At 40.9% G+C, this 144179-nt stretch overlaps 1 long non-coding RNA gene across 1 annotated transcript; it reads left to right on the forward strand.

Annotated features, from left to right (window-relative positions):
• Window positions 1-30125: 30125 nt before the first annotated feature.
• Window positions 30126-87646, forward strand: LOC138853567 (uncharacterized). The gene is made up of 3 exons (XR_011392738.1): window positions 30126-30196; window positions 58793-58858; window positions 86398-87646. It is a non-coding gene; the product is annotated as an uncharacterized lncRNA (long non-coding RNA).
• Window positions 87647-144179: the final 56533 nt, after the last annotated feature.

The following is a 144179-nucleotide window of genomic DNA, read 5'->3' on the forward strand; positions in this document are numbered from 1 at the left end:
GCCAAGATTGTAATCTACTCCCTCTTTGAAAGCATACAGCTTAGCCAATTTATCAGTTCTATCATGCATCTGAAGACCAATGTGAGATGGAATCCACAGCATGTGCACTCTGACTCCACTGTCCACAATCCTACCATACCTGTGTCTGGCTTCTGACACAAGCATGCCACAATTTATGCTTAATGAGTTGAGAGCATTTATGGATGACAGAGAATCAGTTACAATTAAACTGTCAATCTTTGATACATAGATGCATTTCAGTGCAAGGAGTATGGCAAACAGTTCTGTCTGAAGGGTAGAGGCCCAATTATTGATGCGTGCTCCAATTTCTTTAAGAGAGCCATCACTCTGTACGACAACAGCAGCACTACCAGCTGCACCAGTGGATTGGTGAACAGAACCATCAACGTAAATAATTTGCGAGAGTGTGTGCTGTGTGACTAAGTTATCAATACAGCTTAAGGCCTCATGTTTGGCTTCAAGGCGAAGTTTTGGTTGTGATTTAAGAAGTAGTTTGGGGGGAAATGGAGGAATGGTAGTTTGGAATGGGGTAATATTCCATGGAGCGGAGAAGTGCCGCTGTTGCCTTACTTGACATAGATCATGTATCTGATTCATGCGGAGGTCGGTTCCAGTCTTTTCGATCCATCTGGAGGAGTGTTCACCAGTGCTGAGGAAAGTTTGGAGGGCTTCTGTGCAGGGGTTTGAATGAGCTTGCCTGAGCATATTAACCCCAATTAGGATATTTCTTTCAGTAACACGATCTCTGATGCTTGGAATATCAAGTTCTTTTTGCATATTTAAAATTTTGGCAGTACGAGGGCATCCTAGGATGATCCTCATTGCTTCGTTCTGCAGTTTTTCCAGCCCTCCAAGCTTCCAGTCAGACACAAGAGCAAGTAGTGGCGCAGCATAATCAACCAATGATCTAATATAAGCAAGATACATCATTTTCACAATTTTAACATTAGCACCATACCTGGGGTGAAGCCCTGCCACAACTCTAAGTGCTCTTAGTCGTTCTTTGTATTGGCGACAAAGTCTTGTTACAACAGGTCCAAGTAGTGGAACCTCAAAGCCTAGATACCTGTATCTGCTTACATATTCTAGAAGAGACCCATCATGCAATTGGATCTGACGAACTGTGCCTCTCTGTCGAGGAGGACGCCTATTGAGTATCTTTGTTTTATCAGTAGAGATTATCAACCCCAGGTCCTGACACGAGGCTAGTACATGATTAAGAATGTTTTGGGTGTTGGAGAATCCGGTGGTGTGAATCATTATATCATCAGCAAAACTAATCACATAATTATGGGGCTGACTAGGCATAGCATTAAGTAATGCATTAATTAGAATATTGAACAGTGTGGGACTGAGCACACCTCCCTGTGGGGTTCCTAATTCAAAGTCTTTAGTTACACTTCTATGTCCCTGGAACAACACAGACGATTTTCTGTTGGACAGGTAGTCTTTAATCCAGCGGAGAAGCCATCCTCCAACATCCATTCTGGCAAGTTCACTAATTATTACATGTCGGTTGGCTACATCGAAAGCGGATTTAAGGTCAAGGAAGGTAGTGTAGGAACTGTCAGTGTGCAGGGTGAGAAAGGTGGCTATGCAATGATGCACGCTCCTTCCATGCATGAAACCATGTAACCGGGGAGACAAAAATTGTTTGATTCTGTACATGAGACGATTAAGAATCATTCTCTCAAATGTTTTACACAAGCAGCTAGTAAGAGATATTGGGCGAAATGCATTTTGTTGATTGGGCTTAGGAATTGGAATGATGAGGCTGTTGGTCCAAGATTGAGGGAGCTCCCCAGTTACATAGCTCATGTTATATAATTCAAGTAATGGATTACCTGGTACTCGACACAGCAATCTGAGTATGTTGTAAGTAATACCATCCTCACCAGGCGACGTGGAGTTGCCCTTAGTTAGCGCTGCATCAAGTTCATAATTAGTGAAAGGAATGTTGCAATCATCTGCCTTACTGAGCATAAAGCAAACAAGTCTCTCCCTTGCATCATATTTATCATTTAATTTTGCCTGTGTGGTACTGGGAAGATTGTCATAGCTAGATGTAGCAGCCCAAGCACTGACTAACTCATTCGCCCTATGCAAGGGATGAGGGTGCGCGATCTGCCCAGTTCGTTTACCCTTAATTCTATTTATGTCCCTCCATGCCCGGCTAAGTGGGGTGTGAGCATTAAGACAGTTGACAAATTTTTCCCAGTCGGTTTGCCGCAGCTCTGTCATACGCTCTCTGGCAGCAGCAAGGGCAGTTTGGAAGAGCCTCAGCATTCCAGGGGTACGATGTTTTCTATAGGCTAGGCCTAGTCTGCGAGCAGTACGTTTCAGTGTACGAAGTTTAGAATCATTGTAATAAGTATGGTTTTTGAAGGAGGTATGATTATTACGGAAGTTTGTTGGGTTTAGAGTACCAAGAGGTTGCAGTGGCGGCTCTAAGTAGTTCTGAATACTGCTCACAAGATCATTGTTAAAGGTCTCTACAGAGGAACACTCATAGGAATTATACCAGTCAGTCACATGTGCAACAAAGTCATCATGCTGATCTGTGGGAACATTAAAACGTTTCCGTTTGAATATCCCACCAGGAAGGATAGTATTACCAATATCTAGAGAGGTTAGCCTAGGGAAATGATCAGACGCTATATCTGTTACAATGGAAGACTCACAACTGGCAGAAGTAATGTTGAAGCCCAGGCACAGATCAAGGACGCCTCCATAGATATGTGTGGGTTCAAGGTCACCTACAATTTGGACATTATCGTGACTGTTTAAGAGTGACAACAGTTGATTGCCATTACGATTACCAAACTGTGAGTTTCCAATGCTTTTGTGTCTCGCATTGTAATCGCCAATAATAAGAGTAGGCTCAGAATGAGCACAAGTTGGGAGCTCCAAGTAATTAAATTTATCAGCAGGAGCATACAAGTTAAATATGTTGAGAGCAGAGTTCCCTATATAAATCCTAACACCGTGATATTGTAGCCCCTCTGTTTTCTTGTGTGCAAGAAGTTGATGGGGAAGTGATTTTTTAATATATAGAACACAAGAGTTAGTAGATTTGAGGTTATATGCAACAAATGATGGTAATTTAGGGGGTTGGGATTTTTCAGGGACTCTGCACTCTTGTAGACACACAACATCAATGGGTTCGGTGGTTACTTTATGATGAAGTTCAGGAAGCCTTTTTCTAAGTGATGCAATATTCCAGCTTAATATAGAAAGTTTATACGAGTTTTGATCCATTATAGTAGTCCTGGGATCATCTTGAGTTTCTCAGCATAATGAAAAAATTGTTCATATAAATAGCAGACCTTATCAATGTCAACAGTGCTACCCTTGTCATAACCCAGGGTAGGGAAAGTCACCCTGCATAACCCAGGGTAGGGAGAGTCACCCTGCATAACCCAGGGTAGGGAGAGTCACCCTGCATAACCCAGGGTAGGGAGAGTCACCCTGCATAACCCAGGGTAGGGAGAGTCACCCTGCATAACCCATGGTAGGGAGAGTCACCCTGCCTAACCCAGGGTAGGGAGAGTCACCCTGCATAACCCAGGGTAGGGAGAGTCATCCTACATAACCCAGGGTAGGGAGAGTCACCCTGCATAACCCAGGGTAGGGAGAGTCACCCTGCATAACCCAGGGTAGGGAGAGTCACCCTGCATAACGCAGGGTAGGGAGAGTCACCCTGCATAACCCAGGGTAGGGAGAGTCACCCTGCATAACCCAGGGTAGGGAGAGTCACCCTGCATAACCCAGGGTAGGGAGAGTCACCCTGCATAACCCAGGGTAGGGAGAGTCACCCTGCATAACCCAGGGTAGGGAGAGTTAGCCACCCTGCATAACCCAGGGTAGAGAGAGTCACCCTGCATAACCCAGGGCAGGGAGAGTTAGTCACCCTGCATAACCCAGGGCAAAGAGAGTTACTCACCCTGCATAACCCACGGTAGGGAGTGTTAGCCACCCAGGATAACCCAGGGTAGGGAGTGTTACCTTTGTAACTTGCCATGATTGTGACCAGATCTACCTGGAGTTCATTACTCTTTGTAACTAGTTCAACTATCATAACTTTGGGGTCCAGTCCTTGGACCCATTATGTTCCTTTGTAATCTTTTGACTACCGCCCACAGGATGGGTATGTGGTGCATAATAAAGATATTAAACTAACTAACCCAGAATAACCCAGGGTAGGGAGTCTTAGCCAACCAGGATAACCCAGGGTAGGGAGTGTTAGCCACCCAGGATAACCCAGGGTAGGACGTGTTAGCCACCCAGAATAGCCCAGGGTTACCTAGAGTTTACCTGGAGAGAGTTCCGGTGCCCAACGTCCCCGCGGCCCAGTCTGTGACCAGGCCTCATGGTGGATCAGGGCTTGATCAACCAGGCTTGGAGGCAGTTGAACAGTCTTGGGCCCCTGATACTTACTGTGCTGTCTCTTAACGTGCTAGTGACACCCCTGCTTGGCATTAGGGGGATGTTACATCGTCTGCCGAGTCTTTTGCTTTCGTAGGGAGTGATTTTCGTGTGCAAGTTTGGTACTAATCCCATGCCAAAGCCAGTCATAGCATGAACCAATTCAAGAAGAGAGCAGAAAGGTGTCTGATGAATGTAGCTACAGAAAGGGAGGGTGTGGAAATTTATTCGGTCCTAAAGTTCCACAGGACAGATACATCGTGAGAAGATCCCAATGTATCATGGATGGAACGGCTGGGTTGGGTGGCCCTTACACCCGCCCAAAACACATACACACACCCAGATTGGCGAAGGTGGTTGGAAGGTACATTTAACTGATAGATTTACCCTTCGAGGAAGAGGTAGGTAGTTTATACTGTTAGTGAACTAATATTAGGACTATTGAGGCAGCTGTAGATAATAATAATGTAGACCTAAGACCTTAATGTAGGTAGTAATAGGCCGATAATGTAAGCATATACTAGGTTATATTAGCCAGGGAGAACTGGCGGCCCAAGTCTGAATTCTGGGGCACGGGATTTTGAGACCAAAGTGCCTCCTTCTAAGACCAGACACCATCGGATCAACAAGTGCCGTGACCAGCAGGCGGCGCATCCCACGTGTCTTCACATACTAGACCTGGGAAAATCTGGTAGAGGCACCTCGACAAACCGTAGATGACCTCCTCCGCAGGCCCATACAGTAAGACGAGACCTCCCTTTCTCTCTCAGTATTCTGGATAATTTCTGGGGGAAATTGCGAGTGAGTTGAGCTGTGGGTCTTTGTGCAGACGGGTGGCCCACGACCAGTACGTACCAGCATCACTCCTTCAGGCTTAGTGGCTAGAGTCACTTTCTGCATAGTTATACTAGGGGATACACACCCCCTTGGAAACAGGAATTTCTGAGGTGCAGGCAGGTCACTGATACCGACTGAATATTGCAGGAATTAAGGCTCCCGGTTGCACATGGTTCTGAGGGAAGTCCAGAGGGGCTAAAGCTTAGGGAGGCTGAAGAACGGGATACATTCTCCAACACCAAGTAAGTTAGTCCTTTATACGTGCATGCAGACAAGATTTCTTGCAACATCTGTCATTTATGGAAATCTGTCCTATAAGCCACTGTCCTATAAGCGGTAGGGTAGGGTAGGGTAACAGTGCCGCGTGCCTCGTTGTGCTCCGGGTTTTCTCGTGTTTTCACGGTCGCTCTTACGTGCTAGAACTTTAATTTGTGCCATCAATCCTATACGATACATCCCTCTAGCGCCTGGAACCAATCTTGGGCGGAAAACATTATATACTGAGTCAAAAAAGGAGAATTAGTGGGCACTACCTAGCAGAGTTTACTGCCAGAGGGGAATCATAGGCCTGTGCTCCGTGTGCAAAATAATAATAATAGAACTTTTGTAGGTAGTAGGTTGGTAGACAGCAACCACCCAGGGAAGTACTACCGTCCTGCCAGATGACTGTGAAACAAAAACCTGTAACTGTTTTGCATGATGGTAGGATTGCTGTTTTCTTTTTCTGTCTCATAAACACGCTAAGATAACAGGGATATCTTGCTACTCCTACTTACACTTTGGTCACACTTCACAGACACGCACATGCATATATATATATACATACATCTAGGTTTTTCTCTTTTTTCTAAATAGCTCTTGTTCTTTTTTATTTCTTCTATTGTCCATGGGGAAGTGGAAAAGAATCTTTCCTCCGTAAGCCATGCGTGTCGTATGAGGCGACTAAAATGCCGGGAGCAATGGGCTAGTAACCCCTTCTCCTGTATACAATTACTAAAAAAGAGAAGAAGAAAAACTTTATAAAACTGGGTTGCTTAAATGTGCGTGGATGTAGTGCGGATGACAAGAAACAGATGATTGCTGATGTTATGAATGAAAAGAAGTTGGATGTCCTGGCCCTAAGCGAAACAAAGCTGAAGGGGGTAGGAGAGTTTCAGTGGGGGGAAATAAATGGGATTAAATCTGGAGTATCTGAGAGAGTTAGAGCAAAGGAAGGGGTAGCAGTAATGTTAAATGATCAGTTATGGAAGGAGAAAAGAGAATATGAATGTGTAAATTCAAGAATTATGTGGATTAAAGTAAAGGTTGGATGCGAGAAGTGGGTCATAATAAGCGTGTATGCACCTGGAGAAGAGAGGAATGCAGAGGAGAGAGAGAGATTTTGGGAGATGTTAAGTGAATGTATAGGAGCCTTTGAACCAAGTGAGAGAGTAATTGTGGTAGGGGACTTGAATGCTAAAGTAGGAGAAACTTTTAGAGAGGGTGTGGTAGGTAAGTTTGGGGTGCCAGGTGTAAATGATAATGGGAGCCCTTTGATTGAACTTTGTATAGAAAGGGGTTTAGTTATAGGTAATACATATTTTAAGAAAAAGAGGATAAATAAGTATACACGATATGATGTAGGGCGAAATGACAGTAGTTTGTTGGATTATGTATTGGTAGATAAAAGACTGTTGAGTAGACTTCAGGATGTACATGTTTATAGAGGGGCCACAGATATATCAGATCACTTTCTAGTTGTAGCTATACTGAGAGTAAAAGGTAGATGGGATACAAGGAGAATAGAAGCATCAGGGAAGAGAGAGGTGAAGGTTTATAAACTAAAAGAGGAGGCAGTTAGGGTAAGATATAAACAGCTATTGGAGGATAGATGGGCTAATGAGAGCATAGGCAATGGGGTCGAAGAGGTATGGGGTAGGTTTAAAAATGTAGTGTTAGAGTGTTCAGCAGAAGTTTGTGGTTACAGGAAAGTGGGTGCAGGAGGGAAGAGGAGCGATTGGTGGAATGATGATGTAAAGAGAGTAGTAAGGGAGAAAAAGTTAGCATATGAGAAGTTTTTACAAAGTAGAAGTGATGCAAGGAGGGAAGAGTATATGGAGAAAAAGAGAGAAGTTAAGAGAGTGGTGAAGCAATGTAAAAAGAGAGCAAATGAGAGAGTGGGTGAGATGTTATCAACAAATTTTGTTGAAAATAAGAAAAAGTTTTGGAGTGAGATTAACAAGTTAAGAAAGCCTAGAGAACAAATGGATTTGTCAGTTAAAAATAGGAGAGGAGAGTTATTAAATGGAGAGTTAGAGGTATTGGGAAGATGGAAGGAATATTTTGAGGAATTGTTAAATGTTGATGAAGATAGGGAAGCTGTGATTTCGTGTATAGGGCAAGGAGGAATAACATCTTGTAGGAGTGAGGAAGAGCCAGTTGTGAGTGTGGGGGAAGTTCGTGAGGCAGTAGGTAAAATGAAAGGGGGTAAGGCAGCCGGGATTGATGGGATAAAGATAGAAATGTTAAAAGCAGGTGGGGATATAGTTTTGGAGTGGTTGGTGCAATTATTTAATAAATGTATGGAAGAGGGTAAGGTACCTAGGGATTGGCAGAGAGCATGCATAGTTCCTTTGTATAAAGGCAAAGGGGATAAAAGAGAGTGCAAAAATTATAGGGGGATAAGTCTGTTGAGTGTACCTGGTAAAGTGTATGGTAGAGTTATAATTGAAAGAATTAAGAGTAAGACGGAGAATAGGATAGCAGATGAACAAGGAGGCTTTAGGAAAGGTAGGGGGTGTGTGGACCAGGTGTTTACAGTGAAACATATAAGTGAACAGTATTTAGATAAGGCTAAAGAGGTCTTTGTGGCATTTATGGATTTGGAAAAGGCGTATGACAGGGTGGATAGGGGGGCAATGTGGCAGATGTTGCAAGTGTATGGTGTAGGAGGTAGGTTACTGAAAGCAGTGAAGAGTTTTTACGAGGATAGTGAGGCTCAAGTTAGAGTACGTAGGAAAGAGGGAAATTTTTTCCCAGTAAAAGTAGGCCTTAGACAAGGATGTGTGATGTCACCGTGGTTGTTTAATATATTTATAGATGGGGTTGTAAGAGAAGTAAATGCGAGGGTTTTGGCAAGAGGCGTGGAGTTAAAAGATAAAGAATCACACACAAAGTGGGAGTTGTCACAGCTGCTCTTTGCTGATGACACTGTGCTCTTGGGAGATTCTGAAGAGAAGTTGCAGAGATTGGTGGATGAATTTGGTAGGGTGTGCAAAAGAAGAAAATTAAAGGTGAATACAGGAAAGAGTAAGGTTATGAGGATAACAAAAAGATTAGGTGATGAAAGATTGAATATCAGATTGGAGGGAGAGAGTATGGAGGAGGTGAACGTATTCAGATATTTGGGAGTGGACGTGTCGGCGGATGGGTCTATGAAAGATGAGGTGAATCATAGAATTGATGAGGGAAAAAGAGTGAGTGGTGCACTTAGGAGTCTGTGGAAACAAAGAACTTTGTCCTTGGAGGCAAAGAGGGGAATGTATGAGAGTATAGTTTTACCAACGCTCTTATATGGGTGTGAAGCGTGGGTGATGAATGTTGCAGCGAGGAGAAGGCTGGAGGCAGTGGAGATGTCATGTCTGAGGGCAATGTGTGGTGTGAATATAATGCAGAGAATTCGTAGTTTGGAAGTTAGGAGGAGGTGCGGGATTACCAAAACTGTTGTCCAGAGGGCTGAGGAAGGGTTGTTGAGGTGGTTCGGACATGTAGAGAGAATGGAGCGAAACAGAATGACTTCAAGAGTGTATCAGTCTGTAGTGGAAGGAAGGCGGGGTAGGGGTCGGCCTAGGAAGGGTTGGAGGGAGGGGGTAAAGGAGGTTTTGTGTGCGAGGGGCTTGGACTTCCAGCAGGCATGCGTGAGCGTGTTTGATAGGAGTGAATGGAGACAAATGGTTTTTAATACTTGACGTGCTGTTGGAGTGTGAGCAAAGTAACATTTATGAAGGGATTCAGGGAAACCGGCAGGCCGGACTTGAGTCCTGGAGATGGGAAGTACAGTGCCTGCACTCTGAAGGAGGGGTGTTAATGTTGCAGTTTAAAAACTGTAGTGTAAAGCACCCTTCTGGCAAGACAGTGATGGAGTGAATGATGGTGAAAGTTTTTCTTTTTCGGGCCACCCTGCCTTGGTGGGAATCGGCCGGTGTGATAATAAAAATAAAATAGAACTTTTCTTTGTCAGAGGAAAGAAAGTCTCCCTGATAACATTGTGTATACATAGTGTATAGTGTATACTACAGTGGCTCCCTAGTATATAGATGATAAAGGCTAAAGTGTCATTTGAAAACAGGTGAATCTGTAAATGAAGTGATAAGCCTATAGAGGCAGGTGCCAGAAGTCGCCAGAAACTTACCACAGTGGTCAGCTGTTTTAATAATCTTCCTGGCCTGCTAGTGTACTTGCATATAATCTAGTGATACCAGTGAATAGCAGAATACAGTGTTGTAGTAGCAACTAACCAGTATTATAATGGTACTTAGTGGAGTGGAGTGACTTTCATTAGTTTCTTTTTTCCTGAAATACCAGACGTATACTGTGAATTTCATATAACCTGTAGTTACCAGCGGTCGCAATATACACAACGAGAAGCAATTATTACTACAAAAAAAGCGTTCTTCCTCCAAAATTTCCACCAGTCAACTATAGTGATAATATAGCATTTATTGTGGTGGAGACGGAAAAAAAAACTAGAAAAGCTAGATACAGCGATTGATGAACACGGGTTGAGGCTCGACCGTTCGTCACTGTAGGAGCTGCCAGAAATCACCGGCTCTTCAACACGCAAGTTATACTTTTGAATCAATCAAATCACATATTACTCGGGTAGATAATTTCAAGTAGATCCTTCATATGTTAGCCCAAATCACCGACTAGTATGTTTTAAATAAGTGACCCACTGATCAAATCAGATCGACTGGCCCGAACCCTCGACTGGTCCGAACCATTGATGGTCCGAACCCTTGACTGGTTTCAAACGGATTCGTTGGACAATAAAGCAGACTGTAAACGGATGGGGTTGTAGGCGCCCTTATCAAACACAAACAAATATAAACCAGGAACGTACATGGTAAGCTGTCCAATTAGTTAGAAATAGAAATACAAATAGCTAGAGCTTCATTTAAGGAGGTTATTAATAGAGTATTCAAGAGGTTGCTAGTAGAATTACAGTAAATCAACCACTCAAATCATTATGAAGCTCTGTATAGTCTGCAGTCAAACAAACGGGCTTCCACATGGATAAATTGTCATTTTTGTGGAAATTGGTGTCACGCCCCTTGTGCAGATATCCAAGAATTAGCTACAAGCAGTATTAAAACGGAAGTGTTTTTGGTTATGCCCAAATGAGGAAAATCTGTGGACTAAAATCACAAGGGTATTAAAAGAGGATAACATCAAAGCTGCTTTCATAGACAACCTGGAAGCTTTCTACAACAGATGGGAACATAAAAAGTCTGGGCTGAATGGTACTGCCCTTGATACTGGCCATGTAGCCAGAAACTGTAAGACTGGAGGTGATGTCCTGGTAGTCAGTAAATGTGGGGCTGACAGTGCTGTCCTGGGAGACAGTAATGGTGAAGCTGGAGGTGCTGTCCTGGGAGACAGTAATGGTGAAGCTGGAGGTGAAGTCCTGGGAGACAGTAATGGTGACCAGGAGTTTACCTGGAGAGAGTTTCGGGGGTCAACGCCCCCGCGGCCCGGTCTGTGACCAGGCCTCCTGGTGGATCAGCGCCTGATCAACCAGGCTGTTGCTGCTGGCTGCACGCAAACCAACGTACGAGCCACAGCCCGGCTGATCAGGAACTGACTTTAGGTGCTTGTCCAGTGCCAGCTTGAAGACTGCCAGGGGTCTGTTGGTAATCCCCCTTATGTGTGCTGGGAGGCAGTTGAACAGTCTCGGGCCCCTGACACTTATTGTATGGTCTCTTAACGTGCTAGTGACACCCCTGCTTTTCATTGGGGGGATGGTGCATCGTCTGCCAAGTCTTTTGCTTTCGTAGTGAGTGATTTTCGTGTGCAAGTTCGGTACTAGTCCCTCTAGGATTTTCCAGGTGTATATAATCATGTATCTCTCCCTCCTGCATTCCAGGGAATACAGGTTTAGAAACCTCAAGCGCTCCCAGTAATTGAGGTGTTTTATCTCCGTTATGCGCGCCGTGAAAGTTCTCTGTACATTTTCTAGGTCGGCAATTTCACCTGCCTTGAAAGGTGCTGTTAGAGTGCAGCAATATTCCAGCCTAGATAGAACAAGTGACCTGAAGAGTGTCATCATGGGCTTGGCCTCCCTAGTTTTGAAGGTTCTCATTATCCATCCTGTCATTTTTCTAGCAGATGCGATTGATACAATGTTATGGTCCTTGAAGGTGAGATCCTCCGACATAATCACTCCCAGGTCTTTGACGTTGGTGTTTCGCTCTATTTCAGGGCCAGAATTTGTTTTGTACTCTGATGAAGATTTAATTTCCTCATGTTTACCATATCTGAGTAATTGAAATTTCTCATCGTTGAACTTCATATTGTTTTCTGCAGCCCACTGAAAGATTTGGTTGATGTCCGCCTGGAGCCTTGCAGTGTCTGCAATGGAAGACACTGTCATGCAGATTCGGGTGTCATCTGCAAAGGAAGACACGGTGCTGTGGCTGACATCCTTGTCTATGGTTAGGTAAGACACATATGCAACAGTTAGGTATCTTTATTTCGAAACGTTTCGCCTACACAGTAGGCTTCTTCAGTCGAGTACAGAAAAGTTGATAGAAGCAGAAGATACTTGAAGACGATGTAATCAGTCCATCACCCTTAAAGTTTTGAGGTGGTCAGTCCCTCAGTCTGGAGAAGAGCATTGTTCCGTTGTCTGAAACAATATGAAGTTGAAGTGACAGGATGGAGCCTTTATATAGTGTCAGGAGGTGAGACGTAGGTTGCTTTGGGAGGGCAGGTCCCTCTCAAACCCAGCCGTTCTCACTAGTAGAGGTCGAAGTTGATGGTCTGTACCAAGATACCCTTGTGTTGCAGTGTCTGACAGAATGAACATTAAAATGGTATAAAATACCGACAGATTGTTAGGTAAGACACATATGCAACAGTTAGGTATCTTTATTTCGAAACGTTTCGCCTACACAGTAGGCTTCTTCAGTCGAGTACAGAAAAGTTGATAGAAGCAGAAGATACTTGAAGACGATGTAATCAGTCCATCACCCTTAAAGTTTTGAGGTGGTCAGTCCCTCAGTCTGGAGAAGAGCATTGTTCCGTTGTCTGAAACAATATGAAGTTGAAGTGACAGGATGGAGCCTTTATATAGTGCCAGGAGGTGAGACGTAGGTTGCTTTGGGAGGGCAGGTCCCTCTCAAACCCAGCCGTTCTCACTAGTAGAGGTCGAGGTTGATGGTCTGTACCAAGATACCCTTGTGTTGCAGTGTCAGACACTGCAGTGTCAGACTTGAGTAGCTCACTCATTTCCTTGCTGTCATCTGTGTAGGACCCATCTTGTTTAAGTAGGAGCCCAATACTGGGCGTTGTTCTCGATTTTGATTTGGCATAGGAGAAGAAATACTTTGGGTTTCTTTCGATTTCATTTATAGCTTTTAGTTCTTCCCGCGATTCCTGACTCCTAAAGGATTCTTTTAGCTTAAGTTCGATGCTTGCTATTTCTCTGACCAGTGTCTCCCTGCGCATTTCAGATATATTGACCTCTTTTAGCCGCTCTGTTATTCTTTTCCGTCGCCTGTAAAGGGAGCGCCTGTCTCTTTCTATTTTACATCTACTCCTCCTTTTTCTTAGAGGAATAAGCCTTGTGCATACATCGAGTGCCACCGAGTTAATCTGTTCTAGGCATAAGTTTGGGTCTGTGTTGCTTAGTATATCTTCCCAGCTTATATCGGTTAGGACTTGGTTTACTTGGTCCCACTTTATGTTTTTGTTATTGAAGTTGAATTTGGTGAATGTTCCCTCGTGACTAGTCTCACTTTGTCGGTCTGGGGCTCCTCGCATACATGTCTGAACCTCAATTATGTTGTGATCTGAGTATATTGTTTTTGATATGGTGACATTTCTTATCAGATCATCATTCTTAGTGAATATGAGGTCTAGTGTATTCTCCAGTCTAGTAGGCTCTATTATTTGCTGGTTTAAATTGAATTTTGTGCAGAGATTTAAAAGCTCGTGTGAGTGTGAGTTTTCATCAGAGCTGCCTCCTGGTGTTATTACTGCAACAATATTATTTGCTATATTCCTCCATTTTAGGTGCCTTAAGTTGAAATCCCCCAGGAAGCTAGAGATGCTGTCCTGGGAGACAGTAATGGTGAAGCTGGAGGTGCTGTCCTGGGAGACAGTAATGGTGAAGCTGGAGGTGCTGTCCTGGGAGACAGTAATGGTGAAGCTGGAGGTGTTGTCGTGGGAGACAGTAATGGTGAAGCTGGAGGTGCTGTCCTGGGAGACAGTAATGGTGAAGCTGGAGGTGCTTTCCTGGGAGACAGTAATGGTGAAGCTGGAGATTTTGTCCAGGTAGTCGGGAATTACACGCAGGAAGGAATACATATGAATGACCTCATAGGGGACAGGAACCATAGTAGGGAAACAAGTGTAGTCAAAGATAAGATAAAACCAATATTGCAAACTAGAAATACCGCAGGAAATAGCAAACAAGAGGACTCCACTAGCTATAGTGAGGATATATTACCAAAAACAACTGGTGGGAGCTCAATTGTTGGTGCTAGGGAGGATAGGAATAAGACAGGGAAACATGCACCAACAGGGAATACAGTCACAGAAACCCAAGGCAAACGGAAACCAAGCCTGTGCACATGCTATGCACTTGGTATCTGCAGACATGGGAAATCTGGAAAAACAGACGGGACGTGCAACTATGACCACCCTAGAAAATGCCATGCCCATATGACAACAGGAAAATGCAAACTCCCTTCCTGTAAGCTTTTTCACCCTGAAATGTGTACCTCTTCAGTACAGGAAAGACTGTGCTATAACTTAAATTGCCAGGCATACCATCTAAAGGGGACAAAAAGATACAAAACATCCAGGCCATGGGAAAACCTGGGTAGCCACAGCCACTCAAGAGGGAGAGGTTTTTTTTAGTGCCAGGAAGGAAAAAAAACTGGCAGGAAATGGCAGAAATCGTACACCAAATCCAGTCATTCCTGGAGTGGAACCACAGTCGAAGGCCTCCACTCCAAACCAACAGATACAGATACTAATGCCGGAAAAAAAATCCCCCCCCAGTACCAACAATACCACCAGTCCGATGACATTCTTCTTTGCAAATATACAGGGTCTAAAGCCAGCAACAAACAACAAAATACCTTTCATCCGTGGACCGCTTGCAGAGGCAAAGGCAATGTTCGCGGCTTTCACTGAGACCCACATAAAGGATCATTTGGACAACGAAATATGGATCCCAGGTTACAACGTATACAGATGTGACAGAGTGAACAGGCAAAAGGGGGGGGGGGTTGGCCTGTACATTGCAGAGCCACTTGTTTGCACAGAACTGCTAAATGCCTCAAATGATGTAGTGGAAGTTTTAGCAGTAAAGGTCGAGAACCAAAACCTAGTCATTGTGGTAGTCTACAAGCCTCCGGATGCAACATTCCAGCAATTCCAGGAACAGCTGTTAAAAATTGACCACTGTCTGGAAAATCTTCCAGCTCCTGCACCAGACATCTTGCTCCTGGGGGATTTCAACTTAAGGCACCTAAAGTGGAGGAATATAGCAAATAATATTGTTGCAGTAATAACACCAGGAGGCAGCTCTGATGAAAACTCACACTCACACGAGCTTTTAAATCTCTGCACAAAATTCAATTTAAACCAGCAAATAATAGAGCCTACTAGACTGGAGAATACACTAGACCTCATCTTCACTAACAATGATGATCTGATAAGAAATGTCACCATATCAAAAACAATATACTCAGATCACAACATAATTGAGGTTCAGACATGTATGCGTGGAGTCCCAGACCGACATAATGAGACTAGTCACGAGGGAGCATTCACCAAATTCAACTTCAATAACAGAAACATAAAGTGGGACCAAGTAAACCAAGTCCTAACCGATATAAGCTGGGAAGATATACTAAGCAACACAGATCCCAACTTATGCCTAAAACAGATTAACTCGGTGGCACTCGATGTATGCACAAGGCTTATTCCTCTAAGAAAAAGGAGGAGTAGATGTAAAATAGAGAGACAGGCGCTCCCTTTACAGGCGACGGAAAAGAATAACAGCGGCTAAAAGAAGTCAATATATCTGAAATGCGTAGGGAGACACTGGTCAGAGAAATAGCAAGCATCGAACTTAAGCTAAAAGAATCCTTTAGGAGTCAGGAATCGCGGGAAGAACTAAAAGCCATAAATGAAATCGAAAGAAACCCAAAGTATTTCTTCTCCTATGCCAAATCAAAATCGAGAACAACGTCCAGTTTTGGGCCCCTACTTAAACAAGATGGGTCCTACACAGATGACAGCAAGGAAATGAGTGAGCTACTCAAGTCCCAATATGACTCAGTTTTAAGCAAGCCGCTAACCAGACTGAGAGTCGAAGATCAAAATGAATTTTTTATGAGAGAGCCACAAAATTTGATTAACACAAGCCTATCCGATGTTATCCTGACGCCAAATGACTTGGAACAGGCGATAAATGACATGCCCATGCACTCTGCCCCAGGGCCAGACTCATGGAACTCTGTGTTCATCAAGAACTGCAAGAAGCCCCTATCACGAGCACTAATGATGCTTTACACAGCATTGGAAAATAAGGAATATCCACTAGGAATTTTTATTGACCTAAGGAAAGCTTTTGACACAGTAGACCACGACATCCTACTCCACAAACTTGATCACTACGGTATAAGAGGCCATGTGCTTGCTTATTTCAAATCTTACATTACTAATAGGTATCAGTACGTCACCATTAAAGACACAGCATCAGCAACACGGCCACTTGATACTGGAGTTCCGCAGGGAAGTGTCCTTGGTCCCCTGCTCTTCCTCATATACATCAATGACCTTCCAAACGTATCCCAACACCTGAAACCCATTCTCTTTGCTGATGACACGACTTATGTCATCTCTCACCCTAATCTTGCCACCCTAAACACCATTATGAACGAGGAGCTGATTAAAATATCGACTTGGATGACAGCCAATAAACTTATGCTTAACACTGACAAAACTTACTATATTATGTTTGGTAGCAGAGCAGGAGATGCACAAATTAACATTAAGATTGACAACACTCTAATTACCAGAAATAATGGGGGAAAATTCCTAGGCTTATACCTTGACAACAACCTGAATTTCAGCACCCATATCCAGCATATAGCCAAAAAAGTATCCAAAACGGTTGGGATCCTCTCCAAGATACGATACTACGTGCCGCAAAATGCCCTTATCACAATATACCACTCACTTATTTATCCATACCTCACCTATGCTATTTGTGCTTGGGGATCAACTGCAGCAACACACCTAAAGCCAATAATAACCCAACAAAAAGCTGCAGTAAGAATAATCACTAAATCCCATCCCTGGCAACACCCCCCCCCCCACTCTTCATAGATCTAAACTTACTCCCAGTTCAGTACATCCACACTTACTACTGTGCAATCTATATCTACAGGGCCTTAAACTCTAATATCAACCTTGACCTAAAACGCTTTCTTGATAGTTGTGACAGAACCCACAGGCATAACACCAGACACAAACATCTCTACGACATTCCCCGTGTCCGACTAAACCTTTACAAAAATTCAGTGTATGTCAAAGGCCCTAAAATCTGGAATACCCTACCTGAGAACTCTAGAACTGCAGACACATTCATCACCTTCAAAACTACCATTAGAAAACATCTTATCTCCCTGATACACCCCGTCAACTAACTACACGAATACCACCTGGTGGTTCACACTTACACTCACTCACTCATTTGACCATAAACAGAAATATTAATCTCAGTCTTAAAATAATGAATCCTGTGATACTCCAATACTGAAACTATGTACTGTGCCAAAACAAAAGCATTCATATTGCTAAACTCACAAACTAGTATTTAGTCACTTAGCCATAATACCAACTTACCTCATAATTTGTAATATTTTACAATTAAGAATAAAACTAAGTATGCCCGAAATGCCTAGCCATGCTAAGCGTTCTAGTGGTACACTCTGTAATCACAATTTTACTACATGTAAACCAAACAATAACCAAATTTCTGTAAACTCAGCATTGTAATCCTTATAGAGAATTGTTGTGATAGAAACACAGGCCTTATCTCTAGGCTTTATTGAACATAGAATCTTCATAGTACTTCTGCAACAACAAAATATAATGACTAGTACATCTAATAACGGCTTCTACAGGGATGGTGATGTCTTGCATATGTCAAGAGAAAAGTTATAACTACAGGCCACATATTTAAACTCACCATGTAATCTGCATCACTGATAAATGGATATAGTAGGAGAGAATCACACACCATGTGTTGGGGCCCATGACACACACCAAACTGTTGTTGTTGTTAAGGGCCACGAGAGGTGGTGCAGTATTATCCTGCTGCTGCTCCCCACAGGACCAGTATCACTACAATCTCCCCCTTCTAAAATATCAGAGACAGTAATCTCCCAAACTGTTAGGTGGGCGACGTACATGTCCCGACCTTCGTAGCCCTTGAGCCTCTTCACCAGGTTCGATATTTTCCAGCGGGGTTTGATTAACTGCTGGAGCAGAATACTCTATTTCCATAGGGGTAGTCTCAAGGGGCTTTCCAGGAGAAAACGAAGCATCTTTCACATCTATTGGTGTATCTTGAGATTCCACACTAATTGGGATTTCAACTGGGGCTAAATGTCTTGTAGATACTGTAGTCTCTTCACCATTTTGGTAGCGAATGTGGGCGTAATGTGGATTAGCTTGCAGGAGCTCTACCTCTTCCACTAAAGGATCCGTCTTGTTCATCCTACGGTGACTCTTCAGGAGAACGGGTCCAGGATGACATAACCAAGTGGGCACGGAGGCTCCCGTAGAGGAACGACGTGAATAGTTGAGGAGTCTTTCATGAGGGGTTGCATTAGTAGCTGTGCACAGCAGTGATCTAATAGAGTGAAGAGCATCAGGTAGGACAGTTTGCCAGTGTTGAATAGGTAGATTGCGCGACTTCAATGTCATTGTAACTGCCTTCCATATAGTACCATTGAACCGCTCCACTTGACCATTGCCTTGAGGGTTGTAGCTTGTTGTTCTGCTGCAGGCAATACCTTTGCTAGCCAAAAACTCCTGAAGTTCGTTACTCATGAACGAGGATCCCCTGTCTGAATGGATATAAGCTGGCATACCAAAAATAGAGAACAACTGTAAAGACAACTAATAACAGTTGAAGCAGCCATATTTGCACAGGGGAATACAAAGGGAAACCTTGAATATTCATCTACTATGTTAAGGAAATACCTATTCTGATTTGTGCTTGGTAGAGGTCCTTTGAAATCTATATTCAATCTTTCGAAAGGCTGGGTGGATTTTATGAGATGAGTCTTCTCTGGCTGATGAAAGTTTGGCTTGCACTCTGCACATACTCTGCATGCTCTGATCACTTGTCGCACATCTTCCACTGAGTAGGGCATGTTCTTTGATTTGACAAAATGGTACAGGCGTGTAACTCCTGGGTGACACAAAGCCTTGTGGAGAGCTGAGAGTGATTGCAAATCATGACATGCTGCTCCACAGTGGGACCTAGAGAATGCATCAGGTGAGATGTTCTCTTGACCCGGTCGGTACAGAATATCAAAGTCATAACACGATAGTTCCATCCTCCAGCGTAATATCTTGTCATTCTTTATCCTACTTTTGTGCTTCTTGTCGAACATATACATCACGGACCGTTGGTCAGTCCTTATGGTGAAATGTCTACCAGTTAAATAATGCCTCCAGTGGCGAACTGCTTCTATGATGGCCTGGGCTTCCTTTTCTACAGCAGCATAACATTTCTCTGATCCTTGAAAAGTTCTCGAAAAGAAGGCTACTGGTCGTCCTGCCTGAGATAAGACTGCAGCAATGGCAATGTCAGATGCATCCGTTTCCACTTCGAATGGTAGGGACTCATCAATGGCTTGAACTACTGAGTTTTCAATGTCCTGTTTGAGAGTATGGAAAGCGGCTTCTGCTTCCTTTGTCACAGGAAATGTGGTAGCACTCAATGGGCGGACTTTACTTGAATAGTTGTAGATCCATTGTGAGTAATAAGCAAAGAGACCAAGAGTTCTTCGGAGTGACTTTTTGTCTTGAGGCATTGGAAGTTCCCGTAGAGGTCGTAGTCGTTCAGGGTCTGGGAATATTGAACCTCCTTCCACTACATAACCAAGGATGCTAAGCCTTTTAGTTGAAAAAGTGCACTTTTCCTCATTGTAACTGATATTTTTCTTCTTGGCGGCTTCCAAAAACTTATCAAGGTTTGCATCATGTTCCTCCTGGGTCTTGCCACAAATGGTAACATTATCTAAATACGCGTAAGTTCCCATGAGTTGCTCTTCCTGAATGAGTGAATCCATAATTCGTTGGAAGCAGGCTACCCCATTGGTGACTCCAAAAGGGACTCTGGTAAACTGATACAGGCCATCACTAGCCTGAAACGCTGTGTATGGTTTATCTTCATTCCTTATAGGGACTTGATGATAGGCACTCTGTAGATCAATTGTGCTAAACAGATAGTACTGAGCAATTTTGTTCACTGTATCGTCAATTCGAGGTAGAGGGTACCCATCAAGAAGTGTAAATTTGTTGATTGTCTCAGAGTAATCGATAGCCAGTCTCCGTTTCCTATAACCATCTTTAACAACAACAACCTGTGCACGCCAAGGGGAATCACTCGGTTCTATAATACCCTCCTTCAGCAGCCTCTGAGTTTCTTTCTCAATGAACATCCGATCCTCATAAGAATAGCGGCGTGACTTAGCTGATATAGGATGGCAATCCGCGGTAAGATTTGCAAACAGCTTTGGTGGGTCTACCCTTAAAGTGCTAAGTCCACAGACAACAAGAGGAGGCAGTTCACCTCCATATGTTAAGGTGACACTACCATGCAGCTTCTGAAAGTCCTGACCAAGGATAACATCAGAGCACAGTTGTGGCAGAATAGCTAAATGTACATCTTGATAATCCTTTCCATTAACTCTGAGATTTACCTTACAAAACCCTAAGGTCTGAATAGAGAGAGATGTTGATGCCATGGAAACGGTACCTGATGAGTGATGTAGAGTCAAGGAGAGCCGTTTAACTAAGTCAAGGTTGATGAAACTCTCTGAGCTGCCACTATCAATAAGACCATCTACTTCTGTTCCTTTGATGAATACTTTCACAACTGCCTTTGACAGTGAATTTGGAGTAGCCGCAGAAGTCACTGTTGCTAGAGTCGCATGATCACTGGAATGTGTGGAGGCACTAGCTCTTGTTGATGCCTTAGCACGACATACTTTAGCAAAGTGACCTTTCTTGTGGCATTTATGGCACATTGCTTCACGAGCAGGACACTTTGGACGTGGATGTCTTGAAAAACCACAAAAGAAACACACCGTACCTGCTGCTGCTGTCACTGAGGCAGGTTCCACAGTAACTTCATTGCAAGAGTCTTGGTCAGGAATTGCAGCACTTACCACTCGAGAAGGCTGAGTGGTACTGTATACTTCAGAATTCTTCTGGGCTGAATCTAGAGCTCTTGCCTGGTCAAAGGCAGCGGCTAAGTCGAGAGTTTTATTCTCCAATAAACGCTGCCTTATTATTGGTGATTGCAGGCCACTGATAAAAGCATCCCTGATGGACTTTTCACAATACTGAGCAGCTGTCACTGCTTGGAAGTGACAGTCCTTACCTAAAATTTTCAGTGCTTGAAAGTATTCCTCTAAGGATTCATCAATCTGCTGGCGGCGAGTTTACCTGGAGTTTACCTGGAGAGAGTTTCGGGGGTCAACGCCCCCGCGGCCCGGTCTGTGACCAGGCCTCCTGGTGGATCAGCGCCTGATCAACCAGGCTGTTGCTGCTGGCTGCACGCAAACCAACGTACGAGCCACAGCCCGGCTGATCAGGAACTGACTTTAGGTGCTTGTCCAGTGCCAGCTTGAAGACTGCCAGGGGTCTGTTGGTAATCCCCCTTATGTGTGCTGGGAGGCAGTTGAACAGTCTCGGGCCCCTGACACTTATTGTATGGTCTCTTAACGTGCTAGTGACACCCCTGCTTTTCATTGGGGGGATGGTGCATCGTCTGCCAAGTCTTTTGCTTTCGTAGTGAGTGATTTTCGTGTGCAAGTTCGGTACTAGTCCCTCTAGGATTTTCCAGGTGTATATAATCATGTATCTCTCCCTCCTGCGTTCCAGGGAATACAGGTTTAGAAACCTCAAGCGCTCCCAGTAATTGAGGTGTTTTATCTCCGTTATGCGCGCCGTGAAAGTTCTCTGTACATTTTCTAGGTCGGCAATTTCACCTGCCTTGAAAGGTGCTGTTAGAGTGCAGCAATATTCCAGTTGCAAGGCGATAGCGTGCAAAGATTTCATTTGTAGGTTTAATATACTGAGACTTGAGGGTTTTGATAGCATCTTCGTAGGTATTACACTCAGAAATAGCTTCGTATATCTTAGGTGACACAAAATTGATGAGCAGACTTAGTTTATCTAGATCTTCTTTAGGAAGGGCTCCCAAGAAGTTTTCGTAAGTCTTAAACCAGTGCTTCCATTCCAGAGCAGCCGTTGATAAGCTGGGGTCACAGTCTAGCCTCTCAGGTTTCAGTAAACGCTCCATGTTGTGATGTAGTCTAGCGCAGGATCACCACCAGGTAGCCCAGGATTCTATGTTCAATAAATTGTTGTGATAGAAACACAGGCCTTATCTCTAGGCTTTATTGAACATAGAATCTTCATAGTACTTCTGCAACAACAAAATATAATGACTAGTACATCTAATAACGGCTTCTACAGGGATGGTGATGTCTTGCATATGTCAAGAGAAAAGTTATAACTACAGGCCACATATTTAAACTCACCATGTAATCTGCATCACTGATAAATGGATATAGTAGGAGAGAATCACACACCATGTGTTGGGGCCCATGACACACACCAAACTGTTGTTCTTGTTAAGGGCCACGAGAGGTGGTGCAGTATTATCCTGCTGCTGCTCCCCACAGGACCAGTATCACTACAAGAATAAACTTTGAATTGAATTGAATTGAATTGAATGGAGAGGGAGCATGGACACGGGGGTCGTCCCACAGTTACTAAAAACAATAGACGTAGCCCCACTCCACAAAGGGGGCAGTAAAGCAACAGCAAAGAACTACAGACCAATAGCACTACCATCCAATATCATAAAAATCTTTGAAAGGGTCCTAAGAAGCAAGATCACCACCCATCTAGAAACCCATCAGTTACACAACCCAGGGCAACATGGGTTTAGAACAGGTCGCTCCTGTCTGTCTCAACTATTGGATCACTACGACAAGGTCCTAAATGCATTAGAAGACAAAAAGAATGCAGATGTAATATATACAGACTTTGCAAAAGCCTTCGACAAGTGTGACCATGGCGTAATAGCGCACAAAATGCGTGCTAAAGGAATAACAGGAAAAGTCGGTCGATGGATCTATAATTTCCTAACTAACAGAACACAGAAAGTAGTCGTCAACAGAGTAACGTCCGAGGCAGCTACGGTGAAAAGCTCTGTTCCACAAGGCACAGTACTCGCTCCCATCTCGTTCCTCATCCTCATATCCGACATAGACAAGGATGTCAGCCACAGCACCGTGTCTTCCTTTGCAGATGACACCCGAATCTGCATGACAGTGTCTTCCATTGCAGACACTGCAAGGCTCCAGGCGGACATCAACCAAATCTTTCAGTGGGCTGCAGAAAACAATATGAAGTTCAACGATGAGAAATTTCAATTACTCAGATATGGTAAACATGAGGAAATTAAATCTTCATCAGAGTACAAAACAAATTCTGGCCACAAAATAGAGCGAAACACCAACGTCAAAGACCTGGGAGTGATCATGTCGGAGGATCTCACCTTCAAGGACCATAACATTTTATCAATCGCATCTGCTAGAAAAATGACAGGATGAATAATGAGAACCTTTAAGACTAGGGAGGCCAAGCCCATGATGACACTCTTCAGGTCACTTGTTCTGTCTAGGCTGGAATATTGCTGCACACTAACAGTACCTTTCAAGGCAGGTGAAATTGCCGACCTAGAAAATGTATAGAGAACTTTCACGGCACGCATAACGGAGATAAAACACCTCAATTACTGGGAGCGCTTGAGGTTCCTAAACCTGTATTCCCTGGAACGCAGGAGGGAGAGATACATGATTATATACACCTGGAAAATCCTAGAGGGACTAGTACCGAACTTGCACACGAAAATCACTCACTACGAAAGCAAAAGACTTGGCAGACGATGCACCATCCCCCCAATGAAAAGCAGGGGTGTCACTAGCACGTTAAGAGACCATACAATAAGTATCAGGGGCCCGAGACTGTTCAACTGCCTCCCAGCACACATAAACCTGGAAACCTGGAAACCTGGAGAGAGTTCCGGGGGTCAACGCCCCCGCGGCCCGGTCTGAGACCAGGCCTCCTGGTGGATCAGAGCCTGATCAACCAGGCTGTTGCTGCTGGCTGCACGCAAACCAACATACGAGCCACAGCCCGGCTGATCCGGAACTGACTTTAGGTGCTTGTCCAGTGCCAGCTTGAAGACTGCCAGGGGTCTGTTGGTAATCCCCCTTATGTGTGCTGGGAGGCAGTTGAACAGTCTCGGGCCCCTGACACTTATTGTATGGTCTCTTAACGTGCTAGTGACACCCCTGCTTTTCATTGGGGGGATGGTGCATCGTCTGCCAAGTCTTTTGCTTTCGTAGTGGGTGATTTTCATGTGCAAGTTCGGTACTAGTCCCTCTAGGATTTTCCAGGTGTATATAATCATGTATCTCTCCCTCCTGCGTTCCAGGGAATACAGGTTTAGGAACCTCAAGCGCTCCCAATAATTGAGGTGTTTTATCTCCGTTATGCGCGCCGTGAAAGTTCTCTGTACATTTTCTAGGTCGGCAATTTCACCTGCCTTGAAAGGTGCTGTTAGTGTGCAGCAATATTCCAGCCTAGATAGAACAAGTGACCTGAAGAGTGTCATCATGGGCTTGGCCTCCCTAGTTTTGAAGGTTCTCATTATCCATCCTGTCATTTTTCTAGCAGATGCTATTGATACAATGTTATGGTCCTTGAAGGTGAGATCCTCCGACATGATCACTCCCAGGTCTTTGACGTTGGTGTTTCGCTCTATTTTGTGGCCAGAATTTGTTTTGTACTCTGATGAAGATTTAATTTCCTCATGTTTACCATATCTGAGTAATTGAAATTTCTCATCGTTGAACTTCATATTGTTTTCTGCAGCCCACTGAAAGATTTGGTTGATGTCTGCCTGGAGCTTTGCAGTGTCTGCAATGGAAGACACTGTCATGCAGATTCGGGTGTCATCTGCAAAGGAAGACACGGTGCTGTGGCTGACATCCTTGTCTATGTCGGATATAAGGATGAGGAACAAGATGGGAGCGAGTACTGTGCCTTGTGGAACAGAGCTTTTCACCGTAGCTGCCTCGGACTTTACTCTGTTGACGACTACTCTCTGTGTTCTGTTAGTGAGGAAATTATAGATCCATCGACCGACTTTTCCTGTTATTCCTTTAGCACGCATTTTGTGCGCTATTACGCCATGGTCACACTTGTCGAAGGCTTTTGCAAAGTCTGTATATATTACATCTGCATTCTTTTTTCTTCTAGTGCATTTAGGACCTTGTCGTAGTGGTCCAATAGTTGAGACAGACAGGAGCGACCTGTTCTAAACCCATGTTGCCCTGGGTTGTGTAACTGATGGGTTTCTAGATGCGTGGTGATCTTGCTTCTTAGGACCCTTTCAAAGATTTTTATGATATGGGATGTTAGTGCTATTGGTCTGTAGTTCTTTGCTGTTGCTTTACTGCCCCCTTTGTGGAGTGGGGCTATGTCTGTTGTTTTTAGTAACTGTGGGACGACCCCCGTGTCCATGCTCCCTCTCCATAGGATGGAAAAGGCTCGTGATAGGGGCTTCTTGCAGTTCTTGATGAACACAGAGTTCCATGAGTCTGGCCCTGGGGCAGAGTGCATGGGCATGTCATTTATCGCCTGTTCGAAGTCATTTGGCGTCAGGATAACATCGGATAGGCTTGTGTTAATCAAATTTTGTGGCTCTCTCATAAAAAATTAATTTTGATCTTCGACTCTCAGTCTGGTTAGCGGCTTGCTAAAAACTGAGTCATATTGGGACTTGAGTAGCTCACTCATTTCCTTGTTGTCATCTGTGTAGGACCCATCTTGTTTAAGTAGGGGCCCAATACTGGACGTTGTTCTCGATTTTGATTTGGCATAGGAGAAGAAATACTTTGGGTTTCTTTCGATTTCATTTATGGCTTTTAGTTCTTCCCGCGATTCCTGACTCCTAAAGGATTCTTTTAGCTTAAGTTCGATGCTTGCTATTTCTCTGACCAGTGTCTCCCTACGCATTTCAGATATATTGACCTCTTTTAGCCGCTCTGTTATTCTTTTCCGTCGCCTGTAAAGGGAGCGCCTGTCTCTTTCTGTTTTACATCTACTCCTCCTTTTTCTTAGAGGAATAAGCCTTGTGCATACATCGAGTGCTACCGAGTTAATCTGTTCTAGGCATAAGTTGGGGTCTGTGTTGCTTAGTATATCTTCCCAGCTTATATCGGTTAGGACTTGGTTTACTTGGTCCCACTTTATGTTTTTGTTATTGAAGTTGAATTTGGTGAATGCTCCCTCGTGACTAATCTCATTATGTCGGTCTGGGGCTCCGCGCATACATGACTGAACCTCAATTATGTTGTGATCTGAGTATATTGTTTTTGATATGGTGATATTTCTTATCAGATCATCATTGTTAGTGAAGATGAGGTCTAGTGTATTCTCCAGTCTAGTAGGCTCTATTATTTGCTGGTTTAAATTGAATTTTGTGCAGAGATTTAAAAGCTCGCGTGAGTGTGAGTTTTCATCAGAGCTGCCTCCTGGTGTTATTACTGCAACAATATTATTTGCTATATTCCTCCATTTTAGGTGCCTTAAGTTGAAATCCCCCAGGAGCAAGATGTTGGGTGCAGGAGCTGGAAGGTTTTCCAGACAGTGGTCAATTTTTAACAGCTGTTCCTGGAATTGCTGGGATGTTGCATCTGGAGGCTTGTAGACTATCACAATGACTAGGTTTTGGTTCTCGACCTTTACTGCTAAAACTTCCACTACATCATTTGAGGCATTTAGCAGTTCTGTGCAAACAAGTGACTCTGCAATGTACAGGCCAACCCCCCCCCTTTTGCCTGTTCACTCTGTCACATCTGTATAGGTTGTAACCTGGGATCCATATTTCGTTGTCCAAGTGATCCTTTATGTGGGTCTCAGTGAAAGCCGCGAACATTGCCTTTGCCTCTGCAAGCAGTCCACGGATGAAAGGTATTTTGTTGTTTGTTGCTGGCTTTAGACCCTGTATATTTGCAAAGAAGAATGTTATCGGACTGGTGGTATTGTTGGTACTGGGGGGGAATTTTTTTTCCGGCATTAGTATCTGTATCTGTTGGTTTGGAGTGGAGGCCATCGACTGTGGTTCCACTCCAGGAATGACTGGATTTGGTGTACGATTTCTGCCATTTCCTGCCAGTTTTTTTCCTTCCTGGCACTAAAAAACCTCTCCCTCTTGAGTGGCTGTGGCTACCCAGGTTTTCCCATGGCCTGGATGTTTTGTATCTTTTTGTCCCCTTTAGATGGTATGCCTGGCAATTTAAGTTATAGCACAGTCTTTCCTGTACTGAAGAGGTACACAGTTCAGGGTGAAAAAGCTTACAGGAAGGGAGTTTGCATTTTCCTGTTGTCATATGGGCATGGCATTTCCTAGGGTGGTCATAGTTGCACGTCCCATCTGTTTTTCCAGATTTCCCATGCCAGCAGATACCGAGTGCATAGTATGAGCACAGTCTTGGTTTCCGTTTGCCTTGGGTTTCTGTGACTGTATTCCCTGTTGGTGCATGTTTCCCTGTCTTACTTCTATCCTCCCTAGCACCAACAATGGAGCTCCAACCATTTGTTTTTGGTAATATATCCTCACTATTGCTAGTGGAGTCCTCTTGTTTGCTATTTCCTGCGGTATTTCTAGTTTGCAATATTGGTTTTATCTTATCTTTGACTACACTTGTTTCCCTACTATGGCTCCTGTCCCCTATGAGGTCATTCATATGTATTCCTTCCTGCGTATAATTCCCGACTACCTGGACAAAATCTCCAGCTTCACCATTACTGTCTCCCAGGACAGCATCTCCAGCTTCCCCATTACTGTCTCCCAGGACAGCATCTCCAGCTTCACCATTACTGTCTCCCAGGACAGCACCTCCAGCTTCACCATTACTGTCTCCCAGGACAGCACCTCCAGCTTCCCCATTACTGTCTCCCAGGACAGCACTATCAGCCCCCCATTTACTGACTACCAGGACATCATCTCCAGCCTTACAGTTTCTGACTACATGGCCAGTATCAAGGGCATAAGGGGGATTACCAACAGACCCCTGGCAGTCTTCAAGCTGGCACTGGACAAACACCTAAAGTCAGTTCCTGATCAGCCGGGCTGTGGCTCATACGTTGGTTTGCGTGCAGCCAGCAGCAACAGCCTGGTTGATCAGGCTCTGATCCCTAGTAGGCCTGGTCACAGACCGGGCAGCGGGGGCGTTGACCCTCGGAACTCTCTCCAGGTAAACTCTAAACTCCAGAGAGTAGTCGTCAACAGAGTAAAGTCCGAGGCAGCTACGGTGAAAAGCTCTGTTCCACAAGGCACAGTACTCGCTCCCATCTTGTTCCTCATCCTCATATCCGACATAGACAAGGATGTCAGCCACAGCACCGTGTCTTCCTTTGCAGATGACACCCGAATCTGCATGACAGTGTCTTCCATTGCAGACACTGCAAGGCTCCTGGCGGACATCAACCGAATCTTTCAGTGGGCTGCAGAAAACAACATGAAGTTCAACGATGAGAAATTTCAATTACTCAGATATGGTAAACACGAAAAAATTAAATCTTCATCAGAGTACAAAACAAATTCTGGACACAAAATAGAGTGAAACACCAACGTCAAAGACCTGGGAGTGATCATGTCGGAGGATCTAACCTTCAAGGACGATAACATTGTATCAATCGCATCTGCTAGAAAAATGACAGGATGGATAATGAGAACCTTCAAAACTAGGGAGGCCAAGCCCATGATGACACTCTTCAGGTCACTTGTTCTATCTAGGCTGGAATATTGCTGCACACTAACAGCACCTTTCAAGGCAGGTGAAATTGCCGACCTAGAAAATGTACAGAGAACTTTCACGGCGCGCATAACGGAGATAAAACACCTCAATTACTGGGCGCGCTTGAGGTTCCTAAAACTGTATTCCCTGGAACGCAGGAGGGAGAGATACATGGTTATATACACCTGGAAAATCCTAGAGGGACTAGTACCGAACTTGCACACGAAAATCACTCACTACGAAAGCAAAAGACTTGGCAGACGATGCACCATCCTCCCAATGAAAATCAGGGGTGTCACTAGCACGTTAAGAGACCATACAATAAGTGTCAGGGGCCCGAGACTGTTCAACTGCCTCCCAGCACACATAAGGGTGGCCTGGTGGCTAAAGCTCCCCCTTCACACACGGAGGGCCCGGGTTCGATTCCCGGCGGGTGGAAACATTTCGACACGTTTCCTTACACCTGTTGTCCTGTTCACCTAGCAGCAAATAGGTACCTGGGTGTTAGTCGACTGGTGTGGGTCGCATCCTGGGGGACAAGATTAAGGACCCCATTGGAAATAAGTTAGACAGTCCTCGATGACGCACTGACTTTCTTGGGTTATCCTGGGTGGCTAACCCTCCGGGGTTAAAAATCCGAACGAAATCTTATCTTATCTTATCTTAAGGGGGATTACCAACAGACCCCTGGCAGTCTTCAAGCTGGCACTGGACAAGCACCTAAAGTTAGTTCCTGATCAGCCGGGCTGTGGCTCGTACGTTGGTTTGCGTGCAGCCAGCAGCAACACCCTGGTTGATCAGGCTCTGATCCACTAGGAGGCCTGGTCACAGACCGGGCCGCGGGGGCGTTGACCCCGGAACTCTCTCTAGGTAAACTCCAGGTAAACATGTACTTGTATACCTTGTACAAGTACTTGTATACCTTGTACATGTACGTGTATACCTTGTACATGTACTTGTATACTTTGTACATGTACTTGTATACCTTGTACATGTACTTGTATACCTTGTACATGTACTTGTATACCTTGTACATGTACTGGTATACCTTGTACATGTACTTGTATACCTTGTACATGTACTTGTATACCTTGTACATGTACTTGTATACCTTGTACATGTACTTGTATACCTTGTACATGTACTTGTATACCTTGTACATGTACTTGTATACCTTGTACATGTACTTGTATACCTTGTACATGTACTTGTATACCTTGTACATGTACTTGTATACCTTGTACATGTACTTGTAGTAAATAAAAATAATAATATCATACCAAGGCATGATAGTGGCTTTGGACTACAAGTCATAGTAAACCCTCAGTGTAAACTACCTATGTCAAATATACTGTCTAAAATATATCAACCACATTGTAAACTTACAAGTAAATAAAGGAATCATGAATGTAAGTGTACCGTGAAGAAGTCCGGCTTGATGCGGCTCATGGTCTCACTGGCCTTTATAACCCACAACAAAGAGAAGAACAAAGTTACTGGTGAGAGTAAGTTAACAAACCTGGATTATTTAAGATATAACTAACAACGTAGTGTTAGCTAACATGAAGTTAGGAGGAGGATAAATCTTAAGCTTATGTTGACATATCTCAAGCTTATGTTGACATATCTCAAGCTTATGTTGACATATCTCAAGCTTATATTGACATATCTCAAGCTTATATTGACATATCTCAAGCTTATGTTGACATATCTCAAGCTTATGTTGACATATCTCAAGCTTATATTGACTTATCTTAAGCTTATATTGACATATCTCAAGCTTATGTTAAGTAAGTAAATGTTGACATATCTCAAGCTTATGTTGACATATCTCAAGCTTATGTTGACATATCTCAAGCTTATGTTGACATATCTCAAGCTTATGTTGACATATCTCAAGCTTATGTTGACATCTTAAGCTTATGTTGACATATCTCAAGCTTATATTGACATATCTCAAGCTTATGTTGACATATCTCAAGCTTATGTTGACATATCTCAAGCTTATATTGACATATCTCAAGCTTATGTTGACATATCTCAAGCTTATGTTGACATATCTTAAGCTTATGTTGACATATCTCAAGCTTATGTTGACATATCTCAAGCTTATATTGACATATCTCAAGCTTATGTTGACATATCTCAAGCTTATATTGACATATCTTAAGCTTATATTGACATACCTCAAGCTTATGTTAAGTAAGTAAGTAAATGTTGACATATCTCAAGCTTATGTTGACATATCTCCAGCTTATGTTGACATATCTCAAGCTTATATTGACATATCTCAAGCTTATGTTGACATATCTCAAGCTTATATTGACATATCTCAAGCTTATGTTGACATATCTCAAGCTTATATTGACATATCTCAAGCTTACGTTGACATATCTCAAGCTTATGTTGTTCTGGGAGACAGAAATGGTGAAGCTGGAGATGCTGTCCAGGTAGTCGGGAATTATACGCAGGAAGGAATACATATAAATGACCACATAGAGGACAGGAGCCATAGTAGGGAAACAAGTGTAGTCAAAGATAAGATAAAACCAATATTGCAAACTAGAAATGCCGCAGGAAATAGCAAACAAGAGGACTCCAATAGCAATAGTGAGGATAAATTACCAAAAACAACTGGTGGGAGCTCCATTGTTGGTGCTAGGGAGGATAGAAGTAAGACAGGGAAACATGCACCAACAGGGAATACAGTCACAGAAACCCAAGGCAAACGGAAACCAAGCCTGTGCACATACTATGCACTTGGTATCTGCTGGCATGGGAAATCTGGAAAAACAGATGGGACGTGCAACTATGACCACCCTAGAATATGCCATGCCCATATGACAACAGGAAAATGCAAACTCCCTTCCTGTAAGCTTTTTCACCCTGAAATGTGTACCTCTTCAGTACAGGAAAGACTGTGCTATAACTTAAATTGCCAGGCATACCATCTAAAGGGGACAAAAAGATACAAAACATCCAGGCCATGGGAAAACCTGGGTAGCCACAGCCACTCAAGAGGGAGAGGTTTTTTAGTGCCAGGAAGGAAAAAAAACTGGCAGGAAATGGCAGAAATCGTACACCAAATCCAGTCATTCCTGGAGTGGAACCACAGTCGATGGCCTCCACTCCAAACCAACAGATACAGATACTAATGCCAGAAAAAAAATCCCCCCCCAGTACCAACAATACCACCAGTCCGATAACATTCTTCTTTGCAAATATACAGGGTCTAAAGCCAGCAACAAACAACAAAATACCTTTCATCCGTGGACTGCTTGCAGAGGCAAAGGCAATGTTCGCGGCTTTCACTGAGACCCACATAAAGGATCACTTGGACAACGAAATATGGATCCCAGGTTACAACCTATACAGATGTGACAGAGTGAACAGGCAAAAGGGGGGGGTTGGCCTGTACATTGCAGAGTCACTTGTTTGCACAGAACTGCTTAATGCCTCAAATGATGTACTGGAAGTTTTAGCAGTAAAGGTCGAGAACCAAAACCTAGTCATTGTGGTAGTCTACAAACCTCCGGATGCAACATCCCAGCAATTCCAGGAACAGCTGTTAAAAATTGACCACTGTCTGGAAAATCTTCCAGCTCCTGCACCCAACATCTTGCTCCTGGGGGACTTCAACTTAAGGCACCTAAAATGGAGGAATATAGCAAATAATATTGTTGCAGTAATAACACCAGGATGCAGCTCTGATGAAAACTCACACTCACACGAGCTTTTAAATCTCTGCACAAAATTCAATTTAAACCAGCAAATAATAGAGCCTACTAGACTGGAGAATACACTAGACCTCATCTTCACTAACAATGATGATCTGATAAGAAATGTCACCATATCAAAAACAATATACTCAGATCACAACATAATTGAGGTTCAGACATGTATGCGTGGAGCCCCAGGCCGACAAAATGAGACTAGTCACGAGGGAGCATTCACCAAATTCAACTTCAATAACAAAAACATAAAGTGGGACCAAGTAAACCAAGTCCTAACCGATATAAGCTGGGAAGATATACTAAGCAACACAGACCCAAACTTATGCCTAGAACAGATTAACTCGGTGGCACTCGATGTATGCACAAGGCTTATTCCTCTAAGAAAAAGGAGGAGTAGATGTAAAATAGAAAGAGACAGGCGCTCCCTTTACAGGCGACGGAAAAGAATAACAGAGCGGCTAAAAGAGGTCAATATATCTGAAATGCGCAGGGAGACACTGGTCAGAGAAATAGCAAGCATCGAACTTAAGCTAAAAGAATCCTTTAGGAGTCAGGAATCGCGGGAAGAACTAAAAGCCATAAATGAAATCGAAAGAAACCCAAAGTATTTCTTCTCCTATGCCAAATCAAAATCGAGAACAACGTCCAGTATTGGGCCCCTACTTAAACAAGATGGGTCCTACACAGATGACAGCAAGGAAATGAGTGAGCTACTCAAGTCCCAATATGACTCAGTTTTTAGCAAGCCGTTAACCAGACTGAGAGTCGAAGATCAAAATGAATTTTTTATGAGAGAGCCACAAAATTTGATTAACACAAGCCTATCCGATGTTATCCTGACGCCAAATGACTTCGAACAGGCGATAAATGACATGCCCATGCACTCTGCCCCAGGGCCAGACTCATGGAACTCTGTGTTCATCAAGAACTGCAAGAAGCCCCTATCACGAGCCTTTTCCATCCTATGGAGAGGGAGCATGGACACGGGGGTCGTCCCTCAGTTACTAAAAACAACAGACATAGCCCCACTCCACAAAGGGGGCAGTAAAGCAACAGCAAAGAACTACAGACCAATAACACTACCATCCCATATCATAAAAATCTTTGAAAGGGTCCTAAGAAGCAAGATCACCACCCATCTAGAAACCCATCAGTTACACAACCCAGGGCAACATGGGTTTAGAACAGGTCGCTCCTGTCTGTCTCAACTACTGGATCACTACGACAAGGTCCTAAATGCACTAGAAGACAAAAAGAATGCAGATGTAATATATACAGACTTTGCAAAAGCCTTCGACAAGTGTGACCATGGCATAATAGCGCACAAAATGCGCGCTAAAGGAATATCAGGAAAAGTCGGTCGATGGATCTTTAATTTCCTCACTAACAGAACACAGAGAGTAGTCGTCAACAGAGTAAAGTCCGAGGCAGCTACGGTGAAAAGCTCTGTTCCACAAGGCACAGTACTAGCTCCCATCTTGTTCCTCATCCTCATATCCGACATAGACAAGGATGTCAGCCACAGCACCGTGTCTTCCTTTGCAGATGACACCCGAATCTGCATGACAGTGTCTTCCATTGCAGACACTGCAAGGCTCCAGGCGGACATCAACCAAATCTTTCAGTGGGCTGCAGAAAACAATATGATGTTCAACGATGAGAAATTTCAATTACTCAGATATGGTAAACATGAGGAAATTAAATCTTCATCAGAGTACAAAACAAATTCTGGCCACAAAATAGAGCGAAACACCAACGTCAAAGACCTGGGAGTGATTATGTCGGAGGATCTCACCTTCAAGGACCATAACATTGTATCAATCGCATCTGCTAGAAAAATGACAGGATGGATAATGAGAACCTTCAAAACTAGGGAGGCCAAGCCCATGATGACACTCTTCAGGTCACTTGTTCTATCTAGGCTGGAATATTGCTGCACTCTAACAGCACCTTTCAAGGCAGGTGAAATTGCCGACCTAGAAAATGTACAGAGAACTTTCACGGCGCGCATAACGGAGATAAAACACCTCAATTACTGGGAGCGCTTGAGGTTTCTAAACCTGTATTCCCTGGAACGCAGGAGGGAGAGATACATGATTATATACACCTGGAAAATCCTAGAGGGACTAGTACCGAGCTTGCACACGAAAATCACTCACTACGAAAGCAAAAGACTTGGCAGACGATGCACCATCCCCCCAATGAAAAGCAGGGGTGTCACTAGCATGTTAAGAGACCATACAATAAGTGTCAGGGGCCCGAGACTGTTCAACTGCCTTCCAGCACACATAAGGGGGATTACCAACAGACCCCTGGCAGTCTTCGAGCTGGCACTGGACAAGCACCTAAAGTCAGTTCCTGATCAGCCGGGCTGTGGCTCGTACGTTGGTTTGCGTGCAGCCAGCAGCAACAGCCTGGTTGATCACACGCTGATCCACCAGGAGGCCTGGTCACAGACCGGGCCGCGGGGGCGTTGACCCCCGAAACTCTCTCCAGGTAAACTCCAGGTAAACATATCTCAAGCTTATGTTGACATATCTCAAGCTTATGTTGACATATCTCAAGCTTATATTGACATATCTCAAGCTTTTGTTGACATATCTCAAGCTTATATTGACATATCTTAAGCTTATATTGACATATCTCAAGCTTATGTTAGGTAAGTAAGTAAATGTTGACATATCTCAAGCTTATGTTGACATATCTCAAGCTTATACTGACATATCTCAAGCTTATGTTGACATATCTCAAGCTTATATTGACATATCTCAAGCTTATGTTGACATGTCTCAAGCTTATGTTGACATATCTCAAGCTTATATTGACATATCTCAAGCTTATATTGACATATCTCAAGCTTATGTTGACATATCTCAAGCTTATGTTGACATCTCAAGCTTATGTTAACATATCTCAAGCTTATATTGACATATCTCAAGCTTATGTTGACATATCTCAAACTTATATTGACATATCTCAAGCTTATGTTGACATATCTCAAGCTTACATTGACATATCTCAAGCTTATATTGACATATCTCAAGCTTATATTGACATATCTTAAGCTTATGTTGGCATATCTTAAGCTTATATTGACATATCTCAAGCTTATATTGACATATCTCAAGCTTATATTGACATATCTCAAGCTTATATTGACATATCTCAAGCTTATGTTGACATATCTCAAGCTTATATTGACATATCTCAAGCTTATATTGACATATCTCAAGCTTATATTGACATATCTCAAGCTTATGTTGACATATCTCAAGCTTATGTTGACATATCTCAAGCTTATATTGACATATCTCAAGCTTATATTGACATATCTCAAGCTTATGTTGACATATCTCAAGCTTATGTTGACATCTCAAGCTTATGTTAACATATCTCAAGCTTATGTTGACATATCTCAAGCTTATGTTGACATATCTCAAGCTTATATTGACATATCTCAAGCTTATATTGACATATCTCAAGCTTATATTGACATATCTCAAGCTTATGTTGACATATCTCAAGCTTATATTGACATATCTCAAGCTTATATTGACATATCTCAAGCTTATATTGACATATCTCAAGCTTATATTGACATATCTCAAGCTTATGTTGACATATCTCAAGCTTACATTGACATATCTCAAGCTTGTATTGACATATCTCAAGCTTATATTGACATATCTCAAGCTTATGTTGACATATCTTAAGCTTATATTGACATATCTCAAGCTTATTTTGACATATCTCAAGCTTATATTGACATATCTCAAGCTTATATTGACATATCTCAAGCTTATGTTGACATATCTCAAGCTTATATTGACATATCTCAAGCTTATATTGACATATCTCAAGCTTATATTGACATATCTCAAGCTTATATTGACATATCTCAAGCTTATGTTGACATATCTCAAGCTTACATTGACATATCTCAAGCTTATATTGACATATCTCAAGCTTATATTGACATATCTCAAGCTTATGTTGACATATCTTAAGCTTATGTTGACATATCTCAAGCTTATATTGACATATCTCAAGCTTATATTGACATATCTCAAGCTTATATTGACATATCTCAAGCTTATGTTGACATATCTCAAGCTTATATTGACATATCTCAAGCTTATGTTGACATATCTCAAGCTTATGTTGACATATCTCAAGCTTATATTATCATGTGGGAGTTCAATACGTGGATTAGGTAAAGAAATCCTCACGTACGCTGGTAGTACGTATAATTACAGACAAGGTGGGTTGCGCCCTTACAGCCGTACCTATCTCACTGCTCTCTCTCGTACAACTGCCTGACTGCCCGCCCACAGTACCCATATGTGAGAGGGTCTTTGAATACTGCCAGGTCAGCGCATGAGTTCAGACAGTGACTCAGGCAGAGACGGTTGGTCGTGAGTCAACTGGCACAGTGGTTACTGGTAACTGGTTACTACTACTGAGAGCTCGGCGACGCTAACGTATGTCGTCCCGACATACAACTAATACAAACTAGAGATGGCAGGTATACGGCTTGGGCTGATTCTATACAATGTCAAAGTACACAACAATTAAACATTATAACACACATAAGTAGAACATTGGAATGGAAGCTTACGTAACTGAAACTGTAATGCAATACAAGGTATAATATAGCACAACTTAAAACTCAACAAATGAACATCGAACTCAACGTTGAGATTACAAGTGGTAAAAAAAAAAATTTTGATCGATCGATCTGTATTCATGTGATCTACGGATTCTGAGGGAAGAATATATACAAAGAAAGAGTGTTTAACAGAAAGGCAGATTCGGTGCACTCAAATCTAGACTGTTAACTCTCAGAATGCGGAGAGAACATGAACACAAAAAAAAATTCTTGAATACTGATAAGTTGATACTGTAATTATTCATCTATACAGGTTATTTACATTTAACCCCAACTCTGCTAGGGTGAGATTGACATATGCAGAATGGGTGTCATCTCTGGGAGGATCAAACTCTGTAGCATTGGCTAACTCATGCTGTATTTGAGGCAAATCTGAATTGGAAGTTACAAATGATACTTGAGGATTTCTCAATACCTGTCGTGTACGTAGGGAATAACGACATTCAGGTTGATCGTCTGACTGAGTATCAGAGGAAGAGAGTACAGGATCAGGAGGATTGTTAGAGTCTGTCACATTAGTCTGGGTTGGAACATCATTATCATCACATACTAACTTCATATGATCCAAATGCGATTCTTTATACTGACCAGTACTAATCTCTCTAACCTTATACTTATTACCAGTGATATGTTCAACTACTCGATAAGGACCAATAAACTTTTGATCAAGCTTTGGCATTGCAGACGTTTTGTTAAAGTTAATCATCATAACTCTCGAACCTACTTTGATTTTGGATGGCTTTGATCGAGTGTTTGCGACTCTTGTAAATTCTGCTGTTGATTTATGAAGTGTTTCACGGATTCTTCTAAAAACACTTTGAGCTAAGCTGGTACGAGTTGCTATGAAATCATCAGGGTTGTAATGTGGTTTCGGATTAGAATATAACAACTCATAAGGCAAACGTTTATCTACACCATACAATGCATAATGTGGAGTGTCACCTATAGAAACATTGTAAGCAGAATTTATAGCACACTGCACATCAGGTATAACTTCATCCCAAGTTTCACTGTTGGGATTGATAGTGGCTCTCAAGACATCAAGTACTTTCTTATTGGTTCGTTCCGCTAACCCATTGCTGGCAGGATGATGAGGAACAATGGTGGATTTAGAGATCTTGTACAAGGTGCACAAATTTTCAAGAATTTCATTACAGAATTCACCTCCATTATCTGTTACTAGTGACTTAGGGGTGGTATGCCTGCAGATAATGCGTTCTTTAAACGCTTTAGCTACTGTCTCGGCAGTCTTATCTGCAATAGGAACTAACTCACAATATCTGGTGAAATGGTCTACCATAACACACAGATGTTTGTTACCTTGGAGGGAACATTAGAAATTAGTTAACAAATCTAGCGCAACTCTTTCCCACGGTTCGCTAGTAGTTGGATATACTTGGATTGGATTAGGACCATTAGCATTACCTTTATGTTGCATGCAGACACTACATTTCTTAACATACTCAGAAATATCAATTGCCATACGAGGCCAAAAGTATTTCAATCTGGCTTGTTTTACTGAACGATCCATACCAGGGTGTGCAACACCTGGTACATCGTGAACTAGCTGTAAGGCTACATTCACTAGTGACTGTGGAATTACTAACTGGTATACTCTTCTGCTAGGAGTACCCAACTCGGCTGTTCGATACAGTAATTCTTGGTTCATGACAAAGTCACTGATGGGTGCTGGTGGCTTCACAGTCAGAATAAGATCTTCCTGGAGCAGGAATCGAATCACACCAGACCACATGGGATCTGTTCGTTGAGCATTCTTTACATCTTCAGCACTAAATGGAGGGTCTGCAGTTACTATACTAACATGTCGCGATAAGGCATCTGCGACTACATTTGACTTGCCAGGTAAATGCTCAAAGGTGGGATTGAACTCTTGGATAGTCAAGGTCCATCTAGCTAACCTTCCAGTAGGTTGTTTGTTCTGGAATAAGGGTATCAGTGGAGCATGGTCTGTCAAGACATGAACAGAGTACTGATAAATAATGTCGCGGAAGTGCTTTAAAGACCATACTATTGCTAAAGCTTCTTGCTCCGTTACTGTATAATTATGTTCAGCCTTCGTAAGGACTCGGCTAGCAAATGCAACTGCGTTGTACTTGCCATCGGTCTTCTGAGCTAGTACGGCACCTATGCCAATTGAACTAGCATCAGTTGTCAGATAGAAGGGCTTAGAAAAATCTGGAAATTTCAAAATTGGAGCAGATGTTAGCTTTTCTTTTAGAGTTTGGAATGCTCTTTCTTGACGGAATGTCCAAACAAAAGGAGCATCTTTCTTAAGCAACTCAGTTAGAGGAGCAGCTATGGAAGAAAAATTGGCAATGAAAGATCTATAAAAACCTGCTAAGCCCACAAAGGATCTTACGGCATCAGCAGTTTTGGGAGTTGGAAAATTTAGTACTGCAGTTACTTTACTTTGGTCAGTCGTAACCCCTCTAGGAGTGACTACGTGACCAAGAAACTTAATTTCTGATCTGAAAAACTGACATTTAGACAGTTTGATCTTTAAATTGGCTTCTTCAAGCTTACCAAGTACTACATCAAGTCTTTTCAAGTGTGTATCCACGTCTTTAGACATGACGATTACGTCATCTAAGTACACCATAAGTGCATTACCTATGAGACCTCTAAAGATATTAGTCATGAGCCTTGAGAACGTGATAGGGGAAGATCGTAATCCAAACGCCATACGGAGGAAGTGATAATGACCTGTAGGAGTGGAGAATGCAGTTAGCTCTTGGCTGTCCTCGTGAAGAGGGACTTGCCAAAACCCTTGTAACAAATCTAGGGTTGAAAAGACTTTGTTATCTCCGATATTACGTAAAAGATCACCCAGTACAGGGAGTGGAAAGCGATCTGGAATGGTTTTCGCGTTTAACTTCCTAAAGTCAATCACTGGGCGCCAAGTACCATCCTTCTTAGGTACTAGTATCAAGGGTGCATTCCAAGGGGAATTGCTAGGTGCAATAACTCCATCATCAAGCATTTGATTGATCAATTCTTCTGCGACAGCAACTTGTGAATGAGGCATTCTGTACGCAGGTATGTAGATAGGTCTAGTACCAGGTTCAAGTGGAATACGATGGGACAATAAGTTTGTTATACCCATCTTCTCACCTGGTAAAGCAATGGCTTTACGACGTTTGTTCAACAGAGTCAACAAACGCTTGACTTCATCTGGGAAGTCAGTGGGAGCTAAGTCTTTCTCCTCAACTGGTGGAACAAATTGATCCAGTGAAGTGGATGAGGTCTCCCCGGTAGAAATAGCACCGACCCACTGGTCAGGTGACAACTCATCCTCTACCTGAACAGGGTAAGGATAGTGAACAAGGTCAACAAGATTGGTATTTGCTCTGAGGCGAACACTGTGACCAGAAGTGTTGGCCAGGAAGAAATGGATCTTACTATCTCTTACAACATGTAAGGATGGTTCAACAAATAGACCTTTTACTTTGCAAGAATCACTGTCAACTAGGACGTTATCACCATCTGGAACACTAGGAACAACTACAGACACTCTAGTGAGAGCACTAGCCGCAACAGAGACGTCTTTCTGCAGACGACATGTGACATCAACAAGAGATGGCATTACTAGTTGCAAGTAATTGTTTTTCGACAAGGCGTCCCCTGTGGAGAAACTACTACTCGAACTAGCAGGCATTGCAGGGATAGGTTGTGCACTCAAGGCAATCTGAGTGTCCTCGGACACTTGAGGCATCCGACTATCCTGCAAGTCTGACGGTATAGGTGGAACACTGATGGGAGTGACAGAATTACCAGTGCCTGACCGCTTGGGTACGCTACTGGAGAATGCATTAGCTTGTAAGGACTTAATCCGTACATCATACTCTGCAGCAGTATAACAGATTTCTGATCCAAGCTGGTAACCCCAGAATGGAACGATCAAGTCGTCAGTTTGGGCATGCCATCGATAAGGGTCGAGCACAATGCGTAAGTCTCGCATGGAAGCAAATCCCAGTAGAAGGTCACCAGGGAGAGTAATCTGGTCGACAACAAGGAAGGAAGCAGTGAAGTCTCTACCTTGGATAGAAAAGGTTAGGGAAGTCCGACCTCGGACACGCAGGTGAGAAGCAGCTACTCCACTAAGGGAGGACACATGAGTCGGTTCCACGAGAAGGACACGTCGTAACTGCTTATCCTTAAACAAACTAGACCTAATAATATTGACTTGCGCACCAGAGTCCATGAACAAATGAACGGGCGCATTATAAACAGATGCTTGCACTATAGGGCCTATGGTTGCATTGGAAGTTATGTGCAAACAAAAAGGTGGATTGTCATCAGAAAAGACTTGTTCTACTTCATCCCCAAAATCATCTATGTCAGAGACATGTGACAGTGACTCAGGCAGAGACGGTTGGTCGTGAGTCAACTGGCACAGTGGTTACTGGTAACTGGTTACTACTACTGAGAAAATTGACATATCTCAAGCTTATATTGACATATCTCAAGCTTATATTGACATATCTCAAGCTTATGTTGACATATCTCAAGCTTATGTTGACATTTCTCAAGCTTATATTGACATATCTCAAGCTTATGTTGACATATCTTAAGCTTATGTTGACATATCTCAAACTTATGTTGACATATCTCAAGCTTATATTGACATATCTCAAGCTTATATTGACATATCTCAAGCTTATGTTGACATATCTCAAGCTTATATTGACATATCTCAAGCTAATATTGACATATCTCAAGCTTACATTGACATATCTCAAGCTTATGTTGACATATCTCAAGCTTATATTGACATATCTCAAGCTTATTTTGACATATCTCAAGCTTATGTTGACATATCTCAAGCTTATGTTGTCATATCTCAAGCTTATATTGACATATCTTAAGCTTATGTTGACATATCTCAAGGTTATGTTGACATATCTCAAGCTTATATTGACATATCTTAAGCTTACGTTAACATATATCAAGCTTATGTTGACATATCTCAAGCTTATATTGACATATCTCAAGCTTATGTTGACATATCTCAAGCTTATATTGACATATCTCAAGCTTATATTGACATATCTCATGCTTATGTTGACATATCTCAAGCTTACATTGACATATCTTAAGCTTACATTGACATATCTTAAGCTTATTTTACCATATCTGAAGCTTATATTACCATTTATGAAGCTTATTTTACCATATCCGAGAAGGGTAAATAATTTTAATGTTCAATGTAATGGGGAGACCATCACTTTGGTTTCATCAGTAAAATATTTGGGAATCCCCTTTGACCCATGCATGTCAGGAGAATTGATAGGGAACAGTGTAGTAAAGAAAGCGAATGCCAAACTGAAGTTCCTGTATAGACAAGCACAGTGTCTACCTACTGAGGCTCGCAGGACCCTATGTCTAGCCCTTATACAATGCCATATGGATTACGCTTGCTCTTCTTGGTACTCTGCCTTGACAAAAAAACTGAAAGATACACTGCAAATCACCCAGAACAAAATCGTAAGATTCATCCTGGGGCTGGGACCAAGAGAACATGTAGGCCAGGATGAATTACAGCAGTTGGATATGCTGAATGTTGAAGACAGAGTAAAACAACTGAAGCTAAATCATGTTTATAAAATTGCTCACAAACAATCTCCAGAATATCTTGCTGTCAATTTTGTCAAGGTTGGGAACCAAAGCAATCATAGTACTAGGGGGAGAGAGCACAACTTTGTAGTACCCACAGTCAGTGGCCAGGCTTCAAACATCTTTTATTGTACAGCAATAAAGGAATGGAACAGACTACCCGCACATGTCAAAGCCAGTCATAGCGTGAACCAGTTCAAGAAGAGTGCCAAAAGGTGTCTGATGAATGTAGCTACAGAAAGGGAGGGGAATGATTTTCTATTTTTTAGCTAACATACGTGTAAATTTTACCTTATACCTTGTAATGACCCTCGTATTGTAGATAGTCTTAATGACCTTGGTGTAGCAGATAGTCTTTTTAGTATGATAATAAGATGTTGTCTTCATTGTAGAATAATAAGAAAATATTATAACCTTTATACTATAATAATAAGGTAAAAGGACCCCAATGGAAATAAGTCACTCTGTCTGACTTTTTTGGGTTATCCCAGGTTCTCTACACATATGCTGCTATGTATGATAATTCTATGTAACTGTATTTGTGTATACCTGAATAAACTTACTTACTTACTTACTTACTTACATATCTGAAAACAAACCATGCCACGGGTGGGGTTTGAACCCGCGGTCATAGAGTCTCAAAACTCCAGCCCGTCGCGTTAGCCACTAGACCAGCTAGCCACAATAAGATTCGTCCAACTAGGTATATTTCTACACCATAGGAAGGTTAGCATAGGCCCCACTATGACCACAAATGCTAGCTGGTCCAGTGGCAAACACGACGGTCTGGAGTTTTATGAGTCTCTGACTGCGGGTTCAAATCCCACCCATGGTATGGTTTGTTTGCAATCATGTCATTACGATTTCGTGAACCATATCTGAAGCCTATACAGTGGACCCCCGGTTCGTGATATTAATCCATTCCTGAGAGCTCATCGTAAACCAAAATTATCGGAAAGCAAAACAATTTTCCCCATAAGAAATAATGGAAATCAAATTAATCCGTGCAAGACACCCAAAAGTATGAAAAAAAAACTTTTACCATATGAAATATTAAGTTTAATGCAATAGAATAATTACAATAACAACAATAAAAATAGAATAATAACAATAGAATAATTGACACTTACCTTTATTGAAGATCTGGTGATGATTGATGGCATGGGAGGAGGAGAGAGTGTTGATGGTCTTAGTGTTTAGAAGGGGAATCCCCTTCCATTAGGACTTGAGGTAGCAAGTCCTTTTCTGGGGTTACTTCCCTTCTTCTTTTAATGCCACTAGGACCAGCTTGAGAGTCACTGGACTTCTGTCGCACAACATATCTGTCCATAGAGCTCTGTACCTCCCGTTCCTTTACGATTTGTCTAAAATGGGCCACAACATTGTCAGTGTAATAGTCACCAGCAAGGCTTGCAATAGCTGTGTTAGGGTGATTTTCATCCATAAAGGTTTGCACTTCAACCCACTGTGCACACATTTCCTTAATTTTTGAAGTAGGCACAATGGAGTCCACAACTGGCATAGGCTTCTCAGGGTTAGCCCCAAACCCTTCAAAATCTTTCTTAATTTCCATACTAATTCTCACCCTTTTTACCACAGGGTTGGCACTAGAAGCTTTCTTGGGGCCCATGGTGACTTATTTTGCAGAAACAAGCACCAAAAACAGTGATAATATGGATAATATGGAATGTACCGAATGTATCTTTAGATGCACGCACATTGGCTGGCTTGTAAACACTGGCACACACGAGGCAGTTCAGGCCACACGTGGATACGTCTCGTATGAATTGTATCGCATACTGGGTTTTGTAACGGGAACCGAGGCAAATTTTTTGCGATATAATGCATCGGATACCGGATTTATCAGATACCAATAGCATCGCGAACCGGGGGTCCACTGTATTAGCATATCTGAAGCTTATATTAGTATATCTTAAGCTTATATTAATACAATGGACCCTTGACCAACAATGGCATCATATAATGTTAAATTCGACTTGCGATACATTTTAACGCTAACATTTTGCCTTGGCTAACGCTAAAAAAACTCTACTAACGATATTCGTTCTCGGGTACTGATTAATATCGTTAGTCGAGGGTCCACTGTATATCTTAAGCTTATATTAGTACAGTGGACCCTCACCTAACGAACGCATTGCATAACGTTAAATCCGCCTAGCGATACATTTTAATGCAAAAATTTTGCCTTGGCTAGCATTAAAAAACTCGCTCGACGCGATTCGTTCGAGACGCGTCCACGTGCGGCCTGAGCCCGCCTCACTTGTTCCGTGGGTGCCAGTGTTGACAAGCCAGCCACCGCGGTTGATTCCAAGCATACAATCGGAACATTTCATATTATCACAGCCTTTTCAGTGATTGCACTTGCAAAATAAGTCAGCATGGGCCCCAAGAAAGCTTCTAGTGCCAACCCTACAGGAAAAAGGGTGAGAATTACTATGGATATGAAGAAAGAGATCATTGCTAAGTATGAAAGTGGAGTGCATGTCTCCGAGCTGGCCAGGTTGTACACAAAACCCCAATCAACCATCGCTACTATTGTGGCCAAGAAAACGGCAATCTAGGAAGCTGTTCTTGCCTAAGGTGCAACTTTGTTTTCGAAACAGAGATCGCAAGTGATAGAAGATGTTGAAGGTTTGTTATTGGTGTGGATAAACGAAAAACAGATAGCAGAAGATAGCATCTCTCAAGTGATCATATGTGAAGAGGCTAGGAAGTTGCATGAGGATTTAACCCTTTGACTGTTTCAGGCCCCTCTCTGAAACTGTCATTCTATGTCGCTCAATTTTTGAAAAAAAAAAAAATTATTTTTTCTTATGAAATGATAGAGAATCTTTTCCCGATGGTAATGACACCAAAAGTTCGAAATTTGGTCGAAAACTCGTGGAATTATGCTCCCGCGAAGTTAGCGGTCTCGGCGACATATGCGTATCGGCGATTTCGCCGACTTTGAGCCCAATTTTCAGCCAATTCCATTGTTCCAGTTGACCAAACTCATAGCTATTTCTTTAGAACTCCATTTTATCTATCAGCTGAGTACAAGAAACCTCCCATTTACTAATTTGGACTACCCAATATGGTGATCAGAAATTGGCAATTTGGCCAATTTCACGCAAAATAAAAAAGATGCCAATTTCAAAATAGGGTCCAGAATAAACAAGGTAGACATTCGTGGCACTAAAATAACATATGCTCTGTTCATTAGTCACATCTCTAGCCCCCTCTTATATTATTATTGCTTTCTATTTTGATTTTTTATTCATACAAAAAAATACAAAATTTACTGTTATACAGACGACTGCATTATTGTAAAAATGGTATAAATAATATCAGTGCACTAGTGAAAGAATATTAGACTCCCCAGTTGACGTGTATTGGACGTGTGGTGTGATTTATTTACTCTTGAACATTGGTAAAAATCGAACATTTCCGCTACTTTGAGCTCAGTTTCAACGTCGTTTTCATCGTAAAAGTAATGAAAATCATCTCCATTTCTGTAACATGTTTTCCATTTTATCACCTAAGACCATGAAAACGCGAATACAAAGATAAATACTATACGAAAATACACCTCAAAGTCGGCGTTTTATTCCAAAAAAACGATCAGAGTTTTTTTTTTCTCATTACGCAATGTGTGCTGCAGGATTTTTTTTATGTGGTGCACACTGACCACACAGACCCATTCTCTCACATGTGGGCCTACCAGCTTTCTCCCACTTGATTTGAAGCCGCTAGAATTATTGAGTATATATACGTCAGAAACATTGGCTCGTAAGACGTATTTATACGTCGAAAACAGTCAAAGGGTTAATTAGAAAAATGCCTGCAACTAGTGGTGATGTGAGTGAATTTAAGGCCAGCAAAGGTTGGTTTGAGAGATTTAAGAATTGTAGTGGCATACATAGTGTGATAAGGCATGGTGAGGCTGCCAGTTCGGACCACAAAGCAGCTGAAAAATATGTGCAGGAATTCAAGGAGTACATAGACAGTGAAGGACTGAAACCTGAACAAGTGTTTAATGTGATGAAACAGGCCTGTTTTGAAAGAAATTGCCAAGCAGGACCTACATTATTCAGGAGGAAGAGGCACTCCCAGGACATAAGCCTATGAAAGACAGGCTTACTCTGTTGATGATTGCCAATGCTAGTGGTAATTGCAAAGTGAAGCCTTTATTGGTGTATCACTCTGAAACTCCAGAGTGTTCAGGAAAAACAATGTTGTCAAGGCTAATTTGTGTGTGCTGTGGAGGGCAAACAGTAAGGCATGGGTCACTAGGGACTTTTTCTATGACTGGTTACACCAAGCATTTGCCCCCACTGTGAAAAATTACCTCCTGGAAAATAAATTGAACCTTAAGTGCCTCCTGGTATTAGACAATGCTCCTGGTCATCCTTCAGACATGGCAGAGCGACTTTCTGCAGAAATGAGCTTCATTAAGGTCAAGTTTTTGCCTCCTAATACCACTCCTCTCCTGCAGCCCATGGACCAGCAGGTCATTTCCAACTTCAAGAAACTGTACACAAAAGCTATGTTTGAAAGGTGCTTTGTAGTGACCTCAGAAACTCAACTGACTCTAAGAGAGTTTTGGAGAGATCACTTTAGCATCCTCAATTGTGTAAATATTATAGGTAAGGCTTGGGAGGAAGTGACTAAGAGGATCTTGATCTCTGCTTGGAAGAAACTGTGGCCAGAATGTGTAGACAAAAGGGATTTTGAAGGGTTTAAGGCTAACCCTGGGAATCCTATGCCAGTTGAGGAATCCATTGTGGCATTCGGGAAGTCCTTGGGGTTGGAGGTTAGTGGGGAGGATGTGGAAGAATTGGTGGAGGAGGACAATGAGGAACTAACCACTGATGAGCTGCTAGATCATCTTCAACAGCAAGAGGCCACACCTGAGGAAACTGCTTCGGAGGAGGCGATAGAGAAATTGAAGAAGTTGTCTACTTCAAAGATTAAGGAAATGTGTGCAATGTGGCTTAAAGTGCAAACCTTTTTTGATGAAAATCACCCTGACACAGCTATTGCAAGCCGTGCTGGTGACTATTAAACTGACAATGTTGTGAAACACTTCAGGAATGTCATAAAGGAACAGGAGGTACAGGCCTCTATGGACAGATATGTTGTGCGACAGAGGTCCAGTGACTCTCAAGCTGGTCCTAGTGGCATTAAAAGAAGAAGGGAAGTAACCCCGGAAAAGGACTTGCCACCTCAAGTCATAATGGAAGGGGATTCCCCTTCTAAACATTAACACCATCCACACTCTCCCCTCCTCCCATTCCATCAGTCATCACCAGATCTTCAATAAAGGTAAGTGTCATGTAACTGTGCATGTCTTCTTCAGTTTATGTGTATTAAAATTAATATTTCATGTGGTAAAAAATTTTTTGGTTCATACTTTGGGGTGTCAGGAACGGATTAATTTGATTTCCATTATTTCTTATGGGGAAAATTAATTCGGCTAATGATAATTTCGCCTAACATTGAGCTCTCAGGAACAGATTAATATCGTTAGGTGAGGGTCCACTGTATATCTGAAGCTTATACATGTATTAGTATATCGTAACCTTATATTTGTATATCTGAAGCTTATATTAGCATATCTGAAGCTTATATTAGTATATCTAGGCTGGAATATTGCTGCACACTAACAGCACCTTTCAAAGCAGGTGAAATTGCCGACCTAGAAAATGTACAGAGAACTTTCACGGCGCGCATAACGGAGATAAAACACCTCAATTACTGGGAGCGCTTGAGGTTCTTAAACCTGTATTCCCTGGAACGCAGGAGGGAGAGATACATGATTATATACACCTGGAAAATCCTAGAGGGACTAGTACCGAACTTGCACACGAAAATCACTCACTACGAAAGCAAAAGACTTGGCAGACGATGCACCATCCCCCCAATGAAAAGCAGGGGTGTCACTAGCACGTTAAGAGACCATACAATAAGTGTCAGGGGCCCGAGACTGTTCAACTGCCTCCCAGCACACATAAGGGGGATTACCAACAGACCCCTGGCAGTCTTCAAGCTGGCACCGGACAAGCACCTAAAGTCAGTTCCTGATCAGCCGGGCTGTGGCTCGTACATTGGCTTGCGTGCAGCCAGCAGCAACAGCCTGGTTGATCAGGCTCTGATCCACCAGGAGGCCTGGTCACAGACCGGGCCGCTGGGGCGTTGACCCCCGGAACTCTCTCCAGGTAAAACTCCAGGTTATATTAGTATATCTTAAGCTTATATTAGTATATCTGTAGCATATATTAGTATATTATAAGCTTATATTAGCATATCTGAAGCTTATATTAGCATATCTGAAGCTTATATTAGCATATCTAAAGCTTATATTGGCATATCTGAAGCTTAAATTAGCATATCTGAAGTTTATATTAACATATCTGAAGTTTATATTAGCATATCTGAAGCTTATATTAGCATATCTGAAGCATATATTAGCATATCTGAAGCTTATATTAGCATATCTGAAGCTTAAATTAGCATATCTGAAGCTTATATTAACAAACCTATCTGATGTTATCCTGATGCCGAATGACTTCGAACAGGCGATAAATGCCATGCCCATGCACTCTGCCCCAGGGCCAGACTCATGGAACTCCATGTTCATCAAGAACTGCAAGAAGCCCCTATCACAAGCTTTTACCATCCTATGGAGAGGGAGCATGGACACAGGGGTCGTCCCACAGTAACTAAAAACAACCGACATAGCCCCACTCCACAAAGGTGGCAGTAAAGCAACAGCAAAGAACTACAGACCAATAGCACTAACATCCCATATCATAAAAATCTTTGAAAGGGTCCTAAGAAGCAAGATCGCCACCCATCTAGATACCCATCAGTTACACAACCCAGGGCAAAATGGGTTTAGAGCAGGTCGCTCCTGTCTGTCTCAGCTACTGGATCACTACGACAAGGTCCTAGATGCACTTGAAGACAAAAAGAATGCAGATGTAATATATGCAGATTTTGCAAAAGCCTTCGACAAGTGTGACCATGGTGTAATAGCGCACAAAATGCGTGATAAAGGAATAACAGGAAAAGTTGGTAGATGGATCTATAATTTCCTCACAAACAGAACACAAAGAGTAGTAGTCAACAGAGTAAAGTCTGAGGCAGCTACAGTGAAAAGCTCTGTTCCACAAGGCACAGTACTCGCTCCCACCTTGTTTCTCATCCTCATATCTGACATGGACTAGGATGTTAGACAAGGATGTCAGCCACAGCAACGTGTCTTCCTTTGCAGATGACACCTGAATCTGCATGACAGTGTCTTCCATTGCAGACACTGCAAGGCTCCAGGCAGACAGCTAGTTTAATGTCTTTATTATGCACCCCATACCCATCCTCTGGGCGGTAGTCAAAAGATTACAAAGGTACATAATGGGTCCAGGGACTGGACCCCAAACTTATGATAGTTGAACTAGTTACAAAGGTAATGAACTCCAGGTAGATCTGGTCACAATCATGGCAAGTTACAAAGGTAATGAATCAGGCAGACATCAACCAAATCTTTCAGTGGGCTGCAGAAAACAGTTTGAAGTTCAACGATGAGAAATTTCAATTACTCCAGTATGGTAAACATGAGGAAATTAAAACTTCATCAGAGTACAAAACAAACTCCTTCCACAAAATAGAGCGAAAAAACCAACGTCAAAGACCTGGGAGTGATCATGCTGGAGGTTCTCACCTTCAAGGACCATAACATTGTATCAATCGCATCTGCTAGAAAAATGACAGGATGGATAATGAGAACCTTCAAAACTAGGGATGCCAGGCCCATGATGACACTCTTCAGGTCGCTTGTTCTATCTAGGTTGGAATATTGCTGCACACTAACAGCACCTTTCAAGGCAGGTGAAATTGCTGACCTAGAAAATGTACAGAGAACCTTCACGGCGTGCATAACGGAGATAAAACACCTCAAATACTGGGAGCACTTGAAGTTCCTGAACCTGTACTCCCTGGAATGCAGGCGGGAGAGATACATGATTATATACACCTGGAAAATCCTGTAGGGACTAGTACCGAACTTGCACACTAAAATCACTCACAACGAAATCAAAAGACTCTGCAGACGATGGAACATCCCTCCAATGAAAAGCAGGGGTGTCACTAGTACGTTTAGAGACAATACAATAAATGTCAGGGCCCCGAGACTGTTCAACTGCCTCCCAGCGTACATAAGGGGGATTACCAATAGACCCCTGGCTGTCTTCAAGCAGGCACTGGACAAGCACCTAAAGTCAGTTCCTGACCAGCCGGCTGTGGCTCGTACGTTGGATTGCTTGCAGCTAGCAGTAACAGCCTGGTTGATCAGGCTCTGATCCACCAGGAGGCCTGATCACAGACCGGGCTGCAGGGGCATTGACCCCTGGAACTCTCTCCAGGTAAACATATCTGAAGCTTATTTTTGCATATCTGAAACTTGTATTAGCATATCTGAAGCTTATATTGGCATATCTGAAGCTTAAATTAGCATATCTGAAGTTTATATTAACATATCTGAAGCTTATATTAGCATATCTGAAGCTTATATTAGCATATCTGAAGCTTATATTGGCATATCTGAAGCTTATATTGGCATATCTGAAGCTTATATTGGCATATCTGAAGCTTATATTAGCATATCTGAAGCTTATATTGACATATCTGAAGCTTTTATTAACATATCAGAAGCTTGTATTAGCATATCTGAAGCTTATATTGGCATATCTGAAGCTTATATTGGCATATCTGAAGCTTATATTGGCATATCTGAAGCTTATATTAGCATATCTGAAGCTTATATTGACATATCTGAAGCTTTTATTAACATATCAGAAGCTTGTATTAGCATATCTGAAGCTTATATTGACATATCTGAAGCTTATATTAACATATCTGAAGCTTAAATTAGCATATCTGAACTTATATTAACATATCTGAAGCTTAAATTAGTATATCTGAAGCTTATATTAACATATCTGAAGCTTAAATTAGCGTATCTGAAGCTTAAATTAGCATATCTGAAGCTTATATTGACATATCTGAAGCTTATATTGGCATATCTGAAGCTTATATTGGCATATCTGAAGCTTATATTGACATATCTGAAGCTTATATTGACATATCTGAAGCTTATATTGGCATATCTGAAGCTTATATTGACATATCTGAAGCTTATATTGACATATCTGAAGCTTATATTGGCATATCTGAAGCTTATATTGACATATCTGAAGCTTATATTGACATATCTGAAGCTTATATTGGCATATCTAAAGCTTATATTGACATATCTGAAGCTTATATTGACATATTTGAAGCTTATATTGACATATCTGAAGCTTATATTGGCATATCTGAAGCTTATACAGTGGACCCCCGCATAACGATTACCTCCGAATGTGACCAATTATGTAAGTGTATTTATGTAAGTGCGTTTGTACGTGTATGTTTGGGGGTCTGAAATGGACTAATCTACTTCACAATATTTCTTATGGGAATAAATTCGGTCAGTACTGGCACCTGAACATACTTCTGGAGTGAAAAAATATCGTTAACCGGGGGTCCACTGTATTAGCATATCTGAAGCTTATACAGTGGACCCCCGGTTAACGATTTTAATCCGTGCAAGAGGGCTCATCGTTATGCGAAATAATCGTTATGCGAATGAATTTTCCCCATAAGAAATAATGGAAATAAAATTAATCCGTGCAAGACGCCCAAAAGTATGAAAAAAAATTTTTTTTACCACATGAAATGTTAATTTTAATACACACAAACTGAAAAAGGCATGCACAATTACATGACACTTACTTTTATTGAAGATCTGGTGATGATTGATGGGATGGGAGGAGGGGAGAGCATTATCTTCTTACTGTTTAGAAGGGGAATCCCCTTCCATTAGGACTTGAGGTAGCAAGTCCTTTTCTGGGGTTACTTCCCTTCTTCTTTTAATGCCACTAGGACCAGCTTGAGAGTCACTGGACCTCTGTCGCACAACAAATCTGTCCATAGAGCTCTGTACCTCCCGTTCCTTCAAGACTTTCCTAAAATGGGCCATAACATTGTCATTGAAATAGTCACCAGCACGGCTTGCAACAGCTGTGTCAGGGTGATTTTCATCTATAAAGGTTTGCAGTTCAACCCACTGTGCACACATTTCCTTAATCTTTGAAGTAGGCACAATGGATTCCACAACTGGCATAGGCTTCTCAGGGTTAGCCCCAAACCCTTCAAAATCTTTCTTAATTTCCATACTAATTCTCACCCTTTTTACCACAGGGTTGGCACTAGAAGCTTTCTTGGGGCCCATGGTCACTTATTTTCCAGAAACAGCACCGAAAACACTGTAATAATACGAAATATTCCGAGTGTATGCTTGGATGTTACCGCGGAGGCTGGCTGGTAAACAATGGGACGGCCGGCACATGTGAGGGCACATTGGACGCGTCTCGGACGAAAATCGGTAAGCGGGTTTTTAATCGGTATGCGCGGCAAAAATTTTGCGATAAAAGTAATCGGTATGCGGAAAAATCGCTATGTGATGCCATCGTTATGCGGGGGTCCACTGTATTAGCATATATGAAGCTTATATTAACTTATTTTAAGCTTATATCTTTTTTTTTTTTTTTTTTTTTTTTTTATTCGCTGGTATTCTCCCAGCCCGGGTCTTTTCCAAGTAGTGGTGACCCGGCCTTGGCTCCCTATCTGGGGAGTATCTCGAGACCTAAGTCTCCCATGGGAGGAGGTACAAGTACCCCCTCATCTTTGGGACCAACTGTCCCCAGGCCTAGCCACAGTCCCCGCCCTCACGGGGCTCGTAGGGAGAAGCTAGGCCTCTGGTCTGCCATCTGCCCCTCCCCAAAGGGGCTCGTGGGGAAGGCATCAACATTCGATAAATCCGACATTCGATGCATTTTAACGCAAAAATTTTGCCTCAACATTCGATGGAAAACCCAACATTCGATACGATTCGTACGAGACGTGTCCACGTGTGGCCTGAACTGCCCCGTGTGTGCCAGTATTTACAAGCCAGCCAGTGTGCGCGCATCTAAGGATACATTCGGTACATTCCATATTATCACTGTTTTTGGTGCTTGTTTCTGCAAAATAAGTAACCATGGGCCCCAAGAAAGCTTCTAGTGCCAACCCTTCGAGAAAAAAGTTGCTAATGACTATTGAAATGAAGAAAGAGATAATTGCAAAGTACGAAAGTGGAGTGCATGTGTCGGAGTGCATGATGATTTGGTAAAGAAATTGCCTGCAACTAGTGGTGATGTGAGTGAAGTTAAGGCCAGCAAAGGTTGGTTTGAAAGATTTAAGAATCGTAGTGGCATACACTGTGGTAAGGCATGGTGAGGCTGCCAGTTCAAGTCCTAATGGAAGGGGATTCCCCTTCTAAACACTAAGACCATCCACACTCTCTCCTCCTCCCATCCCATCAATCATCACCAGATCTTCATTAAAGGTAAGTGTCAATTATTCTATTGTTATTAATCTATTGTTATTGTTGTTATTGTAATTATTCTATTGCATTAAACTTAATATTTCATGTGGTAAAATTTTTTTTTTCATACTTTTGGGTGTCTTGCATGGATTAATTTGATTTCCATTATTTCTTATGGGGAAAATTAATTTCTTTCGATATTTTCGACATTGGATAGCTCTCAGGAACGGATTAGTATCGAATGTCGAGGGTCCACTGTATTAACATCTTAAGCTTATATTATTTTATGCTTATATTATCTTAAGCTTATATTATCTTAAGCTTATATTAACATATCTTAAGCTTCTATGAGCTTATTTTAAGCTGTAGTTGTAAAGAAGTTAAAAGAGCAACTTTCCTTAACTAATAAGAAAATCTTATTAAAACTTAAGCTTATCTTAAACTTACTTGCTCTTAAGCTTATCACAACTTAAGCTATTGAAGCTTATCTTGAGCTGCAGTTGTAAGAGAGTTGCAAGATCAACTTGTCAACTAATCCATGTCATGTTAACTAATCAGGGTTATGCTAATCCCTTGGAGGGGATAATAATAATAATAATAATAAAACCAATAGTAATATTATTATTATTATTATTATTATTATTATTATTATTATTATTATTATTATTATTATTAATCTCAGTGGAAGTGTTTTCTTTACAGTAATTTCTTAGGATTAATTTATCTATACATACAGTGGTACCTCAGGATATGAACCTAATTTGTTCCAGAAGGCTGTTCAAGTGCCGATCTGTTCGAGTACCGAACGAATTTGTTCCCATAGGGAATAATGTACAGTAGATTAATCCGAAAAATACACTTACAAAAACACACTTTCATAATTATTCAAGTTCGTATACCGAGGTACCACTGTATATATATTTTTTTTTACCCATTGTTATGGTTGTTAGAGATAATGAAAGGCAGAGTAATTAGCTGTGTTTACCCTCGCCTTGCCTCGGGGAACAACAACAACAACTGCTCACTGCTATAAACACCGTACGTTTCTCCTTTTCTAAATTACATCATATTATCGCCACAGGTGGTATCGTTACGATACGAAGATATATTAGCTCGTCGTGCAAAACAATTTATAAATCCAACTTATCTGGGAGTTTAACTGCTGCTCTGGAACACCTGAGATATGGAGGGTATACAGACAGACAGACAGACAGACAGAGAGCTAGACAGAGCTAGATAGATAGAGAGCTGGACAGATAGAGAACTAGAAAGACAGATGGATGGAAAGCTAGACAGATAGACATGTTTATGTAAAACAGTGTAAACAAATAAAGGGAAGGCTCGTCAGATGTCATGACTGTCATTAGTGGGGTGATAAGATAAGACCACCTCATCAAATGTCACCATTATCAGCAGGTGAGTGATAAGACTAGTGACACACTCTTACATGATGCTTCAAGGGAACTTATTATTATTATTATTATTATTATTATTATTATTATTATTATTATTATTATATACTCCCATATCCAAAACATTGCTGGGACCTATAAATACTATGTATATATTTCTAGACAATAGTACAGTATATGACTAAGGTAGGTGAAAATGTTCACCTGTCACTGTGTTTGTGACTATTTGAGTACTATTTCAGTACCTAATATTAGTGTCAGAATAATGATTTGCTATCACATCACAAGAACTACTATAAATAGTAATTATCAGAACATAATAATTATATAAAATAACACGAAAACAAGAAAACAGGTATATCGGCAATACTTCTGAAAGCGGCAGGACTCCATGAGGATCAAGGGCCAACTCTGCAGGCTCATATCTTGGCGAGTACTGACCCTAAAATTTATTTTTATCCTATGACACGTAGAAAAATGTGCTCTTTATTTCTGTTTAAAAAAAAAAAAATTTTCTCAAAATATTCGGAGCGCTGGGCGAGAGAACGTAAATGTACGTTTGGACAGTTAATGGGTTAATGATAAACCCAAATTGTTCTGCCTTCCTGTGGTATATAAACTCATCACTCTCTCGTCTGCTGAACTTTTATCTCCATCAAGCACCTTAACCGACTTTGTTCTAGGATATCTCGGTGATTGTTGTTTCATTACTATCCCCTTTTTGTGACTATGTGATTTTGATACATCCTTAGGAGACACTTTGGAAGATTTCTCCCTACACACTCTTTGCAAGTGACTTCACTTATGACACTCATTACAGGAAAACTCTTTAAACCTACAGGAACTGCTGTTATGCTTGAACCCACAATGTTTACATTTGATAGCATTAATTACTTGTACCTTAGGAACAGTGGTCACAAACAAATGCATGTTCCAAGTTCAAACATCACGTGAGCTCTTACTGTGCATCTTGTGAAGGTAATGAAATGAGAAGTATGAAATTTGATGGAAAACTTATGGAATTACTCTATCGTAAAGTTAGCGGTCATGGCAATATTTACGCATCAGTGATTTCACTTACTTTGAGCCCTATTTTGTTCCAATTCCATTGTTCTAGTCGACCACACTCATAGCTATTTCGTTAGAACTCCTGTTGTTCTTTTGATTGAGTACAAGAAATTGACAATTTCTCTATTTTAACGATTCAATAAAGTGATCTGAAATTACTAATTTGACAAATTTCACACAAAATTCAAGAGAGGCCAATTTCAAAATAGGGTTCATCATTAACGATGCAGACATTCCTGGCACTAAAATAACATTTTATCTGTTCATTAGTTGGGTCTCAAGGCTCCTCTTATATTATGATTACTTTTCATTTTGAATTTTTATTCACACAAAAAAATATTTACTCTTACTCAGACTACTGCATAATTGTAATAATTGTATAAATAATATCAGCTCATTCATGAATGCATATTAGACCCACCAGTTGATGTGTATTGGATGTGTGACATGATTTGTTTACTCTTGAACATCAGTAAAAATCAAAATTTTCATTACTTTGAGCTCAATTTCAAGCTACTTTTAGTCTTTAAACCATTGAAAATAATCTATTCTTTTTCTGTAATATATCTCTCATTCTGTCAAATGAGACCAAGAAAACGAGAATACAGCATCTCCTCAATTACCGATGGAGTTCCGCTTCTAAGACCACATCAGTAAACGAATTTGTCGCTAATAATTGTAGTGGGTTTGTGTCGACCATCTCTGATATTGTTTTAATGTCTGCACCATTTATAACATTTCTGATATTGTTTTAAATATTTATACAGTAGTGTACTATGCATTGTTATAAACAGAATAGAAGAAATCACCTCTAATATGCATTATTTAGGTATGCATAATGGTCAGAGAGCCTGTCATAAGCCCAAGTTGTTGGTAAACGAATATGTTGGTCAGTGAGGAGAGGCTGTGCAACCATAAATACCATATAAAAGTACACTGCAAAGTCACTGTCTTAAACCAAAAACACAGTCACAGTTTATTTTCTCCTTTAACATAAGAACATATGAAAGAAGGAACACTGCAGCAGGCCTACTGACCCATGGGTGCTGCAGGATTTTTTGTATACTGCGCACACTGAACACACAGACCCATTGTCTCACATGTAGGCCTACCAACTTTCTTACACAAGATTTGAAGCCGCTAGAATTTTGCCATTAGCTCTCCTCTGACAGGTAAGAGGCAGTTAAATTTTAATTAACTGTACAGTATTTCAGTAAAATTTTCATATAGTATTCATTTTACAGTTGCCATATGCTGTATAATTTTATACATTATTTTATGTAGAGTTTACCTGGAGTTTACCTGGAGAGAGTTCCGGGGGTCAACGCCCCCGCGGCCCGGTCTGTGACCAGGCCTCCTGGTGGATCAGAGCCTGATCAACCAGGCTGTTGCTGCTGGCTGCACGCAAACCAACGTACGAGCCAAAACCCAGCTGATCAGGAACCGACTTTAGGTGCTTGTCCAGTGCCAGCTTGAAGACTGCCAGGGGTCTATTGGTAATCCCCCTTATGTATGCTGGGAGGCAGTTGAACAGTCTCGGGCCCTTGACACTTATTGTATGGTCTCTTAACGTGCTAGTAACACCCCTGCTTTTCATTGGGGGGATGTTGCATCGTCTGCCAAGTCTTTTTCTTTCGTAGTGAGTGATTTTCATGTGCAAGTTCGGTAGAAGTTAGTACATACATTATTATTAATAAATTATTATATTGTCATTTTTGGTCTGGAATGGATTAATTCTATTTACATTATTCTTTATTGGAAAAACTGGTGTGATTGTCGACCATCTTTGTTGTCGAACCAACATCTGGAATGAATTAAGTTCAGCAACCAAGGTTCTGCTGTACTGTATTTCACATTAGGCTTTATGGCAACCTGAAATTATGACTTGTCTGCACAAATAACCTGCATGTAGGAGACTGGCCCACTGGACCAAGTTAGGCTAAAACATCGTCATAAGTGTCAATGTTCTATATGCGGGTTATTTGTGTATTGTTTCAGTCACGGTATTGTGACTTTTTATTCCGTATGACTTGTGTGATTGGCAAATGTTTAGCAATAGTCAGCAATGTTCATAAAATTTTTAATTGTAATCTTGCTAATCTAATGCTCTTGCTTTGCAGGTTATGCTGTCACCCGAGGAATCTCACATGCCATGCTTGTTTGTCTCCAATGATATAAAAATTCATGTAAGTGGCTGAAGTGAATGAAAGCAGATACAGGCGTGCCTCACTAATACAGTGCTTCACTTAGCAGCACATTGCTAATATGCTGATTTTCAATTATATTCATGTTTATTATTTTTGGTGGTAATGCACATATCAGCTGACTAGAAATTTTTTTATTGTTTTTACTTCTGCCTTTTTTTTTGCTAGGCTTAGCACTACTGCACTTGTGCACTTTATAAATGATAGTGTAAGTACTTTTCTAGGCTTTTAGATGTCCCATAGCTCAATCACTAGTGCACTCACTTCACACACCAAGATCTGGAGTTTGAGTCCCGGTACGGCTGGATAACACTAGGACGTGTTTCCATAAGACACTTGCTGTCCGTCTTTTTCCATCAGTATAAAATGGGTACCTGGGTGTTAGTTGACTTGTGTGGGTGGCATCCTGGGACAAAACTGACCTAATTTGCCCGAAATACTCTGCATAACAAGCGACTTTCTATATAGTAGTATGTCATTGATGTCAGCTATGACCTGTATACCTTGTACATGTACTTGTAGAAAGAAAGATATTAGTATTATTATTATTATTATTGCAAGGACAATAAAAAGGCTGTGATTCACTTTAAAGTGATATTTATTTTACAGTGGTGGTCTGGGACTGAACCCACCATATTAGCGAGGTATTCCTTTACATAGTTTCAACAGTGTCAGACACTGTCAGAATTACTGCATGTTAACCTCACTGCCTAGTGCAGGTGGTCCTTGACTTATGATGGGGATATGTTTCGACAAACCCGTCGTGAGTTGAAAATATCGTAAGTCGAATATGGTATGATAAATAAATGAGTAAATAAATAACTGCTGTCACTAAATAAGTAAATAAAGAAACAGTTACTGTAACTAAATACACCAGTATTGAAAAGACGGTTGAGATCGTCAACTGTGAAAGGCCCAAGTCGTGTGGTAAGGCCATTTTGGACTTGCTGCCTTTGACTGTTTCGGTCGTATATATACGTCTTACGAGCCACCATTTTTGACGTATATATACTCATAAATTCTAGCAGCTGCAAATCAAGCAGGAGAAAGCTGGTAGGCCCACATGTGAGAGAATGGGTCTGTGTGGTCAGTGTGCACCATATAAAAAAATCCTGTGGCACGCAGTGCGTAATGAGAAAAAAAAACTCCGACTGTTTTTTTAATTAAAATGCCGATTTTGTGGTCTATTTTCGTATAGTATTTATGGTTGTATTCTCATTTTCTTGGTCTCAATTGATAGAATGGAAAACATATTATAGAAATAGAGGTGATTTTGATTGGTTTTACAATGAAAAGAACCTTGAAATAGAGCTCAAAATATCGAAAATGTTAGATTTTTGCCGATGTTAAAAAGTAAACAAATAATATCATTTTCCAGTAAATGTGCAAGTAGCCATTCTAATATGCAGTCATAAATGGGTTGACATTATTTATACAATTATTACAATATTGCAATAGTCTGCATAACAGTAAATCTTCTATTTTTTGTTTGAATAAAAATTCAAAATAGAAAGCAAGAGTAATATCAGAGGAGACTGGAGACGTGACTGATGAACAAAGAAAATGTTATTTTAGAGCCAGGAATGTCTACATTGTTCATTCTGGACCCTATTTTGAAATTGTCATATTTTTTAATTTTTGTGAAATTGGCCAAATTGCAAATTTCTGACCACATTTTTGGGTAGTTGAAATAGGTAAATGGGCAGTTTCTTGTACTCAATCGATAGAAAATATGGAGTTCTAAAGAAATAGCTATGACTTTGGTCAACTGGAACAATGGAATTAGCCAAAAATAGCGCTCAGAGTGGGTGAAATCGCCGATTCGTAAATATTGCTGAGGTTGCTAACTTCGTGAGAGCGTAATTCCATCAATTTTCCATCAAATTTCATTTTTTTTTGGTGTCATTACAATCGGGAAAAGATTCTCTATCATTTCATAAGAATTTTTTTTTTTTTTCTGAAATTTTCCGACACCAGGAGATACCTCAGGATTTGGGGTTGCGACAGTCAAGGGATTAAGTTTCATTTAAAAAATAATTGGTTTCCTCTTTTTCTTCTCACCAGAAGCAGAAGAAATGCTTAGGCATTTAGCAGATATAATGGGCTTGGAAAAATTTGTTTAAACACAGAAAAAAGAAAAAAGTACAGGAACTCCTCACTTAATGACACACCTGTTCAACAACCACTCGGACTTACAACCAGCTCTCCGACCACTGTACTGTACGTGTATTTTACCTTTTTTATTTTTAAATGCCTGGTTCTGTTTTTAATATACAGTGGACCCCTGGTTAACGATATTTTTTCACTCCAGAAGTATGTTCAGGTGCCAGTACTGACCGAATTTGTTCCCATAAGAAATATTGTGAAGTAGATTAGTCCATTTCAGACCCCCAAACATACACGTACAAATGCACTTACATAAATACACTTACATAATTGGTCGCATTCGGAGGTAATCATTATGCGGGGGTCCACTGTACTAAAAATATTATAAATGGTGCAGAGGTGACACTGAACCCTTAAACTGTCCAAACGTAGACCTATGTTCACATGCATAGCGCTCTGAACTTTCTATTTTACGTGCTTTCTTATGTATAAAAACCATAGCTCTATGTTCGGAGTGCGTAGCACTCCGAATGTAGAGCATTTGAACAGCATTTGGACAGCTTAAGGATTAAACTATATATAAGATGGTTGACACAAACCCACTTCCAGTACAGTATGCTTCTCACTTAACAACCGGTTCGCTTACCGACTTGCTCTTAGGGACGAAACTCAGCCATTAAGTGAGGAGTACCTGTACAATATTTTGCTGAACACTATATGAAGTGCAAAACAACCACTGTGAAAAAATAGTGAACCTGCAAACACACCACGAAATCACGATAGCGATTGGAAGTTCACTGTTTTGTCATAGTGGTTGTCTTGCGTATTGTGATATCACCTGTTTACTGTTATCTTATTGCACTGTATGAGGTGTTTATGCTTGTGATCACTACAGAGACTGACAGCATGACTGGGTGGATACTGCCATCCTCAGCATCTGTAGAAAATATCATACTGCATATCGCTAGCCTGAGAACGGATCAAAATTCAAATTTGATGACTACTGAATGTACATTGCCATCAAACCTTCGTCAAGTTGAAATATCGTAAGTCGAACCATCATAAAGCGAGGAGCATCTGTATCTTAAAACTCACCTACTACCTGCCTATGTATGTCCCTTCTCTTTGCACCTTGAAATATTCTTGTGCAACATTATATCAACTTGCAGTAGTAACTTGATTCATCTGAAGTAGTGCACATACAATAATAATATCTGTTATATTCAAGTTAATCAGGTTTGTAAGTAAACATGAGTATTATTATATGAATAACAAATATCTGCTGAAGAGGACCCAGTCAAAGTGTTGAAATATACAGATCAATTAACGTTCTAAATTTCTATCTCGATGTGGGTTATTATTGAGTCCAGCCTCTCCTCACTTAATGATGGGGTTCCATTCTCAAGAGTAGGTCGGTAAGTGAATTGCTCGTTAAACGAGGAGCATACTGTAGTGGTAGTGGGTTTGTGTCGTCCGTCTTTGGATATTGTTTTAATGTCACCTTTGCACCATTTATAACATTTTTAGTGCAGTGGGCCCTCGTTTTTTGCAATTAATCCGTTCCAGAGAGTGTGACTCATGGCAAAATTGATGATTTGTGAAACCATTTTCCCCATAAGAAATAATGTAAATCCAATTAATCTGTTCCAGACCAAAAGTATTAACAAAAATTTTATTTTTTTTTGCATGAAATATATATTTACATAGAAAACAATGAGACATGAAGAATAAAACAATAATAACATCACACTTACCTTTATTGAAGACTCTTGTTGGTGTATGTTAGGAATTGTGGAGGCAGCAGGGGAGTGTGTTTGGAGACAGGACAAGATAGTCCTTCAATATGGCACAAATATCAACTCTACGGCTTATTTATCTATCACAATTCATCCAATATGACATAATAAACAATAGTAATAACATAGAAACATGACATACACTCTAGAATGAATAAAATATGTCATTACGTATGTCACGAGTGGTGTTGTGTTGGGTGTATAAGGGCCACTGAAAGCATAAGCCTTACATAGTGGTGGTGAAGGCGGCAGCAGAGGCGGCAGAGGCAGCGGTGTTGTCAGTAGCCCTATATACCTCCAATAACATTGGAGGAGTCAGCTTCGTGCTGTCCTTTCTCTATCGATTAATTGCTTAAGCCCTATAGAATAGGGCACTATTTATTTTTTTCTATCTATCTGTAAGGAAAAAAGTCATTAAAAACACAGTGTCTATATTTCAAATGCCGCTTAATTCACAGTAAAAATTCTATTGAAATTGGACCCAAAAAGAAATTTTGCTCGTCACCTCCTTAATTTATTTGCTACACTGTTAATGCTACATTTTATTGCTGGATGGCACTATAGCCTTTATCGACTCATGCTGCTTTAGTATTGTACATATCGTAGAATCACTGAAGAAGGTACATTTTCCCCTCTCTCTTCCTCCTCCATTTTGGTACTTTGCTATGAGTTCTTTCTTGAATTCTATGATGTTTGTCACCTTCTTTACCAAAGGGTTGGCACTAAGAGCTTTCTTTTGGCCCATGGTGGCTTATTTAGCAGTTGCAAGCACTAAAATGAATGGAATATTACGAAACGTGTCATACAAACGCATGGGATCGTGCTCACTCGCTGATAAACAATGGCACACTGTGAATGGTGTGTAGGGCCGCTCAGGGCTGCTTGTATGCGTCTGGGACAAATGACTATTTGCAAGTCAAACAAAGATTTGTGAGTCAATATTTTGACAAAAAAAAAGTTACGATTTGCAAAAATTACTACTTTAGATGCTTACGATAAATGAGGGTCCACTGTATATTTTTAAATGTTTATACAGTTGTGTATTGTATACTCTAATAAACAAAATAGAGGAAATCAGCTCTGATATACATTACTTAGGTTTGCACACCGGTTGGAGAGTTGGTCGTAAGTCCGTGTGGTCAGTAAATTGGTATGTTGCCAGGTGAGGAGATGCTGTATATTATTTGTATATATTTTGTGAGTTTTAGTATTCTATTGGCTTTTATTTTTTTCAGTGGCCTTTTGGAATTCATTTTACAACTGGTGGACTGTAAAGTAAAGCTACTTCTGGATAAAGTATACTAATGGTGTACTAGTTACTGCTAATATACAGTGGTCCCTCCCTTTTCATTGGGCTCTGTTTTCGCTCATTTCAGTTATCGCCGAATTTTTCCCTAAAATTATCGCCTCAGTTTTCATTGCTTTCCTCCGTTCTCGTTGGTGGTACAGTAAAAATATTGGCTCAGTTTTCGTTGCTTTACTCCGTTCTCGTCAGTGGTATGGTACATAAAAGAACAGTATGAGTCTGTGTCCAGCAACCCACTAAATGACAGCAAGGTAGAAAATGCAAAAATATTTTTCACTCCAGAAGAAGGCCGCACAGACCAACTAACTGACATTAGTACAAATCCCATAGATTTCGAAAGAGAAATGGAAAACATGCCCACTCACTTAGCACCTGGACCAGATTTATGGAATGCTCTATTTATAAAGAAGTGCAAAGTACCACTAGCACGAGCCCTCAGTATTCCTTGGAGAAAGAGCTTAGATCTAGGTGAAATACTGGAGGCCTTAAAGAGTGCAGATATAGCTCCTTTGCACAAGGGAGACAGTAGAGCACTAGCTAAAAATTACAGACCAGTAGCCCTAACCTCTCATGTCATAAAAATCTTCGAAAGAGTGATGAGACGGCAGATTACAAATTTCATGGACCAGCACAACCAACATAACCCGAACCAGCATGGTTTTAGAGCAGGACGATCATGTCTGTCACAGCTGCTGATCCATTATGACAGAATTATGGAGGCACTGGAAGACGACCAAAACGCAGATGTGATTTACACAGATTTTGCAAAGGCGTTTGACAAATGCGATCATGGAGTGATAGCACACAAAATGAAGGCCATGGGCATTACGGGGAAGGTAGGCAGATGGATTTTTGGTTTCCTAACACACAGAACACAAAACAATAAAGCGCAGGTTGGTGTGGCAGCAGCGACCTCCAAGCTCCGTACTTTTCTCCAACTATCAGAGCTACCAATGCTCCTATGATGACCTAGTTACAAGCAAAACTGCACTACCCAACGTAGCACCCAGAATGACCAAAGATTACCAACAGTGAAGCCTACAAATCGAAAATAATAGAGATCAAAGGAAGACTGCCCACAAACCGAAAGCACCTTTGGCAAGAACAGCTTCCTTGATTGCCGTTTTCTTGGCCACAAAAACAGCAATGGTTGATTGGGGTTTTGTGTACAACCTGGCCAGCTCGGAGACACGCACTCCACTTTCATACTTAGCAATGATCTCTTTCTTCATATCCATAGTAATTCTCACTCTTTTTGCTGTAGGGTTGGCACTAGAAGCTTTCTTGGGGCCCATTCTGACTTACTTTGCAGGTGCAATCACTAAAGAGTCTGTGATAATATGAAATGTTCCGATTGTATGCTTGGAATCAACCGCGGTGGCTGGCTTGTCAACACTGGCATCCACGGAACAAGTGAGGTGGGCTCAGGCCGCATGTGGATGCGTCTCGAACAAATCGCGTTGAGCGAGGTTTTTAGCGCTAGCCGAGGCAAAATTTTTGTGTTAAAATGTATCGCTAGGCGGATTTGACGTTATGCGATGCGTTCGTTAGGTGAGGGTCCACTGTATTAACAAAACGTACATTTTATAGATCATAAAAATAGTTTTGCATACAGAAAAGGCACTACTAAATTCGAGGGTCCACTGTATATGGAATAGATAGTAAGTTACTAAATGCTGTAAAGAGTTTTTATGAGGATAGTGAGGCTCAGGTTAAGGTGTGTAGGAGAGAGGGAGACTACTTCCCAGTAAAAGTAGGTCTTAGACAGGGATGTGTTATGTCGCCATGGTTGTTTAACCCTTTCAGGGTCGGCAGGGCCTCTCCTAAACTTGTTCGCAGGGGAGGAAATTTAAAAAAAAAAAAAAATCTTATGAAATGATAGAGAATCTTTCTCCAATCATAATGACACCAAAAGTATGAAATTTGATGGAAAACTTATGGAATTATGCTCTCGCTAAGTTAGCGGTCTCGATGATGTTTACTTATCGGCGATTTTGCCCACTTTGAGCCCTATTTTCAGCCAATTCCAATGTACCAGTCGGCAAAAATCATAACTATTTTGCTAGAACTCCATTTTTTTCTATCAAATGAGTACAAGAAACTACCCATTTACCGATTTAAACTATCCAGTAAAGTGGTCACAAATTGGCAATTTTGCCAATTGCAGACAAATTTCAAAAGATGCCAGTTTCCAAATAGGGTCCAGAATAAACAAGATAGACATTCCTGGAACTAAAATAACATCTTTTCTGTTCATTAGTCACGTCCCCAGGCCTCTCTTACATTTCTTTTGCTTTCCACTTTGAATTTTTATCTCACAAAAAGCTGTATAGTCCTTGTGGCTTAGCGCTTCTTTTTGATTATAATAATAATAACTCACAAAAAAATAGAAGATTTACTGTTATGCAGACTACTGCATTAGTGTTGAAATGGTATAAATAATATCAGCGCACTTGTGAAAGAATATTAGACTCACCAGTTGACGTGTATTGGATGCATGGCATGATTTGTTTGCTTTTGAACGTTGGCAAAAATCGAACATTTCTGCTTCTTTGTGCTCAATTTCAAAGTACTTTTCATTGTGAAACCAATCAAAATCATCTCAATTTCTGTAATATGTCGTCCATTCTATAAAATGAGACCAGGAAAACTAGAATACAACCATAAATAGCATATGAAAATACACTGCAAAGTCGCTGTTTTAAAGCAAAAACATGGTCGGAGTTTTTTTTTTCTCATGCACTGTGTGCTGCAGGATTTTTTTTATACTGTGCACACTGACCACATAGACCCATTCTTTCATATTTAGGCCTACCAGCTTTCTCTCGCTTGATTTGAAGGCGCTAGAATTTATGCGTACTAGTATGGCACCAACCCTCGCATGCAAGCCATAGCACCAGTACGACACCAACCCTGAAAGAGTTAACATATTTATAGATGGGGTTGTAAAAGAAGTAATGCTAGGGTGTTCTGGAGAGGGGTGGGATTAAATTATCGGGAATCAAATACAAAATGGGATTTGACACAGTTACTTTTTGCTGATGTTACTGTGCTTTTGGGGGATTCTAAACAAAAGTTGCAAAGGTTAGTGGAGGAGTTTGGGAGGGTGTGTAAAGGTAGAAAGTTGAAAGTGAACTTAGATAAGAGTAAGGTGATGAGGGTATCAAACTATTAAGATAAAGAAAAATTGGATATCACATTGGAGGGAGGGAGTATGGAAGAAGTGAATATTTTCAGATATTTGGGAGTTGACTTGTCAGTGGATGGGTTTATGAAGGATGAGGTTAATCATAGAATTGATGAAGGAAAAAATGTGAGTGGTGCACTGAGGTGTCTGTGAAGACTAAAAATGTTACCCATGGGGACAAAAAGGAAATGTACCAGAGTATAGTGGTACCATCACTCATATGGGTTTGAAGCATGCATTGTAAAAGCTGCAGCAAGGAGGCAGCTGGAGGCAGTGGAGCTGTCTGGTCTAAGGGCAATGTGTGGTGTAAATATTATGCAGAGAATTTATAGTGTGGAAATTAGGAGGTGTTGAATTACTAAAAATATTAGTCAGAGGGCTGAAGAGGGGTTGTTGAGGTGGTTTGGTCATTTAGAGAGAATGGATCAAAGTAGAATGACTTGGAGAGCATATAAATATATAGGGGAAGGAAGGCAGGGTTGGGGTCATCCCTGAAAAGGTTGGAAGGAGCAGGTTAAGGAGGTTTTGTGGGCTATGGGCTTGGACTTCCAGCAAGTGTACGTTTGCGTGTTAGGAGTGAATGGAGATGGATGGTTTTTGGCACCTGATGAGCTGTTGGAGTGTGAGCAGGGTAATATTTTGTGAATGGATTCAGGTAAACTGGTTGGCCGGACTTGAGTCCTGCAAATAGGAAGTACGGTGCCTTCACTTTAAAGGAGGGGTTTGGGATATTGGCAGTTTGGAGGGACATCTTAGCTGTTGTATCTGAGTGCCTCTGCAAAGACAGTGATTATGCATGAGTGATGGTGAAAGTGTTGAATAATAAAAATTTTTCTTTGTTATTATGTTTTTCTTTCTTTTTGAGTCACCCTGCCTTGGTGGGAAACGGCCGACGTGTTAAAAAAAAAAATTCTGGGTCCTTGCATTTTTTTTTTTACCATCTAATTTCATAATATCATATCTTATGGTGAGATCTGGGCTCCGAGGTCGCCAGCCATGTGCTCCATGTAATGCCATTTATTATTAATTTAGGCATCTTTATTTTTTGTATGTCTAACACCATTTTGGAATAAATGTGATAGGTAGATAAAATTTCTCCTTTCAACAAACCGGCCGCATCCCACTGAGGCAGGGTGGCCCCCCCCCCTCCAAAAAAAATGAAGTAATTGCTGAATTAGGCAACATATTATAGTGGCATGATGAACACGACAGCCCGTGATGAGCACTCAGCAATTACTGTGATAGTCTGATACTCCTTCACCCTCTCTCTTATAGTTCCTCCCAAATGATAAAATTAATATATTATAAGTAATAATACAAAAAATAATTGAATTAAATTTTTTTGCATTTTTTTTTCCTCATGCCGTGGACAAAAATGATGGCTTATCTCACAATAAAAAAAATTGCACTAAAACTGCAAAATAACAAAAAAAGTTTTGAAGATGCACACAAAAGCTCAAGAGATGTTTACAGCATGCAAGTTAGTTGCTATACTGACTGAGACTCACACTGTCGACTCTTTATCTGGTGATCATGTGATCCGAGCGTTGTCAGTCGACAACCAAGAGCATGTATAAAAACCAGAACATTTTTTTTCTCTTGAATTCTGTCTTCGAAATCTGATTTGTTTGACAAGTAGTGCATTCAGCAACTGATGTTCCACCATATTATCAAACTCTTGGAACTCATCAAGGGTTTATCTACAGTGTGAAAATATTGTAGGGTCCTGCTTATACAGCAGGAGAGCTTCCAGGCTATTGTAGGGCTCTGGTTGTTGCGAATAAGAAATTTTTTAAAGAACTTCAGAATGTGGCCTGTTACCATTTATTTCTTATGCAACAAGATTTTTGGATCAGAGTTCTTTAAAGGTCTTTTAGAGTCTAGGGGAAATAATTTCAACTGGGAAACTCCATAGAATAATATTCAAATTTATTAAAGTATTTAAATACAATACTTTATCTTCTCTCTTAATACTTTGTACAATAAATTTACCATATACATTTAGTTCAAAATCATGGAAATGTCACATTAATAAGGAAGTTTAATTATTCTTCCTGTATCTAAGTCCTCATTAATATTTACGTCTCTTTCTTAACAAGACTGTAAACTCAAAATACAAAAGGTACAAGATTTAACAAGACCTTTGAATCTGGCCATAAGTATCTCTATGGATTACTGAACTGACCAAGAATATAAATATCAAAAGAGTCTTTCAAAGTAATGAGGAACAAAGTGAGTCAGCTCTAGAGTCCAATTCTCAAAACCATTCAACTGTACACCGTAAGAGCCAATATACGATCAGTTGTCAGGGCTAGAGCAGGGAGCAGACTGACTACTTGCCAGTCTGTTGACGTGTCGTCAGGTTGGTTCAGCTGAGCCACGTCAGCCAGCCGGACATAAACAACTGAACAATTCACCGGATGGTTCCGAGACTTAAACTCTATATACACAAGAAATCCTACCTAACCATAATAGTAAAATAATAGTGATAATTACAAAATAGTGATAATAACGATAATAGTGATAATAACGATAGTGATAATACCATGGTATTTTTCATATATTAACAGATAATAATATAACGCCGAAAGTCTCTATTTTAGCTATAAACGGGGACTTTCGCACTATAATATTAAGTGATGAACATATGCTCTTACAATATTTAAATAACACAGGATGACCAATTTCGAAGATATAACACTGCTCATACAGCAGGATAGCTTCCAGGGTATTGTAGAGCCCTGCTTATGCAACAGGTTAGCTTCCAAGCTATTGTAGGGCCCCATTTATACAGCAGGTTAGGTTCCAGACTATTGTAGGGCCACACTTACACAGCAGGTTAGGTTCCCAGCTACTGTAGTCCCCTCTTATGCAGTAGCTTCCAGGTTATTGTAGAATCCTGCTTATACTGCACTGCAGTTTAGCTTCTGGGCTATTGTACGGCCCCATTATACAGCAGGTTAGGTTGCAGGTTACTATAGGACCCTGCTTATACAGCAGGTTAGGTTGAAGGCTACTATAGGATCCTGCTTATACAGCAGGTTAGGTTGCAGGTTACTATAGGACCCTGCTTATACAACAGGTTAGGTTGCAGGTTACTATAGGACCCTGCTTATATGGCAGGTTAGGTTGCAGGTTACTATAGGACCCTGCTTATACAGCAGGTTAGGTTGCAGGTTACTGTAGGACCCTGCTTATACAGCAGGTTAGGTTGCAGGTTACTATAGGACCCTGCTTATATGGCAGGTTAGGTTGCAGGTTACTATAGGACCCTGCTTATACAGCAGGTTAGGTTGCAGGTTACTATAGGACCCTGCTTATACAGCAGGTTATGTTGAAGGCTACTATAGGACCCTGCTTATACAGCAGGTTAGGTTGAAGGCTACTATAGGAGCCTGCTTATACAACAGGTTAGGTTGAAGGCTACTATAGGAGCCTGCTTATGCAGCAGGTTAGGTTGCAGGTTACTATAGGACCCTGCTTATACAGCAGGTTAGGTTGAAGGCTACTATAGGATCCTGCTTATACAACAGGTTAGGTTGAAGGCTACTATAGGAGCCTGCTTATGCAGCAGGTTAGGTTGAAGGCTACTATAGGATCCTGCTTATACAGCAGGTTAGGTTGAAGGCTACTGCTGTAAAGCAGAAATTGCTGCTATGTGAAATATAATCCTTTTTTTCACTTTCACAACCTGGTAACATGTCTACACTATCACATAGTATAAAGTGAGCAATAGAGCTAGGCCTACAAATGAAAAATGGGTATAATTGAAAACTGCTGCATTAGCGATAGGCCATAAAGCAAGGTGCTGTAAAGCTGGGCTGCCAGTATACACTTTTATTTTGCTCTATATTACCCTTTAATTACTCTTTAACCCTTTCAGGGTTTTTTTTTCTGTCTCATAAACACGCTAGATAACAGGGATATCTTGCTAATCCTACTTATAATTTGGTCACACTTCACAGACTCGCACATGCATATATATATACATACATCTAGGTTTTTCTCCTTTTTCTAAATAGCTCTTGTTCTTCTTTATTTCTTCTATTTTCCATGGGTAAGTGGAAAAGAATCTTTCCTCCGTAAGCCATGCGTGTCGTATGAGGCGACTAAAATGCTGGGAGCAATGGGCTAGTAACCCCTTCTCCTGTAGACATTTACTAAAAAAGAGAAGAAGAAAAACTTTATAAAACTGGGATGCTTGAATGTGCGTGGATGTAGTGCAGATGACAAGAAACAGATGATTGCTGATGTTATGAATGAAAAGAAGTTGGATGTCCTGGCCCTAAGCGAAACAAAGCTGAAGGGGGTAGGGGAGTTTCGGTGGGGGGAAATAAATGGGATTAAATCTGTAGTATCTGAGAGAGTTAGAGCAAAGGAAGAGGTAGCAGTAATGTTGAAGGATCAGTTATGGAAGGAGAAAAGAGAATATGAATGTGTAAATTCAAGAATTATGTGGCTTAAAGTAAAGGTTGGATGTGAAAAGTGGGTCATAATAAGCGTGTATGCACCTGGAGAAGAGAGGAATGTAGAGGAGAGAGAGAGATTTTGGGAGATGTTAAGTGAATGTATAGGAGCCTTTGAACCAAGTGAGAGGGTACTTGTGGTAGGGGACCTGAATGTTAAAGTAGGAGAAACTTTTAGAGAGGGTGTGGTAGGTAAGTTTGGGGTGCCAGGTGTAAATGATAATGGGAACCCTTTGATTGAACTTTGTATAGAAAGGGGTTTAGTTATAGGTAATACACATTTTAAGAAAAAGAGGATAAATAAGTATACAAGATATGATGTAGGGCGAAATGACAGTAATTTGTTGGATTATGTATTGGTAGATAAAAGACTGTTGAGTAGACTTCAGGATGTACATGCTTATAGAGGGGCCACAGATATATCAGATCACTTTCTAGTTGTAGCTACACTGAGAGTAAAAGGTAGATGGGATACAAGGAGAATAGAAGCATCAGGGAAGAGAGAGGTGAAGGTTTATAAACTAAAAGAGGAGGCAGTTAGGGTAAGATACAAACAGCTATTGGAGGATAGATGGGCTAATGAGAGCATAGGCAATGGGGTTGAAGAGGTATGGGGTAGGTTTAAAAATGCAATGTTAGAGTGTTCAGCAGAAGTTTGTGGTTACAGGAAAGTGGGTGCAGGAGGGAAGAGGAGCGATTGGTGGAATGATGATGTAAAGAGAGTAGTAAAGGAGAAAAAGTTAGCATATGAGAAGTTTTTACAAGGTAGAAATGATGCAAGGAGGGAAGAGTATATGGAGAAAAAGAGAGAGGTTAAGAGAGTGGTGAAGCAATGTAAAAAGAGAGCAAATGAGAGAGTGGGTGAGCTGTTATCAACAAATTTTGTTGAAAATAAGAAAAAGTTTTGGAGTGAGATTAACAAGTTAAGGAAGCCTAGAGAACAAATGGATTTGTCAGTTAAAAATAGGAGAGGAGAGTTATTAAATGGAGAGTTAGAGGTATTGGGAAGATGGAGGGAATATTTTGAGGAATTGTTAAATGTTGATGAAGATAGGGAAGCTGTGATTTCGTGTGTAGGGCAAGGAGGAATAACATCTTGTAGGAGTGAGGAAGAGCCAGTTGTGAGTGTGGGGGAAGTTCGTGAGGCAGTAGGTAAAATGAAAGGGGGTAAGGCAGCCGGGATTGATGGGATAAAGATAGAAATGTTAAAAGCAGGTGGGGATATAGTTTTGGAGTGTTTGGTGCAATTATTTAATAAATGTATGGATGAGGGTAAGGTACCTAGGGATTGGCAGAGAGCATGCATAGTTCCTTTGTATAAAGGCAAAGGGGACAAAAGAGAGTGCAAAAATTATAGGGGGATAAGTCTGTTGAGTATACCTGGTAAAGTGTATGGTAGAGTTATTATTGAAAGAATTAAGAGTAAGATGGAGAATAGGATAGCAGATGAACAAGGAGGCTTTAGGAAAGGTAGGGGGTGTGTGGTCAGGTGTTTACAGTGAAACATATAAGTGAACAGTATTTAGATAAGGCTATAGAGGTCTTTGTGGCATTTATTGCAAAAGGCGTATGACAGGGTGGATAGGGGGGCAATGTGGCAGATGTTGCAGGTGTATGGTATAGGAGGTAGGTTACTGAAAGCAGTGAAGAGTTTTTACGAGGATAGTGAGGCTCAAGTTAGAGTATGTAGGAAAGAGGGAAATTATTTCCCAGTAAAAGCAGGCCTTAGACAAGGATGTGTGATGTCACCATGGTTGTTTAATATATTTATAGATGGGGTTGTAAGAGAAGTAAATGCGAGGGTCTTGGCAAGAGGCATGGAGTTAAAAGATAAAGAATCACACATAAAGTGGGAGTTGTCACAGTTGCTCTTTGTTGATGACACTGTGCTCTTGGGAGATTCTGAAGAGAAGTTGCAGAGATTGGTGGATGAATTTGGTAGGGTATGCAAAAGAAGAAAATTAAAAGTGAATACAGGAAAGAGTAAAGTTATGAGGATAACAAAAAGACTAGGTGATGAAAGATTGGATATCAGATTGGAGGGAGAGAGTATGGAGGAGGTGAATGTATTCAGATATTTGGGAGTGGACGTGTCAGCGGATGGGTCTATGAAAGATGAGGTGAATCATAGAATTGATGAGGGGAAAAGGGTGAGTGGTGTGCTTAGGAGTCTGTGGAGACAAAGAACTTTGTCCTTGGAGGCAAAGAGGGGAATGTATGAGAGTATAGTTTTACCAACACTCTTATGTGGGTGTGAAGCATGGGTGATGAATGTTGCAGCGAGGAGAAGGCTGGAGGCAGTGGAGATGTCATGTCTAAGGGCAATGTGTGGTGTGAATATAATGCAGAGAATTCGTAGTTTGGAAGTTAGGGGGAGGTGCGAGATTACCAAGACTGTTGTCCAGAGGGTTGAGAAAGGGTTGTTGAGGTGGTTCAGACATGTAGAGAGAATGGAGCAAAACAGGGTGACTTCAAGAGTGTATCAGTCTGTAGTGGAAGGAAGGTGGGGTAGGGGTCGGCCTAGGAAAGGTTGGAGGGAGGGGGTAAAGGAGGTTTTGTGTGCGAGGGGCTTGGACTTCCAGCAGGCATGCATGAGCGTGTTTGATAGGAGTGAATGGAGACAAATGGTTTTTAATACTTGATGTGCTGTTGGAGTGTGAGCAAAGTAACATTTATGAAGGGGTTCAGGGAAACCGGCAGGCCGGACTTGAGTCCTGGAGATGAGAAGTACAGTGCCTGCACTATGAAGGAGGGGTGTTAATGTTGCAGTTTAAAAACTGTAGTGTAAAGCACCCTTCTGGCAAGACAGTGATGGAGTGAATGATGGTGAAAGTTTTTCTTTTTCGGGCCACCCTGCCTTGGTGGGCCACCCTGCCTTGGTGGGAATCGGCCAGTGTGATAATAAATAAAACAGTACGTCTTATGCACCAGCGTTGGTGACATGCTAATACGTGTAATTTCTAGCGCCCTCAAATCAAGCGGGAAAAGGCTGGTAGGCCTAGATGTGAAAGAATGGGTCTGCATGGTCAGTGTGCACAGTATAAAAAAAATCCTGCAGCACACAGTGCTGTAGGATCTCACCTTCAAGGACCATAACATTGTTTCAATCGCATCTGCTAGAAGAATGCCAGGATGGATAATGAGAACCTTTAAATCTAGGGATGCCGAGCCCATAATGACACTCTTCAGGGTGCTTGTTCTATCTAGGCTGGAATATTGCTGCACACTAACAGCACCTTTCAAGGCAGGTGAAATTTCTGACCTAGAAAATGTAGAGATCCTTCACGGCGCGCATAACGGAGATAAAACACCCCAATTACTGGGAGCGCTTGAGGTTCCTGAACCTGTACTCCCTGGAATGCAGGTGGGAGAGATACATTATTATATACACCTGGAAAATCCTAGAGGGACTAGTACTGAACTTGCACACGAAAATCACTCCCTGCGAAAGCAAAAGACTTGGCAGACGATGCAACATCCCCCCAATGAAAAGCAGGGGTGTCACTAGCACGTTAAGAGATCATACAATAAGTGTCAGGGGCCCGAGACTGTTCAACTGCCTCCCAACATACAGCCATTCTTAATCTTTAGAGTCTAAATATGTGTCTATGTTCTTTATGTTGGAGGTGTTAGGAAGCTTTCCTTAGCAACACTTTTATATGGTTATTCTATCTTATCTTTCCCTAGCAACACTCTCATGAGGTTATCCTTTCCTGTATTTCCCTAGCAACACTTTCATGAGGTTATCCTTTCCTGTATTTCCCTAGCAACACTTTCATGAGGTTATCCTTTCCTGTATTTCCCTAGCAACACTTCCATGAGGTTATCCTTTCCTGTATTTCCCTAGCAACACTTTCATGAGGTTATCCTTTCCTGCATTTCCCTAGCAACACTTTCATGAGGTTATCCTTTCCTGTATTTCCCTAGCAACACTTTCATGAGGTTATCCTTTCCTGTATTTCCCTAGCAACACTTTCATGAGGTTATCCTTTCCTGTATTTCCCTAGCAACACTTTCATGAGGTTATCCTTTCCTGTATTTCCCTAGCAACACTTTCATGAGGTTATCCTTTCCTGTATTTCCCTAGCAACACTTCCATGAGGTTATCCTTTCCTGTATTTCCCTAGCAACACTTTCATGAGGTTATCCTATCCTGTATTTCCCTAGCAACACTTTCATGAGGTTATCCTTTCCTGTATTTCCCTAGCAACACTTTCATGAGGTTATCCTTTCCTGTATTTCCCTAGCAACACTTTCATGAGGTTATCCTTTCCTGTATTTCCCTAGCAACACTTTCATGAGGTTATCCTATCCTGTCTTTCCCTAGCAACACTTTCATGAGGTTATCCTTTCCTTTCTTTCCCTAGTATCAGGAAAGATATAAAACATTTATAGCCTTTCTTAATTTTTTTTGGCTCTTGTTACACCCAGATGGGGTTTCTCTACATATGTCTTGCATTTTTGTTAATCTATCTAATATTACATTGAGATTATAATTGTTAACAGCTAAAACAATGTTAATCATCTTTATAATATTACATATTCACATTCATCTTTCTCATGTTTTCATTTTATTTTTTTTATTTTTTTTTCAACAAGTCGGCCGTCTCCCACCGAGGCAGGGTGACCCAAAAAAGAAAGAAAATCCCCAAAAAGAAAATACTTTCATCATTCAACACTTTCACCACACTCACACATTATCACTGCTTTTGCAGAGGTGCTCAGAATACAACAGTCTAGAAGCATATACGTATAAAGATACACAACATATCCCTCCAAACTGCCAATATCCCAAACCCCTCCTTTAAAGTGCAGGCATTGTACATCCCATTTCCAGGACTCAAGTCCGACTATATGAAAATAACCGGTTTCCCTGAATCCCTTCACTAAATATTACCCTGCTCACACTCCAACAGATCGTCAGGTCCCAAGTATCATTCGTCTCCATTCACTCCTATTTAACACGCTCATGCACACTTGCTGGAAGTCCAAGCCCCTCGCCCACAAAACCTCCTTTACCCCCTCTTTCAAACCCCTTCGAGGACGACCCCTACCCCTCCTTCCTTCCCCTATAGATTTATATGCTTTCCATGTCATTCTACTTTGATCCATTCTCTCTAAATGACCAAACCACCTCAACAACCCCTCTTCTGCCCTCTGACTAATGCTTTTATTAACTCCATACCTTTTCCTAATTTCCACACTCCGAATTTTCTGCATAATATTTACACCACACATGGCCCTTAGACAGAACATCTCCACTGCCTCCAACCGTCTCCTCGCTGCTGCATTTAACACTCAAGCTTCACATCCATATAAGAGTGTTGGTGGAAATATAAACACAATTCACAACCACTTGATAAACTACAGAAACTCAAGACTCATCGCCACAGAAGACAACACTCAATACCGAAGAATCCTGGAATCATCACTTATTTCTATATCCGACAACTTCAACCAGAATAGTGGCTTCTATAACATAGCTGAACCACTTGCCAAGAAACTTCTTCATCGCTATCCCACATAAGAACACTGTAGAAGGTCTGCTCACAAACTTGTCCAATCTCCTTTCCAAGCTACCCAAGTTTTTAGACTCTATAACCCCACTCGGTACATCATCAGATGCAGCATTCTTCACCTGACCTCAGCATTCTGAACCGGACTATAAATACTCGCGTTCCTTCCACCCCAGGTAGTTCTGTTTGTGACTTGAAAAAGCCCACTGTGTGGGCGAAACGTAGTCAATAAAGGATCACATTATACTGCATTTGTGTTTATATTTCCATTGTGTCGGTATTTTATACCATTTATTTCTAAGAGTGTTGGTACTACTATACTTTCATACATTCCCTTCTTTGCCTCCATAGATAACGTTTTTTGACTCCACATATACCTCAACGCACCACTCACCTTTTTTCCCTCATCAATTCTATGATTAACCTCATCCTTCATAAATCCATCCGCCAACATGTCGACTCCCAAGTATCTGAAAACATTCACTTCTTCCATACTCCTCCTCCCCAATTTGATATCCAATTTTTCTTTATCTAAATCATTTGATACCCTCATCACCTTAATCTTTTCTATGTTCACTTTCAACTTTCTACCTTCACACACATTCTCAAACTCATCCACTAACCTTTGCAATTTTTCTTTAGAATCTCCCATAAGCACAGTATCATCAGCAAAAAGTAACTGTGTCAATTCCCATTTTGAATTTGATTCCCCATAATTTAATCCCACCCCTCTCCCGAACACCCTAGCATTTACTTCTTTTACAACCCCATCTATAAATATATTAAACAACCATGGTGACATTACACATCCCTGTCTAAGACCTACTTTTACCGGGAAGTATTCTCCCTCTCTTCTACACACCCTAACCTGAGCCTCACTATCCTCATCAAAAGCTCTTTACAGCATTTAGTAACTTACCACCTATTCCATATACTTACAACATCTGCCACATTGCTCCTCTATCCACTCTATCATATGCCTTTTCTAAATCCATAAATGCAATAAAAACTTCCCTACCTTTATCTAAATACTGTTCACATATATGCTTCAATGTAAACACTTGATCTACACATCCCGTACCCACTCTGAAGCCTCCCTGCTCATCTGCAATCCTACATTCTGTCTTACCTCTAATTCTTTCAATTATAACCCTACCGTATACTTTTCCTGGTATACTCAGTAAACTTATTCCTCTATAATTTTTACAATCTCTTTTGTCCCCTTTCCCTTTATATAAAGGGACTATACATGCTCTCTGCCAATCCCTAGGTACCTTCCCCTCTTTCATACATTTATTAAACAAAAGCACCAACCACTCCAACACTATATCCCCTCCTGCTTTTAACATTTCTGTCATGATCCCATCAGTTCCAGCTGCTTTACCCCCTTTCATTCTACGTAATGCCTCACGTACCTCCACCACACTTACATTCTGCTCTTCTTCACTCCTAAAAGATGATATACCTCCCTGGCCAGTGCATGAAATTACCACCTCCCTTTCTTCCTCAACATTTAAAAGTTCCTCAAAATATTCTCGCCATCTACCTAATACCTCCCTCTCCCCATCTACTAACTCCCCTACTCTGTTTTTAACTGACAAATCCATACTTTCCCTAGGCTTTCTTAACTTGTTTAACTCCCTCCAAAATTTTTTCTTATTTTCATTAAAATTTCTTGATAGTGCCTCTCCCACTCTATCATCTGCTCTCCTTTTGCACTCTCTCACCACTCTCTTCACCTTTCTTTTACTCTCCATATACTCTGCTCTTCTTATAACACTTCTGCTTTGTAAAAACCTCTCATAAGCTACCTTTTTCTCTTTTATCACACCCTTTACTTCATCATTCCACCAATCACTCCTCTTTCCTCCTGCTCCCACCCTCCTATAACCACAAACTTCTGCCCCACATTCTAATACTGCATTTTTAAAACTATTCCAACCCTCTTCAACCCCCCCACTACTCATCTTTGCACTAGCCCACCTTTCTGCCAATAGTCGCTTATATCTCACCCGAACTTCCTCCTCCCTTAGTTTATACACTTTCACCTCCCTCTTACTTGTTGTTGCCACCTTCCTCTTTTCCCATCTACCTCTTACTCTAACTGTAGCTACAACTAAATAATGATCCGATATATCAGTTGCCCCTCCATAAACATGTACATCCTGGAGCCTACCCATCATTTTATATATATATATATATATATATATATATATATATATATATATATATATATATATATATATATATATATATATATATATATATATATATATATATATATATTTTTTTTTTTTTTTTTTTTTTTTCAACAAGTCGGCCGTCTCCCACCGAGGCAGGGTGACCCAAAAAAAAAAGAAAGAAAATCCCCAAAAAGAAAATACTTTCATCATCATTCAACACTTTCACCACACTCACACATTATCACTGCTTTTGCAGAGGTGCTCAGAATACAACAGTTTAGAAGCATATATGTATAGAGATACACAACATATCCCTCCAAACTGCCAATATCCCAAACCCCTCCTTTAAAGTGCAGGCATTGTACTTCCCATTTCCAGGACTCAAGTCCGACTATATGAAAATAACCGGTTTCCCTGAATCCCTTCACTAAATATTACCCTGCTCACACTCCAACAGATCGTCAGGTCCCAAGTATCATTCGTCTCCATTCACTCCTATCTAACACGCTCACGCACGCTTGCTGGAAGTCCAAGCCCCTCACCCACAAAACCTCCTTTACCCCCTCTTTCCAACCCTTTCGAGGACGACCCCTACCCCTCTTTCCTTCCCCTATAGATTTATATGCTTTCCATGTCATTCTACTTTGATCCATTCTCTCTAAATGACCAAACCACCTCAACAACCCCTCTTCTGCCCTCTGACTAATGCTTTTATTAACTCCACACCTTCTCCTAATTTCCACACTCCGAATTTTCTGCATAATATTTACACCACACATTGCCCTTAGACAGGACATCTCCACTGCCTCCAACCGTCTCCTCGCTGCTGCATTTACCACCCAAGCTTCACATCCATATAAGAGTGTTGGTACTACTATACTTTCATACATTCCCTTCTTTGCCTCCATAGATAACGTTTTTTGACTCCACATATACCTCAACGCACCACTCACCTTTTTTCCCTCATCAATTCTATGATTAACCTCATCCTTCATAAATCCATCCGCCGACACGTCAACTCCCAAGTATCTGAAAACATTCACTTCTTCCATACTCCTCCTCCCCAATTTGATATCCAATTTTTCTTTATCTAAATCATTTGATACCCTCATCACTTTACTCTTTTCTATGTTCACTTTCAACTTTCTACCTTTACACACATTCTCAAACTCATCCACTAACCTTTGTAATTTTTCTTTAGAATCTCCCATAAGCACAGTATCATCAGCAAAAAGTAACTGTGTCAATTCCCATTTTGAATTTGATTCCCCATAATTTAATCCCACCCCTCTCCCGAACACCCTAGCATTTACTTCTTTTACAACCCCATTTATTTTATTTATTATCACACCGGCCGATTCCCACCAAGGCAGGGTGGCCCGAAAAAGAAAAACTTTCACCATCATTCACTCCATCACTGTCTTGCCAGAAGGGTGCTTTACACTACAGTTTTTAAACTGCAACATTAACACCCCTCCTTCAGAGTGCAGGCACTGTACTTCCCATCTCCAGGACTCAAGTCCGGCCTGCCGGTTTCCCTGAATCCCTTCATAAATGTTACTTTGCTCACACTCCAACAGCACGTCAAGTATTAAAAACCATTTGTCTCCATTCACTCCTATCAAACACGCTCACGCATGCCTGCTGGAAGTCCAAGCCCCTCGCACACAAAACCTCCTTTACCCCCTCCCTCCAACCCTTCCTAGGCCGACCCCTACCCCGCCTTCCTTCCACTACAGACTGATACACTCTTGAAGTCATTCTGTTTCGCTCCATTCTCTCTACATGTCCGAACCACCTCAACAACCCTTCCTCAGCCCTCTGGACAACAGTTTTGGTAATCCCGCACCTCCTCCTAACTTCCAAACTACGAATTCTCTGCATTATATTCACACCACACATTGCCCTCAGACATGACATCTCCACTGCCTCCAGCCTTCTCCTCGCTGCAACATTCATCACCCACGCTTCACACCCATATAAGAGCGTTGGTAAAACTATACTCTCATACATTCCCCTCTTTGCCTCCAAGGACAAAGTTCTTTGTCTCCACAGACTCCTAAGTGCACCAGTCACTCTTTTTCCCTCATCAATTCTATGATTCACCTCATCTTTCATAGACCCATCCGCTGACACGTCCACTCCCAAATATCTGAATACGTTCACCTCCTCCATACTCTCTCCCTCCAATCTGATATTCAATCTTTCATCACCTAATCTTTTTGTTATCCTCATAACCTTACTCTTTCCTGTATTCACCTTTAATTTTCTTCTTTTGCACACCCTACCAAATTCATCCACCAATCTCTGCAACTTCTCTTCAGAATCTCCCAAGAGCACAGTGTCATCAGCAAAGAGCAGCTGTGACAACTCCCACTTTGTGTGTGATTCTTTATCTTTTAACTCCACGCCTCTTGCCAAGACCCTCGCATTTACTTCTCTTACAACCCCATCTATAAATATATTAAACAACCACGGTGACATCACACATCCTTGTCTAAGGCCTACTTTTACTGGGAAAAAATTTCCCTCTTTCCTACATACTCTAACTTGAGCCTCACTATCCTCGTAAAAACTCTTCACTGCTTTCAGTAACCTACCTCCTACACCATACACTTGCAACATCTGCCACATTGCCCCCCTATCCACCCTGTCATACGCCTTTTCCAAATCCATAAATGCCACAAAGACCTCTTTAGCCTTATCTAAATACTGTTCACTTATATGTTTCACTGTAAACACCTGGTCCACACACCCCCTACCTTTCCTAAAGCCTCCTTGTTCATCTGCGATCCTATTCTCCGTCTTACTCTTAATTCTTTCAATTATAACTCTACCATACACTTTACCAGGTACACTCAACAGACTTATCCCCCTATAATTTTTGCACTCTCTTTTATCCCCTTTGCCTTTATACAAAGGAACTATGCATGCTCTCTGCCAATCCCTAGGTACCTTACCCTCTTCCATACATTTATTAAATAATTGCACCAACCACTCCAAAACTATATCCCCACCTGCTTTTAACATTTCTATCTTTATCCCATCAATCCCGGCTGCCTTACCCCCTTTCATTTTACCTACTGCCTCACGAACTTCCCCCACACTCACAACTGGCTCTTCCTCACTCCTACAAGATGTTATTCCTCCTTGCCCTATACACGAAATCACAGCTTCCCTATCTTCATCAACATTTAACAATTCCTCAAAATATTCCTTCCATCTTCCCAATACCTCTAACTCTCCATTTAATAACTCTCCTCTCCTATTTTTAACTGACAAATCCATTTGTTCTCTAGGCTTTCTTAACTTGTTAATCTCACTCCAGAACTTTTTCTTATTTTCAACAAAATTTGTTGATAACATCTCACCCACTCTCTCATTTGCTCTCTTTTTACATTGCTTCACCACTCTCTTAACTTCTCTCTTTTTCTCCATATACTCTTCCCTCCTTGCATCACTTCTACTTTGTAAAAACTTCTCATATGCTAACTTTTTCTCCCTTACTACTCTCTTTACATCATCATTCCACCAATCGCTCCTCTTCCCTCCTGCACCCACTTTCCTGTAACCACAAACTTCTGCTGAACACTCTAACACTACATTTTTAAACCTACCCCATACCTCTTCGACCCCATTGCCTATGCTCTCATTAGCCCATCTATCCTCCAATAGCTGTTTATATCTTACCCTAACTGCCTTCTCTTTTAGTTTATAAACCTTCACCTCTCTCTTCCCTGATGCTTCTATTCTCCTTGTATCCCATCTACCTTTTACTCTCAGTATAGCTACAACTAGAAAGTGATCTGATATATCTGTGGCCCCTCTATAAACATGTACATCCTGAAGTCTACTCAACAGTCTTTTATCTACCAATACATAATCCAACAAACTACTGTCATTTCGCCCTACATCATATCGTGTATACTTATTTATCCTCTTTTTCTTAAAATATGTATTACCTATAACTAAACCCCTTTCTATACAAAGTTCAATCAAAGGGCTCCCATTATCATTTACACCTGGCACCCCAAACTTACCTACCACACCCTCTCTAAAAGTTTCTCCTACTTTAGCATTCAAGTCCCCTACCACAATTACTCTCTCACTTGGTTCAAAGGCTCCTATACATTCACTTAACATCTCCCAAAATCTCTCTCTCTCCTCTGCATTCCTCTCTTCTCCAGGTGCATACACGCTTATTATGACCCACTTCTCGCATCCAACCTTTACTTTAATCCACATAATTCTTGAATTTACACATTCATATTCTCTTTTCTCCTTCCATAACTGATCATTTAACATTACTGCTACCCCTTCCTTTGCTCTAACTCTCTCAGATACTCCAGATTTAATCCCATTTATTTCCCCCCACTGAAACTCTCCTACCCCCTTCAGCTTTGTTTCGCTTAGGGCCAGGACATCCAACTTCTTTTCATTCATAACATCAGCAATCATCTGTTTCTTGTCATCCGCACTACATCCACGCACATTTAAGCAACCCAGTTTTATAAAGTTTTTCTTCTTCTCTTTTTTAGTAATTGTATACAGGAGAAGGGGTTACTAGCCCATTGCTCCCGGCATTTTAGTCGCCTCATACGACACGCATGGCTTACGGAGGAAAGATTCTTTTCCACTTCCCCATGGACAATAGAAGAAATAAAAAAGAACAAGAGCTATTTAGAAAAAAGAGAAAAACCTAGATGTATGTATATATATATATGCATGTGCGTGTCTGTGAAGTGTGACCAAAGTGTAAGTAGGAGTAGCAAGATATCCCTGTTATCTTAGCGTGTTTATGAGACAGAAAAAGAAACCAGCAATCCTACCATCATGCAAAACAGTTACAGGTTTTTGTTTCACAGTCATCTGGCAGGACGGTAGTACTTCCCTGGGTGGTTGCTGTCTACCAACCTACTATCTATAAATATATTAAACAACCATGGTGACATTACACATCCCTGTCTAAGACCTACTTTTACCGGGAAGTATTCTCCCTCTCTTCTACACACCCTAACCTGAGCCTCACTATCCTCATAAAAGCTCTTTACAGCATTTAGTAACTTACCACCTATTCCATATACTTGCAACATCTGCCACATTGCTCCTCTATCCACTCTATCATATGCCTTTTCTAAATCCATAAATGCAATAAAAACTTCCCTACCTTTATCTAAATACTGTTCACATATATGTTTCAATGTAAACACTTGATCTACACATCCCCTACCCACTCTGAAGCCTCCTTGCTCGTCCGCAATTCTACATTCTGTCTTACCTCTAATTCTTTCAATTATAACCCTACCGTATACTTTTCCTGGTATACTCAGTAAACTTATTCCTCTATAATTTTTACAATCTCTTTTGTCCCCTTTCCCTTTATATAAAGGGACTATACATGCTCTCCGCCAATCCCTAGGTACCTTCCCCTCTTTCATACATTTATTAAACAAAAGTACCAACCACTCCAACACTATATCCCCCCCTGCTTTTAACATTTCTGTCATGATCCCATCAGTTCCAGCTGCTTTACCCCCTTTCATTCTACGTAATGCCTCACGTACCTCCACCACACTTACATTCTGCTCTTCTTCACTCCTAAAAGATGGTATACCTCCCTGGCCAGTGCATGAAATTACCGCCTCCCTTTCTTCCTTAACATTTAAAAGTTCCTCAAAATATTCTCGCCATCTACCTAATACCTCCCTCTCCCCATCTACTAACTCCCCTACTCTGTTTTTAACTGACAAATCCATACTTTCCCTAGGCTTTCTTAACTTGTTTAACTCACTCCAAAATTTTTTCTTATTTTCATAAAAATTTCTTGACAGTGCCTCTCCCACTCTTTCATCTGTTCTCCTTTTGCACTCTCTCACCACTCTCTTCACCTTTCTTTTACTCTCCATATACTCTGCTCTTCTTATAACACTTCTGCTTTGTAAAAACCTCTCGTAAGCTACCTTTTTCTCTTTTATCACACCCTTTACTTCATCATTCCACCAATCACTCCTCTTTCCTCCTGCCCCCACCCTCCTATAACCACAAACTTCTGCCCCACATTCTAATACTGCATTTTTAAAACTATTCCAACCCTCTTCAACCCCCCCACTACTCATCTTTGCACTAGCCCACCTTTCTGCCAATAGTCGCTTATATCTCGCCCGAACTTCCTCCTCCCTTAGTTTATACACTTTCACCTCCCTCTTATTGGATGAATCATTTACCAGTGGTAACAACCATTTAATGTTGGTATGACCTCACCTTTGGTTACTACTCACCTGACGCGAGCTTACGTCAGAGGTGAGTGGAGTAGAGTAGTCAGTACAGCACTTCTCTGGGTATAGAGAAGGTCTTCATTGCTTACTCATTTTAACATTAATTGAGAAACTGTTGGTCTAGAGCTTTATTCTCTAAAATCACCAGAATTTAAGATCTTGTGAAACTTTCATTGTATAGAAATTCTCATGTGTTAAGAGACTTCAAGTATTCTAGTCAACATTCTAATCATCTTGGAAAATAGAGACGCTGTAACTTTATTGATCATATTTATATTAAAGGCCCAACTTATAAATTACCATGACCTTTATTCTAGCTAGAATGAAGGTCATGGTAATTTGTAAGTTCTATATAAAGTCTGTGTCTATATGTAATTACTGAGGAAAAGGTACAATTAAAATACCTTAAGTCAATAACATTATTTACGTTATATTAGAGATTCATTTTACAAAGTTTTTTTAATCTCCTTATTAATCAATACACAAGAAATGATTCCCTATTACGATATAAGTGGAGTATAATTCTCCATGAAAATCCCCTAGACTAACCTCTCCTATTGTTTATAAAGTTTATCGTAATAGCTCTCAGAGCCATTTTTGTAACTTCTTCTTTCAATGTATTCTAGTGTATCTATTTTATTTTGGCCGTGACATCATTCTACCATATTTTTTTTTTAACATACCAGCCGTCTCCAACTGAGGCAGGGTGACCTAGAAAGAAGAAACACTTCCACCATCACTCACTCCATCACTGTCGTGCCAGAGTGGCACCTATACTACAGCTCAAGACTGCAGCATTAACACCCCTCCTTCAGAGTACAGACACTGTACTTTCTACCACCAGGATTCAAGTCTGGCTAACCAGTTTTCCCTGAATCCCTTCATGGATATCACCTCGCTCGCACTCCAACAGCACGTCACGTCCTAAAACCCAGTAATATGTTGCACTATTATCTAATGTGAATTAAAAAATTTCTTTTTATTGTCTTTAATAAATATTAGCCAATTGTGGGCCATTTTGAATTTTTGAGTGAAATTCTCAAGGTTTTCCAGACTGAATAATTTACTGAAGTTATTTAGTAAGTAAAATTATTTATTTTTTGTTTATATATTTTATAAATAAGTTTATTTTTTAAATAGGTTTATTTAGGCATAAGTACACATAAGTACAATTATCATAGAGTGTAAATTACCCAGGATAAGTTGGAAAAGTTAATCAAAGTGACTTATTTCCACTGGGGTCCTTGAAGAGCCTTCTAGGGCCTGTGATTCTGTCTCATCTGTTCCTTTAGGCTTTTTTATGTCATCCTCTAGTACACTTTTAACCTCTTCAAATATATCTTTTTTTGTCTTTTGTTTTAATTAGTTATTTGGGATTTAAATTCTCATTATCAGAGTTGCTTTGTAAACACATTCCAAAACTTTATACTGCATCTCTCTTATATTTCCTCTTACTATTCACAGTTTTGTTTACATTCTTAATTATCTGTATTTTTATTCCAAAATTTTATTTACATCATTAATTATCTGAATTTGTGTTCCAAACTTTTGTTTACATCCTTAATTACCTGTATTTTGTGTTCCAAACTTTCGTTTACATCTTTAATTACCTGTATTTTGTGTTCCGAACTTTTGTTTACGTCCTTAATTATCTATATTTTGTGTTCTGACTTTTCTTTCTTTACAAATTTGAATATTTACATTCATCTTTTTCTTCTGGGATTCTTCCTCAACACGTCATCCTATATAGTTAGTATTTTTTAATCAATGTCTAAAATAATCATGAAAGGTCACACAGAAAATATACTGCATCAGTGTGCGGTTTGTCAGAAAGATTTTTTGGATGAATCAGGTCTTATAAATCACTCGAAAATTCATAGAGAGGAGAAACCATACCAGTGTTCAGAATGTCTTAAAACCTTTTCAAGGAAAATGCATTTAAACAACCATTTGAGAAGTCATTCAGGAGAGAAGCCATTTCAGTGTACAGAATGCCTCAAAATATTTTCTTATAAATCGCACTTAAATGCTCACTTGCAGCTTCATTCGGAAGAGAAGCCATTTCAGTGCTCCGAATGTCTTAAATCCTTTTCGTATAAATCGCATTTAAATGCCCATTTGAAGATTCATAAAGAGGACAAACCATATCAGTGTGTACAGTGCTTTAAGGCCTTTGCACAAAAATCACGTTTAAATGCCCATTTGAGAGTTCATACAGGTGAGAAGATTTACCATTGTTCAGAGTGTCTAAAGGCCTTTTCAAAGAAATCAAGTTTAAACACTCATTTAAAGGTTCACACAGGAGAAAAACCATTCCAGTGTTCATTGTGTCCCAAATCATTTTCAGAAAAAGCTCATATCAACATCCACATGAAAGTTCACACTGGAGAGAAACCCCACCAGTGTTCCGAGTGTCCCAAGGCCTTTTTGCAAAAATCGAATTTAAATAGTCATATGCGAGTTCACACAGGGGAGAAGCCATTTCAGTGTTCAGAGTGTCTAAAGGCTTTTTCAGGGAAGTCAAATTTAAAAATCCATTTGAGAATTCATACAGGAGAGAAACCATATCAGTGTTCTGTGTGTCAGAAAACATTCTCAGACAAATCAGTTCTAAACAGACATTTAAGGTTCCATAAACAGAGAAACTTATAGGAGACTTGTGTGTCCAGAAGTGTGTCACAAACTTTGTGTCCAGAAGTGTCTCACAAACTTTGTGTCCGGAAGTGTCTCACAAACTTTGTGTCCAGAAGTGTCTCACAAACTTTACCTGGAGTATACCTGTAGAGAGTTCTGGGGGTCAATGACCCCACGGCCCAGTCTGTGACCAGGCCTTTGTGTCCAGAAGTGTCTAACAATCTCCATGTGTCCAGAGTCTTCTCACAAATTTCATGTGTCAGAGTCCTCTCACAAACTTCATGTGTCAGAGACCTCTCACAAACTTCATGTGACAGAGACCTCCCACAAACTTCATGTGTCAGAAACCTCTCACAAACTTCATGTGTCAGAAACCTCTCACAAACTTCATGTGTCAGAAACCTCTCACAAACTTCATGTGTCAGAAACCTCTCACAAACTTCATGTGTCAGAAACCTCTCACAAACTTCATGTGTCAGAAACCTCTCACAAACTTCATGTGTCAGAAACCTCTCACAAACTTCATGTGTCAGAAACCTCTCACAAACTTCATGTGTCAGAAACCTCTCACAAACTTCATGTGTCAGAAACCTCTCACAAATTACATCTCAACATTTTAGAGTTCATATCCAAGAGGATCTGTATCAGTGTTCAATGTGTCTCCTGACTTGTTCCTTCTTGTTCTTGTCCAGACCAGAGCTTTGGTAAGATGGGTAAGGATAGAAATTTTGGAAAAGGGTGGGAGGGGGGAGAGAGGTAGGATATAAAAGGTAAGTGGCCCAACCACTTTGGTGTAATTTAAAAAGTGTACGTGAAATGATAAGATATTTTTAAGGGGTATAATACTAACCCGTCAGAGTCACATAGATATAACAGATATATAAGTACATGACTCTGAATTGGTAGTAATTATACAAGTTGCAATTGCTTTTTTTTTTGTGATTGCACAACGGATATTTATGCGACAATGAAGGCAATAATTTTCTGGCCTGTTTATAGAATTACGTGACAATGGCTTCTTACAGGTGGTGTCCAGCCATAGTAAATAGCATAATTTTTACATTAGATTGTTATATAAAATGTCTCCCTAATTGTGGGCGATGATGTTCTCAGTATACATAGAAGGGTTCTGGTGTTACCCAATCTTCTTCATCAGGGAGGTTGCTCAATATCATGGGTCGATGGTAATCAGCTTTATGTATAAAACGACGGACCCTCTGTGGGAGAGTCATTCTTTGAGTCCTGTGAGGAGGAGTATTGATGATATAATCCGTGGTATTTACCACTTGTATAGGATGTTCTCTATCTGGCATGTATAGTTCTTGCATTGTATAGAGTTGTTTCTTTTTTAGGGTGTCAAGGCATACATTTATGGCAGTAATATCTTATTGTATGTGTAAATCTGCCATTTTAACTCTGTCTCTCCTCCTGGTATCGGTAATGAAGCGAAGAGCTCTATTCTGGACCCTTTGTAACCGTAGCATATTGGTCTTTGTTGTTAATGACATTGGGACACAAGGGTATTCGAGTATAGGTCTTATTAACATTTTATACAGATGTTTTTTGACATGTTGAGGGGCTTGATTGAATCAAAAGAGACTGCTAAGACCGGCTTTGGCTATGTTGATCTTTTTAGTTACATGAGATGTTGAGTGGAGCAGCCTATCTATTTCATATCCCAAAATCTTGTTAGGGTTTCTAATGGCTACAGGTGTACCTCTGATGGAGATACCTCCTTTATCTTCAATTGTTGATGCAAAACATCCTATCGTGCTAACAAGGACCTTGTCAGGATTAGTCGTAATTCTCCATTTCTTTTCCCAATTAGATGTTCGACGAAGTTCAATATTCATTTTTTCTATGACTCTCTCATACTTGTATTTTCCTGTTACCGGAGTTGATGAGATGACATGAATAACATCATCTGCAAACTGTGTCACAATTGTATCATTAAACTCTGGTTGAGGAAGGTCATTCATATAAATGTTGAACAGAAGTGGACTGAGACAAGAACCTTGTGGGACACGAGCCGTCGGTATAAAAGGCTCTGTCGACCTGCCATGAAAGGTGGGAATGATTTTTCTTTGAGTTAAGAAATTATATATTACTCTGAGAAAAGTCCAGTTATGGTCTGGTAGGTCAATGAGTTTGTATATAAGGCCATCATGCCATAAGCTATCAAAAGCTTTATGAACATCTCTCGTGGCAATTAAGGCAAGATTGCCCTGATGTTTTAGACTTGCTACAGTATCGAAAATAACATTTATTGCATGATTGGTACCTCTGTGTGTTCTAAAGCCAAATTGTTTTTCAGTAAAAAAGTGATTAAACTCCATATAGTAGTTCAATCTGTTGGAAATGACCTTCTCAAGAACTTTTCCAGTGACTTCAAGTAAAGATATAGGTCTATAGTTCCCAGGTTGGTGGATGTCTTTATTGGGCTTACCAAGAAAGATCATCCTAGCAGTCTTAAAAACCACTGGAAAATGTCCTGAGGCCAAGATGGCATTAAACATATTTACCAAAGACTGTTTACAATTTCTGGGTAGGAACTTTATTTGTTTCATTGTTATTCCAGAGAGGCCAATTTTTGTTCCACAAAAGAGAAACAGTGTCTGTGTTTACTGCATCCAAAACAAAAATTTATCCTTGATAAAAAGTTTAATAAGACTTAAATAAATTCATACAGATAAGAACTGATATTTTCTAAAAGATTTTTCTGAAAAGGCAAATTTAACCCTTAACCCTTTAACCCATAAACCTTTGAGTGTCGAGACTCGGGCTTGCAAACTTGCTCATAGTGTCAAATATAAAAAAAATATAAAAATTATTTTGTCATAAAATGTTAGGGAATCTTTTTCTGAAGGTAAGGAAACCAAAAGTATGATGTTTGATGGAAAACTTGTGAAATTACGCTCTCATGAAATTAGTGGTCTCAGCGATATTTATGCATTGGCGATTTTGCCCATTTTGAGCCCTATATTGGGTCAATTCCTTTGTTACACTCGTCCTAACCCATAGCTATTTCACTAGAACTCCTTTTATTCTATCAATGGAGTACTAGAAATTGCCCCTTTACTTATTTCAACTACACAAAAAAGTGATTAGAAATTACTAATTTGGCCACTTTCACAAAAAATTCAGAAAAGGTTAAAATCGAAATAGGGTCCAGCATACACAATGTAGACATTCCTGGCACTAAAATATTTTCTCTGTTCCTTAGTCACGTCTCCCGGCCCCTCTTATATGGCGCTTGCTTTTCATTTTGAATTTTTATTCACACAAAAAATAGATTACTGTTATTCAGACTACTGCATAATTTGTAATAATTGTATAAATAATTTCAGCGCATTTGTGAATGCACATTAGACCCACCAGTTCATGTGTATTGGACACGTGACGTGATTTGTTTTCTCTTGAACATCATCAGAAATCAAGCATTTCCGCTACTTTGAGCTCAGTTTTATTTATTTATTTATTTATTTATTACAATTTGAGCACATACAGAGCTACTTTTATTCGGTAAACATTCAAAATTACTTCTACTTCTGTAATATATCGTCCATTCTACCAAATGAGACCAAGAAAATTTGAATACGACCATAAATACCATATAAAAATACACTGCAAAATCTCTATTTTAAACCAAAAACATGGTTGCAGTTTTTTTCCTCATGCACTGCTTGCTGCAGGATTTTTTTTTATACTGCGCACACTGACCATGCAGACCCATTCTCTGATGTAGGCCTACCAGCTTTCTCCCAGAAGATTTGAAGCCGCTAGAATTTTGGCATGGTATCACAGGACCGACACTGGCTTCAGAGCCGTAATATTACGGCATTGACATGTAAATGGTTAAAAAAAGAGGATAATTTTCTAGCTCATTTGGGAGTTATGGTCAATACTTATAAATCTGCTAATTTTTTGTAGTGTTTTTCCACTGACTGACAGAATTCAAATTCAAATTCTTAATTTCTTTTATGTAATATATAGGTAATGTAGTAATTTCCAACTCATTAGAGAGTTATGGACAATATTTACAAGTCTCCTAATTTTTTGTGGGATAATTCCACTGATTGACAAACTTCAAATTCAAATTCTCTATATTTTTTTCAGTCTGCAGATAATGTAATTTACATGTAATATTATTTTAAGAAAACACGTGAGTAAACATTAGAACATATTTATTAGAAAACATTTCCGTCCTGGAAGCCTCATCAAGGTCCCAAGATCAAAACATTTTATAATAAGTGTCCAAATGTTTGCTCACTTGTTTTTTTTAACCAATTTGTTGGTATAAATCATTAAGGTTTATATCACAAGTGATGTTTTTAGGTAATAAAGAATGGCACCAGCAGTGTACAGTGGACCCCCGCATAATGATTACCTCCGAATGTGACCAATTATGTAAGTGTATTTATGTAAGTGCATTTGTACGTGTATGTTTGGGGGTCTGAAATGGACTAATCTACTTCACAATATTTCTTATGGGAACAAATTCGGTCAGTACTGGCACCTGAACATACTTCTGGAGTGAAAAAATATCGTTAACCGGGGGTCCACTGTATTCTCATTTAGCTCTGCAGGTGCTCCTTGACCTACGATATTTCAACTTTGCGATGGTGCAAAATCAATTACTTCGGATATGAAATGTAAGATAATTACCCAACATGAAGGCGACAAGTCCATAACTTTATTTATTTACTTTTCAGTTTATTTATTTACAATAATTATTTGTTTATTTATTCAGTAACAGTGGTTATTTATTTCCTTATCTATTTAGCATATATTCATTTTTGACTTACGATATTTTGAATTTGAATTTGAATTTGAACTTACAACGGGTTCGTTGGAATGTAACCCTATCGTAAGTCAAGGAACACCTGTACTTGTATGAGTTAGGATTTATGTTAATTCTTTGAAGATATAGTATTAGTCTAGATATTAATCTCTCCTGTACCTTTGGTAGATAAGACACATAGGCAACATTTAGGCAACTTTATTCCGAAACGTTTCGCCTACACAGTAGGCTTCTTCAGTCGAGACACTGCAACACAATGGCATCTTGGTACAGAAGAGAAAACACCTTGGTCAACCTTTTCAAGTGAGAATCATTTGACCTGAGAGGGACATGACCTCCCAGTGGCTACATTCTCACTACTGCTACTACTCTGCACCTCTCCTTCCTACAGTATTTAAGTCTCAACACTGTCGCTTGATCTTCAGTTAGTTCCAGACTTTGGAGCAGAACTTCTCCAGGCTGAGGGACTGACAACCTCAAATCTACGACTTCAAGGGTGATGGACTGATTACATCATCTTCTCATCTCTATTGCTCCTGACTACTTTCTGTACTAGACTGAAGAAGCCTACTGTGTAGGCGAAACATTTCAGAATAAAGTTGCCTAAATGTTGCCTATGTGTCTTATCTACCAACCTGTCGGTATTGTATACCATTTGATAATCCCCCTGTACCTTTATTGGAAGTCTCAGTGTTGCTTGCTAGCCTGGCTTAGAGATGGTAGGTTAAGTTAAGTAAGAGTGGTCTGGAAACAGGACAAGTGTTTCCTGATGTAGGTCTTAGTTATATGGTTACCCACAGCTGGCCCTTTTGGTCATCAGACTGAAACCTTCCACTGGCTTCCTGGTCAACCCCTAATAAAATTTATAATAATTAGTATGTACTTATGACTCAATTACAGACAAACCACGGAATGGGTGGGATTTAAACCTCTGGTGGTCATAATATTACAATTTCATGATGATGGCTTTGAGGGGACATGAGCTAGAGTTTGTCATGGCTCCACTTCCGGGAGATTCATCTAAAAAATTTGGTCAAAGTGGTGGCCCATGCTAACCTCACTATGGTGTATAGAAATATACCTTGTTGGATGACTCTTATTGAAGCCAGCTGGCCCAGTGGCTTACACACTGGCTTGGAGTTTTACCACTTACCTACCATAGGTTCAGATCCCACCCATTCTGTGGTCAGTATGTGTTTATAGCAAACCAACTCATAGCTTATACACTAATTATAATAATTATAAAAATAATAATTTTTATTTTACCATGATACATGTTTGTATAAAGGAGTATAACAATTGGGTGTACATACCAAAAGTCCCTTCATATGTTGATCATTTTGGGCAAACTTAAGACTAACTTAAGATTAATAAGTCAATAACAGTGTAATAACTGTACATATGATCATTGTGTGAGTTACAATGATTACAAGAAAGTTGAATATTCTGTTAGTTCATGCTATATGACTTTAGTAAGTTTAGTAGAGAAGAATTACAGTTTTTATTATTAACATTGCATTTGAGAGGATTACTGATATTGTTTTAGCTGTGGTCGTGATAATGAGAAAATGTACGCATGGTTTTTACATACTTACGATACCCTGGGATAGGTTAAGGAGAGAAGGTGTTGTCTAACTGTAGTTTTAAAAATGCTAGCTGAGCTAGTGATCCTGGAGATTTCTAGCAGATATTTACCGATTTTGGGTCCTTTTATGTTCATTACGTTTCTGAAAAGATTTAGCCTGACACAAGGAATGCCATAGAGATTTTTGTGTCTGGTATTGTGTCCATGGGTCCTATTGCAACTGTCAAGAAAGCACTTCAGGTCACACTTGACACACTTGGCTTACTGAGGAAAGGAAAAATACAGCCTCTCCTCATTTAGCGACGTACTCATTTACCGACGACTTGGACTTATGATGGGCTCTCTGACCAGTATGCATACCTAAATAATGTATATTAGAGATGATTTCTTCAATTTTGCTTATTACAATATACAGTACACTACTGTATAAACATTTAAAAATATACCAGAAATGTTATAAATGGTGCAAACGTGACATTAAAACAATATCAAAGATGATTGACACAAACCCACTACAATTATAGTACAGGTCCTCCATCACAAATCTGGCATCATTGGGACCTGCAGTGTGCCGGATTACTGAGTTTGCCGGATTACTGAGTTTGCCGGATTACTGAGTTTGCTGGATTACTGAGTTTGCCGGATTACAGAGTGGTTAGGTTAGAATACACTTAATAAAATTAACCAACTTGACTTGCACAAAGTTCATTGAACACCAGCAAAAATCAAACATTTCCGCTACTTTGAGCTCAATTTCAAGGTACTTTTCTTCATGAAAGCAATCAAAATCATGTCTATTTCTGTAATATATCTTCCATTCTATCAAATGAGACCGAAAAAATGAGTATACGACCATAAAAACCATACAAAAATATATCGCAAAGAGGCGGCTAATGGCTGAGAAGTGAACTCCCTTATTTATCGTCTGTCTTTTTTATTTTTGGTGCACATTAAGAAGCATCTTTCCATCATACATTGCCTAAGTTTCAATGAGATAGCCCAACAAACAACTGGGAAAAAAAAATATTTACAAAAATCATGTATGGCAAGCACAAGCCAGGTACTGGAAATAAGTCACTTTGACTTTTTTGGGTTATCCTAGATTCTCTATACATATGCTGCTATGTATGATAATCTATGTAACCGTATTTGTGTATACCTGAATAAACTTACTTATTTACTTACTTCTAGTCTGTCGACTGAGTACAAGAAACCGCACATTCACCTTTTTCAACTACCCAATAAAGTGGTCAGAAATTGGCAATTTGGCCAATTTCACACAAATTTCAACAGATACCAATTTCAAAATAGGGTCCAGAATAAACAATGCAGACATTCCTGACACTAAAATAACATTTTCTTTGTTCATTAGTCACGGCTCCAGGCCCCTCTTATATTACTCTTGCTTACCATTTGTAATTTTTATTCACACACAAAAAAATAGAAGATTTACTGTTATGCAGACTACTGCATTACAGTATTTATATGAAGAGGACAAAGGATACAAGTATCCCTGTCTTCGGGGCTTATATTAGAAAAAACGGAGTATAGCACAGGGCTGACTGTGATATATACTCATACTGCACCATAAACCTGAAACAAAAAAGTTATTTTCTCTATACAGATTATCACACATAGCAGCATATGTGTAGAGAACCTAGGATAACCCAAAAAAGTCAAAGTGGCTTATTTCTAGTACTTAGCTTGGGTTAGCCATATATGATTTTTGGTAAATATTCGATTCCCAGCTAGGGTAGAAACATTGGGTGTGTTTCTTTACACCTGTTGTCTATGTTCACCCATCAGTAAATAATAAATAATGTCAACCCATATAAATAATGTCAACTCATAAATAAATAATGTCAACCCAGTCTTGACTCCGTATTGGAATTTGGACTGGCAGGCGGACAGGTATTGGACGGTGACGTCATATGTTTACTCTTGAGCATTGCTAAACAATAGAACACTTCTGCTACTGTGAGCGCAATTTCAAGGTACTTTTTGTCATGAAAGCAATCAAAATCATATCTATTTCTGTAATATATCTTCCATTCTATCAAATGAGACCGAAAAAACAAGAATATAACCATAAAAAACATACAAAAATATACCGCTAAGCAGCCGCTAATGGCTGAGAAGTGAACTCCGCTATTTATGGTCTGATTTCTTTAATTTTTGGTGTACGTTGAGAAGTATCTTTCCATCATACATTGCCCAAGTTTGAATAAGATAACCCAACAAACAACTGAGAAAATAATAATAATAATAATAATAATAATAATAATAATAATAATAATAATAATAATAACATCTTTATTAGCTACACGTACATATGCAAGGTATACAGGCTTAGCTGACATCAGTGACACTACTATATAGAAAGCCGCTTGTTATGCTGAGTATATCAAGCAAATTTGGTCAGTGTCCCAGGATAACACCCACACCAGTTAACTAACACCCAGGTACCCATTTACTGATGGGTGAACATAGACAACAGGTGTAAAGAAACGCACTCAATGTTTCTACCCTGGCTGGGAAAAAATATTTATCAGAAATCATATATGGCTAACCCAAGCCAGGTTCTAGAAATAAGCCACTTTGTCTGACTTTTTTGGGTTATCCTAGGTTCTCTACACACATGCTGCTATGTGTGATAATCTATGAAGAGAAAATAGCTTTTTTGTTTCAGTTTTATGGTACAGTACGAGTGTATATCACAGTTAGCCCTGTGCTACACTCTGTTTTCTCTAATACAGTGGACCCTCACCTAACGATATTAATTGGTACCCGAGAATGAATATCGTTAGGCAAGTTTTTTAGCGTTAGCCTAGGCAAAATGTTAGCATTAAAATGTATCGTTAGGCGAATTTAATGTTATGTGATGCGTTCATTAGGCGAGGGTCCACTGTATAAGCCCCAAGACGGATAGGAGAATGGTATTTGTATACCATATCCTCTTCATACCTCCATCGAACTGCTCGGTGTTATGCCAAATATTATTCATTCTGGAGTATTTAACATGTTTTATGTTATTTATATTGTTTATTATGTCATATTAGATCAATTGTGATAGGCAATAAGCTGTAGTGTTGATATTAACGTAATAATAAAGCATATTCTCCTGCATCACGAGACTAAGCTCATGGCAACCGACAGTGGCTTCAAAGCCACCTTACCTTTAATGGATAATGAACTGTGTAGGTGCTTTACATAATGAGAAGCATTTCTTTTATTCATTGGAACTATGGCTAGGGCTAAAATTAAGCAGGTTATAACAATAAATGGAGAAAAAGAAATTAGAATGACTTATGCAGTAAGTAGCACCACCAGACAGTACCAGCAGGTTGGTGTGGCGACCCTGGAAATTTGAAATTATGCTAGCCGAAATTAGTGCCAAATAACTGAAGGAACCGAATAACTGATTGCCGGATTTGTGATGGCGGACCTGTATGCTTCTCACTTAGCGGCGAATTCATTTACCAACGTTGTCATAGAAATGCAACTCCGTCGCTAAGTGAGGAAAGGCTGTAATGTACGTACAAGCAAATCTTGTTTCATCTTTCAACAAACCGGCCATATTCCACCCAGTCAGGGTGGCCCAAAAGGAAAACTAAAGTTTCTCTTTTTAAATTTAGTAATGTATACAGGAGAAGTGGTTACTAGCCCCTTGCTCCCGGAATTTTAGTCACCTCTTTCGACACGCATGACTTACGGAGGAAGAATTCTGTTCTGCTTCCCTGTGGAGAGTACAAGCAAATACAGTGGACCCCCGCATAACGATTACCTCCGAATGCGACCAATTATGTAAGTGTATTTATGTAAGTGCATTTGTACGTGTATGTTTGGGGGTCTGAAATGGACTAATCTACTTCACAATATTTCTTATGGGAACAAATTCGGCCAGTACTGGCACCTGAACATACTTCTGGAGTGAAAAAATATCGTTAACCGGGGGTCCACTGTATATAGACTTATAACCAAACACAGTAACCTTAACCTTTGTCAGCTTGGCTTCAGGCTGGGACAAAGCCCTAGTGATGCAAAAACAAAAATGTTCAGCTCAGTCTGTTCCTTTCTTGAAAATAACGAATATCCAGTAGGCCTGTTTTTCACCCTCAAATAGCCTTTGATACAGTTGACTTCAACTTTCTACTGCTGATATTAGAATATTATGGAATCAGAGGATATTCTCTCGTACTTGAAGTATGACCTCAGTGACAAACTTCAGTATGTGAAAAATTACAGGCTACTGCTGTAATGTGAAATGGCTTTTTTTCACTTTCAGTTGCATATAGAAGTTTATTTATAAAAGCGTGTTTATACTACCATATATAAAATGAGCGATAGAGCTAGGCTTCAAAAATGTATATCTACTACATACATTACTTACCTTAAAATATTTTCATCCTTAGCTTATAGTGAGTGATGAATATAGTTATTGTATGAAGTCTGAATAAATGAAGAATGGATATACAGTGGACCCCTGGTTTGCGATCAGCTCCCAATGCGACCAATTATCTAAGTGTATTTATGTAAGTGCATTTGTATGTGTATGTTTGGGGGTCTGTAATGGACTAATCTAATTCACAGTACAGTGGACCCCCGCATAACGATTACCTCCGAATGTGACCAATTATGTAAGTGTATTTATTTAAGTGTGTTTGTACGTGTATGTTTGGGGGTCTGAAATGGACTAATCTACTTCACAATATTTCTTATGGGAACAAATTCGGTCAGTACTGGTACCTGAACATTTATTTTTATTTATTTATTTATTTCCAATTTGTGCACACATACAGAGGTACAAAAAAAATACAGATAAGAGCAGTATGCCAAAGCCACTTATACTATGCATAGCATTACGGGCTGGCTTAAAATTAACTTAAGATTAACTAAGCAATGATTATTATTATTATTATAATCAAAAAGAAGCGCTAAGCCACAAGGACTATACAGCGCTGCTACTAAGCAATGATGAAATCAGTGATAAAACATTAATGTAAACAGATAACTATAAAGCACAAGTGAGTATTACAAAGACAGGTCATATGGTTGCATTTAGTTAGGTAGTGATTCTGTTAGGTAGTGTATTTAAAAAATAATAAAGTTAGATTGGGTTTTAGGTTTAACATTTATGTGATATAATTGTGAGAAACATTTAAGATATACAATTTATAATGTTCAGTTATTCAGTATTTATTTGGTTTTGGGTGAGTAAGTAATCTTTGAGAAGAGACTTGAATTTATAAACAGGTAGTGTTTCTTTTATATTTACAGGCAATGAATTCCAGATTTTAGGGCCTTTTATGTGCATTGAGTTTTTGCATAGTGTGAGATGGACACGAGGAACATCAAAGAGTGATCTGTGCCTTGTGTTATGGTCATGTGTTCTGTTGAGGTTGGCAAGGAGATGTTTGAGGGGAGGGTTAATATCAGAGTTAAGTGTTCTATGTATGTAATAGGTGCAGTAATAAGTATGGATGTTTTGTATGGTGAGTAGGTTTAGTGTATTGAATATTGGTGGAGTGTGCTGCCTGTAGTGAGAATTTGTTATCATTCTAACTGCAGCCTTTTGTTGGGTAATTAGTGGTCTGAGATGGTTAATTGTTGTTGAGCCCCATGCACAAATTCCATAGGTGAGATAGGGGTAAATAAGAGAGTGATATAGGGCCAGGAGGGCTGACTGTGGAACATAGTACCGTATCTTCGATAGTATGCCTACAGTCTTGGAAATTTTCTTAGAAATTTGATGTATATGTGTATGAAATTTGAGTCTATTATCAAGGTGGATTCCTAAGAATTTTCCCTCTGTTAGTTTTGTGATAGGTGATCCATTTATCATTATGTTAAGAGGGACATCTGTAGCTCTGTTACCAAACTGAATGAAGTAGGTTTTGTCAATGTTTAGTGTAAGTTTGTTAGTCCTCATCCAGGTAGATATTTTCTGTAATTCGGTATTTACAGTATTGGCTAGCGTGACTGGGCTCGGGTGAGAGAAGACGTATGTAGTGTCATCTGCAAATAGTGTGGGTTTGAGTAATTGCGAAGCATTTGGAAGGTCATTTATGTATAGGAGAAAGAGAAGAGGGCCAAGGACACTTCCCTGTGGGACACCAACTGTAATTGGTTGTGCAGAAGAGTTTGCCCCATTTGCGTACACATATTGGCTTCTGTTGCTGAGGTAATACTTGAGGTAGTTGAGGGAGTGCCCTCTTATACCATAGTGTGACAATTTTACGTGGAGCAAGTCATGGTCAACTGTATCAAAAGCTTTACGTAAGTCAATGAAGATCCCCAGTGGGACTTCTTTTTTCTCTATTGCAGTGTATATATGTTCTAGCATGTGTATAATAGCATCATTAGTATTTTTATTAGGCCTGAATCCAAATTGGCAGGGGTTGAGTATGTTTTGGGAGATAAGGTAGGAGTAGATTCGTTTATGAATTAATTTTTCGAAGATTTTTGAGAGAGGGTGTAAGTTGGATATTGGCCTATAGTTATTCAACTCTGTTTGGTCTCCTCCTTTGTGGATCGGGGTGACCCTTGCTATTTTGAGTACTGTAGGGAAGGTGGAGGATTCAATGGATTTGTTAAAGAGTGTTGCAATGATTGGTGATAGCACTTGTGACACTTTTTTGTATATAAGGGGTGGTAAGGTATTTAAATCTCCTGCCTTGTTTTTTAGTGCGTTTATAATAAGGGAGACTTCGTATGGGTTAGTCGGAGCTAGGAACAGTGTGTTCGGGTAGTTGCCGGTGAGGTAGTCATTTGGTGGGGTATCTGAGCTTGGGATTTTATTGGCAAGGTTTTGTCCTATAGTGGAGAAGAAATCATTGAGTCTGTTTGCTGTTTCTGTTGGTGGGAGTTGGGGTTCATCTGTTTTTGCTAATTTTATTTCGCTATTTCGTGATATCTTTTTTGTTCCCAGAATTTCTGATAGGGTTTTCCAGGTCTTTTTTATATCACCTCGTAAGTTGGATAATCTGTTCTCATAATACAATTTTTTTGCCCTTCTTATCAGGCTGGTTAGGATTGACGAGTAACGTTTTGTTTGGTCTCTGGTTATGTGACCCATTCTGTACTGTTTTTCATATTGGTGTTTTGTATTTATGGATTTGAGAATGCTGGGTGTTAGCCAGGGACTGTTCAGTCTCTTTGCTGTCATCTGTTTAGTTTTTTTAGGGCAGTGCTTGTTATAGAGGTATTGGTTTTTTTTTAGAAAATTATTAATACATTCGTCAATATCTGTATAGGTTTCTAGCTCAGTGTGCCAATCAATGTTTGCTATTGCTGTTGTGAAGTTATTAATGGCTGCCTCATTGTGAAGTCTGAAGGTGACTTTAGTAGTGTCTTGGGGTAGTTTACCAAGAGTTGTTATGAGGAAAGTAGGGTAGTGGTCTGTGGTATTATCTGTAATTATGCCTGATTTTAAAGGGGATATGGTGTTGGTCCAGATGTGGTCAAGTAGGGAAACACTAGTCTCTGTAACTCTTGTAGGTTTTGTTACTGTTGGTAGTAACATACAGTTACTCATTGTGTTTGTGAATTCAGTAATGTGTGGGTCCTGGTCTTGCAGGAGATTTATATTGAAGTCACCTGAGAGTAGTAAGTGATCTTTGTTCATGCGTGCATCAGTTATCATACTTCCTAGATTTTGACTAAATTGGCTAATGTTTGACTGTGGAACTCTGTAGATGTTTATCAATGTGAGAGGTTTTTGTAGGTACTTTGATTTGAATTTAGCTATTATATATTCCCCATGTTCATCCCTTCTGGAGTGAAAAAATATCGTTAACCGGGGGTCCACTGTATTCCTTATGGGAACAAATTCGATCAGTACTGGCACCTGAACATACTTCTGGAATGAAATAATATCGTAAACCGGGGGTCCACTGTAATTGGAAACCACTGTATTAGTGAAATGTTGTAAAGTAAGGTATTGTAAAGCTGGGCCCTCCTGTATGTGAGAATTAATTGTCAGTTCTTTAGTGACCCGAGTGATTAACATAGGGGTTCCACAAGGTAGTGTTCTGGGCTCTCTGCCTTTCCTTATCTATGTCAGTGACCTTCCTAATGCTTCATAGGAACTTAAACCATTTTGGTTGCATTTGACAAAACTTATGTTATTTCAAATGCTGATCCAGCTGCACTCAGTGACACAATAAATGAGGGCCCACTCATATAGCAGGTTAGGTTCCAGGCTACTGTAGGGCCCAGCTCATACAGAAGGTTAGGTTCCAGGCTACTGTAGGACCCAGCTCATACAGCAGGTTAGGTTTCAGGCTACTGTAGGGCCCGGCTCATACAGCAGGTTAGGTTCCAGGCTACTGTAGGGCCTGGCTTATATAGCAGGTTAGGTTCCAGGCTACTGTAGGGCCTGGCTTATATAGCAGGTTAGGTTCCAGGCTACTGTAGGGCCTGGCTCATATAGCAGGTTAGGTTCCAGGCTACTGTAGGGCCTTGCTCATACAGCAGGTTAAGTTCCAGGCTACTGTAGGGCCCGCCTCATACAGTGGGTTAGGTTCCAGGCTACTGTAGGGCCTGGCTCATATAGCAGGTTAGGTTCCAGGCTACTGTAGGGCCTGGCTCATACAGCAGGTTAGGTTCCAGGCTACTGTAGGGCCTGGCTCATACAGCAGGTTAGGTTCCAGGCTACTGTAGGGCCTGGCTCATACAGCAGGTTAGGTTCCAGGCTACTGTAGGGCCTGGCTCATACAGCAGGTTAGGTTCCAGGCTACTGTAGGGCCTGGCTCATACAGCAGGTTAAGTTCCAGGCTACTGTAGGGCCTGGCTCATACAGCAGGTTAGGTTCCAGGCTACTGTAGGGCCTGGCTCATACAGCAGGTTAGGTTCCAGGCTACTGTAGGGCCTGGCTCATACAGCAGGTTAGGTTCCAGGCTACTGTAGGGCCTGGCTCATACAGCAGGTTAGGTTCCAGGCTACTGTAGGGCCTGGCTCATACAGCAGGTTAGGTTCCAGGCTACTGTAGGGCCTGGCTCATACAGCAGGTTAGGTTCCAGGCTACTGTAGGGCCTGGCTCATACAGCAGGTTAGGTTCCAGGCTACTGTAGGGCCCAGCTCATACAGCAGGTTAGGTTCCAGGCTACTGTAGGGCCTGGCTCATACAGCAGGTTAAGTTCCAGGCTACTGTAGGGCCTGGCTCATACAGCAGGTTAGGTTCCAGGCTACTGTAGGGCCTGGCTCATACAGCAGGTTAAGTTCCAGGCTACTGTAGGGCCTGGCTCATACAGCAGGTTAGGTTCCAGGCTACTGTAGGGCCTGGCTTATATAGCAGGTTAGGTTCCAGGCTACTGTAGGGCCTGGCTCATATAGCAGGTTAGGTTCCAGGCTACTGTAGGGCCTGGCTCATACAGCAGGTTAAGTTCCAGGCTACTGTAGGGCCCGCCTCATACAGTGGGTTAGGTTCCAGGCTACTGTAGGGCCTGGCTCATATAGCAGGTTAGGTTCCAGGCTACTGTAGGGCCTGGCTCATACAGCAGGTTAGGTTCCAGGCTACTGTAGGGCCTGGCTCATACAGAAGGTTAGGTTCCAGGCTACTGTAGGGCCTGGCTCATACAGCAGGTTAGGTTCCAGGCTACTGTAGGGCCTGGCTCATACAGCAGGTTAGGTTCCAGGCTACTGTAGGGCCTGGCTCATACAGCAGGTTAAGTTCCAGGCTTCTGTAGGGCCTGGCTCATACAGCAGGTTAGGTTCCAGGCTACTGTAGGGCCTGGCTCATACAGCAGGTTAGGTTCCAGGCTACTGTAGGGCCTGGCTCATACAGCAGGTTAGGTTCCAGGCTACTGTAGGGCCTGGCTCATACAGCAGGTTAAGTTCCAGGCTACTGTAGGGCCTGGCTCATACAGCAGGTTAGGTTCCAGGCTACTGTAGGGCCTGGCTCATACAGCAGGTTAGGTTCCAGGCTACTGTAGGGCCTGGCTCATACAGCAGGTTAAGTTCCAGGCTACTGTAGGGCCTGGCTCATACAGCAGGTTAGGTTCCAGGCTACTGTAGGGCCTGGCTCATACAGCAGGTTAGGTTCCAGGCTACTGTAGGGCCTGGCTCATACAGCAGGTTAAGTTCCAGGCTACTGTAGGGCCTGGCTCATACAGCAGGTTAGGTTCCAGGCTACTGTAGGGCCTGGCTCATACAGCAGGTTAAGTTCCAGGCTACTGTAGGGCCTGGCTCATACAGCAGGTTAGGTTCCAGGCTACTGTAGGGCCCAGCTCATACAGCAGGTTAGGTTCCAGGCTACTGTAGGGCCTGGCTCATACAGCAGGTTAAGTTCCAGGCTACTGTAGGGCCTGGCTCATACAGCAGGTTAAGTTCCAGGCTACTGTAGGGCCCAGCTCATACAGCAGGTTAGGTTCCAGGCTACTGTAGGGCCTGGCTCATACAGTGGGTTAAGTTCCAGGCTACTGTAGGGCCTGGCTCATACAGCAGGTTAAGTTCCAGGCTACTGTAGGGCCCAGCTCATACAGCAGGTTAGGTTCCAGGCTACTGTAGGGCCTGGCTCATACAGTGGGTTAAGTTCCAGGCTACTGTAGGGCCTGGCTCATACAGCAGGTTAAGTTCCAGGCTACTGTAGGGCCTGGCTCATACAGCAGGTTAAGTTCCAGGCTACTGTAGGGCCTGGCTCATACAGCAGGTTAAGTTCCAGGCTACTGTAGGGCCCAGCTCATACAGCAGGTTAGGTTCCAGGCTACTGTAGGGCCTGGCTCATACAGTGGGTTAAGTTCCAGGCTACTGTAGGGCCTGGCTCATACAGCAGGTTAAGTTCCAGGCTACTGTAGGGCCCAGCTCATACAGCAGGTTAGGTTCCAGGCTACTGTAGGGCCTGGCTCATACAGTGGGTTAAGTTCCAGGCTACTGTAGGGCCTGGCTCATACAGCAGGTTAAGTTCCAGGCTACTGCTGTAAAGTGAAGCATAACCTTTTTTCACTTTCAAATGCCTACAAAAGCCGAATAGAATGTTTACACTATCATGTACAGCCTCTCCTCACTTAGTGATGTACTTGTTTACCAATGACTCGGACCTATGATGGGCTCTCTGACCATTATGCATACCTAAATAATGCATTTTAACCCTTTCAGGGTCCACAGGCCCTCTCAGAGACTTGTTCTCAGGGTCCCCCAAATTTCAAAAACAAAAAAATTATTTTTTCTTGTGAAAATATAGAGAATCTTTTCCCAATCATAATGACACCAAAAGTATGAAATTTGATGGAAAACTTACGGAATTATGCTCTTGCGAAGTTAGCGGTCTCGACGATGTTTATGCGTCGGCGATTTTGCCCACTTTGAGCCCTATTTTTGCCCAATTCCAATCTACTAGTCGACAAAAATCATAACTATTTCGCTAGAACTCCATTTTTTCTATCGAATGAGTATAAGAAACCACCAATTTACCAATTTCAACTATCCAATACAGTGGTCAGAATTTAGCAATTTTGCCAATTTCACACAAATTTCAAAAGATGCCAATTTCCAAATAGGGTCCAGAATAAACAAGAAAGACATTCCTGGCACTAAAATAACATTTCCTCTGTTCATTAGTCACGTCCCCAGACCCCTCTTGCATTTCTTTTGCTTTCCACTTTGAATTTTTATTCTCACAAAAAATAGAAGAGTTACTGTTATGCAGACTACTGCATTAGTGTAGAAATGGTATAAATAATATCAGTGCACTTGTGAAAGAATATTAGACTCACCAGTTGACGTGTATTGGATGCTTAGCATGATTTGTTTGCTTTTGAACTTTGGTAAAAATCGAACATTTCTGCTACTTTGATCTCAATTTCAAAGTACTTTTCATTGTAAAACCAGCCAAAATCATCTCAGTTTCTGTAATATGTCTCCCATTCTATACAATGAGACCAGGAAAACTAGAATACAACAAATACCATACGAAAATATAGTGCAAGGTCACTGTTTTAATCCAAAAACAAGATCAAAGTTTTTTTTCTCATTACACACTGTGTGCTGCAGGATTTTTTTTTATACTGCACACACTGACCACATAGACCCATTCTTTCAAATGTAGGCCTACCAGCTTTCACTAGATTTGAAGGTGCTAGAATTTAATAGTACTAGTACGTCATGGGCCCTGGTGCATAAGCCGTACTAGTACAGCTGAAACCCTGAAAGGGTTAAAGCTGATTTCTTCTATTCTGTTTATTACAATATACAGTACACTACTGTATAAACATTTAAAAATATACCAAAAATGCTATAAATGGTGTCAAGTTGACATTAAAACAATATCAAAGATGGTTGACACAAACCCACTACCATTATAGTATACAGTGGACCCTCGCCTAACGATATTAATTAGTTCCTGAGAGCTCAACGTTATGCGAAATTATCGTTAGGTGAATTAATTTTCCCCATAAGAAATAATGGAATTCAAATTAATCCGTTCCTGACATCCCAAAGTATAAAAAAAAATTTTTTTACCACATGAAATATTAATTTTAATACACACAAACTGAAGAAGACATGCACAGTTACATGACACTTACCTTTATTGAAGATCTGGTGATGATTGATGGGATGGGAGGAGGGGAGAGTGTTGATGGTGTTAGTGTTTAGAAGGGAAATCCCCTTCCATTAGGGCTTGAGGTAGCAAGTCCTTTTCCGGGGTTACTTCCCTTCTTCTTTTAATGCCACTAGGACCAGCTTCAGAGTCGCTGGACTTCTGTCGCACAACGTATCTGTCCATAGAGGCCTGTACCTCTTGTTCCTTTATGACTTTCCTAAAGTGTTTCACAACATTGTCAGTGTAATAGTCACTAGCATGGCTTGCAATAGCTGGGTCAGGGTGATTTTCATCAAAATAGGTTTGCACTTTAAGCCGCATTGCAACACATTTCCTTAATCTTTGAAACAGACAACTTCTTCAATTTCTCTATCCCCTCCTCCAGAGCAGTTTCCTCAGGTCTGGCCTCATGCTGTTGAAGATGATCTAGCAGCTCATCAGTGGTTAGTTCTTCATTGTCCTCCTCCACCAACTCTTCCACATCCTCCCCACTAACCTCACCAATATGAGCACTAGTTCCAGGCATTTTTTCCTGTTCACCTGGGTGTTAGTCAACTGTTGTGGGTCGCATCCTGAGGGACAAGATTAACCCTTAAACGGTCCAAACGTATATATACGTTCACGCGCATAGTGCCCCAAATGTATATATACGTTTTCTTTGTCATTCATTCAACATTGCCACGATAAGCCTGAGTCACCTAGACATGAGAGAATGGGTGTGCACACTCACTGTGCGCCATTTTAAAATAATTGGGGATCCCTGGGTACCATATGCTCTTTTCCTTTTAAAAGATTTTTTTTTCCTCAAAGAATTTGGGGCGCTACGCAAGTGAACGTATATATACGTTTGGACCGTTTAAGGGTTAAGGACCCCAATGGAAATAAGTTAGACAGTCCTCGATGATGCACTGATTTTCTTGGGTTATCCTGGGTGGCTAACCCTCTGGGGTTAATCGTTTCTCAGTAATTGTTTCATGTTAAGCCACACCAACAACACACTCTCCACATCTTCGAGTAATACAGCTGATGGTGGTGTAGCAACAGCAACAGCTGACTGTGGTGCAGCAACAGCTGACCGTGGTGCAGCAGCAGCTGACTGTAGTGCAGCAGCAGCTGACTGTAGTGCAGCAGCAGCTGACTGTAGTGCAGCAACAGCTGACCGTGGTGCAGCAGCAGCTGTGGTGCAGCAGCAGCTGACTGTAGTGCGGCAACAGCTGACCGAGGTGCAGCAGCAGCTGACATTGGTGCAGCAGCAGCTGACTATGGTATGATAGTATTTCTCACCCTTTTTACCACAGGGTTGGCACTTGAAGCTTTCTTGGGGCCCATGGTCACTTATTTTGCAGGTGAAATCACTAAAAACGCTGTGATAATATGAAATGTTCCGATTGTATGCTTGGATGTGACTGCGGAGGCTGGCTTGTAAACACTGCCACCCACGGAACAAGTGAGGCTGGCTCAGGCCGCACGTGGACGCGTCTCGGACGAATTGCGTTGAGCGAGTTTTTTAGCGCTAGGCGAGGCAAAATTTTTGCGTTAAAATGTATCGCTAGGCGGATTTAACATTATGCGATGCCATCATTAGGCAAGGGTCCACTGTATTCCTCGCTTAGCGATGAATTTGTTTACTAACGTGGTCTTAGGAACGAAACTCCATTATTAAGTGAGGAGAGGCTGTGTTAAGTTAGCAACAGAGCTAGGCTTAAAAATACATTTACAGTACACACATTACTTAAAATATTTTCATCCATAGTTTACAGTGAGTAGTGAATATATTTAGGTTAGGTTATAATTGATAACTACAGCATTAGTGAAACACTGTAAAGTGAAGCACTGTCAAGCTGGCCACCTGTACAGAGAATTCCAATGGCCAGTACGCTAAAAATTGGTCTTTAGTAACTTTAGGACATACTAAAAAAAACAAAAAGGAACTGGGAAGATTTTTTAAATATTTCAGTATTGATGGTGATGAAGTTTTAAAAACAAATTCTGGCCACAAAATAGAGCGAAACACCAACGTCAAAGACCTGGGAGTGATCATGTCGGAGGATCTCACCTTCAAGGACCATAACATTGTATCAATCGCATCTGCTAGAAAAATGACAGGATGGATAATGAGAACCTTCAAAACTAGGGATGCCAAGCCCATGATGACACTCTTCAGGTCACTTGTTCTATCTAGGCTGGAATATTGCTGCACACTAACAGCACCTTTCAAGGCAGGTGAAATTGCTGACCTAGAAAATGTACAGAGAACCTTCACGGCGCACATAACGGAGATAAAACACCTCAATTACTGGGAGCGCTTGAGGTTCCTAAAACTGTATTCCCTGGAACGCAGGCGGGAGAGAGACATGATTATGTACACCTGGAAAATCCTAGAGGGACTAGTACCGAACTTGCACATGAAAATCACTCACTACGAAAGCAAAAGACTTGGCAGACGATGCACCATCCCCCCAATGAAAAGCAGGGGTGTCACTAGCACGTTAAGAGACCATTCAATAAGTGTCAGGGGCCCGAGACTGTTCAACTGCCTCCCAGCATACATAAGGGGGATTACCAACAGACCCCTGGCAGTCTTCAAGCTGGCACTGGACAAGCACCTAAAGTCGGTTCCTGACCAGCCGGGCTGTGGCTCGTACGTTGGTTTGCGTGCAGCCAGCAGCAACAGCCTGGTTGATCAGGCTCTGATCCACCAGGAGGCCTGGTCACAGACCGGGCCGCGGGGCCGTTGACCCCCGGAACTCTCTCCAGGTAAACTCCAGGTCATCTTCGAGTTAGACACTTACCATGAATAAATATTAAGTGCTTTAACCCTTTCAGGGTCCAAGGCCCAAATCTGGAGTCACGCACCAGTGTCCAAGAATTTTAAAAAAAAAAAATTTGTTATTTTTTCTTATGAAATCGTAGAGAATCTTTTTGTGAAGGTAATAAAACAAAAAGTACGAAATTTGGTGGAAAATTGACAAAATTATGCTCTCGCGAATTTTGATGTGTCAGCGATATTTACGAATCGGCGATTTTGCCGACTTTGACTCCCATTTTAGGCCAATTACATTATTCCAATCAACCAAATTCTTAGCTATTTCACTAGTATTACTTCTATTCTATCGATTGAGCACAAGAAATCGCCAAGTCAACTTGTTTCAACTACAAAATAAAGTGATTGAAAATTGTTAATTTGGCCAATTTAACACAAAGTTCAAAATATTCCAATTTCAAAATAGGGTCCAGAATGAACAATGTAGGCATTCCTGGCACTAAACTAACATATCCTCTGTTCATTAGTTATGTTTTGAGGCTTTACAAATAAATTCCATTTTGATTTTTTATTCACATAATGAATTTTTATTCACACCAAAAAATAGAAGATTTACTGTTATGCAATACTGTAATAATTGTATAAATATCATCACCATATTTGTGAATGTATATTAGACCCACCAGCTGACGTGTATTAGACGTGTGAGGTCGTTTGTTTACTCTTGAATATCGGCAAAAATTTAACATTTCCGCTACTTTGAGCTCAGTTTCAAGCCATTTCCAATGCTAAAACCAATCAAAATCATCTCTATTTCTGTAATATGTCTTCCATTCTATCAAATGAGACCAAGAAATCGCAAATACAACTATAAAAAACATACGAAAAAACACTGCAAAGTTGCTGTTTTAATCGAAAAATCATGATTTCATTTTTTTTCTCTCATTATACACAGTGTGCTGCAGGATCTGTTTTATGTGGTGCACACATACCACATAGATGTATTCTCTCATATCTAGGCCCAAATGTACCACTCACAGTTTATCAGAGTGAGCTGAGCTCATGGCGTAGATCTACGGTTTGGACCCTGAACGTAAAGCCGTAGATCTACGGGACGGACCCTGAAAGGGTTAAGAAGAACACAAGAGTCAAGATTAGTTTATAATGAAAAAAAAAGCAGTACCTAATGTAGTTACACCTACCATCCGACTTACGACCACTCGACTTATGACCGTGTTTTTTATGCCAAATTTCTGGGAAATAAACAAGTATTTGTGTTGTACATAGTGTTTATCCAAAACCTTACAGAATAAAATATAGTACTAACAGCATAAAAAGTAAAGTAAAACATGAAATACCAAAATAAAACAATAAAATAAAGTCATTACAAAAATGTTTTGTTGATATTCAGTAGTAAAGTTCGACTTACGACCATTTCAACTTACGACCGGTTTCTCGGAACCGAACTCGGTTGTAACTCGGATGGTAGGTGTATATCATTCATTTAGTTTACAATTTATATGAAAAAGTGCAAATATGGGATCCTCTTCATCTGCTGAAGAGGACCCTAGAAGGAGGTCAAAATATACAAATCAATCTCCTGAGTGTCTGTCTCCATGTGACTTATTACTGAGCATTGACAAGTGTTCATTCCACATTAGTTATTCATATGAAATTAAGTTTTTTCTTATATTTTATAGTCATAAACTTTCCAAAACAAATTTTTATTATTCTGTCAATATAGATCTATAAAATAGAATAAATGAGACTCCCAATAATAGAGTATAGCCTCTCCTCACTTACTGATGTACTCATTTACTGGTGACTCGGACTTACGACCAGGTCTCTGACCAGTATGCATACCTAAATAATGTATATTAGAGCACTACCATTATAGTATGCTCTTCACTTAGTGACGAATTTGTTTACCAACATGGTCTTAGGAACGCAACATCGTCGTTAAGTGAGGGGAGACTGTATTATCTTACATGTAAGAATGACTACAGAATGCCCCTGAAACCTCCAGAAATAAACTCAGTCAACATTTTCAAAACTGCCGTTAAAAACACCTCATCTCCCTAACATATGTGAACATCTGCTAATTTTGTGAAAACTACACATGCTTATCTTCAATGTCATGAGCACATCCAAATAAAAATGAATGTACTCATTATCTGTAATTCTTACAAACATTAAATAATTGATGTATACCCATCATGTTATTAATCAAACCTGTAATCCCTTTTGACCAAACATAATAAAGCTATATAGCCTAAACTAATAAGCTATTCAGTTCTCTTCTATTCATTCTAAACTCACCTAAACGTCTGTAAACATAAAATTCCTAATACAGTGGTACCTCAAGTTTCGAACAGCTTCTAACTTGAACAGTTATGTAAATGTATTGTTGTAAGTGCTTTTGTAAGTGTATTTTTGGGGGTCTGAATTGGACTAATTTAATTTACATTATTCCTTATGGGGAACAAATTCATTCGGTATAGTCACTCGAACAGCCTTCTGGAACGAATTAAGCTCGTAACTTGAGGTACCACAGTATTGTTATTGTCTTCTTAATCATAAGTTAATCCTTAGTTTGCCTGAAATAATGAATATTAAAATGTACCACTCCATAACCTGTAGTAATATAGTCACGAATTAAGATTAGTCTGCCCAAAATGCCTAGGCATGATAGTGGCTTTCTTGTACTTTAATATTTTGTAATATGTAAACCACACATTGTAAACTTTGCAAAGAAATAAAAAATTTATTTTTTTTTATTTTTAATTTTAACCCTTAAACGGTCCAAACATATACAGTGGACCCCCGCATAGCGAACTTAATCCGTGCAAGAGGGCTGGTCGTTATGCGAAATGTTCGCTATGCGAATTAATTTTCCCCATAAGAAATAATGGAAATAAAATTAATCCGTGCAAGACACCCAAAAGTATGAAAAAAAAAAATTTTTACCACAAAAAAATGTTAATTTTAGTACACACAAACTGAAAAAGGCATGCACAATTACATGACACTTACTTTTATTGAAGATCTGGTGATGATTGATGGGATGGGAGGAGGGGAGAGAGAGTGTTAGTGTTTAGAAGGGGAATCCCCTTCCATTAGGACTTGAGGTAGCAAGTCCTTTTCTGGGGTTACTTCCCTTCTTCTTTTAATGCCACTAGGACCAGCTTCAGAGTCACTGGACTTCTTTCGCACAACATATCTGTCCATAGTGGCCTGTACCTCTCGTTCCTTTATGATTTGTCTAAAGTGGTTCACAACAGTGTCATTGTAACAGTCACCAGCACGGCTTGCAATAGCTGTGTGAGGGTGATTTTCATCAAAAAAGGTTTGCACTTCAAGCCATTTTGCACACATTTCCTTAATCTTTGAAGTAGGCAATTCCTTCAATTTCTCTCTCCCCTCCTTTGAACCAGTTTCCCCAGGTCTGGCCTCTTGCTCTTGAAGTTGATCTATCAGCTCATCAGTGGTTAGTTCTTCATTGTCCTCCTCCACCAACTCTTCCACATCCTCCCCACTAACCTCCAACCCCAAGGACTTCCCCAATTCCACAATTGATTCCTCAACTGGTATACTACTCCTCTCAGGGTTAGCCTCAAACCCTTCAAAATCCCTTTTGTCTACACATTCTGGCCACAGTTTCTTCCAAGCAGAGTTCAAGGTTCTCTTAGTCACTCCCTCCCAAGCCTTACCTATAAGGTTTACACAATTGAGGATATTAAAGTGATCCTTCCAAAACTCTTTTAGAGTCAATCGAGTGTCTGTGGTCACTTCAAAGCACTTTTGAAACAGAGCTTTTGTGTACAGTTTCTTGAAGTTGGAAATGACCTGCTGGTCCATGGGCTGCAGGAGAGGAGTGGTATTAGGAGGCAAAAACTTCACCTTAATGAAGCTCATGTCCCCATAAAGTCGCTCTGCCACGTCTGTAGGATGACCAGGGGCATTGTCTAACACCAGGAGGCACTTAAGGTCTAATTTCTTTTCAGTTAGGTAATCTTTCACATTGGGGGCAAATGCATGGTGTAACCAGTTATAGAAAAATTCCCTAGTGACCCATGCCTTACTGTTTGCCCTCCACAGCACACACAAATTATCCTTGAGGACATTCTTTTGCCTGAACGCTCTGGGAGTTTCAGAGTGATACACTAATAAAGGCTTAACTTTGCAATCACCACTAGCATTGGCACACATCAACAAAGTAAGCCTGTCTTTCATAGGCTTATGTCCTGGGAGTGCCTGTTCCTCCTGAGTAATGTAGGTCCTGCTTGGCATTTTCTTCCAGAACAGGCCTGTTTCATCACAATTAAACACTTGTTCAGGTTCCAGTCCTTCAGTTTCTATGTACTCCTTGAATTCATGCACATATTTTTCAGCCGCTTTGTGGTCCGAACTGGCAGCCTCACCATGCCGTATCACACTATGGATGCCACTACGCTTCTTAAATCTCTCAAACCAACCTTTGCTGGCCTTAAATTCACTCACATCATCACTAGTTGCAGGCATTTTTTTAATTAAATCGTCATGCAACTTCCTAGCCTTTTCACATATGATCGCTTGAGAGACGCTATCTCCTGCTAGCTGTTTTTCATTTATCCACACCAATAAGAGTCTCTCAACATCTTCCATCACTTGCGATCTTTGTTTCGAAAACACAGTTAAACCTTTGGCAACAACAGCTTCCTTAATTGCCGTTTTCTTGCCCACAATAGAAGCGATGGTTGATTTTGGTTTCTTGTACAACCTGACCAGGTCGGTGATACGTACTCCACTTTCATACTTATCAATGATCTCTTTCTTCATTTCAATGGGTATTCTTACCCTTTGAGGTGTAGGGTTGGCACTAGAAGCTTTCTTGGGGCCCATGGTCACTTATTTTCCACAAACAGCACCGAAAACACTGTAATAATACGAAATATTCCGAGTGTATGCTTGAATGTTACCGCGGAGGCTGGCTGGTAAACAATGGGACGGGCGGCACATGTGAGGCTGGCTGAGGGCGCACATTGGACGCGTCTCGGACGAAGGTCGCTGAGCGGGTTTTTGTCCACTATGCGGGGCAAAATTTTAGCGAACAAAGCATTCGCTATGCGGATTGTTCGCTATGCAAGGCGTTCGCTATGCGGGGGTCCACTGTATATACATTCTCTTGCGTAGCGCACCAAGCATATATACTATATACGTTTCCTTTGTCATTCATTCAACATTGGCACGGTAAGCCCGAGTCACCTAGACATGAGAGAATGGGTGTGCACACTCGCTGTGCACCTTATGAAAAAAATTGGCGATGCCTTGGTACCATATGCTCCTTTTTCCTATTAAAAAAAAAACAATTTTTTTTTTTTTCAAAAATTCGGGGCGCTACATGAGAGAACGTATACAGTGGTCCCTCAATTATCGTCCATAATTCATTCCTGGAAGTGGGACTAGTATCGAAATAGACGATTTTCGAATCAATTTTCCCCATAAGAAATAATGTAAATACAATTAGTCCGTTCCTGACACCCAGAAATATTAAAACAAAAAAATTTTTTACATGAAATATAGATGTAGTACATAAACAATACAATGGCACATGATGAATGAAACATTAACAGCATAACACTTCCTTTATTGGCAATTCTTCTTAGTGTATTGAAGACTGGAGGAGGAGACATTGAATTACTGTTTGGAAGGGGCATCCCCTTCGACAAAAATGTCTCTCTTGACCCATGCCTTATTATTAGATCTCCAAAACACACACAATTTACTCTTCATAACATTGTTTTTCTTGAACACTCTGGGATTTTCAGAATGGTACACTAGTAACGGCTTCACTTTGAAATCCCCACTAGCATTAGCACAGAACATGAGCATCAGCCTGTCTTTCATAGGCTTGTGTCCTGGCAGTGCCTTTTCTTCCTGAGTAATGTAGGTCCTCTTTGGCATTTGCTTCCAAAAGAGGCCTGTTTCGTCACAATTGAACACTTGTTCAGGTTTCAGTCCTTCAGCCTCTATGTACTCCTTGAATTCCTGCACATATTTTTCAGCTGCTTTTTGGTCCGAACTGGCAGCCTCACCATGCCTTATCACACTGTGTATGCCAGTATGCATCTTAAATCTCTCAAACCAGCCTTTGCTGGCCTTAAATTCACTCACATCACTACAAGTTGCAAGCAATTTCTTTACCAAATCGTCATGCAACTGCCTAGCCTTTTCACAAATAAGCGACGTCATAAGACTATCTCCTGCTAATTGTTTCTCTTTTATCCACACCATTAATAACTTCTCAACATCTTTGAGTACTGGTGATCTCATTTTTGTCAGCATATTTACCCCCTTTGCAACAACAGCTTCCTTGATTTCCTTTTTCTTGGCTATGATGGAAGATATGGTTGTATGGGATTTGTTATACATCCTGGCCAGTTCACCCACATGTACGCCACTTTCATATTGTTCAATGATGTTTTTCTTAAATTCAGTCATATTTCTCACCTTTACCAAATGCTTGGCACTAGGAGCTTTCCTTGGAGCCATGGTAGCTTATTTAGCACTTGCAAGCACTAAAATGAATGGAATATTATGAAATATTTCGTATGAACATGTGAGGGGACCGTTGCTCACTGGTAAACAATGGCACACTGGCTGGGAAGGGAGGCATAGGCGGCTCAGAGCCATGAGTACACGTCCAGGATGAAAGACGATTAGCGAGTTAACGGACCATTTGCGAGCCAATGTTTAGACGAAATAACAGGACTATTTCCAAAATGGAAGACTTTCAGGCCGGACTATTATTGAGGGACCACTGTATATACGTTTGGACCATTTAAAGGTTAAGGACTGATGAGAGTGAATTTCCCATTGCAATACCAAACTTCTGAGTGTTAAATTCACTATCAATACATACTTTGTATCGACCATGAAAAGTTTAATAATCTCGGTGATTGTAGATACTGGCAATGGTAAATCATAATTAGAGGGATCTGATAGAAAACTTAATAAGTCGTGAACTGGAACCTTTGTAAACAAAGAAGTGACATCAAAACTAGCCATACTATATTTAAATCAATCATGGTGATTAATTTATCAACTATATCAATATTATTCTTAATATTAAAGTTAGAAACTTTTCCAACAACTGGGCTTGATAGATCTACTAGCATTTTGGATGATTTACACACTAAGCCAGTAGAGCTAATTGTGGGTCTGGCAGAATTATCTGGTTTGTGTGTTTTGATTAATCTTTACATATTTGGTAAAGATGCATTGGTGGTCATGATTTTTTTTAGTTCATCTTTGCCTTTTACAATAAAATGCTATAAATCATCAGGCATCTTCACTTGAAGACTAAAGACACCTGATGCTGACCTCAAAAAACTTTTCAAAGATAAAAATAACTTAACTGTTGAAGATTAAGAGACACGTGCAGCAGTTGGGTATCTTTATTGATAAAACGTTTTGCCTACACAGTAGTCTTATTCAGTCCATCAACCTCCAAGGTTGTTGGACTGATTACATCACGTTTATTTTATCTCTACCATTTCCTTTATATTTGACTGAAGAAACCTACTGTATAGGCAAAACGTTTCATCAGTAAATATACCCAACTGATGCAAATGCTCCTTAATCTTCAACTTGTTGGTATTTTATACTATTTTCAACAGGTTAACTGTTACTCAAGGTGAAGTTTCCCGTAAAGGAACTTTGTGTTTCTATCCCAGTAATAATAATAATATATTTGCTACAAGTACATGTACAAGGTATAGAGGCCTACCTGACATCAATGGCATAACACTATATAGAAAGCCCTTTGTTATGCTGAGCATTTCCCACAAATTAGGTCAGTTTTGTCCCAGGATGCGACCCACACCAGTCCACTTACACCCAGGTATAATACACTGAGAATGTTTCCAAAATAAGAATAAAATGGCTGGAAAGACTGTATGTGTAAAATAAGTCAAGGATGCAGTGAGAAATAATTGTCACCTGGCGTGTCCTCTGCCCTTTAATATTATCTTGCAGTCTTCCAGTAGCCTGAGACCCACTGGTTGAGAAATGCCGGTCTATTGTGTACCACCACCTCTCAGGATCCCACCAACAAGAAGTGACTAAAAGGTTGCCATAAACCTTGGTAATTGATACTGACTAGATGTCAAACAATCTGTAACTTTACACAAACAACCCGCACATAAAAGAGAGAAGCTTACGACGACGTTTCGGTCCGACATGGACCATTGAAAGTTGAGGAAAGAGCACAAGCTCTCTTTCCTCAGCCTCCTACTATTCAGGTTATCCCGACAATATCCTTCTCTTCGAAGGGTATTGGAAACCCCTGAACAAAGATGATCTTAATGTACTTCTTTTAAGCACCATGACACTCTTGTAACACAAATATTCACACATCTTTATTTTCCATTATATTTCATCAGGGACCACAGGCTCAGAACTCAACCTCTCAAACAACAACACGAAAATTCAACCAAACAGTTCTGAGTGCTCGTACGTGGGGATATTGCCACAAATACCTACCGGGTGTAAATGTACCGTAACATCACAGGCATACTAAACCGACAAACTGAATAATAGACACATGTACAACAACTGATTAACCCTTTGACTGTCGCGGCCGTATATATACGTCTTATGTCCTGGTGTCGCAAAATTTAGAAAAAAAAAAAAATATTTTTTCTTATGAAATGATAGAGAATCTTTTCCCGATTGTAATGACAAAAAAAAAAACGAAATTTGATGGAAAACTGACGGAATTATGCTCTCGCGAAGTTAGCAACCTCGGCGCCGTTTACAAATCGGCGATTTCGCCCGCTTTGAGCCCTATTTTTGGCTAATTCCATTGTTCCAGTCGCCCAAACTCATAGCTATTTCTTTAGAACTCCATTTTTTCTATCGATTGAGTACAAGAAACTGCCCATTTACCGATTTCAACTACCTAATAATGTGGTCAGAAATTTGCAATTTGGCCAATTTCACAAAAACTAAAAAATATGACAATTTCAAAATAAGGTCCAGAATGAACAATGCAGACATTCCTGGCTCTAAAATAACATTTTCTTTGCTCATCAGTCGTGTTTCCAGGCCCCTCTGATATTACTCTTGCTTTCTATTTTGAATTTTTATTCAAACAAAAAATTGAAGACTTACTATTATGCAGACTACTGCAATACTGTAATAATTGTATAAATAACATCAACCCATTCATGACTGCATATTAGAATGGCTAGTTGGACATTTACTGGAAAATGGCATCATTTGCTTACTTTTGAACATTGGCAAAAATCAAACATTTCCCCTACTTTGAGCTCCATTTCTAGGTTCTTTTTATAGTAAAATCAATCAAAATCATCTCTATTTCTATAATATGTCTTCCATTCTATCAAATGAGACCAAGAAAACGAGAATACAACCATAAATACTATACGAAAATAGACCACAAAGTCGGCATTTTAATTAAAAAAAAACGGTCGGAGTTTTTTTTTCTCATTATGCACTGCGTGCTCCAGGATTTTTTTTATATGGTGCACACTGACCACACAGACCCATTCTCTCACATGTAGGCCTACCAGCTTTCTCCTGCTTGATTTGAAGCCGCTAGAATTTATGAGTATATATACGTCAAACACGGTACCTCGTAAGACGTATATATACGGCCGCGACAGTCAAAGGGTTAAGATATGATTTATCCTTAATATTTAAAGGGGTAGAGGAGTAAGCCAGTGGAAGGCCTCAGATGACTAAAAGCTCCAGTGGCAGGTCATCATATGGCTACGACCTGACTCAAGAAATGCTTGTCCTGTCTCCTGACAAGTCTTACTTAACTTAATTGGGTATCTTTATCATGTAGACATTTCACTAACCAGTGGTTTCATCAGTAGAGGTAGAAGATGAGGTAATCAGTCCCTCAGCTCAGGAGTAGGTGTCCAGATTAATAAAGACTTTGGTACTGAACACCTTTCTCCTATAGAGCCATCATAGCTGTATTCTTCATCAATAACCTCACTTGACAGCGTACTTCTGCATCTCTTACTTGCAGGCGTGGATCGCCTGTGTACAGTGTCAAGAACTATGTAGGGGAGACAGCCACCAGGCCTCGGGTCACCGTGGCCTGGTGGCAAAAACTCTCGCTCACACGGTGAGGGGTCCAGGTTCGATTCCCAGCGAAGGTAGAAGTATAAGAGCATAAGAAAGAAGGAACACTGCAACAGGCCTACTGGCCTATGCGAAGCAGGTCCATGCCACCCCCGGGCCTAGAACAATGACCACCTAGTCAGGTCACTTCCATTTAAGCAAGGAGCACAGCACCAGACCTGGTAGCCCAAGCTAGTCAGGTCCAACTCACACCCACTCATGTATTTATCCAACCTATTTTTAAAACTACACAAGGTCTTAGCTTCAATGACAGTACTTGTGAGTTTGTTCCACTCATCCACAACTCTATTACCAAACTAGTGCTTTCCTATGTCCTTATTGAATCTGAATTTTTCCAACTTGAAACCTTTATTACGAGTCCTGTCTTGGCTGGATATTTTCAGCACGCTATTTACTTCCCCTTTATTTATTCCTGTTTTCCATTTATACACCTCAGCCATATCCCCCCTAATTCTATACCTTTCTGGAGAGTACAGATTCAGGGCCCTCAGTCTACCCTCATAGGGAAGATTTCTGATACATGGGGTCAACTTTGTCATCCTCCTCTGTACGTTTTCCAGTGCATGTATATCCATTCTGTAATATGGTGACCAGACATTGGGCATGTTTCCTTACACCGGTTCTCCATGTTCACCCATCAGTAATAATGGGTACCTGGGTACTCACCTATTTGTACTCACCTATTTGTGGTTGCAGGGGTCAACACATAGTTTCTGGCCCCGCCTCTTCACTGATCGCTACTAGGTCCTCTCTCTCCCTGCTTCATGAGCTTTATCATACCTCGTTTTAAAACTATGTTTGGTTCCTGCCTCCATTACATCACTTGCCAGAATATTCCACTTCCTGACAACTCTATGACTAAAAAATATGCTGCCTAACATCTCTTTGACTCATCTGAGTCTGTCTTCAATTAACAAATGTGACCTCTTGTTTGTCCATCTCTGGAACATCCTGTCTTTGTCCACCTTGTCAGTTCCTCGCAGTATTTTGTATGTCGTTATCATGTCTTTCCTAACCTTCCTGTCCTCCAGTGTCATCAGGTTGATTTCCCTTAACCTTTCTTCATAGGACAATCCCCTTAGCTCTGGGACTAGTCTTGTTGCAAACCTTTGCACTTTCTGTAATTTCTTGATGTGGAAGATTGAGACACTTATGCAGCATATGGGAATCTTTATTCAGGAAACGTTTCGCCACACAGTGGCTTCATCAGTCCAATACAAAGAGGAAGGAGTAAGGAGAGGAGGAGTATGAGGTAATCAGTCCCTCAGCCTGGAGTCGATGTGTTCAGTCCATCAATCTTGTAGAATGTACAGCATAGGGCCGTAGACGTGGCTTATATACTGTAGTGAGGTGACTTGAAGCAGACGGAGGCGGGATCATAGTGGTACCATCCACTAGTCGAAGTAGGTCTTTGTCCAAAGGTTGAACAAGCGTTGAAGAATTCAATCTTCAACTTGTCGGTTTTTCAAACCATTCATCACAACTGTCAGACACTGCAGCATCATGGGATCTTCTTACAAAGAATTCTTCAACACTTGTTCAACCTTTGGACAAAGACCTACTTCGACTAGTGGATGGTACCACTATGATCCCGCCTCCGTCTGCTTCAAGTCACCTCACTACAGTATATAAGCCACGTCTACGGCCCTATGCTGTACATTCTACAAGATTGATGGACTGAACACATCGACTCCAGGCTGAGGGACTGATTACCTCATACTCCTCCTCTCCTTACTCCTTCCTCTTTGTATTGGACTGATGAAGCCACTGTGTGGCGAAACGTTTCCTGAATAAAGATTCCCATATGCTGCATAAGTGTCTCAATCTTCAACTTGTCGGTTTTTCAAACCATTCATCACAATTTCTTGATGTGCTTGACCAGGTGCATTCCAAACTGGTGCTGCATACTCCAGTATGGCTCTGACGTACATGGTGTACAGAGTCTTGAACGATTCCTTATTGAGGTATTGGAATGCTATTCTTATGTTTGCCAGGTGCCCATATGCTGCAGCAGTTATCTGGTTGATGTGTGCCTCAGGAGATGTGCTTGGTATTATACTCACCCCAAGATCCTTTTTCCTTGAGTGAGGTTTGCAGTCTTTGGCCACCTAGACTATACTCTCTCTGCTGTCTTTTTTGCCCTTCCCCAATCTTCATGAGTTTTGCATTTGGTGGGGTTAAATTCAAGAAGCCGGTTGCTGGACCAGGCTTGCAACCTGTCTAGGTCTCTTTGTAATCCTGCCTGATCCTCATCTGATTTAATTCTCCTCACTAACTTCACATCATCTGCAAACAGGGACACTTCTGAGTCTATCCCTTCCATCATATCATTCACATATACCGAAAACAGCACAGGTTCTAGGATTGACACCTGTGGAACCCCACTCGTCACAAGTGCCCACTCTGACACATCATCACTGACCATGACTCGTTGTTGCCTCCCTGTCAGATATTCTCTGATCCGCTGTCTTTCCTGTTGTGTGTGCCTGATCCTCTAGCTTTTGCATTAACCTCTTGTGAGGAACTGTGTTGAAGGCCTTCTTGCAGTCCAAGGATATGCAATCTATCCACCCCTCTCTCATGTCTTCTGTTACCTTGTCATAAGTTTGTGGCAGGATTTTCCTTCCTCAAAACTGTGCTGGTTGTCATTTATCAGCTTGTGTCTTTCTAAGTGCTCCACCACTCTCCTGATAATCTCTATGATTTTGCATACTATACACGTCAGTGACACAGGTCTGTAGTTTAATGCCTCGTGACTGTTTCCTTAAAAATTGGGACTACTTTTGCCATCTTCCATACCTCGGGTAGCTGCCTAGTTTCAGTGGATATGTTGAAGATTTTTGTTAGTGGCACACACTGTATCTCTGCTCCATCTCTAAGGACCCATGGAGAGATGTCTGATCCCACAATCTTTGAGGTATCAAATTCATGTAGCAGCTTCTTCAGCTCCTCCTCGGTTGTATATATTTCATCTAGCACTTGTTGGTATATACCCTGTTGGTATACCCCTCTTTTCTGTCTTCCCAGAGTCCTTTCTGACTCCACTGTAAATACTTCTTTAAATCTCATGTTGAGCTCCTCACATACTTCTTGGTTATTTCTTGTGAACTCCCCACCTTCCTTCAGCCTGATTACCTGGTCCTTGACTGCTGTTTTCCTCCTGATGTGGCTATACAACAGCATCGGGTCAGACTTGACTTTCGATTCTATGTCATTTTCGTATTGTCGCTAAGCCTCCCATCTTATCTGTGCATATTCGTTTCTGGCCCTTCAGCTGATCACTTTATTTTCCTGGGACCTTTGCCTTCTGTACTTTCTTTCATTCTCTAGTGCACTTAGTTTTTGCCTCCCTACACTTTTGGGTGAACCAAGGACTCGTTCTGGTCTTCCCATTACTCCTGTTTCCCTTGGGAACAAACCTCTCCTCTGCCTCCTTGCATTTTGTTGTCACATAGTCCATCATTTCTTTTCTTGGTTTTCCTGCCAATTCTCTTTCCCACTGAACGTCTTGCAGGAAGTTCCTCATGCCTGTGCAGTCCCCTCTTTTGTAGTTTGGTTTCTCCCATTCTATTTCTTCTACCCACTCCACTTGTAGCTCAACTATGCATTCATAGCACAGAACCACGTGATCACTAGCTCCAAGGGACCTTTCATTCGTGATGTCTGACCTCCTCGAGGTGAACACGAGGTCCAGTCATACTGGCTCATCCTCACCTCTCTCTCTGGTAGTGTCTCTAACATGTTGATGCATGAGGTTTTCCAGTACTGCATCCATCATCTTGGGTCTCCATGTTCTGGGCTTTCCATGAGACTCCAGGTTTTTCCAGTCAATCACCCATAACTAACAACTTAGCTCTACCCATGTGAGTTCTTGTGGCCATCTCGGCTAGTGTGTCAACCAATGTTCTGTTGCTCTCTTTGTATTCTTCTCTTGGCCTCCTGCAGTTCTGTGGCGGGTTATACATCACTGCAATTACCGCTTTGTGGCCCCCAGAATGGGTTGTTCCTATGTAGTTCTAGTTGCCCATCCATTCTCCATTTCCTCAAATCCTCACCGGTTTTTAATGAACAGTGCAACTCCCTCTTCCCCTTTCAGGATCAGATATCCAGGTGGAAAGATTGTATCTGTTATCTTCCTGGTGAGTTTTGTTTCTGTGAGTGCTATTATGTCTGGGGATGTCTCCTTGATTCTGCCATGCCACTCCTCACATTTATTTATTCCCCAAAATGCTCTGCATAACAAGCGGTTTTCTATATAGTAGTGTGTCACTGATGTTAGCTATGGTCTGTATACCTTGTACATGTACTTGTAGAAATACAGATATTATTATTATATTAAATGGGTTATTAGAGTTAGCCACCCAGGACAACTCAAGGAAGTCAGTGCGTCATTGTGGACTGTCTTATTTCCATTGGGGTCTTAAGTCTTGTCTCCCAGGATGCCACCCACACCAGTCGACTAACACCCAGGTACCTACTTACTGCTCGGTGAACAGTGACAGCAGGTGTAAGGTAACAAATACCCAGGTATCTACTTCTAGGTGAACATGGAAAGCAGGTGTAAGGTGACTAACACCCAGGTATGTACTTAATGCTAGGTGAACAGGGACAGCAGGTGTAAGGAAACATGCCCAACGTTTCCACTCATGAAGGAGATTGAATCCTGGTCACTCATTGTGTGAGGCGAGAACGTTACCAACCGAGCCATGCTGCATGTTAAGAAAGAATCAGAATTCGATATAATCTAGTCCTCCTAATATTATTCCTAATGCTAGACACAGTTATACCAAAGTTATATTCTACATTCTCCTTCTCGATACTCTTCTTGGCTAACATATCAACTTTATCATGAAGGAGTAATCCAATGTGTGATGGGATCCATATATGGATCCCATCACACATTGGATTACTCCTTCATGATAAAGTTGATATGTTAGCCAAGAAGAGTACCCAGAAGGAGAACGTAGAATATAACTTTGGTATAACTGTGTCTAGCATTAGGAATAATATTAGGAGAGAAGTAAATAATGAAAATGATTGTTATAGGAATGCAGTTAGAAGCCTGAGTAGATCTATAACCCACTATGATAACATGAACGTAGATAAGTATGTTTATGGAGCAACTTGCAATGTGAACAGACTGACTGATTTTGTAGTGGCCAGGCTTAGGCTTGGTTACAAGTACTGACTGATGTTGTAGTGGCCAGGCTTAGGCTTGGTTACAAGTACTTCTGGCAGTTTGGGAGACACACAGATGATGATCAAACTAAATGTAAATTATGTGATCAGGCATATGGTCACTCTCTTGAACACTATGTGCTTAATTGTCCACTTATTGAGGAATACAGAGACAGACAGTATAATAACCTATGTGACATGTCAAGATATCTTATTAATGAAAATAAGATACCAGATATACTAAGCAAATTTCCTAAATTTGCTTGTAACAGATAAGTAAACTATAGATATGTAGATGTAAATCCATGTGTATTCCTGTTAACCCTCTGGGGCCTAGTTCCTGGGCCTTTTGTGTATCCATATGCTCTCGCGCTACCGTCCACAGGATGGATATGGGGTGCACAATAAACTAGCCACTTCGGTGGCAAAATCTAATCTAAATCTAAATCTTATTCAACTAATTAACACTTAAATACAATAAAAATTATACTGCTACATCCTAGAATAAGACACATGTGCAACTTGACTTACGAAAGTCTGGAGTTTTGTGACTCCCTGATCGCGGGTTCTAACCCCACCCGTGATATGGTTTACATGTGCGACTGTTGGACATCTTTATTGTTGCAACGTTTCGCCTACACAGTAGATTTCTTTAGCCAAATACAGAGTTCAGGACATTTAATAAATGCCCTGAACTGGACTTAAGTATCTTTTTCCACATCTTGTCAGTATCACTATACCATCTTGCTCAGTGGAAGGAAGAACCCAGGTGACGGAACGACGTAGCGTCACAGAAGCGTCGTAATGTGGGGGCGGGCCACCCCGGGTGACGGAACGACATAGTGTCACAGAAGCATCGTAAGGCGGGGGCGGGCCGCCCCGGGTGACACAACGACTTAGCATCACAGAAAAGATTCTCCTGTCATAAGATTCTCCTGTCATAAGATTCTCCTGTCATAAGATTCTCCTGTCATAAGATTCTCCTGTCATAAGATTCTCCTGTCATAAGATTCTCCTGTCATAAGATTCTCCTGTCATAAGATTCTCCTGTCATAAGATTCTCCTGTCATAAGATTCTCCTGTCATAAGATTCTCCTGTCATAAGATTCTCCTGTCATAAGATCCTCCTGTCATAAGATTCTCCTGTCATAAGATTCTCCTGTCATAAGATTCTCCTGTCATAAGATTCTCCTGTCAAAAGATTCTCCTGTCATAAGATTCTCCTGTCATAAGATTCTCCTGTCATAAGATTCTTCTGTCATGAGATTCTCCTGTCATAATATTCTCCTGTCATAAGATTCTCCTGTCATAAGATTCTCCTGTCATAAGATTCTCCTGTCATAAGATTCTCCTGTCATAAGATTCTCCTGTCATAAGATCCTCCTGTCATAAGATTCTCCTGTCATAAGATTCTCCTGTCATAAGATTCTCCTGTCATAAGATTCTCCTGTCATAAGATTCTCCTGTCATAAGATCCTCCTGTTATAAGATTTTCCTGTCATAAGATTCTACTGTCATAAGATTCTCCTGTCATAAGATTCTCCTGTCATTAGATCCTCCTGTCATAAGATTCTCCTGTCATAAGATTCTCCTGTCATAAGATTCTCCTGTCATAAGATTCTCCTGTCATAAGATTCTCCTGTCATATGATCCTCCTGTCATAACATTCTCCTGTCATAAGATTCTCCTGTCATAAGAATCTCCTGTCATAAGATTCTCCTGTCATAAGATTCTCCTGTCATAAGATCCTCCTGTCATAAGATTCTCCTGTCATAAGATTCTCCTGTCATAAGATTCTCCTGTCATAAGATTCTCCTGTCATAAGATTCTCCTGTCATAAGATCCTCCTGTCATAAGATTCTCCTGTCATAAGATCCTCCTGTCATAAGATTCTCCTGTCATAAGATCCTCCTGACATAAGATTCTCCTGTCATAAGATTCTCCTGTCATAAGATTCTTCTGTCATAAGATTCTCCTGTCATAAGATCCTCCTGTCATAAGATTCTGTCATAAGATCCTCCTGTCATAAGATTCTCCTGTCATAAGATTCTACTGTCATAAGATTCTCCTGTCATAAGATTCTCCTGTCATAAGATTCTCCTGTCATAAGATTCTCATGTCATAAGATCCTCCTGTCATAAGATCCTCCTGTCATAAGATTCTCCTGTCATAAGATTCTCCAGTCATAATATTCTCCTGTCATAAGATCCTCCTGTCATAAGATTCTCCTGTCATAAGATCCTCCTGTCATAAGATTCTCCTGTCATAAGATCCTCCTGTCATAAGATTCTCCTGTCATAAGATCCTCCTGTCATAAGATTCTCCTGTCATAAGATCCTCCTGTCATAAGATTCTCCTGCCATAAGATTCTCCTCTCATAAGATTCTCCTGTCATAAGATTCTCCTGTCATAAGATCCTCCTCCTGTCAAAAGATTCTCCTGTCATAAGATTCTCCTGTCATAAGATTCTCCTGTCATAAGATCCTCCTGTCATAAGATTCTCCTGTCATAAGATTCTCCTGTCATAAGATTCTCCTGTCATAAGATTCTCCTGTCATAAGATCCTCCTGTCATAAGATTCTCCTGTCATAAGATCCTCCTGTCATAAGATTCTCCTGTCATAAGATCCTCCTGTCATAAGATTCTCCTGTCATAAGATTCTCCTGTCATAAGATCCTCCTGTCATAAGATCCTCCTGTCATAAGATTCTCCTGTCATAAGATTCTCCTGTCATAAGATCCTCCTGTCATAAGATTCTCCTGTCATAAGATCCTCCTGTCATAAGATCCTCCTGTCATAAGATCCTCCTGTCATAAGATTCTCCTGTCATAAGATTCTCCTGTCATAAGATCCTCCTGTCATAAGATTCTCCTGTCATAAGATCCTCCTGTCATAAGATCCTCCTGTCATAAGATTCTCCTGTCATAAGATCCTCCTGTCATAAGATCCTCCTGTCATAAGATTCTCCTGTCATAAGATTCTCCTGTCATAAGATTCTCCTGTCATAAGATTCTCCTGTCATAAGATCCTCCTGTCATAAGATTCTCCTGTCATAAGATTCTCCTGTCATAAGATCCTCCTGTCATAAGATTCTCCTGTCATAAGATTCTCCTGTCATAAGATTCTCCTGTCATAAGATCCTCCTGTCATAAGATTCTCCTGTCATAAGATCCTCCTGTCATAAGATCCTCCTGTCATAAGATTCTCCTGTCATAAGATCCTCCTGTCATAAGATCCTCCTGTCATAAGATCCTCCTGTCATAAGATTCTCCTGTCATAAGATCCTCCTGTCATAAGATCCTCCTGTCATAAGATTCTCCTGTCATAAGATCCTCCTGTCATAAGATTCTCCTGTCATAAGATTCTCCTGTCATAAGATTCTCCTGTCATAAGGTCCTCCTGTCATAAGATTCTCCTGTCATAAGATCCTCCTGTCATAAGATTCTCCTGTCATAAGATCCTCATGTCATAAGAACCTCCTGTCATAAGATTCTCCTGTCATAAGATTCTCCTGTCATAAGATCCTCCTGTCATAAGATCCTCCTGTCATAAAATCCTCCTGTCATAAGATTCTCCTGTCATAAGATCCTCCTGTCATAAGATTCTCCTGTCATAAGATCCTCCTGTCATAAGATCCTCCTGTCATAAGATCCTCCTGTCATAAGATCCTCCTGTCATAAGATTCTCCTGTCATAAGATCCTCCTGTCATAAGATTCTCCTGTCATAAGATCCTCCTGTCATAAGATCCTCCTGTCATAAGATCCTCCTGTCATAAGATCATAAGATCCTCCTGTCATAAGATCCTCCTGTCATAAGATCCTCCTGTCATAAGATCCTCCTGTCATAAGATCCTCCTGTCATAAGATCCTCCTGTCATAAGATCCTCCTGTCATAAGATCCTCCTGTCATAAGATCCTCCTGTCATAAGATCCTCCTGTCATAAGATCCTCCTGTCATAAGATCCTCCTGTCATAAGATCCTCCTGTCATAAGATCCTCCTGTCATAAGATTCTCCTGCCATAAGATTCTCCTCTCATAAGATTCTCCTGTCATAAGATTCTCCTGTCATAAGATTCTCCTGTCATAAGATTCTCCTGTCATAAGATCCTCCTGTCATAAGATCCTCCTGTCATAAGATCCTCCTGTCATAAGATTCTCCTGTCATAAGATCCTCCTGTCATAAGATCCTCCTGTCATAAGATCCTCCTGTCATAAGATCCTCCTGTCATAAGATCCTCCTGTCATAAGATCCTCCTGTCATAAGATCCTCCTGTCATAAGATCCTCCTGTCATAAGATCCTCCTGTCATAAGATCCTCCTGTCATAAGATCCTCCTGTCATAAGATCCTCCTGTCATAAGATCCTCCTCATAAGATCCTCCTGTCATAAGATCCTCATGTCATAAGATCCTCCTGTCATAAGATCCTCCTGTCATAAGATTCTCCTGTCATAAGATCCTCCTGTCATAAGATTCTCCTGTCATAAGATCCTCCTGTCATAAGATCCTCCTGTCATAAGATCCTCCTGTCATAAGATCCTCCTGTCATAAGATCCTCCTGTCATAAGATCCTCCTGTCATAAGATCCTCCTGTCATAAGATCCTCCTGTCATAAGATCCTCCTGTCATAAGATCCTCCTGTCATAAGATCCTCCTGTCATAAGATCCTCCTGTCATAAGATCCTCCTGTCATAAGATTCTCCTGTCATAAGATCCTCCTGTCATAAGATCCTCCTGTCATAAGATCCTCCTGTCATAAGATTCTCCTGTCATAAGATCCTCCTGTCATAAGATCCTCCTGTCATAAGATCCTCCTGTCATAAGATCCTCCTGTCATAAGATCCTCCTGTCATAAGATCCTCCTGTCATAAGATCCTCCTGTCATAAGATCCTCCTGTCATAAGATCCTCCTGTCATAAGATCCTCCTGTCATAAGATCCTCCTGTCATAAGATCCTCCTGTCATAAGATCCTCCTGTCATAAGATCCTCCTGTCATAAGATCCTCCTGTCATAAGATCCTCCTGTCATAAGATCCTCCTGTCATAAGATCCTCCTGTCATAAGATCCTCCTGTCATAAGATCCTCCTGTCATAAGATCCTCCTGTCATAAGATCTCCTGTCATAAGATCCTCCTGTCATAAGATCCTCCTGTCATAAGATCCTCCTGTCATAAGATCCTCCTGTCAGAAGATCCTCTTGTCATAAGATCCTCCTGTCATAAGATCCTCCTGTCATAAGATCCTCCTGTCATAAGATCCTCCTGTCATAAGATCCTCCTGTCATAAGATCCTCCTGTCATAAGATCCTCCTGTCATAAGATCCTCCTGTCATAAGATCCTCCTGTCATAAGATCCTCCTGTCATAAGATCCTCCTGTCATAAGATCCTCCTGTCATAAGATCCTCCTGTCATAAGATCCTCCTGTCATAAGATCCCATTGTCATAAGATCCTCCTGTCATAAGATCCTCCTGTCATAAGATCCTCCTGTCATAAGATTCTCCTGTCATAAGATCCTCCTGTCATAAGATCCTCATGTCATAAGATCCTCCTGTCATAAGATCCTCCTGTCATAAGATCCTCCTGTCATAAGATCCTCCTGTCATAAGATCCTCCTGTCATAAGATCCTCCTGTCATAAGATCCTCCTGTCATAAGATCCTCCTGTCATAAGATCCTCCTGTCATAAGATCCTCCTGTCATAAGATCCTCCTGTCATAAGATCCTCCTGTCATAAGATCCTCCTGTCATAAGATCCTCCTGTCATAAGATCCTCCTGTCATAAGATCCTCCTGTCATAAGATCCTCCTGTCATAAGATCCTCCTGTCATAAGATCCTCCTGTCATAAGATCCTCCTGTCATAAGATCCTCCTGTCATAAGATCCTCCTGTCATAAGATCCTCCTGTCATAAGATCCTCCTGTCATAAGATCCTCCTGTCATAAGATCCTCCTGTCATAAGATCCTCCTGTCATAAGATCCTCCTGTCATAAGATCCTCCTGTCATAAGATTCTCCTGTCATAAGATCCTCCTGTCATAAGATCCTCCTGTCATAAGATCCTCCTGTCATAAGATCCTCCTGTCATAAGATCCTCCTGTCATAAGATCCTCCTGTCATAAGATCCTCCTGTCATAAGATCCTCCTGTCATAAGATCCTCCTGTCATAAGATCCTCCTGTCATAAGATCCTCCTGTCATAAGATCCTCCTGTCATAAGATCCTCCTGTCATAAGATCCTCCTGTCATAAGATCCTCCTGTCATAAGATCCTCCTGTCATAAGATCCTCCTGTCATAAGATCCTCCTGTCATAAGATCCTCCTGTCATAAGATCCTCCTGTCATAAGATCCTCCTGTCATAAGATCCTCCTGTCATAAGATCCTCCTGTCATAAGATCCTCCTGTCATAAGATCCTCCTGTCATAAGATCCTCCTGTCATAAGATCCTCCTGTCATAAGATCCTCCTGTCATAAGATCCTCCTGTCATAAGATCCTCCTGTCATAAGATCCTCCTGTCATAAGATCCTCCTGTCATAAGATCCTCCTGTCATAAGATCCTCCTGTCATAAGATCCTCCTGTCATAAGATCCTCCTGTCATAAGATCCTCCTGTCATAAGATCCTCCTGTCATAAGATCCTCCTGTCATAAGATCCTCCTGTCATAAGATCCTCCTGTCATAAGATCCTCCTGTCATAAGATCCTCCTGTCATAAGATTCTCCTGTCATAAGATTCTCCTGTCATAAGATCCTCCTGTCATAAGATCCTCCTGTCATAAGATCCTCCTGTCATAAGATCCTCCTGTCATAAGATTCTCCTGTCATAAGATCCTCCTGTCATAAGATCCTCCTGTCATAAGATCCTCCTGTCATAAGATCCTCCTGTCATAAGATTCTCCTGTCATAAGATCCTCCTGTCATAAGATCCTCCTGTCATAAGATCCTCCTGTCATAAGATCCTCCTGTCATAAGATCCTCCTGTCATAAGATCCTCCTGTCATAAGATCCTCCTGTCATAAGATTCTCCTGTCATAAGATCCTCCTGTCATAAGATTCTCCTGTCATAAGATCCTCCTGTCATAAGATCCTCCTGTCATAAGATTCTCCTGTCATAAGATCCTCCTGTCATAAGATCCTCCTGTCATAAGATCCTCCTGTCATAAGATTCTCCTGTCATAAGATCCTCCTGTCATAAGATTCTCCTGTCATAAGATCCTCCTGTCATAAGATTCTCCTGTCATAAGATTCTCCTGTCATAAGATCCTCCTGTCATAAGATCCTCCTGTCATAAGATCCTCCTGTCATAAGATTCTCCTGTCATAAGATCCTCCTGTCATAAGATCCTCCTGTCATAAGATTCTCCTGTCATAAGATCCTCCTGTCATAAGATCCTCCTGTCATAAGATCCTCCTGTCATAAGATCCTCCTGTCATAAGATCCTCCTGTCATAAGATCCTCCTGTCATAAGATCCTCCTGTCATAAGATCCCTGTCATAAGATTCTCCTGTCATAAGATTCTCCTGTCATAAGATCCTCCTGTCATAAGATTCTCCTGTCATAAGATCCTCCTGTCATAAGATCCTCCTGTCATAAGATCCTCCTGTCATAAGATCCTCCTGTCATAAGATCCTCCTGTCATAAGATCCTCCTGTCATAAGATTCTCCTGTCATAAGATCCTCCTGTCATAAGATCCTCCTGTCATAAGATTCTCCTGTCATAAGATCCTCCTGTCATAAGATTCTCCTGTCATAAGATCCTCCTGTCATAAGATTCTCCTGTCATAAGATCCTCCTGTCATAAGATCCTCCTGTCATAAGATCCTCCTGTCATAAGATTCTCCTGTCATAAGATCCTCCTGTCATAAGATACTCCTGTCATAAGATCCTCCTGTCATAAGATCCTCCTGTCATAAGATCCTCCTGTCATAAGATCCTCCTGTCATAAGATCCTCCTGTCATAAGATCCTCCTGTCATAAGATCCTCCTGTCATAAGATCCTCCTGTCATAAGATCCTCCTGTCATAAGATTCTCCTGTCATAAGATCCTCCTGTCATAAGATCCTCCTGTCATAAGATTCTCCTGTCATAAGATCCTCCTGTCATAAGATCCTCCTGTCATAAGATTCTCCTGTCATAAGATCCTCCTGTCATAAGATCCTCCTGTCATAAGATCCTCCTGTCATAAGATCCTCCTGTCATAAGATCCTCCTGTCATAAGATCCTCCTGTCATAAGATCCTCCTGTCATAAGATCCTCCTGTCATAAGATCCTCCTGTCATAAGATCCTCCTGTCATAAGATTCTCCTGTCATAAGATCCTCCTGTCATAAGATTCTCCTGTCATAAGATCCTCCTGTCATAAGATCCTCCTGTCATAAGATCCTCCTGTCATAAGATCCTCCTGTCATAAGATCCTCCTGTCATAAGATCCTCCTGTCATAAGATCCTCCTGTCATAAGATCCTCCTGTCATAAGATCATAAGATCCTCCTGTCATACGATCCTCCTGTCATAAGATCCTCCTGTCATAAGATCCTCCTGTCATAAGATCCTCCTGTCATAAGATCCTCCTGTCATAAGATCCTCCTGTCATAAGATCCTCCTGTCATAAGATCCTCCTGTCATAAGATCCTCCTGTCATAAGATCCTCCTGTCATAAGATCCTCCTGTCATAAGATCCTCCTGTCATAAGATCCTCCTGTCATAAGATCCTCCTGTCATAAGATCCTCCTGTCATAAGATCCTAATGTCATAAGATCCTCCTGTCATAAGATCCTCCTGTCATAAGATCCTCCTGTCATAAGATCCTCCTGTCATAAGATCCTCCTGTCATAAGATCCTCCTGTCATAAGATCCTCCTGTCATAAGATCCTCCTGTCATAAGATCCTCCTGTCATAAGATCCTCCTGTCATAAGATCCTCCTGTCATAAGATCCTCCTGTCATAAGATCCTCCTGTCATAAGATCCTCCTGTCATAAGATCCTCCTGTCATAAGATCCTCCTGTCATAAGATCCTCCTGTCATAAGATCCTCCTGTCATAAGATCCTCCTGTCATAAGATCCTCCTGTCATAAGATCCTCCTGTCATAAGATCCTCCTGTCATAAGATCCTCCTGTCATAAGATCCTCCTGTCATAAGATCCTCCTGTCATAAGATCCTCCTGTCATAAGATTCTCCTGTCATAAGATCCTCCTGTCATAAGATCCTCCTGTCATAAGATCCTCCTGTCATAAGATCCTCCTGTCATACGATCCTCCTGTCATAAGATCCTCCTGTCATAAGATCCTCCTGTCATAAGATCCTCCTGTCATAAGATCCTCCTGTCATAAGATCCTCCTGTCATAAGATCCTCCTGTCATAAGATCCTCCTGTCATAAGATCCTCCTGTCATAAGATCCTCCTGTCATAAGATCCTCCTGTCATAAGATCCTCCTGTCATAAGATCCTCCTGTCATAAGATCCTCCTGTCATAAGATCCTCCTGTCATAAGATCTCCTGTCATAAGATCCTCCTGTCATAAGATCCTCCTGTCATAAGATTCTCCTGTCATAAGATCCTCCTGTCATAAGATCCTCCTGTCATAAGATTCTCCTGTCATAAGATCCTCCTGTCATAAGATCCTCCTGTCATAAGATCCTCTTGTCATAAGATCCTCCTGTCATAAGATCCTCCTGTCATAAGATTCTCCTGTCATAAGATAATCCTGTCATAAGATCCTCCTGTCATAAGATCCTCCTGTCATAAGATCCTCCTGTCATAAGATCCTCCTGTCATAAGATCCTCCTGTCATAAGATCCTCCTGTCATAAGATTCTCCTGTCATAAGATCCTCCTGTCATAAGATCCTCCTGTCATAAGATCCTCCTGTCATAAGATCCTCCTGTCATAAGATCCTCCTGTCATAAGATCCTCCTGTCATAAGATCATCCTGTCATAATATCCTCCTGTCATAAGATCCTCCTGTCATAAGATCCTCCTGTCATAAGATCCTCCTGTCATAAGATCCTCCTGTCATAAGATCCTCCTGTCATAAGATCCTCCTGTCATAAGATCCTCCTGTCATAAGATCCTCCTGTCATAAGATCCTCCTGTCATAAGATCCTCCTGTCATAAGATCCTCCTGTCATAAGATCCTCCTGTCATAAGATCCTCCTGTCATAAGATCCTCCTGTCATAAGATCCTCCTGTCATAAGATCCTCCTGTCATAAGATCCTCCTGTCATAAGATCCTCCTGTCATAAGATCCTCCTGTCATAAGATCCTCCTGTCATAAGATCCTCCTGTCATAAGATCCTCCTGTCATAAGATCCTCCTGTCATAAGATCCTCCTGTCATAAGATCCTCCTGTCATAAGATCCTCCTGTCATAAGATCCTCCTGTCATAAGATCCTCCTGTCATAAGATCCTCCTGTCATAAGATTCTCCTGTCATAAGATCCTCCTGTCATAAGATCCTCCTGTCATAAGATCCTCCTGTCATAAGATCCTCCTGTCATAAGATCCTCCTGTCATAAGATCCTCCTGTCATAAGATCCTCTTGTCATAAGATCCTCCTGTCATAAGATCCTCCTGTCATAAGATCCTCCTGTCATAAGATCCTCCTGTCATAAGATCCTCCTGTCATAAGATCCTCCTGTCATAAGATCCTCCTGTCATAAGATCCTCCTGTCATAAGATCCTCCTGTCATAAGATCCTCCTGTCATAAGATCCTCCTGTCATAAGATCCTCCTGTCATAAGATTCTCCTGTCATAAGATTCTCCTGTCATAAGATCCTCCTGTCATAAGATCCTCCTGTCATAAGATCCTCCTGTCATAAGATCCTCCTGTCATAAGATCCTCCTGTCATAAGATCCTCCTGTCATAAGATCCTCCTGTCATAAGATCCTCCTGTCATAAGATCCTCCTGTCATAAGATCCTCCTGTCATAAGATCCTCCTGTCATAAGATCCTCCTGTCAAAAGATCATAAGATCCTCCTGTCATAAGATCCTCCTGTCATAAGATCCTCCTGTCATAAGATCCTCCTGTCATAAGATCCTCCTGTCATAAGATCCTCCTGTCATAAGATCCTCCTGTCATAAGATTCTCCTGTCATAAGATCCTCCTGTCATAAGATCCTCCTGTCATAAGATCCTCCTGTCATAAGATCCTCCTGTCATAAGATCCTCCTGTCATAAGATCCTCCTGTCATAAGATTCTCCTGTCATAAGATCCTCCTGTCATAAGATTCTCCTGTCATAAGATCCTCCTGTCATAAGATCCTCCTGTCATAAGATCCTCCTGTCATAAGATCCTCCTGTCATAAGATCCTCCTGTCATAAGATCCTCCTGTCATAAGATCCTCCTGTCATAAGATCCTCCTGTCATAAGATCCTCCTGTCATAAGATCCTCCTGTCATAAGATCCTCCTGTCATAAGATCCTCCTGTCATAAGATCCTCCTGTCATAAGATCCTCCTGTCATAAGATCATAAGATCCTCCTGTCATAAGATCCTCCTGTCATAAGATCCTCCTGTCATAAGATTCTCCTGTCATAAGATCCTCCTGTCATAAGATCCTCCTGTCATAAGATCCTCCTGTCATAAGATCCTCCTGTCATAAGATCCTCCTGTCATAAGATCCTCCTGTCATAAGATTCTCCTGTCATAAGATCCTACTGTCATAAGATTCTCCTGTCATAAGATCCTCCTGTCATAAGATCCTCCTGTCATAAGATCCTCCTGTCATAAGATTCTCCTGTCATAAGATCCTCCTGTCATAAGATTCTCCTGTCATAAGATCCTCCTGTCATAAGATTCTCCTGTCATAAGATCCTCCTGTCATAAGATCCTCCTGTCATAAGATCCTCCTGTCATAAGATCCTCCTGTCATAAGATCCTCCTGTCATAAGATCCTCCTGTCATAAGATCCTCCTGTCATAAGATCCTCCTGTCATAAGATCCTCCTGTCATAAGATTCTCCTGTCATAAGATCCTCCTGTCATAAGATCCTCCTGTCATAAGATATAAGATCCTCCTGTCATAAGATTCTCCTGTCATAAGATCCTCCTGTCATAAGATCCTCCTGTCATAAGATCCTCCTGTCATAAGATCCTCCTGTCATAAGATCCTCCTGTCATAAGATCCTCCTGTCATAAGATCCTCCTGTCATAAGATTCTCCTGTCATAAGATCCTCCTGTCATAAGATCCTCCTGTCATAAGATCCTCCTGTCATAAGATTCCTCCTGTCATAAGATCCTCCTGTCATAAGATCCTCCTGTCATAAGATCCTCCTGTCATAAGATCCTCCTGTCATAAGATTCTCCTGTCATAAGATCCTCCTGTCATAAGATCCTCCTGTCATAAGATCCTCCTGTCATAAGATCCTCCTGTCATAAGATCCTCCTGTCATAAGATCCTCCTGTCATAAGATCCTCCTGTCATAAGATCCTCCTGTCATAAGATCCTCCTGTCATAAGATCCTCCTGTCATAAGATTCTCCTGTCATAAGATCATAAGATCCTCCTGTCATAAGATCCTCCTGTCATAAGATCCTCCTGTCATAAGATCCTCCTGTCATAAGATCCTCCTGTCATAAGATCCTCCTGTCATAAGATCCTCCTGTCATAAGATCCTCCTGTCATAAGATCCTCCTGTCATAAGATCCTCCTGTCATAAGATCCTCCTGTCATAAGATCCTCCTGTCATAAGATCCTCCTGTCATAAGATCCTCCTGTCATAAGATCCTCCTGTCATAAGATCCTCCTGTCATAAGATCCTCCTGTCATAAGATCCTCCTGTCATAAGATCCTCCTGTCATAAGATCCTCCTGTCATAAGATCCTCCTGTCATAAGATCCTCCTGTCATAAGATCCTCCTGTCATAAGATCCTCCTGTCATAAGATCCTCCTGTCATAAGATCCTCCTGTCATAAGATCTCCTGTTATAAGATCATCCTGTCATAAGATCCTCCTGTCATAAGATCCTCCTGTCATAAGATCCTCCTGTCATAAGATCCATAAGATGCTCCTGTCATAAGATACTCCTGTCATAAGATCCTCCTGTCATAAGATCCTCCTGTCATAAGATCCTCCTGTCATAAGATCCTCCTGTCATAAGATCCTCCTGTCATAAGATCCTCCTGTCATAAGATCCTCCTGTCATAAGATTCTCCTGTCATAAGATCCTCCTGTCATAAGATCCTCCTGTCATAAGATCCTCCTGTCATAAGATCCTCCTGTCATAAGATCCCAGTGTCATAAGATCCTCCTGTCATAAGATCCTCCTGTCATAAGATCCTCCTGTCATAAGATCCTCCTGTCATAAGATCCTCCTGTCATAAGATCCTCCTGTCATAAGATTCTCCTGTCATAAGATCCTCCTGTCATAAGATCCTCCTGTCATAAGATCCTCCTGTCATAAGATCCTCCTGTCATAAGATCCTCCTGTCATAAGATCCTCCTGTCATAAGATCCTCCTGTCATAAGATCCCTGTCCTCCTGTCATAAGATCCTCCTGTCATAAGATCCTCCTGTCATAAGATCCTCCTGTCATAAGATCCTCCTGTCATAAGATCCTCCTGTCATAAGATCCTCCTGTCATAAGATCCTCCTGTCATAAGATCCTCCTGTCATAAGATCCTCCTGTCATAAGATCCTCCTGTCATAAGATCCTCCTGTCATAAGATCCTCCTGTCATAAGATCCTCCTGTCATAAGATCCTCCTGTCATAAGATCCTCCTGTCATAAGATCCTCCTGTCATAAGATCCTCCTGTCATAAGATCCTCCTGTCATAAGATCCTCCTGTCATAAGATCCTCCTGTCATAAGATCCTCCTGTCATAAGATCCTCCTGTCATAAGATCCTCCTGTCATAAGATTCTCCTGTCATAAGATCCTCCTGTCATAAGATTCTCCTGTCATAAGATTCTCCTGTCATAAGATTCTCCTGTCATAAGATCCTCCTGTCATAAGATCCTCCTGTCATAAGATCCTCCTGTCATAAGATTCTCCTGTCATAAGATTCTCCTGTCATAAGATCCTCCTGTCATAAGATCCTCCTGTCATAAGATCCTCCTGTCATAAGATCCTCCTGTCATAAGATTCTCCTGTCATAAGATTCTCCTGTCATAAGATCCTCCTGTCATAAGATTCTCCTGTCATAAGATTCTCCTGTCATAAGATCCTCCTGTCATAAGATTCTCCTGTCATAAGATTCTCCTGTCATAAGATCCTCCTGTCATAAGATTCTCCTGTCATAAGATCCTCCTGTCATAAGATTCTCCTGTCATAAGATTCTCCTGTCATAAGATTCTCCTGTCATAAGATTCTCCTGTCATAAGATTCTCCTGTCATAAGATTCTCCTGTCATAAGATCCTCCTGTCATAAGATTCTCCTGTCATAAGATTCTCCTGTCATAAGATTCTCCTGTCATAAGATTCTCCTGTCATAAGATTCTCCTGTCATAAGATTCTCCTGTCATAAGATCCTCCTGTCATAAGATCCTCCTGTCATAAGATTCTCCTGTCATAAGATTCTCCTGTCATAAGATTCTCCTGTCATAAGATCCTCCTGTCATAAGATTCTCCTGTCATAAGATCCTCCTGTCATAAGATTCTCCTGTCATAAGATCCTCCTGTCATAAGATTCTCCTGTCATAAGATCCTCCTGTCATAAGATTCTCCTGTCATAAGATTCTCCTGTCATAAGATTCTCCTGTCATAAGATTCTCCTGTCATAAGATTCTCCTGTCATAAGATCCTCCTGTCATAAGATTCTCCTGTCATAAGATTCTCCTGTCATAAGATTCTCCTGTCATAAGATCCTCCTGTCATAAGATCCTCCTGTCATAAGATTCTCCTGTCATAAGATTCTCCTGTCATAAGATTCTCCTGTCATAAGATTCTCCTGTCATAAGATCCTCCTGTCATAAGATCCTCCTGTCATAAGATTCTCCTGTCATAAGATTCTCCTGTCATAAGATCCTCCTGTCATAAGATTCTCCTGTCATAAGATTCTCCTGTCATAAGATTCTCCTGTCATAAGATCCTCCTGTCATAAGATTCTCCTGTCATAAGATCCTCCTGTCATAAGATTCTCCTGTCATAAGATCCTCCTGTCATAAGATCCTCCTGTCATAAGATTCTCCTGTCATAAGATTCTCCTGTCATAAGATTCTCCTATCATAAGGTCCTCCTGTCATAAGATTCTCCTGTCATAAGATCCTCCTGTCATTAGATCCTCCTGTCATAAGATCCTCCTGTCATAAGATTCTCCTGTCATAAGATCCTCCTGTCATAAGATTCTCCTGTCATAAAATTCTCCTGTCATAAGATTCTCCTGTCATAAGATCCTCCTGTCATAATTTTTTCCTGTCATAAGATTCTCCTGTCATAAGATTTTCCTGTCACAAGATCCTCCTGTCATAAGATCCTCCTGTCATAACATTCTCCTGTCATAAGATTCTGCTGTCATAAGATTCTCCTGTCATAAGATCCTCCTGTCATAAGATTCTCCTGTCATAAGATTCTCCTGTCATAAGATTCTCCTGTCATAAGATCCTCCTGTCATAAGATTCTCCTGTCATAAGATTCTCCTGTCATAAGATTCTCCTGTCATAAGATTCTCCTGTCGTAAGATCCTCCTGTCATAAGATTCTCCTGTCATAAGATCCTCCTATCATAAGATCCTGCTGTCATAAGATCCTCCTGTCATGAGATCCTCCTGTCATAAGATCCTCCTTTCATAAGATTCTCCTGTCATAAGATCCTCCTGTCATAAGATCCTCCTGTCATAAGATTCTCCTGTCATATGATTCTCCTGTCATAAGATCCTCCTGTCATAAGATTCTCCTGTCATAAGATCCTCCTGTCATAAGATCCTCCTGTCATAAAATCCTCCTGTCATAAGATCCTCCTGTCATAAGATCCCATTGTCATAAGATCCTCCTGTCATAAGATCCTCCTGTCATAAGATCCTCCTGTCATAAGATCCTCCTGTCATAAGATCCTCATGTCATAAGATCCTCCTGTCATAAGATCCTCCTGTCATAAGATCCTCCTGTCATAAGATCCTCCTGTCATAAGATCCTCCTGTCATAAGATCCTCCTGTCATAAGATCCTCCTGTCATAAGATTCCATTGTCATAAGATCCTCCTGTCATAAGATCCTCCTGTCATAAGATCCTCCGGTCATACGATTCTCCTGTCATAAGATTCTCCTGTCATAAGATCCTCCTGTCATAAGATCCTCCTGTCATAAGATCCTCCTGTCATAAGATCCTCCTCTCATACGATCCTCCTGTCATAAGATCCTCCTGTCATAAGATCCTCCTGTCATAAGATCCTCCTGTCATAAGATCCTCCTGTCATAAGATCCTCCTGTCATAAGATCCTCCTGTCATAAGATCCTCCTGTCATAAGATCCTCCTGTCATAAGATCCTCCTGTCATAAGATTCTCCTGTCATAAGATCCTCCTGTCATAAGATCCTCCTGTCATAAGATCCTCCTGTCATCCTCCTGTCATAAGATCCTCCTGTCATAAGATCCTCCTGTCATAAGATCCTCCTGTCATAAGATCCTCCTGTCATAAGATCCTCCTGTCATAAGATCCTCCTGTCATAAGATCCTCCTGTCATAAGATCCTCCTGTCATAAGATTCTCCTGTCATAAGATCCTCCTGTCATAAGATCCTCCTGTCATAAGATCCTCCTGTCATAAGATTCTCCTGTCATAAGATCCTCCTGTCATAAGATCCTCCTGTCATAAGATCCTCCTGTCATAAGATCCTCCTGTCATAAGATCCTCCTGTCATAAGATCCTCCTGTCATAAGATCCTCCTGTCATAAGATCCTCCTGTCATAAGATCCTCCTGTCATAAGATCCTCCTGTCATAAGATCCTCCTGTCATAAGATCCTCCTGTCATAAGATCCTCCTGTCATAAGATCCTCCTGTCATAAGATCCTCCTGTCATAAGATCCTCCTGTCATAAGATCCTCCTGTCATAAGATCCTCCTGTCATAAGATCCTCCTGTCATAAGATCCTCCTGTCATAAGATATAAGATCCTCCTGTCATAAGATTCTCCTGTCATAAGATCCTCCTGTCATAAGATCCTCCTGTCATAAGATCCTCCTGTCATAAGATCCTCCTGTCATAAGATCCTCCTGGCATAAGTCATAAGATCCTCATAAGATCCTCCTGTCATAAGATCCTCCTGTCATAAGATTCTCCTGTCATAAGATCCTCCTGTCATAAGATCCTCCTGTCATAAGATCCTCCTGTCATAAGATCCTCCTGTCATAAGATCCTCCTGTCATAAGATCCTCCTGTCATAAGATCCTCCTGTCATAAGATCCTCCTGTCATAAGATCCTCCTGTCATAAGATCCTCCTGTCATAAGATCCTCCTGTCATAAGATCCTCCTGTCATAAGATCATCCTGTCATAATAAGATCCTCCTGTAATAAGATCCTCCTGTCATAAGATCCTCCTGTCATAAGATCCTCCTGTCATAAGATCCTCCTGTCATAAGATCCTCCTGTCATAAGATCCTCCTGTCATAAGATCCTCCTGTCATAAGATCCTCCTGTCATAAGATCCTCCTGTCATAAGATCCTCCTGTCATAAGATCCTCCTGTCATAAGATCCTCCTGTCATAAGATCCTCATGTCATAAGATCCTCCTGTCATAAGATCCTCATAAGATCCTGTCATAAGATCCTCCTGTCATAAGATCCTCCTGTCATAAGATCCTCCTGTCATAAGATCCTCCTGTCATAAGATCCTCCTAGATCCTCCTGTCATAAGATCCTCCTGTCATAAGATCCTCCTGTCATAAGATCCTCCTGTCATAAGATTCCTCCTGTCATAAGATCCTCCTCATAAGATCTGTCATAAGATCCTCCTGTCATAAGATCCTCCTGTCATAAGATCCTCCTGTCATAAGATCCTCCTGTCATAAGATCCTCCTGTCATAAGATTCCTCCTGTCATAAGATCCTCCTGTCATAAGATCCTCCTGTCATAAGATCCTCCTGTCATAAGATCCTCCTGTCATAAGATCCTCCTGTCATAAGATCCTCCTGTCATAAGATCCTCCTGTCATAAGATCCTCCTGTCATAAGATCCTCCTGTCATAAGATCCTCCTGTCATAAGATCCTCCTGTCATAAGATCCTCCTGTCATAAGATCCTCCTGTCATAAGATCCTCCTGTCATAAGATCCTCCTGTCATAAGATCCTCCTGTCATAAGATCCTCCTGTCATAAGATCCTCCTGTCATAAGATCTCCTGTCATAAGATCCTCCTGTCATAAGATCCTCCTGTCATAAGATCCTCCTGTCATAAGATCCTCCTGTCATAAGATCCTCCTCCTGTCATAAGATCCTCCTGTCATAAGATCCTCATAAGATCATAAGATCCTCCTGTCATAAGATCCTCCTGTCATAAGATCCTCCTAAGATCCTCCTGTCATAAGATCCTCCTGTCATAAGATCCTCCTGTCATAAGATCCTCCTGTCATAAGATCCTCCTGTCATAAGATCCTCCTGTCATAAGATCCTCCTGTCATAAGATCCTCCTGTCATAAGATCCTCCTGTCATAAGATCCTCCTGTCATAAGATCCTCCTGTCATAAGATCCTCCTGTCATAAGATCCTCCTGTCATAAGATCCTCCTGTCATAAGATCCTCCTGTCATAAGATCCTCCTGTCATAAGATCCTCCTGTCATAAGATAAGATCCTCCTGTCATAAGATCCTCCTGTCATAAGATCCTCCTGTCATAAGATCCTCCTGTCATAAGATCCTCCTGTCATAAGATCCTCCTGTCATAAGATCCTCC

This window comes from Cherax quadricarinatus, chromosome 33, assembly GCF_038502225.1.
Source record: "Cherax quadricarinatus isolate ZL_2023a chromosome 33, ASM3850222v1, whole genome shotgun sequence".
Lineage (NCBI taxonomy): Eukaryota > Metazoa > Arthropoda > Malacostraca > Decapoda > Parastacidae > Cherax > Cherax quadricarinatus.